Source organism: Rhinolophus sinicus, chromosome 17, assembly GCF_057876585.1.
Source record: "Rhinolophus sinicus isolate RSI-liver-muscle chromosome 17, RSI-T2T, whole genome shotgun sequence".
Classification (NCBI taxonomy): Eukaryota; Metazoa; Chordata; class Mammalia; order Chiroptera; family Rhinolophidae; genus Rhinolophus; species Rhinolophus sinicus.
This window is the reverse complement of record NC_142517.1, coordinates 175284876-175423546: the sequence shown is the minus strand read 5'-3', so window position 1 is coordinate 175423546 and position 138671 is coordinate 175284876. Positions and strand designations below refer to the sequence as shown.

The window sequence follows — 138671 nt, the reverse complement described above, 5'->3', positions numbered from 1 at the left end:
TTAATTTTTTCAAACTGACCACGAGCATTGATTGATCTGACTGATTGCATTTTTTTAGAATCTGGATTATTGAGGTACAATTTACAGACAGTAAAATCCACCCTTTTCTGACAAACCCACACAGTTGTGGAATCACCACTGTAAGACACGGAACATTTCAACCTAAATCCTCAGAAAGAGGACAGTATAAAAACATGATGAAGGATGTTCTATGCAACATCAGTAAATACAACAAACATTTCCATGTGGTTTCCTATGTAGACAGAAGGCTCTATTTAAAGTAAGTCGGATCATTTCACTCCCTGCTTAACGTCTTTAAATGGCTCGCAATGCTCTGGGTTAGCAGTTATTACCTGGAGAGGATGGACAGAATTCTGGAGGTTCATGAATTTGGATGGCAATAATTAGAATTTTATTTCCATAAACTTCTAGCTGAAATAGAATTTCTTTCAATTAGGTATAAGAGCAACAAGCCATAATTTACACCACATTTTTGTTTCATTACAGTTGTTATAGTTAACCTTAAAATACCGCTTCTGCTAAGCAGTTTGCATCAGACCCATTACTAGATCTTATATGATGCCGTTAATAAAGAAGCACTTATATTCCTGTATCACAAAGTTGGTTTTAATATTTTAATATCTGCATTTCAGTGTATTTGGTTTCCTTTTTAATCTTAGGTATTTTATTTTATTAAACTAAAAACATTATTCTTTGAAGGAGTTCATAGGTTTCATCCAACTGCCAAAAGGGTCCATGGCACAAAAAAGAGCTAAGAATCCTAGTTCTGGATGTAGACCATAATTCTTAACACATCTTTCCAAAGTCTGTTCTTACTCTCCAACTCATCTTACCTTCTCTTTTATCACTTCTCCTTGACAGTGGCTTCTCATCCTCCAAACACACACATGACTGACTGAACTACTTTCAGTTTCTTTGATGGTCTATGCTCACGATCACTTCCCTCTACTGTATCCTCTCATTTCTCCAACACCTTCTCATGGATCTGTCCCCTGGATAACATTTATACATCCTTCAGGCTCTGGAAAGCCTTCTTTTCTCTCTCTCTCTCTCACACACACACACACACATACACACACACACACACACACACACACACACACACACACAGCTCAGGTCACATCATGCCCGTTCTGTATCCTCTAGATTCCCTACCACAGTTCTTATCACTTTTGTTGTAAACGCATATCATCTGTCTTCTTCATTAGATGCTAAACAAGCTCTATGCACAGGGACCAAGGTAGCTTTGTTTACAGTTATATCCCTAGAATCTAGCGAAATCTACCCTTTAATGAATATTCATTAATGATGTGGTGTTTAAACACAAAGAGGTCAGCAATTAGTTCCTTTCTTTCCTTTGCTTCTTGGTCTGCCTGCAAAACTAAGCTAAAATTCCCTTTACAATACTTCCAAACTCAGAAATCATGGAATATTTCTTAATATTCGTCTTCAAACTGATTAACCCAAACACGCTTGCTATTGTTCAAACAACATAGGACTGCTCCTCTATTTTACCTCATTCTTACCTTCCAAACTCTATCGAAAAGCTCTGGAATTATACTGTTTATTAGCTCACTCTAACTTTAATTTAGGCATCTCACATGTGTCAAACATCCTAGACATCTACCCAACCAAGTGTTCCTGAAATTTCCCCTTAACTCCCCTTCATTAAACTCATGATCTTTATTACTCCTGCCCCTGGTAAAAATCCTACATTATACACTAGGCTTGACAGTCATCCACTTAGATGTCTCACTGGCTGCCTCAGATGGGAAGAATCCTAGAGGCCATCTAGACAGGGTGAAGATGGGGGAGAGGTTAGAGGTAGAAGAATGGTGTTCTAATTAAAATCCGTTAGGGGATATTTTCAGAATAAACATGTTCTTTATTCTCCCTCTCAATTTAGCCCAATGGGCCTAGTGCCAGTGCTGAGGTCTGAAGGGTTGAATTAACGTGTGATTACTGATCACAGTGTTGGTCAATGATGTTATTCACTCATCCAAAAATATTACTGAGGACTACTCTGCATCAGGCATTGCTTTTCTCAGCTAGTGTTTCCCATCTGAACCACAAAACACAGAAAGTGATTTTCTTGACTGTTTTCTCAGTTTCTCAAAGAAGGTAATTTATACACTGATACCTCGGGGCATTAGGCTCGATTCTCTCATGGAACCAGGACGAGACAGGCTATAACAGCACCAAGTCCCTACTGCTTGACGAGAGAGAAAACCAGACAAGCAAAAAATAAAGGACAGATTTAATAAGGGCTATGTAGAATATGTGATATAGAGTAACTGAAAGAAGTGGTCAGTGAAGGTCTGCCTGAGATGATATGTGAGCTGAGGACCTAAAGAATAAGAAGCCAGTCCATGAACAAGCCAGGAAAACAGCATCCCAAAAGAACTATGTGTGTGTGTATATATTATATATATGTATTATATATATATAATATATATAAAATATTATATATATATGTAATTATATATACACACATATATACATATATAGGAAAAAGGAAAGCCACCTTTGCGGATCTAGCAAAAGGACAGATGAAGAAACAGCCAGCCCCACCTATTACATGCCTGTTTTAAGGTCAAGCATCCAAGTTGGGTGAGGGTCAGAGCTTGAAAGACCAGTAAGATCTGAGTTAGCCGACGTGCAGATTGTGTAGAGACAGAAGTGAGGGAGGGAAAAGTTATGATTCTAGGCCGAGGGAAGAAAGAAAAGGTGGGAGTGGGATGGGTGAAATTTCCAGCACCTTAAGCAATTAGAAAATGTTCCTCTCGCAATCTCTAAAATTAATAGGCATCCCCTCCTCCGCCTTTTATTTTGTGCAGGGACCACTTCTCTCAGACTCGATCCGGCAAGGAGGGCGAGGGTTTGGGGGGCGAGGGCGGGGACGGCAGGCAGGCAGGCATTCAGTGGGAAAGCCCCGGGCTCGCGCCTGCGTACAGCTCCTCATATCTCTGACTTTCGCTTTTCGATTTCCTCTCAGTCCCGCTCCTTCTCGTTCCCCGGCTATTTCCCCGAAAGCACGTGGGGCGGCTCTTCTGAGCAGCTGCGTCCCTCCCGCCGCGCGCCCAGGCAGGCTGTTTTGGAAACTTTCCCAAGAGCCGGACTGCCTGCACAAGCTGGAGTGTATCCGGTTCTGGGCCTGTGTGAGCCACCCACACGAAAGCACAGGACTTCAAAAGGTTTTCGTGAGGATGTTTGGACAAGTGTAATAGTGCTCATTATAGATATTTTTGGGGAAAAAAGAGAAAATTATAAAGATGTATCCACCACCCAGAAACATTTAAAATATTTTCCCTCTCTCCTGTCTTTCTCTCTGTCTCAATGTGTTTCCATGTAGTTCCATTTCTACATGTTCTTAGCATACTAGGATAATGCTATGTGTTCTATCCTGCATTTTAGTTTAATTTTATACATGAGTGTTTTCCAATGTAACTAAATAGTCTTTGAAAGCATAACTTTAATATTCTATAACATGACTATAAAAAAATCCAAAGAACTGCAGGGAATTTTACAAATCCTTCATTTCAATTCCATTATATTACAAATTAACAACTATGGTTTACTTACACTGATTAAGTGTAATTTGTACTGTTAGATATTTAGATTACCAACATTAGAAAAAGCTATGTCTAAAATGCTGGAAGGTTGCTGGAAGGATAGGGAATGTCTTTAAACATATTACTCTAGGTTTTTTCATCAGACTTGTAGCTGCCGTTTTGAAACAGACCAAGGCCATACAGACAGAACAAAGAGCTAGTAAGTTTTTCATGGGTGTGTGATAAGGACACACCGGCTAGTGTACTACTGGGGGATGAGAGACCCCACAGAAAATATTCGTGGTCAGGGAAGGGCAGTGGGCCTGCACCACTTGAGAAAGTTTGTTTAGAATTTAGTAGTAGGATGTTTTGCTTCTCCCCATAAGCTCTGTATCAGTGATCTATTGCTACATAACAAACCAAACTACCCCCAAAACTCGGTGGGGTAAAACAACCACCATTTATCTTCGCTTGTGCGTGTAGGGTAGGCTGGACAGTTCTGCTCATCCGGGTCAGGCCACCTGATCTTGCCGAGGCACTCTCACGTGTCTGAGGCCTAAGCCCTGACAGTTGCAGGACTCAGCTGTGGCCTGTGCCCTCTCATCCTGCAGCACGCAAGACCGATTTGCATGGAGGCAGAACAGGGTTCTGGGAGTGGTGTGTGTAAGGCCTCTTGAGGCCTAGGCTCAGAATAACACAATGTCACTTTTGCTGCATAATATTGGTCAAAGCAATTGACAAGCTAGCGCAGTGGAGAAACAGTCCCCATTTCTTGCTGGAAGGAGCTGCAGAGTCACATTGCAAAGGAGTGTGGATACAGGAAAAGGAATAATGGAGCCATTATTGAAAACAATCTACCAGGAGATCCTTCCTAATATTTTATGATGAGAATGTGTAACTGCTAATATATATCTTTTTACTTTGGCTTGTAGGCTACGTTGTAGTCTTTATGTTTCTAGTTATTGTAAATATAATCAAATAAATACAAGTGGGTGGTTGGCAATAAAAGAGGGGATGAATGGAGAATAGAAATGACACTGTCTCCTTTTCTCCAAGAAAAAATAAATTTGTTCCAAATGGGAGGACTGGCATGGTTTGTAAGAGCCTTTCCACTATAATGTTGTGTGAATTTATGAGTTACTCCAGGGCCTTTAATTACTCATAATAAAATGTGGTTTCTAGACTCCTCACCATCCTTTATTCTCCTTTGAATATGCACCAGTTGACAGATGGCAAATAGTAAGCTTCATTTTACCTGCCTTTTCTGATTGATTGCTAGTGACCAACTAGATATAGTGTTGAGTACTATTCAGAAACTGGGCACTGGCAGCAAAGAGTACCCTGTTGTTTGTTGCTTTTTAAAAAACCCAAATACAGATCTTAGCATTTACTGCTTTAAGTTTTATCTAGTTGGTTTCAGCCTAGCAGCATTCTATCCTGTTCAGATGATTTCAAATTTTGATTCTGTCGTCTATGAACTAGTCAGCTATTTCAATGGCAAAACAAACAAATAAAAAATACCTCCGTGACTTACAACAATGACAACAAACACATCCCACTGTCTCCCTTACGGGTATATGGATGGGCTGCAGCAGTTCTGCTCCAGGTGACTCCACACATCTTTCCTTCCAGGACTCTGGCTGGAGGAGCAGCAGATGCTTGAGCCTGCCGTCTCCTAGTGCAGGGAAGAAGCACACAAAAACAAGTCTGTCACACAGAACATGCAAAATCTTAGGTCGGTGGAGTTACATTTGCTCAGATTCCATTATTAGAACAAGTCACACAGCAAGGCCAGAGTCAATGCACAAGAAGGTGCACTCCCCTCTTAGTGAAGTCTGGTGTCTATTGTAGCATTCCAGTTCTAAAGTGATCAAGGCTTGCAACAGGGTATTGTCAATGACGGTAAAACTAAGGAGAATAAAGGCATAGGGAAGGAAGCATCCATAGAACTCCATGACAAAGAACGGGAAGGGAAAGAAAAATATTGACAAATAATATAGTCTACCAGACATGGTATTAGCTATTTTTTTCCTAGATGTGTGCCTTTTGCAAAGTTAATGTTGTTGGTATAGAGATACAGCTTCCCAAGCTGACTGTTCTAAAGAGGCCATCTCACGTTTGGGTCTGTCATTTTTGTATCCCCAGTTTTTTGTTTGATTCGTTTTTTGATTTGGTTGCTTTTCAAGCAGTCAATATATTAAACAGTCACACCTATAAAATACATATAGTTTGAACCCCAGGAAATTAGAACCTTGGATGGGTAAGACTTGGACGCTTCAAAAACTCATAAGAGACTGTGTGATGATTGTCAACATAAATAGAGACACTTATATATCATATTATATCAGTGACCAGATTGCTCACCACAGGTTCACGTGATTCCAAAAGGAGAACATGGAATTTAGGTTTGGTTTTAAAAGTTGGATAAGGATTTAATAAATGAAGGGAGTAAGGGGCAGGACTAGTCATTCAGTATGTGCAATACTTGCCAGTAGTATGTGCAAAGGAGCAGAACCGGGAAAATTAAAAGCATGAGGGGAGAGCAGGGGACTGAGTTTAGTTGGGTAATGGGACAATGGGAGACAAGGCTGGAAAGAAAGATAGGGGCATTCTGTGGAGGATCCAGACCAGTTTATGTTTATTATAAATGCAATGAAAGTTAGCAAGGTTTTTCAGCGGGGAATGACTATATAAATACAGTGTTTTCGAGAATTTAATTTGGAAAAAATAATGGAGCAGGAAAGGCAAGAAGTCTGGTGTCTATTGTAGCATTCCAGTTCTGAAGTGATGAAGGCCTACGACAGGGTATTGTCAATGACTGTAAAACTAAGGAGAACAAAGGCATAGGGAAGGAAGATCCTAGACCCTGATAACAACCAGAATGTGGAGAGCCAAAGAGAAACATCCTGTTTACATAGGCTAAGATTATTTAATCCCCCCATCAATATTAAAGCTAATCTATGTACAGATTTTACAGTACCAGAGAAAAGGGTATTTTAAACATTATCTACCCTTCCTGCAGTCAGCTTTTCTCAAACATTGTCTGGGCCCTTAGTGCAGATGAGTAGGAGGGGAAGGGCTCTTTTTGGTGGCTTAGCATCTCTTTTCACAGAAGACTGCTACTTTGGTACCAAGGGTCATTGCTATCACCAGTTCAGTACTAGTTTTGTGAGGTTGAACATTTTGTAACAAGAAGGAGTATATAGATGTGGAAGAGAAACAACTATAGGAGACACATATATAAGCACATCTCTGGGAAATTATTTAGATCCTTTTTCTACCCAAAGTTGCCTTATTATTCAAGGTTTGATTCAAGTTCCATCTACTTGAAGGAACCAATTGATTCTATGGGCGTATATTCCAAGAAGATCTAATCTAGGCTGTCCTCAGGGATGCCTACCGGGGAAGTGACATTTAAGCTGAGATTTTAGCTGAGACATAAAAAACAAGTTAGCCATCAAAAAAGTTGGGGGAGGAGGGTGATGGCTTAAAGGGTTTTCCAAATGGAGAACTGCCGGTGAGGAGGCCCTGAGTTTGTGGAAATAATTCAGCTTATTTGAAGAACAAAAATGCTGAAGTAAGGAAAGAGTGGCACAGATGGGGTTAGAGAAAATGACAAGGGAGCTAGTGCTTTTCTTTGTAGGGTATATTAAGAAATTTGAATTTTATAAGAAAAGCCATTAGAGGATTTTCAGGTTGACAAACACATAATTTGCTTTTCAATTAAAAATAAAATCACTCAAACTGCTGTAGGGAGAGTGAATTAAAAGAAAGTTAAGAACTGAAGTGTGGCAGCCATTTGGGGATCTACACTAGTAATCTAAATGACAGAAAAGGGGGGATGGCATGAGAGATGGTGAGAAGTGATGAGACGAGAAATATTTAGAAGGAAGAATCAAACAAGGCTTGAGGAAGAGGTGTGCAGGGCGAGGAAGAAGGCAATGTCAAAAATAACACCTAGCTATCCCACGTGTGCCATTTCTAGAAAAAGGGCAGGTTTGGGGAGAAAGATGATGAGTTGGTTCTGAACATCACTAGTTGGCAGAACTTACAGGACGTCCAAGCAGGGAGTCAAGTGTGGGCTGTACACAGGTGTGGAACTCGGAAGGAGGTGTGAACAGGATACACATACAGCAGCCCTCCACCTCTTGAAGAAAATTGGGACGCTGTGGGTGAGGTCATCACGGGGCAGCGTAAGGAGAAATGTAGGTAAAGCAGACCAAGAACCGGACCCTGACAACAATTAACATTGACCGGCTTGGTGGTATAGGTGGAGCAGAGATGGAGAAAGAATGCTACAGAGGTAGGAAGAAGCAAAGAAGAGGTGTGTGTCCTCATCATGGCCAAGAAAGTGGTGTTAAAAAAAATGGAGACATTAATTGTGCAGAAGGTTTCTGAGCGTTCAAGTAGGTGAGAACAGAAAAGCGACCCCTGGGTTTAGCTACACGGAGGTCAGCTGCTAAGTTGAGCTTCTAGAATGACAATGCCCCAACCGGTGTCCTCTGCCTCCGGTTCTCAGATATGGCGCTAACGCAGGGATCGCCAAATTTGGTCCTTTACAAACACAGAACTTCCTTTTAATTGCGCTGTAGAATGTAGAACCATAACCGCCAGTCAACCAAGTTGAAACACAGAGCTTAGCTTCGCGTCACTAACGTAGGGACCAAGGAAGCACCCAGAGTGTTGGCAAAGCAGCAACCCCCGGGGGGGAGGTGGCGCGACCGCGGAACAGCCGGGTCCCATTGGCCGAGTGCGGGAGCCCCAGTGATTGGTGGAGGCGGAGGAGGCGGGGCGGCCGGCGCTGCCTTTTCTCTAGGTAGGTGCTTTCGTTTTCCTGCGCAGAGTCTGCAGAGAGGCCTGGCTGCACTTGGGAAGACGCGGGTGAAACCCGAGACAGAGCAGAGGCGACTGGGTGCGCCCGAGAGAGGCAACACCACAGCGCCTTCGCCCTTCCCTGCTCGATCCGTCGCGCAGAGTGAGCGGGCGTGAGGTTCCAGGTGCCCGGGTGGGAATGCTCTGGGACCAGCGCCGTCCGGGCGGGGCAGCGGGACACTGGGCGACGACCGGCTTGGCCGTGCTGCCAGGTGATTCCGTCATCCCGGAAGGAACGCGCGTTCCTAGTATCCCAGGTGCTATTTTCCATGATGGCACGGTTTTCCCTGCTAGTCGAGCCCTAGCAGTGAAGATGTCTTGTGAAATACAGTTATGACCCCACTTACCCTTACTGTTTCCTCCTTGCCGCCCCTTTCCATCATAGTCATGTTATCTTCTTTTCACAGAAAGTTTTGATTTGCCGTGTGTCACCCCTGGAGAGCTGTCTAAGTTAGAAAGAAGGTCGCATCCTGTGCATGCAAACTGAGTAGTCTTGACACCTGAAGTGCTGTGTGTAGCTGCTGTTTGGGTTGAATTCCCACCCTGCCCCTCGCTGGGGCATAAGCTGACAGGTCAGTATATGATCATGAAATGAATGCGTACATGACTTTGGAACTTAATTACGTATCTAGGTTTAAGGACGAAGGAGCTTAATGTCATTTTAGAATATAAAAGTGATGTTTCGTTCCTGCAAACCCCCAAATAATAAAATTAATCTTAATAAAAAAAATTCTGACTAGTTAATCTTAATTTAAAAAATTCTGACTAGTACAGAAGAGTTTGGGGGTAGATACATAAGTTTGTGGTTGATTGTGCTTTGGATGTTGTTTGTATAGGTTAGAGAGGTGATTTTTATGGGACATAAATAAGACTTGAGCCTCTCTAGCATAATACAGTATGCACCATTGCTTAATGAGGAGGCTTGTTGGACCGTAATATGGTTTGCCCTTTACTTTCTATTGCAATCTGAAATATACTAGATTTTAATTCAACAAACTATTGTTGATTTATTGATTACATTATATGTGCAGGACACTGTCCAAGGTCCAGAGTATGTATATATATATATATATATGTATATATATATATATATATATATATATATATATATATATATACATACATATATATATATATATATATATTTTTTTTTTTTTTAAAGGCATAGTCCTTGCAACTCTGGATCTTACATCATGCAGGAGAGACATCACTGAGCTTTATAAAAAAAAGACAGGGACTGATGCTCTAATAGACACAGAATGCGATCAGACACAAGTCAAAGAAAGCTTAATTGTCTCTGGGTAAGGCTCTGACAGCTTTATGGAAGAAGGGGCATTTGTACCTACCTTTGAATACTGGTAGGATTTAGAAAGGCAGAAATCTATAGGGACCCTCTTTTCAAGGGTGCGTGACAGCTGGAGCAAAGCAGAAGTATTGGGCGTAGTCAAAAACCCATAGATAATTTGGTGACTAGGTTGCTTTGTGAATAGATGAAAATAAGTTTGGAGCGGAAATTGGCCTGGGAATGGGCAAACCTTAGCAATTTTGAGCAAGAGAGTGATGTGGTCCAACCTTTGTGCAGCAGACGGCTGGATTGGGAGATAGAGTTGGAGGCAGAGAGGTAGGAGATCTTGGGACTGGAGAGAAAGGAGTCAGCCTGAAAGTTGGGATTTGAGCTTGGTGATTGGGGGACAGTCATGCCAATCCTTGTGTTAGTAACATGTTTTGTGAGAAGATGAGATGGATTCTAGTTTTGTTAACATGGATTTATTGATTGCGTGCTCTGTGCCAGGTGCTGTGTCTGTGCTCATTCATCCACTCTTAACAAACATCCTGTTAGGGAAGTGAATTGCATGAGGTCAGTTGCCTAATAGGAGCTATAGCAGCCTTTGCTGGCAGACGTTCCTGCCAGCATGTTTGCTTTAGGCATATCCTTATTACATACCTAAGAGGGAAGGAGAGAGCCACAGATTTGGAGTCTTCTGCTCAGGTAAAACAGATTTCAAGTGAAAGTAAAATTGCTACAGAAAGTGTGCCAAAGGGTAGGCTTGGGTCCATTTCTGCTGGTATTTGCGATGGTAACTAGCTTTTTAGTCCCACCATATCATTACTTCCCTTTGGAAGGAAATTTGTGGAGTAATCATGACTTCATGCCTGCACACATGTATTCACCAGCAGGCATGCATACATTTTTCCATGCTCTGCTTGAAAATCCTGACCTCTTCCTCAGAGGCCCGGTAGGACAAGATTCACTTATATCCACTCTGAATATTGTCAGATGTGCCTGATGTAAATCCTAAATTACACTGTGGTGATGGGAGGCCTTTCGTTTTCGTAATGAATGTTAAGACTGTCTTAAATCAAATTTTTGTTTTAATTTTTAATCTTTAGAATTGCTGTGTAAAAAATGACTTATGATTATCCAAAGAAATAGTATTAGTTTATCCTTTTATATTACATTTAACAATATTTCTTCAATCTTTAAAAGTTATTACTAAGATTTAAGACTTTTTCTGCCAGATTTATTGTTTGCAGTTGGCAAAGAAGAAAATATATCTCTTTTAGAAATAAGAACAAAGCGGGAGGTATCACGCTACCTGATATCAAATTATACTATAGGCCATAGTAATCAAAACAGCATGGTATTGGCATAAAAACAGACACATAGATTAATGGAACAGGATAGAGAGCCCAGAAATAAATCCATGCCTATATAGTCATTTAAATGATGACAATGGAAGCAAGAATTTACATTGGGGTAAAGACAGTCTATTTAATAAGTGGTGCTGGGAAAACTGGATAGATACATGCAAAAAAATGAAACTGGGTCACTTTCTTATGCCATACACAAGAATAAACTCAAAACGGTTTAAAGATTTAAATGTAAGATGTGAAACCATAAAACTCCTAAAACATAGGCAGTAAATTCTCAGACATTACCCTTAGTAATGTTTTTACATGTATATCCCTTCGGGCAAGGGAAACAAAAGAAAAAATAAACATGGGGGACTACATGGGACTACCACTTTGAGCACCTCTTGTAATTGTAGAAGTCAAACGTGACTTGTATTTATCTTTTGTTATTTGTATACATTAATACAGTTTTTTCCTTTCTTAAAATATGTATACATTTTTTGGCATCCTCTCTCCGTGTGTGTGTGTGTGTTTGTGTGTGTGTATTCTTTAAAAGGTATGTAACAAAAATATGTCATTTTACCCTATAAATCATAAAGTATAAAGCACCAGTTTTAAAATTCTTTGAGTTAAATTACAAATGGACTGTAATTTGTAAGAGAACAATTTGGAGAGCGTTCTTACGATTTGTCCTAAAGTAAATCTATTTAATTAATGTTTTCCATTTACTTGATAAAAGTACAGATTTATTTAAATGGCATACTTATTAAATACCTACTAAATGCCCAGCACTGTTCTAGAGATACAGTAGTGAACAAAACCCCCCAAAATCCTTTCCTTCATGTGGGGAAAACAATATTCAAAATAAAAAAGAAAATGTGTCGTGGTAGGTTAGATGTTGGTAAGTACTATGGAGATAAACGCATCAGGAAGAGGGATAGTGTTTTCCAGGATGAGAGATTGTGTCGGTTTAAATAAGGTGGCCAGAAAGGCTTTCCTGATATGTTGACATTTAAGCAAAGACCTGAAAATGTGTCTCCTGGAAAACAAAAGGTAACTGACCACAAAACTCAATTAAAAAAAAAAAAGCTTTAGAATATAGACACTACTTAAATAAGATGTTTCAGAGACAAGGTACGTTTTGGATTAAGCAAGATATTTAAAAGAAACATGCTAAATATACTTTCTTTGGAGCTGCAGACTTCCATTCATGATCTATGTTCTGTTTTCCTCTAGGATGTCCCAGTGGTATGAGCTTCAGCAGCTTGACTCCAAATTTCTGGAGCAGGTTCACCAGCTCTATGATGACAGTTTTCCCATGGAAATCAGACAGTACCTGGCACAGTGGCTAGAAAAGCAAGACTGGTAAGAACAACTCATTTGACAGAGGACGAAGTTTTTCTGTGCTTTTAAAATAACTTGTTGACTTGGAGCCACATTGACTGAAAGATGACTTTCATTCGTGGCCATTGATTGGGATTATCTGTTACAGAAAAATGTGTTGATTTGAAAAATGCATGTGTCTCAACAACGCTATATACGTTAGTCATTAAGTACTTTTATGTAGTTTCGTCAATTTAATTATACATATTCCTAAATGGCTTGGATACATTAGATAATACTGACACCAATTATTAATATTTTCCAAGTTAGGATCCAGTTATAGAAAGAAGTTAAAAGAAATAATTAAAGCTAAGTTATGGTAAAACGTTGATTAGAAATATGAAGAGACAAACACTCAGACACAGACAATAGTTTAGTGGTTACCAGAGGGTAAGTGGGTGGTGGTGGGAGATGAGGGTAAAAGGGATCAAATACGTGGTGATGGAAGGGGAACTGACTCTGGGTGGTGAACATACAATGTGATACAGAGATGATGTAATACAGAATTGTACACCTGAAACCTCTGTAACTTTACTAACAATTGTCACCCCAATGAACTTTAATTTAAAAAAGAAATATGAAGAAGGTAATAAAATTAAAGGAATATTTCTTAAAACTGACACGTATTCTATTTTAAAATTTATCATTTGCTCATTGCAGATATTTCAAATGTTATGAAACTATTTGACATAGGAAGGGAAGGCCCCTGTTGATCTTTCCCCTCAAGAGATAATCACCATTAACAATGTCGTGCCCAATCTTGAATTCCAGAATTTTTCATGCTAATTGTATATAACCAAAATACTGTACAAATTGCTGCTAAAAGCAATGTCAGATTCAAAAGAAGGAAATAAAACCTAAGAAAACACTTAAAATTATTGTTAATAATTTCAGTATGGAAAGCAATTTTTATCTTGTCTGTTTAAAGTAGTATCTAAATAAAATGTGTGACTTTTAAACTACCCAGGGAGCATGCCGCCAACGATGTTTCCTTTGCCACCATCCGTTTTCACGACCTCCTATCGCAACTGGATGATCAATACAGTCGCTTTTCTTTGGAGAATAACTTTTTGTTGCAGCACAACATAAGGAAAAGCAAGCGTAATCTCCAGGTAGGACCTGGTCTGTGTGTTTTAGTTGGAATGTTCCGTTTACATGAGAGGGTTTTTTTTCTTGTAGCAAATATTAATACTGTTGAGCACACACTCACTTAGTAAAGTTACAGAGATGAGAAATAAAATCCCTTTATGTGGCTAATATGTTCTAGCATAAGTAAAATATCAATTCATTTTGGAAACACATAAGAAATTTTTAGGTTTAAGTGTTATCACCTGTTAGGCATCAGTAATTCCAAAAGACATGCAATGCTATAACCTGGTTTTACTCAAAGTTGTTGATATTTAAACCAAAGAAAAAGAGTTACATTTTAAGAGCAGAGAGTAGTAACATTTCAAAGTGCAGAGGCATTTTAATGATGAGTCCGGTCTAAGTCCTTGGTGTACAGATGGAGAGTAAGTCCAGAAAGCCTTGATGTCCCCAATTGGAGCTAGACTGTGCCTTGCTTTGCTTCTGGTGGATTTGCCCTTCCATGGAAGAGAAAGTCAAAGGGAGGTCCAGGCAGGAGAGAATGTGCTACAGAGTTTTAGGATTTCTTCAGACGTACTCCCAGCATCCCTTAAGTCTGGCTACCGTACTTACTTCTGTTTTAATGGAACTTCCCTGTTTTAATGGAGATGAGTAATATCGTTTTCTTGTTTCATACAGCACAACCCAGCTGTTTGTTCAACTTAGGTAATTAGAAGTTTTTTCTTTCCCCCTCTGTGAATGTACCTATGACTTTATAATACGAGTGAGTGGGGAAGTCCAATTAACTTTATAAAAATTTGTTCTCATATAGACTTTGATTGAATATACCTGTCATAAAAAGCCATGGTTGCCAGTATTTTGCAGTTTTGACAAGAAAACAGAAAAACTGAGAAGAATATCTTTGGTCTAATTCAAATCAGAGGCCAACAGATAAATTCATTGAGGAATATCGTGGATAATTGTTGTATCATTTGCAATGTGTCAGGATCCTAACAGAAGATAATTGGGCTCAAGAATAATAGAAATAAAGTAAAAATGATATAGGGTCCATGTATAAAAATACTTGGTTTTTTAATCAAGAAGTAATTTAGTGCCTGCACTTATTGGAAAGTTAGAGCAATTTTTGTCATAATTTGTGAAAAGACTATTTTGATTTTATCAAAGATAACTTATGTAGAGTCGAATAAATATGAGGTGAGGTTTCTCAGTGGATAATGAACAAGTTCATTTCAATTTATAATACACAGTCGTTTAAACATTCTGAAATTTATCTTTGTTCTAACAACCTTTATGTAGGATAATTTTCAGGAAGACCCAATACAGATGTCTATGATCATCTATAACTGTTTGAAGGAGGAAAGAAAAATTCTGGAAAATGCCCAGAGATTCAATCAGGTACTTTTTTTTCTAACCAAATACAAATAATAATAATAATAAAATAAAAAGTCATTCCTTCATCCAACAAATACTATTCAGGCCCTGTTCAAGGCAGTGGTGAATAAGAGCTCTGATTTTATAGCCCCAAGACGTGGGGACAGTCAGAAAGAGAGATGTTACAGACCTTGGCTTCAAGATCTAAGGCAAGTCATTCTAGTAAGGGAGAGAGACAACATGGAAACACAGGTTTTGTCAGGGAGTGATAATTGCTATGACAATCAAGCAGGATATTGTGTAGACAGTAATGGAGTGTCTGGGGGGTCGGGTTGTTTCTGTAAATCAGGAAACTTCTCTGACGTTCCGGGGCAGGAAAGATAGCAGACAGACAGTGGGCTCTTATAGAAGAAGCCTAAGGAGAGCAGGTGGGATGTGCGTGCAGTAGAGGTGGGAAGAGGTGGACAGGCCCAGGGTATGTTTTAGACAAGCTACCAATATACTGGGGCTTATACTGCAGGATCAGACGTGGGAGTGAGAGAAAATGAAAAATTGAAGATGACCCTGATTTGTGACTTGCGTTACTTTGGAGATACTGTTGACAGAGCTGGGGAAGACAGGGAAGGGAGAAGGTTAGGGTTTTTGCAGGGCACAGTAGGTTCTGGAGGAGAGCAGGTTGATGAGAAAATCAAGAGCTGTATTTTAAATAGGATTGAGATATCTGTTAGAGTTCTAAGACATCCAAACGATGAATGATTGTATTAGTGCAAGAGTTTTTGATTTTACTAATCCTCAGTATATCCCTTCTGGTGATCAGAGTTCAGCAATTTTTTGAGGTTGCCATGGCATTTATTCATTCCTTTCTTGAGTGTTGGTTGGGGTGGTGGAAACAACCCAGCAGGCAGACAGTTGTGAAACCACTATCTGGGTTGTTCTGGCTGAGACCATTCCAATTTGAGGGGGAGAATGCCAGGGTACGCAGTGGAATGCGTCCTGGGACTCACAAATGATTAACAAAGTGAACTGTGGGATTATGGGAGGGAGAGAGAAAGAATTGAAGTGATGGTGGCGAATACCATTCTCCTAGCACATCTGAGCATTTGCCCAGTCCTTGTGACTCTGCCGCTTCCCGAGGCATTTTGTTCGTGTCTCCCTGTCACACTGAAAGCACCTTGCTGCCCTGAGCATTTAAAGATATATGTTGTTTGTTTAAACTCAAGCGGACTAGTCTGTCTGGTACCCAGTCTGGTGAATGCAAGTGTATATCAACATTGGAGGGAAAGCTGGCTGTATTGTCTCCTCTGAGAGAGGCGTGTCTGTCTTCCACATGGCATACACCTGGGAGATTTTCAGCAGGGCAGTTTGATTATTTGGGGTTTTCTCCTTAATAGTATTATGCTATGGACCAATCCTCTGTCTCAAATAGACTTGAGAGGATGGCCAAGAACAGAGATGAGCAGAAGAATGAAGTGTCCACCTTGGCACCCCAGTGTTTCTCTCCTCATATTTGGTGCCGAGGCCTGAGGTGGCATTGGGAGGCAGAGATGATTCCTTCTCTCCCAAATCAACCCCATCACCTGTGTATGCTTTGGGTCTTGATGGCTTGTCATCTTTTGAACTCCCCTTTAAAATGTAGTTAACCTGGGGAAATGTTCCTTTAAAGCCTCTCAGAGGATACCTGAGTTATCAGTGAACACCTTGGAGGAAGTTTAGTTAATTGCCCAGCTGAGAGCAAGAGAAGCAAGGCCTTCTTGGGTTTGAGGGAAGGCACTGGATGTCTGGGGGTGTCAGGGAAAGGGAAAAGGCATAATAGATGCCTACTTTCCAAAGTTATCCAGCTGACTACTGTCTGGGAAATTTAGAAACGTTTCTTCGCCGTTTCCCCCCTCTTGAAGTAACTACATTTTAATAATATATCTTCTATTTATACTGATGTACGTATGTATGGAATGATGATGTGATGTATTTTCTTCAAAATAACCCAGTTTTGGGGCCAGAGGAGTAGGGAGAATATAAATGAAACAAGAGTGCCCATGAATTGCTAATTATTAAAACCATGTGACAGGTACATGGGGATTTAAGAAATTCAAGTTAAAAACATGCAGAATTCAGAGCCAGTTTAGAGCATTTAAAGAGCACAGAATTATATAGAAATGTTGCGAAAGGAAGTATTGTTTCCATTCTTTTTTGTTTTAATAGAAGAGCTTTTGAAAAATATGTTTCAGAGAATATTATATCATACATAGGGGGTGCTCAGTAGGCTATAAATGTTTTGTCTGCAGCCATTATAGCACACGAAGCTTTTCCCCTCCCTCCCTTTCTTCCTTGTTTATTTATTCCTTTTATATGGTGGAAAAGGTAATATATGCATGACTGTTTCTTTCAGGTTGAAAGATATGAAGTGGATCTAGGCTTCCCTTTGCTATTCCACCTTCTTGATCTTGAGTAATAATAGAGTTACCATATGCTGAATACATTTGTTTCAGGCCCTGTGCTAGCAACTTATAAACATTATTTTATTTGAATAAATGTTTTCAAAACCATTGTTGAAGATATTCTTATCCCCATTTTGTAGGTGAGAAAACCAAGGTTTAGAAGTCAAGTACTTTGCTCAAGGCCACAGAGCTAATAAGGTTTGGCATGTAAACCTAGAATTGTCTGACTCTAAAGCCCATGCATTAGAGAAGTCACGTAACCAACCTCTCTTCAGTTTTCTGATCTGTGAAATGGGACATGAGGGCATTCTGACTGGGACTTCCAATACTTATTGAGTACCTGTCACATAGCCCCTTACCTGGCCAGCTGCTCATTCAGGTGAAGAGAACAGCCTCCCTGGGCAGAAGATTTTCTTAGGTCTAAATGTGTAAGCAACCAAGTTCTAATTAAAGCCCTCCAAATAAGGTCTCGAGAGGTGCAGGTGTGAAATGAGAAAATAGGAGTAGATGACAGCTGAAGTCCCTTCCAACCTTTATGTTTGATGTTCTAGTGGTTTCCTGATTTGTCAGAAAATTAAAAAGTTAAAGACTCACCCTGGGAGTAGAAAGGTGTCAAAAGTGTACAGTGGTCATAGCAATATTTTTTTTTTTTAAGTATATGATGGTAAGTTACCAGCGAAGTAGTGGCTTAACAAATGGGCGTGGGGTAGAGGAATGGAACGGGTAGTAAGAAGAAGGAGAGTAAGAGAAAGGAGTTAAGAGAATAATACCAAAGGGTTTTAATAACTTGGATGGACTACTGCCTAAATTTGAAGCAGGAGGTTTCTTACGCCTCTGCCACAAACACCAGATTTGCTCCACCAAGCATCTCCCAATGTGACCGCAGGAAGGGGATGCAGCTGGAGTGCGGATGCGTTCTTCCAGCCGTGATTTTTTGTACCCGTTCACTAAGCTAACCCTTGATAGTTTCTGGAGGGGCACAGGAGTCAGGGTCCTCCAGTGGGCGAAGTGTCCCAGCTGTTAGCAGAGCCCATAGGACGTGGAGTCACATCCAGCTGGCTTAGAAACATGTTAAGGTTTCCTGGCAGAGGCAGGAACCCTTATGGAGCTGCTCAAGGTGATGGCTCATTCTGAGTGGCCAGAGCAGTACCGATTATCACTTAGTGACATGTGGCACCTGGGGATACCAATTATTCTCAGGAATTTCTGATACATACTTTACACCAGTGTAATTCAGTTGCTTTGAATTTCTGCTATTGCAGACTACATAAAATGAAGGAAAACTTCCAAATGTTTTCTGTGAACAAAGAATAGCTTTGATTACCTAAACCTAATAAAGATAGAACAAAAAAGAAAATTTTGGACCAATTGCACTTAGGGATATCAATGTGAAAATCCTAAATAAAATATTAGGGATCAGAATTAAATACTATATTAAGAAAATAGTACATCATGACCAAGTAAAATTTATTCCAAATTATAAGGATAGATTGTGACTGCATAATCCATTAATGTAATTCATTATATAAATAGATATAAAGAGAAAAAGCATATGCTTATCTCCATAGACGCTGAAAAGGTCTGAAAAAAATCCAACATCCATCCCTGATAAAAAATAAATTCATTAAAATAGGAATTGATGGATACCTCTTTAATGTATTAAGATGTACATCTCTCAGTTCTAGAAATAGTATCTTACTTAATTGGGAAAACATCAGGAATCAGAACCACGGCAAGGATATCCGTTACTGCCACTGCTATATAGCATTGTATCGGTGGTGTTGGCCAATGCAGTTAGACAAAAGAAAACCATTAGAAGCATAAGAATTAAAAACGGGATCATAAAGATATCAGTTTTTCCTGAGTTAATTCATAATTTTAATGTGATCCCAATAAAATAAGTCATTTTCTGGAGTTATACAAATTGTTCCTGAAATTCAGGAACAATGAACATGCAAGAATAGCAAGGAAACTCATGAAAAAGTAGAGCAATGAGGTGGGACTATACCTACTACATATACGATAAACCCTCCATAATTAAACATTGTTCAGCGCTTCAGGCTTATGAAGAGAAAGACCAATGGGAAAGAAGAGAAAAATCTAGAAGTAAACCCAGGTGCATATGTAAATTTATATGATAAAGGTGGCAACTCAAAGCACTGGTGAAAATGTGAACTTTCCATTAAATGTTGTTAAAAAAAAAAATGAATAGCCTTGGGAAAAAGTTAAAATTGGACCCATACTTCACAAGGATAAAATACAGATGTATCAGAGATCTAAAAGTAAAAACAACGAAACCATGCAAGTGCTAGGGGGAAAATGGGTGAACTCCTTTATAATGTATCAATAGGGAAAGGCTTCCCAATATGAGGGAAAATCCAGGTATAAAAAGAAAAGACTGATAAATTTGAAAACACAGAAATGCCCATGTAAAACTGGTGGGCGCTATGTATAGGTTGACAGGCACAGTTTTTGCCCATGGGGTTTTAACTCTAAACAAAAATAGATTCTTTCTGGAGTCTAACCTCTACGAAAACAGGGTCCGTCTTGTTCTCTACTCTATTGCCTGGCCTAAGACATTGCCTGACCTTGTCTTAGCATCTAGTAAGCGTGTGCTACATGAATAAATCAGGGAACACCATATGTAATGAATAAATAGGTGCTGCTGTGTTCTGAGTCTTCTGGTAACAAAGTCAAAGAAGACTAAATACTCCCAGGGAGTCTGGGTTGATATTATTACTTTAGAGCAGCAGATACTCATTTCAGTCCTCATCAGCAGTGTTGTTCAATTTTGATAAAGCCTCTCAGTCACCTGGGACCTTGTCAAAATGGGGTTTCTGATTTAGTAATCAGATGAGATTCTGCATTTCCAACAAGCTCCCAGGTGGCAAGATGCTGCTTGTCTGGGGACCACACTGTGAGTCCCAAAGCTTTAAGACAAATAAGTACAGGGTAAGAAGAATCTTGTCTACAGAATTTGAGAAACCCTGAAATAAATTCCTGTGTGGTGCCATGCAACTGTATGAATTAATGGAAAATTTCAGGAATACTGTTTATTTTAAGCATGAACTGAGTCTAGCCTTTCTGTGGTATAAACAACTTATCAGCATTTCCCAGAGCCTTGGGAACTGAACTGTGTCTCACGTGGGAAGCCTGTAAGGAAGTTTTAGAAGGTCTGGGAGGTAGGGGGTTCGCACGGTTACAGACTTGACTTTGGAGGGTAACCAGCAGGTAAATACGCCGGAGGAAATGATTGCTGTTAACCTTGTACCTCTCATTACAGGCTCAGTCGGGGAATATCCAGAACACTGTGATGTTAGACAAACAGAAGGAGCTCGACAACAAAGTCAGAAATGTGAAGGACAAAGTTATGGTGAGTACTGAATAAATATGTACATTGAGTCGGTAACTTTTTGTGGAGGAAAAAAAGGTTTCAATTGCTCTAGTGTAAACATAGTAACTGATTTCAGTCCTTTCAGTAATTGAGAAGAAAAGTTTTGCTGAAGTTCCAGGCCTTATGTAAGCAAATAGGTAAAACCAATGAGCAGATAAGACTTTTATGGCCTCTGTTGTAACTTCCAAACATTGAGCTTATCTTATTCTTCCTTGTAGTTCCTGTTGTAACGCTTGACCTTGCCCCTAGATGTTGCTGCTCTAAATAGTCCTTTACATCTGCATCTCTCAAATTGGGGTGTTCCTGGGGTTACACTTTGCCCCAGGAGAAACATGGCCCATCCTCCTCAAGTACCTGTTTTAGGCTAAGGCTTGGAAAGAGAACAAAACGTTTCATTGAAAGCAATTCTGATACATTTCTGTAAAACATCCACAACAATTTTAAGATAAACTGGCAAGACAATTTTTATGGAAGCAGAAGGCTGCTTCAGTGGCCTTGGTGCCATGTGTTCATTCCTCTCTCTTGTTAGACTGTTTGGGAGGACGAGATGAGGAAGCCCGCTTCACACCCGGCCTGTATCTATGGTAAAGGCCTCCCAGCCGAGGCGGGCGATACCCTGTGGGTCTCTTGGTCACACCAGCGTGGCCTTGACTTGGAGCTTCAGATGGTGTCTTTCCAAACTCAATTCTTTGGAGCAACTTTATCTTGCAGCCTCCTAGGGAAACACTTCATTCAAGTAGAAACCAGTTGACCCAGTGTGGAAATAGCCATATACTTTCTTTTGTAAGAAAAATTATTATATACGTATTAGTGATATAGAAAGTGTTTAATGTATATGATTAGAATTTTGCATCATTGAGGGAGCAGGATTGTTACTGTGGTTTTCTGGGTCCTACAGAAGTAATAATCTGTTTCCCAAAGTCTTTAGAAGCTGATCAGTAGAAAACCTTTTTATGTCTTTATTTGTAGTGTATAGAGCATGAAATCAAGACCTTAGAAGATTTACAGGATGAATATGACTTTAAATGCAAAACCTCGCAGAACAGAGGTAAGAGCTGACATTTAAAGCAGTGCTCATTGGCTGTCATTTTTTCTGTCTACACTAGATAACAAAGACAAATACTCTTTCATATTTGCCAAATATTTTATGACTCTGACTTGCCAGTCTTGGCCTCTTGATGACTCAGGCCAGGATTTCTTAACCTCAGTACTGTTGACAATTTGGGACAGATAATTCTTTGTTGTATGGGGCTGTCCTGTGCATTGTGGGTATATAGCAGCATATCTGACTTGTACCCACCAGATGGCAGTAGAACTATCTCCTAATCCTCAGTGGTGACAACTGAACCCGTCTCCAGACATTGCCAAGGGTTCCCTGAGGGGCAAAATCATCCCTAGTTGATAACTACTAGTTGTGTGTTATCCACTTTATTTATTGTGCCTAGCACATTGATTGACAGACTGATAGGTGTGTGGAGTTCCCCTGTTCAATGTTTTTCTCATGTTTTAAAGCAGTTTCGCTCTATTTTGTTATTGCTTGTTTTTAATGATTATAGCAACTGAAAAGTGTGCATTCTGTAGAACATGTAGGGGACTGCTGTAACCCTGGTAATCCTTAGGAGGATAGTATAGTTAATATTAGAGAGATTATTGGTAAGATTTGGGTCAAAAGTATGAGAGAAAGTAACCTCAACTACTATTATTTCCTAACTGTCTACTTCTCTTTTAAAGCTAGGGATATGCTTTACTTTTTTAGATGAAGTGTTTAATTTTGTCATTTATATTCATTTAGGTCATATTTTATAATGACCTAACAACCAGACAGTACTGTTTCTGATTTACATGGGTTGTTGAAAACAAGTATTTTGTTTTAGTGTGTCCAATTTTTATTCTTTGGATGTTTTTCTTGTTTTGTTCATTAAAGAATGAAGAAGACCCAACTTTGACTTATCGCCAGATAGCATTCGGGTCATATTTCTCCTAAATGTTCGTGAATCTTGGCTTAGTTCGTCTTGTCGTCTTTTATATTTATACTATCTGCTATCTCTCTCCCAATTCACAGAACATGAAACCAGTGGTGTGGCAAAGAATGATCAGAAACAGGAACAGATGTTACTCCAGAAGATGTATTTAATGCTTGACAATAAGAGAAAGGTAGTGATTCACTTGCCAGAAAAACATGTTGCTTTTGTCACAGACTATAAATAATGAACTTGAAGTTTAAAATAGAGGAAAAAATATTTTTTATAACCACTTGGTTTAGAGCCCCAGTTGAGATGAAAGAATATTTGCTTTGCTTTAAAAAAAAAATCTTTTAAAATTCAGTGATTAATGATGAATTTATTTCACTTTGTTTCTTTTTCTCCTTTTAGGAAGTAGTACACAAAATAATAGAGTTGTTGAATATCACCGAACTTACCCAGAAAGCCCTGATTAATGATGAACTGGTGGAATGGAAGCGCAGACAGCAGAGTGCCTGCATTGGGGGACCCCCCAACGCTTGCCTCGATCAGTTGCAGAACTGGTAAGGTTCTTGAAAGTGGAAAAGTGGCAGCTGACTGGCTAACCATATAAACTCAGTGCACAGTTGAGTGGCATTAGTTGAATGGACCTGTCAAATCCTTGGTTTAGAGTTTGACGTGGTCCAGCTTTCTGTGGAGGACGAAAGCAGGAAGGAGCCACCAGGAAAGGTTTCCAAGAGCATTCGGACTTGCACTGACTCTTGATAGTGAATAGGAGTACTTCATGTAGACCAGGAGGACAGCATAGAGAGGCACACGGGAGGGGAGGCAGGACACAAACGAGGCCTGCAGTTCTGCATTTTGAATGGCTGGAGAGGGGTGCCTGGAAGGGCAGGAGGAAAGTAGAGTTGGCGAGAGGCTGGCGCCTGGTTGTGGAGGTTCTCACACCATGCTGGGAACAGGACTTTATTCAGTGGGCACTGGTGAGCCAGGCAGGCCTTTTATTTAAGTGGATGTTTATTTCAATGATTTTTTGTTTAGAAAGGTCACTCAGGCAACAGTCAGGAGGGTAGAAGAGAGGTAGAAAGACTAGGTGGGCTACTATGAGCATATTAGTGTAGTCCAGGGGAGACGGACGAGATCTGACCTCGAATCAAATAGAGGGGATGGAAGACGTGGAATCAGGGATATGAAGGAATGGTGGCCTGGAACAGTTCCCAAGGGCCCAAGGAAAAGAGATCTCGCAGATGATTTTCTGAATTGCTACTTTTTTAAAAAAATTCACAATTCATATTCAGCTATTTATTCTTATTCTGTGAACTGCCTGCCCTTATCCCAAATTTCTGTGGGTCAGAACAGAGATTCCCAGCCCAGTGTGCCCCATGTGCCTTAGGAGACTCTGTCCCCGGAGCTCTCCAGGGCCCAGGGACACTCTGGGTTGTCTGGAGCCCCCTAGTGGTCACTTTAGACCACAAAGAGCCTATTCCTGAGGCGCAAATGCCCTCCATCATCCCCCACTGTGCTGTACAGGTATTGTTATTTTCTGGTGTGCCAAGACCCAGACAAACTTGGGAAGCGCTGGGTTCGAATTTCTCAGGAAATCGCCCACCCCCATCTCTCTGCCTTCTCATTTCATGGCCAAGGGCCGCTTTCTCTGTGCTTGGAACTGGATTAAAGGAATGACACCACAAAGGGAAGGAGACGTCTTTCATTGAGGAGAAGATTTTTTTTTCTGTCATTACTCCAGGCAAATACAGTGACACTTTCACAGCCTGATTTGGTTCAGAGGCCGCATCACCGTTGGCAGTTTACTGTGAGGAAGGAGGAACCCGAAAGCAATTGCTAGGTTTCCTCCTTGGTTTATATTTTGAGTATCTAGATGAAGCATATTGCCTTCTTTCAGTACAGTGAAGCAATAACCTTTGTTTCCTCCTCTCCTCCTAACTCAGGCCTAGCAGCTCCTCTGTGTTGCTTCCATAGCCTCCAGGCTGCTCTCTCACTACTCACTGTCCTGATATAAAATCTAAAGGGGCCCTTCACTGCCCTGCATCACCTCTGATGGCGTCTGCTTTGCCGTGTCCCCGTCTCTGCCCTCCTCTTTGCCCTGTCCCTTTAAATCCCAGTTATCTTACAGGTCAGTTGAAGTCACAGTTCCCCTAGAAGCCACTGCCCCTATCCATCTCTCCTTAGGTCCCTCTCAGCGGTGTGCAGAGGTTTTGGTCTGGGCTATAATCAGTCAGCACATGTTAGTTTTTTTCTCCCCACATCACTTCTGAACACCACTATGTGCCTTGTTCTTCGTTTCTCCTTGCAGTGAGGAGTGCCGCCGGGTGGATAATGAATGGCACGTGTTGCCTGTGAAAATCCCTTGTTGGTGTCCGTGATTCTCTTTAATCCAGGCTGCTTTGGGACTGTTTCTGATTGAGACCCCTGTGTCATGTACCTTCCCAGGTTCACCATCGTTGCAGAGAGTCTGCAGCAGGTTCGTCAGCAGCTTAAAAAGCTTGAGGAATTGGAACAGAAACTCACCTATGATCATGACCCCATCACAAAAAACAAACAAGCCTTATGGGACCGCACCTTCAGCCTCTTCCAGCAGCTCATTCAGAGGTAACTGAGGGAGAGTTATTTGTACCTCCTTGCAATATTTTACCCAGAGGAAACATTTATGGAAATTCAAATAATTTAGAAGGGTTTAATGGGTTATATAAATGTTTCATGGCCAGTTAGCTCTTCCTGAATTCCTCGTTTAGGCCAATTGCCCTTCATCCTTGTGGCCACTTACACTGGGGACTAGTAGTAAATTGTACTCCTCTTTTCTCCGTAGCTGGTCTGTGCTGAGACCTGTGACTTCTAAGCTCCTGATATCTGTCCTCTCCTTCCATGGCTTCATCTCGTTTCAGGCTTTCAAATCGGGTCTCCTCATTTCTTACTTAGTAGCCTCCCAAGTGATCCCCTTCTCAGCCTCTTCCTACTGAGTCCCTGTGATCTGACGCTTTTCCAGAGCTGAGTTCTATCTGGTTCTTTGTCACTTGCTAATCCACGTGGAGCCCCTCAGCTGGACACTAATGTCCCTCGCCCATAGCCTGGCCCTTAGCTGACCCCTAGAGAGGCAGCTTCCACACATGCCCCATATCCGGGCAGACTTGACCTCATGCCCACCCTATCCATTTACTTCTCCGTGTCTCTCCTATTTCCTCCACCTCAAAGCCTTCTTCTCTTGTACCAGTTTTCAAAACTGCATTATCCTGAAAGTTTCATCTTATGTCTCGTCAGGAAATCTTCCCACTAGAGTTTCCAATCAAATGTTATCCCCTTTCCAGATCTGCACCCTTCATCCCTTGTTCCTCTCCCATTCTGGATTTTATTGGGTAGCTGTCGACCTATTTCTGTTATTTTTGTTGTACAGTGGAAGGTCCTAGAAGACAGAGACCTTTGTCATCCTTTGTCCCCTGCCAGGCCTGTACACAGTGCCTTGCCCACGGGAGGGTTCTAAATGTGCATAATTGATAAATAAATGGTACTAAGTACAGTGGAGTTCATATTGCAAAGTTTTTTTATGCTAACTTTACATAATAAAAATGTCTTTGGTTCCCTGTGGTTACTGTCCAGATAAGAATGCCTAGATGTTGGATTTTGAAATAATCAAGGGCATTTACTTGGGTTTTAGGGAGCAAATTTGATTCTTGATGCAGATTTGTAAATGACCATAATCTAATTCAGGGTTTTCATTGTTGAAGAGTATCACAGGTCACTATAATTACTCCGTTTTTGTTGAGTGCAAGTTAGATTTTGGGATTTCTTTACTGACAAACTAGAAAAACCTCACTTTATTCATCCCACTTATTAGAATCTTTCAAACTATTTTTAAGTTTGTCCCCCTTTCCTCTTAAGGGAAAATAATTTTTTACTGCCTCAACCTTAATGGAAATGCTAATTTATCTTCACTTTGCTGGGTATTTACAGCTCATTTGTGGTGGAAAGACAGCCCTGCATGCCAACTCATCCTCAGAGACCACTGGTCTTGAAGACTGGCGTACAATTCACGGTGAAGCTGAGGTAATAAGGAAAAGCTGTAACCCCCCTAGGCCTCCTATTACATTGTTTGCACTTTCACAACACTGTTATGTGCTTTAAAGGGAACAATTTTACAGTGGGCATTTTAATATGAATTCTTATTTAGAATATCTGAGTCTTTCATATTCAAAATAGAAATAAAACAGGTGTATATGTATATACACAAACACACCTTCTTTTTCTCCAGTTGTAAATTCAGTCCTCCCAGAATTTTGTTCGTGTCTACACAAATATATAAATATGTCTTTATATTTATTTGTGCATATATACTGGTGTGTACATATATGTTATATTTTAAACACAGATACACACATATGCACACAAATTTACATGACATACAATATTTCATGTTTAAAAACCAGGGTTCTACTAGATATATTGCTTTGCAGCTTGTTTTTCTCCTTGATAGTAAACTATAGAAATGTTTCCACATGGGAATGTGAGGCTTTATTTTTTTCTCTCAAATGGCTACATTCATTTAGCTGTTCCTCTGCAGATGAGCCCCTCGACTCTGAAGAGCTGCACTTGCCTTCAGTATTTTCCTAGTCCCATTTTGTGGGTGCTTCTCAGTGCTGCTGTTCAGGGTGCAGCCTCCTGGCTGCCGGGTGTTACAGTCACACTCAAGCACTCGCAGGGCCCTAGAACTCATAGCTGGAAGGGGCACTAGAAATCTAATGCCATCCGCCTGCTCCACTGAACGGAGCAGACCAGAGACTGGCGGAGCTCCTTCCACGGTGTCCAGCTCAGCAGAGCAGGCCATGCTGGAGCCCAGTGCGCCTTCCTTCCATCTTTCCACACCACCCTGGAGTGATTACACATGTGATCCTCATTCCTGATTATGGGTGATAGTTTTTATTTTCTTTCAACAGGACAAACATTAGATACAAATTTTAATAAAGGTAATGTTTGTTATTTTTTACCCATATCATTGGCCAAAAATTGAAAATCTGATAAAAGCCACTGTTGGCGAGGCGATGTAGGGAAGCCAGGTACCCTCACTAACTGTGGGTGAGAATGTCAAATCAGTGCTGCTCGCTGTCAGAATGTAACGTTGCAGTGTTGTCCAGCAACTACACAGCAAGGAATTTATCCTGTAAATACACTTAAAAAAAAATCCAAGTCGACATGTAAGGGTGTCAATTCTGTTATTTGTAATGACCCAAGACTAGAGGGGATGTTATTGAAATGTTCGTTGATAGGGAATTGGTGTAATAAATTGTAATAGATAATTTTTTAAAGTAATAGTGACTTTTGTTTTTCTTTCCAGACTGTTGGTGAAATTGCAAGAGCTGAATTATAATTTGAAAGTCAAAGTCTTATTTGATAAGTAAGATTTATTTAATATTATCTAAGATATGTGTACTATTGAAATGCTGGTTTTGTTAACCAAACACAGATTTATGCACTGGGGCCATTTGGAAGTGATCCCAGAGATTTAAATTGATAGCTCCCATTCTGGATGTTGGGAACTTCCCCTAGAGCCGGTATCAGTATGTCTGTGCCTTTTTAGGCTGTCAGTGAGCCAAAATATGAGTATATTTTATGTGTATGAGTTTATAACGATCAAGCCTTGAAGCAGCCAGACCTGGTGCACCGTCCTCCTCCTAGGCCGTCCCCAGAGAAGGGGCATTTAGTCACACACAAGCCGAAGATCCTCCAGGCTGCAGTGATTCTGCAGCCAGTTGTGGGATTGTTTCTGGAGTGAAGTTGGCAGCATTTTGGGGTATGAAGAGGTCTTTGTAGAGCCTCTTGGATCCTTCCTTGTATCTTCTGGGCAGTAGGGCCCAGGAATGGGCAGGATCTTGCACAGGGGTCTAAATGGAGCCGGCCCATCCCGTTTTGCCTTTAGACCCTTGATGCTTAGCACTGACTTCGCCACTTACATTAAGGAACAAAATGGCCTCCACATTCCTTGGCATATTTAATGCTTTTGTATAACACATTGGTTTTAAAACTGTTTATGATAATCCAAATAATTTTTCTCTGGCTTTTTGTCTCTTTCCACTCCTGTAACAATATTCTTCCTTATAACACAGTCTGTGCCTTTGTCTTTCCTGCCATCATCTTTGGTTTTTCTGTGTATCAGTTAGCTTCTGCTGCATAACAAATTATCCCAAAACTTAGTGGCTTAATACTCCAAAACTTATTATTTCTCTTATTCTGTGGGCTATAGGTGGTTCTTCTGGTCTGGGCTAGCTTGTTTGTTGCTGGGTGGTCTGGTTACAGTCTGAGGTTTCAGCTGGGATAACTGAGCCGTTCTCCATGAGGCTATGAAAGAGGCTACCTGGGTGTTTTCACATGGTGTTGTGTTCCAAGTAGGTAAGAGGAGCAGCGTTGGGGCTAAACTTAGAACTGGTACAGCATCACTCCCATTCATCCTGTTGGCAAAAGCAAGTCAAAGCCAGCTGAGATTCAGGGGACAGGGAAATACATTTTCTCTCTTGAAGGGAAGAGCCTCAAAGATTTTGTGGCCTTTGCAGTTTACCACGGTCTACTTTAGCTCAGTCTCTCTTTTAGATTGTGCTCTTTGTCTTTTCTGACTGTTCCAGCTCTGAATTTTCTTCTTAGTGTTGACAAGGCAATTTTGTATCATACTGTTCCATTTATTTTAAATTCTTTTTTTTTTTCAAACAAGGGAAAAGGGGTCATTCTCATAGCTAATGGTGATTGTCATTCACAAAAACATTGAACTTCTAGTTGAGATATGAAAGGAAGCTAACTCATTTCACTATGAGTGTGCTAATGATTTCTAATCTTTGCCTACGCCTAACTGATACTTTGCCCAGAACATGACATGGTGATGTGTTTATATAAGATGCAGGGTCTCTTGAGCTTTAACTTCTGATTTAAAACTTAAGCTTGACAGTTTTCCCAAATAATTAACTATTCTGGTACTTTCATGAAAGCATCAAGGATAATAGAGAATAAAAATACGGGTTGAGCTATCCCTGGAAGATCTGTTTGGTTCCTTCACAGCAGAGCAGTGCTCTCTGCTGAATCCCCAGGTCTTAGCACAGTGCCTTGCACAAAATAATTGCTCAATAAATAATGATAACTGAATTCTACATTTATTGGGGCTGTGCTATGTTCTCTTTTTACCTATTAACTAGTTTACTCCTCACAATATCCTGTATGGTTAGTGATGTTAGCATGTTGTACAAATGAGAAATGTGAGGCCCAGATAATTTATTACACAGTAATATTTGGCAGAACTGGTGTTGGGAGTTAGTGAGTGAATAAAAGGGCAGAAACCCACAGGTACAGATTTATTTTTTTATTGATCTTTTATTTATACGTGTACTTTTGTATTTTTCTTAAAGCTCATTTCAAAATTTAAATACACATATATGATTATATATATGTTTGGTGTTTTTTTTTTGCAGAGATGTGAATGAGAGAAATACAGTAAAAGGGTATGTAAAGTACTTTGTACTACATTTTATATCTTGTTTGTTTGTTTGTGTGTTTGTTTAATAGTTCCAAGCCTTTTAAGTGTTTCTACCCTGTATTGTTTAGATTCAGAAAGTTCAACATTTTGGGCACACATACAAAAGTGATGAACATGGAGGAGTCCACCAATGGAAGTCTGGCGGCGGAATTTCGACACCTGGTAGGAAGACCAATTTTCCCCATTTACGTTGTGTCTGGTGTATTAGGACTTTGGACAGTAAGTGGGATGTGGAGGGCACAGCCTAGGAGGACACTTTCTAGGGTTTGTGGCTGGTGCTAGTGAAGTTACTCCTCCTTATCCCAGAATTCCTCACTCTGTTTTCAGCTCTCTCTCCCAGACATACTTCTTCTGGGGTGCAGTGATCTCAGTAAAATAGTCCATAAACCAGTGCGCACATAAATTATCTGCACTTGGTGCCTCTACAACCTCAGGGGTAACTCATTCTAGACTCTTGTATTTTCTCAAAGGTTGTTATTCCTCCCATGTCCTGGCTGTTTCTTCTCCCCTCTCTAAGTGTGGCAGACCCCAGGAGTGTCTCCTCAGCCCCTTCTTCATATTCTCCTGCCTGGTGGTCTCGCACAACTCCTGCCTCTGCTGCGTTGTCTCAGAGGACTAGGGTTGGTTCCACCAGGCAGCAGACACCCAGGGGGAGGCTTGAGGTGCATGGTGCCTTCTCGCCTGCCTCCATGAAAACCCTGGAAGCCAACTGTACTGAGCCCTGTGCTCTTTCTGGGCCAGAGCCTGTGGGGAATTTCAAAGTATCCTTTTCACTGGAGACCATCTCCTGAACCAGCAAAATCATAGCCAGGACGCTAGACTTTCTGTGAGAGCCTCGGTCCAAACTCAGGAGTCTGAGGATGTCCACAGCTGTTCTCAGGGCTCTAAGTTGCTCCTTTGAAGCCTCAAGGACTGAAGTGTTTTTGAGGGCAATCTTAGTTGGGCCTGGAGTTGCCGGGCCTAGCCTGGAAGACTCTATCGGGGGTTGGAGGTTGGGGGACAGGAGAAACTGTGCCCTGAGCCTGGGGAGCATGAATCAGCCAATGAAGGAGATGGGGAATCATTCAGGAAAAGTTTTCATAGGGGAAAGGAGCAGGATAAAATTCTCTGGGATCCTTCTAAACTCTGTGGTGTTCACATGGTATCAGGCGCTGGGGAAAGGCACTCCTGTTCATGAATCCACAAAATTCATCATTTGTTCAGAATTCTTACAATAATTGCATATCCTTTCTTCTTTCCACGTCCTGACTTTGGCTTGACTTGTAAATGAAAATAGCAACTTTGACAATTATTGTGTCATTTACTAAGATGGTTTCTTGTTTTATAGCAACTGAAGGAACAGAAAAATGCTGGCAACAGAACTAATGAGGTAAGAGTCTGTCTCTGTTGTGAATGGTCTCTGATTAGCAGGTCCTTTCAGTGAGGTTGGTTCAGTGCCCTGGGGGCCGGGACACCTCATAGAGGCATTCAGACCCAGGAGGGAGAAGCAGCAAATGAGTTCGGAACTTGGTATGTCTGTGATAACCAGAAAAACACTCAGATTTCATGCTTCAGGGTTTTCAGATTTCGCACACAAATTTACTGGACCCTCACAGCCAACCCCGTGGAGCGGGGATGGTGGGCTTTTGTGTTACTGACATGTCACAGGTGAAGAAATTGAATCACAGGAAATTTGTAGGATTTAGTTAAGGGTGCACAGGGATTTACTGTCAGAGCTGGAACTAGAGGCCAGTTTTATGACTGCCATGCCGAAAACCAAGTGAGCCAAGAGGGTTTTCCTGCCCTCACATTCCCTACCCAGTGGCATCCTCTTTCCATCAATGTCCTTTTCAGAGCCAGATCCTTGAGGATTTTTTCTGTCTGTGGTGCATTCAAAAATGAACTGCACAGGGCCAGAATATCTGCAGTTGTTTTGGTTTGGAGCGTTTTCATCCCTTGGGTCCACATAAGCATGCAGTCCTTCCACACCACGACCAGTAGAGGTCGTGTGGTACAGCGAGACTGGTACCGGCCTGGGCAGTGCAAAGACTCACTGTTGTCTGGCCCTGGTTTGGACCTTTGCTGTCTTCGTGATCTCATTGAGTTTCCTCTCCTGTAAACAGGGATAGCGGCTGCACCTCTCTGGTTCTAAGTTGTGTGATGCTCGCAGGAGATAATATGTAGCACCTCTCTGTTTCTAAGTTGTGTGATGCTTGCAGGAGACACTTTGAAAACTATAACATTTCTACCCAAACCAAAGCACTTTATGACTCACCAGGCTTATGCAAATGAGCCCTTCCAGTATATAATCACGCCTGGAATGTGTGTGCACTTCCCAGTCCCCTGTGTGCCGGAGGTGCCCAGCTCACGCCAGGTGGGGCTGTGGTGGGCAGAGAGGGGCTGAGGGCCAGGAAGTCTTAGGTTACAAATAAACCCAGTAGAAGTTGCTACTCTCCTTTCTACATTGCTTTCCCTTAACCCATAGCCCTTGCCATAATTTCCGAAATCTTGTCTTTGAGAGAACACTGAGATAGTCACAATAATTAAATCTGGGACAGATTACTGAAAATTGGAATCTTCTTCTGAATTGCAGGGGCTTGGGCTCAGGCTTTCTGCAGCCTGTTGCAGGGCTCATTAGGTTCTTAGAGAAGTAGCAGGATCCGTGAATGGATCACTATATTCCTTTTTCTCCCCCTTTCTCTCTTAAGGGCCCTCTCGTCGTTACTGAAGAGCTTCACTCCCTTAGTTTTGAAACCCAGCTGTGTCAGCCGGGTTTGGTCATTGACCTCGAGGTAAGACTTACATGGCCCACATATGGAAAACTTGATTCATTTTTCCTTTAATCGTTACATGTATTTTTATTTCTCAATTTTTGTGTTAGAGATATTTACCTAATTGCTAAAACACAATGATACGTTTCAGCTAATATTTTTAATTTAATGATTCACAAAGCTACATAATTGAATTAACCTCCACATTCTGTAAGCTACGTGTTACAGTTGAGATGATATCCTGTTGGTGTTTATGTGACGCATTGAGACTCATTTCTTGACTGAAAGGTATATCAAAAAAACTGAACAAAAGAACATAACTTTACAGTTTTAATTTTCAAGTAGAAAGTATGTGCAAATTTACAAATAATCCCTCGCTTAGTTTTGAGGCTGCACAGTGGTCCGAAGGTGATAATTCTTTGATTCAGATGATTTCAAAGTCTTTATCCTCTTTTAGACGACGTCTCTGCCCATCGTGGTGATCTCCAACGTCAGTCAGCTTCCAAGTGGTTGGGCTTCCATCCTGTGGTACAACATGCTGGTGACAGAACCCAGGGTATGGAAAACATGTCTGCTTTCATAACAGAGGGTTACCAAAGATGTGTGCTCTAGCTTCTGCATATCCAAAGAGCCCTTACAGGCCACATATTGAGGGACAAGTGATATAACTCAAGTGGCATTGCCAAGGATCATGGGTAATTCTGGAAAAGTAAAGCATGTGTATGTGTTAGATATGAGAATTAGGATTTTCTTCTTATGTGAATAAGCTCAGACAATAGATGATTTAATATAACTTTTATTATGGAAGAGAACCTTTATTATTATTTAGGTAAAATGTATACATCTGCTAAGCATGCTCCATTTTTAGAGTGTGATTAATTCTAGTTGATTCTCATTATTCACTGTACTTCGGTTTTTTAGTCACTGTGAACACTGATTTAACAAATATTGAACCCCGAATAAGGCATTTGATTTCTCCAAGCCGCTGGTTACAACTTTTTGTTGATACATAACCTCGTTTATGTGCGTGTCTGTTTAAAGATACTTTAGCTAATATATTTGTTGATCATTAACACCGAACTCGTGACCGACATCACTGTAACTTGGGCCCAAACAAAGCCTGTCTAACACCTGTATATTCTTAAGGCACCTCAGAGCCTTCTTGCACCAGGAACATCAGACAGCCTTTCAACACGACACTTGGGGAACATTTTAAACAATGAAATCAACAAAACAACACAAAAATGCAGGAAAAAATGGCACTATTTAAGTAGACCTTGAAATGGAGCCTATTTATTGTATGAAAGATGAAACAAGAAGACAGAATCCCGCTTTGTTTGACCTCAACTGGAAACATACATGTTGGGTGACTCAGATTTTTCACCACTTAGTGTGTGGCCATGACCATGAATAATGAGTGCAAAGGTGCCCTGAGTATTGATTTTGGAGTTACAAGTAAATTTTGGGAGTAGATGAATTCACAACTAATGAGAATCGACTATTTCTCTGCTACTGGGAAAACTCGTGTGTCACAGAAACTGGAACTGAACTTGGGGACAAGTCCATGTTTTAGTGCCTCGCTTGTGACTGGAGGTCCTTCGGTAACCCTTAGCTTTTGGGTGTTTCCTTTCTAGAATCTGTCCTTCTTCCTGAACCCACCTTGTGCACGATGGGCTCAGCTTTCGGAGGTGCTGAGTTGGCAGTTTTCGTCTGTCACCAAAAGAGGTCTCAGTGTGGACCAACTGAGCATGCTGGGAGAGAAACTTCTTGGTATGAGCCTATTCACTTGTTATGTATATAAAATTGGAAATTCATGAAAATATCTCTACGTGCTCCTTTCCCCTCTTTGTTCTCTATTTTGTTCAAGGAAGAAGAATGTTAAATTCTGTTGGCTTTTCCAGCTTATTGTATAGTTAAGTGAGCATTATAACTCACCTTGGAAAGGGATCTAGACCTGATAAAAGATTTAAATGAAACATTTCCCCCTTATCTCATATTAATATTTCTGAGCAGGGTTCCTAAGAGAAAGATTTTTGAATTATGTCAAGTGTGTTACTTGTGGCTAAAATAAGTTTTTTGATGAGCAAGATGAAGTCTTTGTAATCTTGGGGAGAAAAAATTAAGTCCCCAGCATGGTAAGATTAAGGTCCTGGGGCTGCCCACTGCACTCAGAAGGCACTCAAGTGGCCAGGTAAAGGAGACACTGTCCACATCAGGACACCCCTGGATTAGCAGTTTTGCCTGATTGGACATGGTCCCAACCATGATAGATAATTCCCTTTCAGTAGCTAATGCCATGGATTTATTAGTCTTCCACGCTAAGCAAGTCAAAGACTGCTAGTCTCAAGGTCACGTCTTCAATGAGTGAGAGTATGTGCACTATTTCTTTAAAAATCCACCGGCAACTTTTTTTTAGATTTGCGTTTTGTATGGCAGAACTGCATAAATTGCAAACCCCAGGAGGCTCTCCCTAACCCAATGGCTTGCAGCAGTACCTTCTCTTTGCCATGTAGATGTCACCGTGGAGGTCTTGTGCTATTTAATTAATTCTCCTTATTTGGGGAGAATTAAGAAAGATCTCTCTTTTGCTTGTCATGGCTTCTTTGTGGTTCTCTTTGAGGAGAGATGATGGGCTCACCGCCTCTTATGGCCTGGACTGCTTTAATTGTGTAGCTAATAACCCCTAGGCTTCCTTCCCCTCTCTCATTTTTCTCGACCTCCCTGAGCCCACGTGCTGTTTGGAGGAACACTGAGGGAAATGCCTACTTAATATCTAAAATAAGCTTGTAAAGTCAAGTCAGTTAAATAGGTCACCTAGGAGTGATCTTGGTCTCAGTTAGAATAAAAAAACAAAATAAAATCCCTCTTTAGAGTCAACGGGGGGGAGGAGACTTGAGGAAGGAGAGGGAGGCAGTGGGAAAACATATTGCACAAGGACGGACCACACTGAAGCTTCTCCAGAAAGTGCTATTAATTAGCATTAATGTACCTGAAACCACGTACATAAACCTTCCTTTGTTGGATGTTGGCTCTTTTCTTTGAGAGCAAATTCAAGAGCCATCAGTCCAGCCAGGGCTTCAGAATCAATTTCTGTTTCCTGAAAAAGATTATTTCTGTTTGTTTAGGTCCTAATGCTGGCCCCGATGGTCTTATTCCATGGACGCGGTTCTGTAAGGTGGGTCCTGTCTGGGTTTTATACTCTCCTAGTCTTTTTCACTGTCTGCTGAAGTTCTCGTATTTCTGATTGTGGTAGTTCTTAACTATGTGCTTATTTTGGCACGTGCCTCTCATCCATGGAACCCCTAGGGCAAGTTGTTTACTTTCCTTTCGCACAGCAGGTTGGTCTCCAAGTGTGAGTCTGACAGGAAGCGCCTGCCTGGGTGATAACATTCTTTCATATCCAAAATGAGTCTTCTGTTCGTTCACACCGGCCCCTTTGGCAGCATTTTAGCCCTGTCCATGAGAAATGTGTGCTCCATGCTGGCGTGGACAGCCTGGCAGGCAGATGAGTTCCCCCAGCCAGCTCAAGCAGGGGGATCCGTCAGAAGGAAAACTAGGCCCCGCTGAGGTCACCAGACAGTGTTGATGAGCTTTGCGCTACTAGAATTTACTAGTGCGAGGGCAGCTTTTGTTTTGTGATTCTCCCTGGAGGTCATTCCCTGGCTGGCTGGCTACTGTTTGCAGAGGGAAGCAGAGGCCTCCCAGGAAATGGAGAGCTTGGTGTCTGGATGCCAGTAAGAGGGGAGGGATGGCTCTGGCTCTGGTAGCTGGGTATAATTTGCAAATTAAAATTTGATGGTGGGAGGAGGCATGGTAAGTCACTATTAGGATTTTCTTGTTCTTAATATGTGCACTTATTTACTTGCAGGAAAACATAAATGATAAAAATTTTTCTTTCTGGCTTTGGATTGAAAGCATCCTTGAACTCATTAAAAAACACCTTCTGTCTCTCTGGAATGATGGGTAAGGGCTATTGATAGACGTAATTTTGAAACATAGTTGTAGCACACCCTCCCCTATTGCATGGCTTAGACAGTCCTGACCCAGACAGACTTCATTATTTGCCAAGACTTGTCTGCATCTCACAGAAGTGGAGGTTTACAGGCTGTCCCTTCAGAACTTCATGATAATTAAACTTATACTTTCAGATTAAACTTACACTTTCATAGTAGATGTATGAGTATTTTCAAAGCTGAATTTGAAAAACTCTGCCATTCATACATTCATTCATTCCACAACAGTTTTTTGAGTACCTACTCGGTTGCTCCAAGGAAGGAAGAAAAAACTTTAACTCAGTAAATTGTTTCTATCTAACTTATTCCCTGGGTTAGTTGGTATTTCAGCAAAGGCTTTAACTTGATCAAAAGTGCTAGAATGTGAAAACGTGTTGTCTGAGCCTTCTCTCCAGTGTAAAAGATACATACATTCAGACATTTTCCTGGCCTTTAAAATCATCAAGTGAAAATAAAAGGCTCAGTAATCCAGCAAGTATTTATCATCTGTAGCGTCCTCCTGGCACCATGTTAATGATTGTTTTTGGACTTCAGTGTATATATGTATGTCTACATAAAATGCTTCCTGAAGTGTCAATTGAACAGATTTTAAAACATCTAAAATAGTCCATCCATTTTTATCCTGCGTTCTTCTGTCAAGTTCTAGTCATTTTGATTTGTAAGTTAACGTGAAAATTAAAATCATGACTGAACCTCACAATTCCTCTGTCCGTCCCTTTCCACATCCAGGTGTATCATGGGCTTCATCAGTAAGGAGCGTGAACGTGCTCTGTTGAAGGACCAGCAACCTGGGACATTCCTGCTGCGGTTCAGTGAGAGCTGCCGGGAAGGGGCCATCACGTTCACGTGGGTGGAACGGTCCCAGAGTGGAGGTGGTAAGTGAAGGCACCTGCACACACAACCGATTCGAACCACGTGTGCGAAAGCCCTTCTTCATCACTGTAAATCAACTCGTACAAATAATGAGCTTTTGACATAAAATCACAGATCCTATACTTACCCCGACTGAGCCTTTCAGATAGGATTTAATACATCACCTTGAATATTTGTGCTGCATTGCCTGGAACATATTGTATACTGTGCAAATGATGGTTTTTAAGTGACAAGGCCACATTCTTTCCTTTATCTGTAGACAAAAGATGTGGGGCGGTGTGACTGACAACGATCTCTTGGGAGGAAGCCCATTGTGCACAAGCATAAGCCTCCAGCCTCACTGAGGGCTGTCCCGCGGGAAGGGCAGACTCGGGCCATCCTGGGGACTGGGTGCAGCCTCTACCCTGCCTTCAAACAGAGCAGTTGCAAGTGTGTCTTTGTGCTATTTTGGGTTTCTATTTAACCCAATGAATCCATGGCTAAAAAAATTCCTAAAACCTTAACATTATGAAACAGGTTTCTGAGGAGGAGGCCGAACAGTGGACATGAGAGAACAATAAAGACAAACTGGTTCCTTTTCATTGTTGCTTGTAGTTTGCTCTGTTTGAAGGACTGGTGTATTCCAGGGACATTTATGCTTTCGGTGGGAAGATGCAAAAAGATGGCATACTATTCTTGTTCTTTTTATTATTTTCTTCTGCTTAAAAAAACAGGAGAGCTGGGATTAGAGCTAGTATGGACAGTAGATATTAGATACTGCCCTTTTCTTTTTCACCCCCAGTAGTTCTTTTCTGAACTAGCTGAGAGATGGAGCTGGCCAACCGGGCAAAGATGAAGAGAACTTTTGGCAACCAGAAAGTTTAAGCAGGGCAGTGCCAGCTACAAAGTTTTAGGATGCCAGCGTTTTCTGAAGTTCTAGGGCAGAGTCCCCAGGGAACCTGAACAGCAGCTTCTGGGGTGTGTGTGCTCAAAAATGAGATCTCCAATCACTTAAGGAAGCACAATTCACATGAGGTCTGGGAGAAATGAGACCAGGAGTGACTTAAACTGTGGTTTCTTACAATAAAGATTAGAGAAAAAATTAGCAAGTGGGATCTTTTTTGTTTGTTTTAAAAAGTTGTTTCCATGTATTGTCATCGTTTATTTTAATAAAAATTTATACTTTTCAATATGAAAAGAAAAATAAAGTGAGCTTATCTTTCAGTACCCTTAATCTCTGGCTTGAGCCAAGATGACCCAATTAGGAATTAGTTGTTTATCTGCTTGTGGGTAGCACATCATTGAAGCTGCATGCTTTTGAAGGTGTTTAATAAACTTCTTTTGGCTCGATTTGCAAATCTAAGGCAATAATGACAAGCAGTGTTGATAGTAATGTCTGCCTTCATTTTTCCTGTTTTTAAGAAAGGACTATAATTTATTTAGAAACAAAATAGTACTGTGTTGTAACTCCTACATTGTGATTAGTTTTTACCAGGTTCTCTCAAATCCATCAACTCTGCAGTGTTTTGTTTCTCTTCTTTATTGTTTTGTGATATTCCATGGGACTCACTTCGCTTTTCTTCTTTTTAGAACCTGACTTCCATGCGGTTGAGCCCTACACGAAGAAAGAGCTTTCTGCTGTTACTTTCCCGGATATTATTCGCAATTACAAAGTCATGGCTGCTGAAAATATTCCAGAGAATCCCCTGAAGTATCTGTATCCAAATATTGATAAAGATCATGCCTTTGGAAAATATTACTCCAGGCCAAAGGAAGGTACGTGGTGGTTGTGTTCTCCTTTTATCATTATCCAAAGGTTTTCTGGACACAGGGTTTAATCACACACACTACCCTTACCTTCCTACAAATGCAAGGTGCCAGCACAAACCCCACCCATGCTGTGTCATCAACCCACTTTCTTTCGAATTGGTAAAAGCAGGCTTTGAAAAAAATGGTATAAACACAGCACAGTTGAAACATGATACATTATTTGGCCTGATACAGCTGGTAAGAAAGAGTAAATGATTTCTTATTTTAGGAGTATTAGAAAAGTTCTTTTCTGGTCTTATGTACTTGTTACATTATTACTTTTTCTACATGGAATGGGGTAAAAGATAGGACCATCATGGCCAACTGATTTATGCCAGCCTGCTCCTATTATAATTGAGAAAACTGAGGCCCAGCAGAAGTACAGTGGTTCATTCAGGGTGACCCAATAAATTATTAGACCATGTTTTACTAGTGATGATTTTTAAGGGCAGACCTAGGCTTCGAACACAGGTCTCCTGCTTCTCAGTTTTCGCTGAATTGCATTTGAGAAAGTTGTGCAAGTTAGACTAGTCTGGTTTGGACCATGCCAAATCAAGCTAATTATTTTTCAGAATCAGAAATCTCAATATTAGCACAACTACTTTGGGGAGAAGATGCTCCCAGCTTACCTGGACAGCTGTGTACATTACACCAACCAGGCTAAGACCACTAAACCTGATACAGCTTCGCATATTTTGGGCTCCACCTTCTGTAGGCTTTCAAGCCTTGGAAAGAGAGCCACTTAGCTTGACTTTGGTAGTGAACTCTCCTCTTCTTTGATTCTAATTATTACTGCATTCCCGCCAGAATTTCAGGTGACTCAGGCAGGGGGACAATAACCCCTGAAAGTGACAGGACCCTATCTTGACAATCAAGAAAAACAGTAAAATTTTGATCGGAGAGAAAGTTGATGGTTCTTATTGTAATTTCTGCTAATGGAAAGTGTACACGTTGTGTTTGTTTCTAGCACCAGAACCCATGGAACTTGATGGCCCTAAGGGAACCGGATACATCAAGACTGAATTGATTTCTGTGTCTGAAGTGTAAGTGAACACAGAAGAGTGCCATGTTTAAGAGCCTCGAGCCAGCCCTGCTCTTAGCTGGGGCCTGTTGGAGATGCTTGCACTCTGCTGTCCCATGGTAATTGCAGCCGCCGCCATCACAGCTGGACTTGTTGGAAAGATCCTAATTAGAGATCCTGGTGTCACTGCCTATCAGCATTTTACTGCCTTTATGAAAAAAACAAAACAAAACAACAAAAAAAAAACCCCAAAGTTGTATTTAAAGTATATAAATGCTCCCCAAACTGATACTTTGAAAAAGTGTGAATAAAATGAACAAAAATCGATCAGAGTGGGAAAGTAGTTCTTTTCAATCTAGAAAAGGCCAAAGTAATGATTGAGATACATTTTTTATTTCCGCTTGCTTTTATTTTGTTGTTTCATTTTATAAAAGGTAGAAAAAAATTTGGAAAAGTCATTTTCAGTTATTTGGCCTGCAGAACTGTCTTGGGGTGAATGGATGTAGCCTTCATGTAAAAACACTCTGGAGCAGCTTTATCTGCATACACACCTCAAGGTAGGGATGAGGGACTCCCCAGACATTTCTCTGGTGCTTCTCGGGCCAGGGTAAGCCCTGAGGCATTGGCGTCTCAGGGTGACACTGCACACACTCGCACCCAGGGTTGACGAGGCAGAAGCGGCACAGGTTCTAGTCTGGCTGTCCAGTCTGGCTCAAGGGGCCGGGCTGGGGACCGGAACCTCCCGTTATCTGTTTTCCTAATCTAGGTGTTAATATTTCCTTTTCCTTTCTCCCCATTTTAGTCACCCTTCTCGACTTCAGACCACAGACAACCTTCTCCCCATGTCTCCTGAGGAGTTTGATGAGGTGTCTCGGAGTTTGGGTCCTGTAGAATTTGACACTATGGTGAGTACCACACTGGAGTGTTCTCAACTCACGCTGTGTGCTCTCTGAGGCGGGGGTCGGGGGCACCCTGGCCGACCCTGGGCCTGTCTGTAAGATACCAGGAGGAGCATAGAACCAAGAACGGGGTTTTTAGATTATCCACAAGTTGGAGCCTGCTGTACTTAAACAAGCTACATCATCACCGGGATTTTTATTCTTGGCATTCAGCACCTTCCAAAAAATAAGTGACATTTCAAATATTTAAAAGATCCCCCTCTGCGCTTTGACATCCATGTAGAAATTTCATAAAATTAAGGAACTAAGATTTCTCTGATAAGAAAATGTTTTCTTTTGTCCTGTTATTTCAGTGCTGTGTCTGGGTGAAGGAGTGTTATTTTTAGGAAGGGAGGGGACTAATGCTTGGTAATTACAATCATTATATAGAGACTCAGCTAGCAGTAATGAAACAATTTCACCTGCATTATGTTTGAGAACTAATTGGTACTGCTAGCACCTGGAGCTGGGAAGGACTTGCCAAGAGTTAAGGTTCCAAGAGTGAAACAGTTAATGAGTGTCCTGCTAGGAACAGGAACAGCATTTCGTACAAAACAGTGAATCTTCCTTTAGGAGAATGTTTTTCAGTATATCCAATAGCATTGCCTGTCTGTCAGCCTGAAATCCTTCCTCTTAAAGATTTTTGTGTGTGTTTTTTTTTTGGTTGGTTTGATTTGTGCTGATGCTGTTTTAAGCCCTTTTCCACGTGAAGCTATTCCAGTTGATTTTAAAAAAAAAATTGTTTAATGCTTAAAAACTTCCTTTTTGAGTCATTACTGGCCTTTCTTCATCACTGTGTACCTGGCCTGGCGCCTGGTGTTCGGTAATGAGCGAGGAAGACGACAGAGAAAGGAGAGGGAGAGGGGGTTGCTCTTCAAACATCCAGGGTCACAGAGCCACGTGTTCAGGGAATGCATTTATATGACATCAGTAATAGCCACTTACAGTCAAGCTTCTGGTGTGTGACTTTTTTCTTCGTCCTTTTTCTTCACTTGAAGAAACACAAGCTAAAATCTTGAATGTCCTTTCTTAGACCTTATTGATTGTAGAGGATGAAAAATATCACTTAGAAAAATGCTTAGGTCATGTAATAGCAAAACAGTTCTGTTCCTGTTAACAAGTGTAGAATGAACCTCTTACGGGGGTAAGGTCGCATCCTCTGCTGGAATGTAGCCCCCCCCGACTCTGCTGTAAAGCATCATTTCTAAGCCTGACACAAAAATGGCATAAATATAACGCCTATTCAGAATATGTCAGATAGATTGATGGGCCAGAAAATGGGCTGATCTTCTTTTACAACACCTTTGTTATTCCTGAGCCAGTCACCTTGTCACCATCACCACCATTAGTAGGGGACACTTGCTACACACTTACTGTGTGTACCAGCCACTCCACAAGTGGTAGCTTATTCAGTCCTCACAACAATCTTCTGTGTTAGGTATTATTTCTATTCCCATGTTTGCAGGTATGGAAAAAGAGCCCCTCTCACCCTCCCCCCGCAAAAATATTATATAACTTGTCTAAGATCAAATAGTAAGTGATGGAACGAATATTTGAAGCCACTCGGTGTGTTTCTAGAGTGCCTGCTCTTGTTCAGTATCCTGGGTTATCTCCCAGAGAAACCTAACTGATCTTATTCAAAACATGCTCCCTAGAGAGGCTGTTTGCACAGAACTGAGTACGTTTTATTCTGGTTTATTATGACAAAGGCAGTGTGGCCTTCGGGTGAGAGGCCTGTGTTTTGGATTTGGACATCAGAGTTCTAACTCTGTCATCACCATTATTCCCTGTGACCTTGAGAAAATAGGATGGATTAGTTCCCTCCATCTGTGCAAGCAGAGTGATTGCTTTTTCTGTGTTCTCAGAATAATGCTGTCAGAGCAGTTTGAATACTCTAAATAAATGCCAGGAAATGGTTTTGGGTCTCTGGATTCCCCGTCGCCATTCCATTCCATTCCAGCTGATTTAATTCATTTCATTTGTAGAACAAAATAAAAATGTAGACACACACACACACACACACACACACACACATCCCTCCAGATTAAAGCCATAGGATACTTAAAGAGCTAAAAGAGGCCGTAATTTGGGCACGGTACTGGTTAGATGAATTAAAAGTTGGATTAGTCTCCAAATTGGGTGGACTCCACCTTGACTGTCCATGGTTTACCTTTACCATGGAATTGGGACATACGCTCCGACATAGAATTACCTCTCAGAACTGGCTGTTTTCAGTCATGTCTAGAGGTCGCTGCTCTGGACTAGGGTGACCCTGAGGCTGACTGCCGCCTCAGGAGGGCCCCACGCTCCTCGGGAAATTGTCCAAGAGAGACAGAGCACCAGTGTTTTCTGCAGCATGACTTGATTTGTTTAGTCTGGATTTCCTGTACAGTCAGCTTTTTCCCCTGGGATGATATGAAAACCAGTTTACTCTCCTAGAGGCCTTTGGTCAAAGCTGGTAACAGGAACATTTATTGTGTGCTATTTTCCACGTACCATACTAGACATTCTACATACGTTATCTAACACAGTCCTTTCACTAGATCTCTCTACTAGCTGCTATTAGCCTCCTTTGAACAGATGAGGACCTTGCGGTTGACAGAGGTTAGTTCATGTGCCATGTCACACCGCTGCTGAGAGAGTGATAGCGTTTGCATCCAGGCTTTCTCTCTCCCTCTCCTTCTCCAAGTCCACGACTTTAACCACATATTTTTAGTGTCAGCCACTCTGAAACACAGGGAAAAACCTTCATTGTGCTTTTCATCCAAAACAATTTTCCTAAGAGCCCACTATGCACCATCCACTATTGAGTACTTGGGATTAAAAAAAACGGACTCCGTTCTCAAGAGGCTTGTCATACAAGTAGTGTGTTTCTATTGGTATTTGGAGCTGACTAATTCTGTGTGTGTGGGACTATCCTGTGCATTGTAGAATGTTTAGCAGCATCTCTGGCCTCTACTCACTAGATTCCCATAGCACACATAGCCCCACACCCAGTCATGACTGCCGGCGGACAGACTCCTCCCTGGTCGAGAGCACCTGGTTTGCAGGGAGAATCCCCCATGGCAGTGAAATCGGAAGTCAGTGCAGGCTGGCATTCTTCGGCGTTCACTGCCTGCAAGGTGCCCCATTCCAGGCAGCCGGGCAGGAGGCACTGCTGGGGACTCCTAGTGATTCTACTTCTCCAGCCATACCTAAAAGACATTCAGTTATTATTCCTACTGAGTGGCCTTTAAGGAAAATTCATCATTTCTCCCATGTCTCTCCCTCTGGCATACAACTCAGCATTGCCTCGCCCTTGTTTTGCATGAGCAGACTTGCCACGTTGCTCTGTCCCCAGACTTGAATAACAGCACAAAGCTTCATGCAGCCTGGATGAATCGACAGAACTAAGCCAGCAGGCTGCAGAGTAATAATTCATCAGCTTAAGAGAATATAGAAGGTCTTGATTAGTCCAGGAAAAATGACAGCACATGCTGAGGCTCTCTAATTCCATGGTGGTTATTTGCTATTGGAAGTGTCTTCCTACTACTCTGTTGTTGAACAGACAAGCAGTGTTAAATATATGAATCTGCATTTTACAAAATCAGTGTAATAAACTTAACCACGTTTTGTCTTTTTACAGATGAACGCAGTATAGAGCATGAATTTTTCTCCTCTTCTCTGGCGACATCTTTCCTTCCCTGTGATTCCCTCCTGCTGTTCTGTTCCTTCACATCCTGTGTTTCTAGGGAAATGAAAGGCCAACAAATTTGCTGCAACCTGTTGATAGCAAGTGGATTTTTCCCTAATTCAGAAACATCTGTTACTCTGGAGGGTTTCACGCATCTAATTAAAGGTAAAATTGAAAGGCCCTCTCCACAGAGTGGGTTTTGCAAATGAAAAACATCCAGATACACCCAAAAGAACAGGACTGCTAGACTGAGAGCGTGGGGAAAGGTCAGAAGTTTAGCAGCATCTAGCAAGTGCTCTGCATCACGTCAGTGCTCACTTGTTAATAGGCTGTTGGATCGGTTGTTTAGGGAACTTCTTCATGTAGGATTGGCAGATTTCTGTTCTGGAGAATCTTTATCTGTTCTGTTTTAAATATGGCTGGAAGTTTTCCATTGGTTTACCTGTGAAATAGTTTAAAGCTATGTTTCTCTAGAACTATATAACTCTTTATCAAAGGTACCCATCCTGTATCTGGGCAGGGGACAAACGGTGTGGTCTGTATTTTATTATATCTTCTACTGTGGCCATTTAAAGCTAAATTCTCTCTCTTGGGAGAAGTAGCTTTTCTGTTTGTTACGGCTTTATGATACTGGCTAATATCAATAGAAGGAAGTACATTTTCCAAATTTAGCAGTAGGATTTTCTGCTTAAACTTGAATATCCAAAGCTGAATATAGTTTACTTCATCATGGTCACTAGGAAATGAAATTGTCTTCATAGTTCTATCAAGGGAGCCAGTCTATTAACGACAGCTCTCTCGAGGCAAATCCTATTATTTTTCAAAAAGTTGAAATTAATCATAGATGTAGACAAATTCAAAATTTAATTCACGTTCTTAAATGGGTTAATTTGTCTTTATTTTATCAGCTGGTATTTAGTCTAGTCGTAAGATTTTCAAATTGAGAAGAAAAAATAGTAACTGAAAAATCATGAGCCAGAAATAATATGAGAATCAAATAATTTGAAAACTCATCCTGTGTAACTGCATTGAGAATTGCATGTTTTTCACTTATAAATGTGTTTTTCTGACAAATACATTTGCAGATTGTTGCATTATCTCCTGTGCTTTTTCTAGACCCCTTTTTGACTGATGGTGTTTTGTGAAGTGTGTTGTTCCTTACCTTCTTCCTTCGTTAGTACTGGCACAGAGAAGTGGTGTAGGGGGATGGCTTTGACAGGGTTCTTCCACACAACACTCAGCCTGCTCAGCCTGCTGTCTTTGTAGCTGCATCTTATTTTCCCACTGTCACCACCATTATATTACTGTGTCTATTTTAAAATTAAAGCTAACATATATGGATTGTATTAACTATAAGATGCACATGGTCCTTTGTACTGAACACACATGAAAGCCTCCTCTGTTTTTACATAAGATGGCATGACCTTACTGGGTTTGCATTGACTTTTGAAATTGAAATGATAAAGGAACCAAGAAGACAACATGAACAAAATACTGTTTCTAATTGCTGGTGTTTATTTGGTATATTTTTGCCCTTTGAGAATGATTTGGCATGGTTTCATTTTACTGCACTAGCCAAGAGACTCTCTTTACTTTTCAGAAGTATTAAAATGCTTAATAGCATTTGGTGTAAAGATTTTAAAAGTTACTGGCATTAAGTATACGTCTGGTGTTTTTCTCATTTTTAAAATTCATGATTAAACATAAACATGTCAGTTCTTATTTTATAATAAGATTAATAACACCATATTCCTGACTGTTGCCCTTTCTTACCCTGCTTATCACCAGAATTGCTGTTGCAGATTAAGATAGGTCAGTGGAAGAGATCAGAGAGGAAACATTATTGGAGCAAGCTGTAAGTATGTTGGTCTTGGTGACTGCAGCTGCCTCCAAATGCACAAATAATTTGGCATTTATTTAAAAATGAATCTCAGTACTGCTAATGTAAGTTTTCAAATTTAAAATATATGTAATAGGGGACGCTGTCTTGTCTCCAAAGCAGCCATCTAAAATCTACACCTCCATGATTAGCTATTACTGAGAAATTATTGCACCCACACAAAAAGGTGCCATTTTTTCTCCAAAAATGTTATAAGCTAGAAAGCCATGACCTTCTCAAAGTAAAAGACACCGTTTGCTAGAAAAACATAGTATAAGAAAAGACATAATCACCAAGTTAGACATAAATCTGGCATGTTAGACTTAAATATTGTTGGAAGAGTTACCAGGGAATAGTGGTATAGGCTTGAATTCTGGCATCATTACAAATGTGATGATTCTCATCTCCATGTCTGCAGTGTTTACATCTAGGAAGCATAAAGTTCCTGTATAACGAACATTGAGAGCTGTATTTCTCCAGGGAGTAAAGTAGATAATGGCCTGGCTAGCCAGTGTAAGTTTGTATTCTTACATACTTGATCAGTATAAAAAGTCACTAATTAGATCCTGGTGTAGAGATGTTGGTGTGTTTTAATAGTATTTCTTATATGGTGTTTCACAAGCATAGAGCTTATATGTAATATTTGGGAGAAATTTCTCCTTACTTAACAAAGAGAGTTTTCTGAGATGGCAGTAAGTGGATTTCACTATCCCGCTTTAAACAAGCAAAATCTGTTTATTGAGTATATGCTAAAGTGGGATATTAAGTCTTAACAAAGAAAGCACTCCTTTTACCTTTAACTATCCCAGAGAAGACAGGACAAATCTAGAAATTGTTTTCAAAACTCTGCCACCTACCTTTTAAACTAGGATGCTGTGCCCAAAGTCTGGGGTATTTACGTGAATGGTGTCTTTTGGTCATTCATTCATTTATTATTACATCAGACACATATTGAGCACCTGCCAAGAGCCAGGCACTATTCTAGATGTTTGGGAAACAAAAACAGACGAAGATACCTACCTTTGTGGAACTTCAGGTGTTCTGAGGTACTGGATCATATGTTCTAGTACTTATTATCTTATGAAAACTTAAGATTTTGTGAAGCATACATAATCAAAAGCTACAAAAATTTAAATGTTATATAAAAATATGCACAATTTCAAAGAAATAGCATTTAAAACAATTTTACAAAGTTTAAAGATAATATTGTTTTGGAACTTTCTAAGATGAGTTTTTATAACTCTTAAGTGATACTGACTTAATAATAGTCAGTTTCCAAGTTTTGATAAACTAACCAGGTTTTGTGTGTGCTATCCTGACAAACATCTTGTTTGAACTATTGAAAAAAAGAACCATACTTAAGCAGTTTTAAACTTATATATTAAGATTATATTGGGTATCCAAGAATATAAAGGTTCCTAAAAGATCCCTTTGACAGAAAGCTGTCAAAAACCTATTATTAAACTATGTAAATTCTATATTTCTTAATGCTGTTATACCACTTTAATGCCCCAGTGTCGGTGTCCGTTTGCACCCTTCCCCATATCTTGGACACAAACGAAGCAGTCTTGATATTGTTTTGCTGTTGTGACTGCTCGTCTGACTCACTTCCTAGTAGACTCTACACTATTTGCACAGGTAGCAAGGGGCCAGCCTGGGGCACCTGGAGTGAGGTTCAGGCTCCGGAATAGAAATGAGACACCCAATCTTTGCCCCCTTTTAATAACTGACTTAATTTTCTAAGCCTTCCCCCCCCCCAAACACACATACCCTTCCCTAGTTGTCTCGTAAATCACATCCTTTCCATTCATAGCTATAAAATACCCCTTCCCCCAAAAGCCCTTGTTTTAAATGCCACCTAACACATTCATGGGCTACTTCCCTGGGCCATCTGGTCCATGATTTACAAATTAATTCAATTTACTATGAGGGTTAATAAGTGAAATTAGGAAGATCGTCCCAGCCCCTACCAAAATCCCACAAAAATAAAATGATCATGTTGTATCAAGAACAAGTATAATTTCATTTTTCACAATTCGGGATTATTCATCCGTGTGGTCTCCCCTGCACTGATGCCAAGCTTTTGTCTGCGGACGTGCTCATGCACAGCTCAAGCTGACTGCATGTTGCACAGCTTAACTTTGTAGCATTTATGCTTCTCCTTAAAACTCCACAGAGCCCAGACTTGAGCTAATTTGCAAGTAGCTGGATCTTCTATCCATCGGGTGCACTGCGGTAGGATGTAGGGAAAGAACACGGGCCGAGTGCTGTATCACAGTCTACTCTCTGGTGTCAGCTTCATCTGGGAAAGAGGGGGATTCGATGAGAAATCTCTGATGTCTCTTCCAGTTCTAAACTGTCAGTAACGCAGACAGGTTAACATGTTCGCTGTAACGAAGCAAATGACTTTGTGACCAATGACTTTGATAGCTGGAACTGGACAGCCATGGTGTTCGTGTACCTTCTCTGTGGTTAGAAAACCATATACTAACCCTAAAGTAGGGGACCTGCACTGGAAGCAAATGCCATTCACATCCCCATGAACCAGCCCGGAGCTGCAGTTTACCAGCTCAGCTAGTCCTCCTCAGACCCGAGGGCGGCAGCAGTAGGTTCAGCTCCCCGAATACATGTCAAGGCTTTGTGAAAATGACCTGTTCTCTTTAAAAAAGGTCAGAATACCTCCTAGTGCAGGACATGTTCAATGATTTGATTCAGCACATATTTACTGAGCACTTCCTAACTGTGAAAGGATAGTGTTAGCTTCTAGGGGACTAGAAATGTGCCTGCCCATCCTCTCGCCTTCAAGGATTAACTCCACTCAGGATTCTCATCTTAATCAGTGTGGTAACCCCATGTGACACTTTGCATGGGGCCTGGCTCACAGCAGGCATTGGACATGGATTGGAACCAACCTGACACGATCCCTGTGCTCAGTGGAGTTCCCAACCCAGTGATGTAAGAGAAAAACCTTAGTTGGTTTTTTTAAAAAAAAAAATTCATTTTTCAGTTGTTTTTTTGATACATGTATTTATTACGCTGTAAAAAGCAACACTACCTGATTTCATTTAAAATAAATATTTCCCAGTTTCAGAATACTTACAACTTCTAGTTTTACGATTAGATTCTCTTTGGGAGGTCCTAGTGGCAAATACATTCGTAGCTGTACAATCCCCAGGAAGAATCTAAATCCATCATCAGGCCATTCAGTCCCCATCAGACAGACAACAGAATCAAAGGTCACTAGTTAATCCAGCTCTGCAGTAAAGGGCAGTGGGGGCAGCATGGGGTACAGCACAGACCCTCAAAGATGAGATCATTAGGGCTGAGACCAGCAGAAACAACCTTATATTAATGTACAAAGCTTTAAATAAACATGACCTTAGAGCGTTCTCCTGATACAGAAAAAAAGCAGATACGATCCTAAAGCCAAAATAAAATGATCTTTGGAGTATACTCATGGCAGCAGTTAACAGCACAGTCAGAAGCATTTCAACCAAATGGACTCATGATTATCAGCCAACAGCAAACAGAGAGCAGGAATCAGGATACAGTCATAAATAACCTCATGGGTAAATAAGGGCACATTTCACTAAACAAAGATTTCACAAAATAGTTTTGATCTGAGACAAGATGAAAACTATCTTTGTTCCCAAATAATAGTTACAACCTCTTTTTAATTAAAGAAAAGCCTCAAAATCATTGGTAATCTTTAAGTTACACAATTGAACTATCTTAATGCTTCATTTTGATCACACAAAGCAAGCTGCTGTTTGAGCAAATTTATTTCAGTTGATTTCAGTTCAAGAGGATCTATAATATAACTGGGGATATTTTGCAAATGCTACCCGTCTAGGTGACTTGATAGATTCACGGGGCAGGAACACAGCAGCAGGGCTGGGTGCCCACCCCCCTTACTCCCCACAGCACGGCTTCATGCCTGATGCAGCTCCACTGAGGAACGCTGGCCATGCTTCCACAAAGGAGGTGCTGTCTCGGGACCAGGAGGGTGATGGCTGAGGCCACTGACTTAGACTGGAAGAAAAATCAAAACACATGGAGACTGCTAGAGTGGGAAATTAGGCGTGATAAGGCTTGGAAGGAGTAGTGTGTTCTCATAGAAAAGGTAAAGAAAAAAAGGAATTGGCTATGTTAACTAGCGTTCATGTGGTTGAGGTTTCTGCTCATGTCACTCAACAGCTTCAGAGAAGTCCATTTGTGTGTGTGTATGTGTGTGCCTGTATGTGTGCTTCACCTCATACCCCTTTACCTCTGAGGTATGCTGGGATAAAGTATATGTGCAGTTCCTCCCCCAAACAAATCATGGGTCTCCATTTAAAATGAAATGGCCTTCTCTTATTAGTAAACTAGAGAGTCCACCAAAACTTATACAATAGAGAATAAGGAGAACACTGGAGTGATCTCGTGGTCCCCCAAATAGAGCAGATACCTTGATGCAGACTTTTCATGATAGGTTTAAAAACGAATGTTATTTGTAGCAGTTCCCATACCACCATAATAACTTTGGTAACTTAGAGCACTTCTGTTTTAGCTTCATCCTGGAAGCTGAAAAATATGTTCTTAAAAAGTGGCAGTAGGACATCCCTTCTTTAGGCTGATACATTTGACTAATTTGTACTTATCTTTGTAATTTGTCTCTGGTTTATTTCCTATAGACAAATGACGTGGTTGTAGCTCGGATGCCAGATCTATGAGGCATTTTCTGACTTACTGTGGAAAACATGAAAACTGCATAGTATGCCAGCACCCACTTTCCCAGCTAAAGAGGCAAATAGCTAAATGTCTGGGGAGAGAAGCTGGACAAGGGGTATAGAAAAAGGAAAAATTTTCAAAAGTAGTGTAACTACATTCACACATTATGTTTTGGTCACCAAACATATCTTAAACAGATTCCCTGATAAAGTCTAATCATAATTGGTCTATCCTATTAACAGTTGTTAACTACTGTAATTTTTAAAGTCACATCATGAAGCTAGGGTGATGGGAGACATTTTAAACACACAACCATAAGTGCATATAGTTGTTCAAACACTCGAACTAAATCTATATTTGAAGTCATGAAAATCACACTAGTTTGCTTCTAAAGGCTGCCTTGGCCTATGTGGACAGGCTGCATCATAAGAGCGTAATTTGTAAATGTATACCAGCAGATCATCACCATAAACTGAAAATTCACAAGACACAGAAATCAACCATGAACACCACACAGTTAAGCTAGCATTGGTAACTATTTCGTTTACATCCGATTATACAATGCACGAGGTAAATATTGCTCACATTATGGAGGGAGATTGTTTTATTTCTATTTTTTCCCAAAGAGATCAGATTTGTCCTGTGCATACAATGAAGAAAACTCCAATAACACTGAAATGACAAATGTTGTAAAATATACATCACTACCAGGTAGAAATACACGTTCTTCATAATCATTTTTCACAATTAAATAGGTAAGTGATTTAAATCTTAGGCTTACGACCATTACAAGAGTCCATCAAGATTCTTATGGACAGTTTGATTTTCCTTTCCATTGTCAGCATCTCCTTGAGGTGTGTACTGGACTTGGTATTCCTGGAGGATTTTAAACACATCGTGATGTCCAAAGTGCAGTGCTTCATCCATGGGAGTGTTATTCCACCTAAAGAAGTAGTATGGCATGGACTGGGTCATCAGGTAATTACTGTACAAAGATGACAGATAATCCAGCATTCGTAGCTTTTAAAGGCAGGTTAAAGGGCCATTCCGACGTAGCCATTTTAGCAATATTAAAAGTAAAAATTCATTGAAGAAATACAGAAAGGGATTTATAATTCAGAAAGTGTTCTCAGACAACTTTGGGGCATGGGGAGGAAGAGAAAAATATGTTCTACCAAAGGATCTGGTTCACATATCTAAGTGCCTATGGAGGGGAAGTTCTAGTGTTGACAGATAGAGGAGACTCCTCTAGATTCCTGAATTTTAACTCCATGCAAAGCCCAACGGACCTCTCTTTAAATAAAATGTTCAAAGAAAATTCAGGTATATGACAACCATCACTCTAGCCTTGGATAGAAAATTTGATCCAGTCAATTGAAAATCACAGTAAATCTCAGAGGTCTAGAAATAGCCATGACCTAATTAGGACTCAAACATACATTATAGGAGCAAGATCGACCCGAGAAGAACTGACATTGTCATCATCTTTGGTAAGGATGGAAACCAAGGGGCTCAACTGGACCACTACACAATCAGAAGAATAACTACCCTTTCTATATAGTAAGTGAGTGTCTGGGGCTGTGCTCTTTAGAGTGGTACAGATGAAGACTCAAGATAAGAAGAAACGAGGAGTTGCCAGCAGTGGTAAATCAGCTAATTAGCCTTTTGAAAAAGGAAACAAGACTATGAAACACAACCCAAGTAAATGACAGAATATAATTAGTTCCCTAATATTTCACCAACTATTAAACCTCTCTTCCCATCCTCTCTCTCTACTTATTCTACTTATGTCACTTCTCCATGGCTAGCAGGCTTTCTGACTCCATTTTTTCATGTGCTGCTCTCAACATTTGGTTTTCCTTTCTGTTTCTTCTTTCCTTTCCATTTTTCTCCTTAACCTTTTACCTTCTTAAAGAGGTCACAATAGGGATCTGAAAGGTTTTTTTTTTATAGTCTCATTTTTAAAACATTTTGGATAAAGTTTGGTAACCTGTTCTTAATTTTTAAAATCAGGTAAGTAACATTTCACATGTACCTTTTTTCCCTCAGAAAAAAAAACAAAACAAAAAAACCCCAGCTGAATTAAGTTACCTTTTACTTCTATATTGGCCTTCATTTAGGGAATCAGTGGCCTTAAACCGGGAGATGGGAGTACTTTTCAATCATCTACAGCATATAATTATCTGTCTTTCTGGAAAAAATTGAATGTTAACTGCAAGTTATCTTTTTTACAACTCTTCTGCCATGAATAATGCAAAATATCAGCTTTAGAGAATACACTAAATTCGTTCAAGTCTATTTTTACAATTTGAGGTGAAACACTCTATGAAATAGAGAAAAGATTTGTCTTGCTCTAACTTACATTCTTGTAGTTGAATACCTAGTTAGCAAGTTATTTATTTAGATAACTCTTGCCTATCAGATGGGTACTTCTACTTCCATATTCCCAGAGGTCAATTAAGGCAAACAAAAGAAAACATTTCAGTCCTTAAATATGCAAAGCACAGTAACTATTTCCAGCACGTGTGAAATCTTGTTTTGGTTGGGATTATAAACACGGGTGAGGAGGGAAACACTCATCAGTTTCTTGCTCTACAAGAGCTGGTATGGGCATTACATTTAGGGATAAAAGGCAGGGCTTTTAAAACATGAGGTTTTAGAATACTGCCAATAAAGGTCATGATCTTAGATGACCAAAGTGTAACCACACTCACAAAATTACCAACAATTTTCAGACACTGATACCGTAACTTTTCTGTATTGTTTGCAAGCTGAACTAATAAAAGCCAAACCACTAATTTAAAAAAATAGTAAAACATTACAAAGTAGAAAGATCTAATAATTAGAGAATAATCAACATGCTCCAAAATCACTGCAGTCCTCAATTACCCAATCCAAACTCTTGATAATACCAAATCTCTCCATCAAGTATGTTTTCCTTCCATTCTCCTAAACTTGTATTCTCATGTATTACTCACTGACTCATCCAGTTATATAACTTCAGTTACGTAATACAGAAGTCTGTGAGTATCAAGTTTAAGAATGTATGTATCTACATAAGCCGCACTCATACCCTGCCCTTGACTGTTCGCTTAGGGGATCGCATTTACTGCAGGATGAGTTGCAGTTTGCCATCTGGACCAAGTGGGAGAGGAGAGGAACAGAATATATTCTAGAGCGACCTCTCCCACTACAGAATACAGTGCCTTTCTCTTCCTTCAAACCTCATCTCTTCCCCAAAGCACTGATTAAAATCCAGCTTCCATGAAGCCTTCTAGAACTGACTCAAAAACAAATTCCAATTTATTCACTTTAGAGTTCTGTAACAGTGATTTTCTTACACATTTTAAATACGCTCCTGTAAATGTCTATCTTGTCTATCCTATGTAGTTAAAAACCCGTTGAGGACAAAATTCCTTTTCTTCTCTTTCCAAACACAAAGAATTGTTTTCTTCATACAGTATATTGACTGACAAAGTAACCTGAAAAATTCTAAATAAGAGACCATCCTTAGATAAGAAATAGGATTTGGGAGAGAGAATGATCTACCCAGCAGAAACAAGATTTTGTTGCCTTTATAAGGCACCATACCAAGTTCAAGAATATCTCCAATACTATATACACAGTAGATTTAAATATACCATCACTTAACTATTATACTTCTGTATAATAAAACACTGATTTGCCAGTTATAAATTAGAAGGTGACATTAGTGCTTACCTATCCTTGGGGAAAGGATTTACTTTGCAGGCTTCCAGCAAAAATTTAACAACTTCAACATGACCTATATTCAAAACAGAACAAGCAGATTTTAGTATTGAGTAGAAATTAAATCTGAAAAAAGAAATAGATGAATGGTTCATATAATTACCCTCTGCAGCAGCGACATGGAGGGCTGTTCTAGAATCATAGTCTCGCTGTTCCATGTCCATGGCTGACAGAGCAAATCTGAAAATTTGGAAACATAACTATTCATAACTATTTCATATATTTATACATATAAATGTATAATTAAATTCACAATCGTAACATTTACTCCCTCAGCTCAATCTAAGGTCCTGTGAGACTGGTGAACTTGAGACCCTATTCAGTACACAAGCATCTTGGGTACATGCCACTTCACCTCTCTTCCTCAGCTTTGCTCTGTGGGAGTAAGAGGAAATGTCCACCATCTCTCACAGAATTAAGCTTCATTATATTATTGTTCAAAACTCAAGACTAGTGGCACAACTATATCAAAGTTTGTGTCTCAGAAGGGCAAGAAACTAATACGTCAAGTTAAATGTTTCCACTAAGACTCCCATTCTTTTAACATTTTACGGTCTATAGTTTACAAGTACTAATCAGACTTTATGAAGAGCACATTTTTTTATTGAGATATCATCATATAACATTATGTAAGTATAAGGTGTGCAATGTGTTGATTTAATGCATTTATATATTGCAACATGATTACCAACAAAGTGTTAGCTAACACCTCTATCATACCACATAATTATTTTTTTGTGTGGTGAGAATAATGAAGATCTAGTCTCTAGTAACTTTGAAGTTTATAATACAGTGTTAATACAAGACAAAGGTGGAAATTAAGCATAGACGTTTTTCCACATTGAAGTTCCTTGCTACTCTATACAGAGATCTTATGTTAAATAGACAGTACTATGTGACCTTTCTAACCCTGGTGATCTGCAGAACATCAAATGCCCCTTATTTGCGTACCCCCTCACCTCCAGAGATGGGGACTGGAGGGTAGATGGGGATTGAGAAGGCATTTTCCAATCCCAGTAAAGCACTAATGCTAATTAGCTCTTATGGATTCACTGACCAGTTACCACTTGGGAAAACAGAAGTCTGGGCTTTGATAAGTAGAAAAGGACAAGACTGCATAGCAAGCCTAAGGCACTGGAAGTGGGTTTAATATAAATTTGTTTGGGTCATTTTATTGGAGGGAAATGGAAGTGAGATTTTAACCTTAAAATGGCCATTTGCCCAGAAGTAACTTGATAAACACCTGCAAAACCACATGCTAATCCACCCTGTGAACATACCTTCGAAGTGCAGATACATCTCCAGTATATGCAGCAAACAAAAGGTTTATCACTGATTTTACCTGTGAAGAAAAGAAAGTTCAGGCATCCATAGGGGAAAATAAATACACAGTGTACAACTGCCACCCATCAGTGGTTTCCATGTGTTTTGAACGCGTCAGCTGGGTCACACACAACAAGTTACCACGATTACAGTTCTATAACCAAAAAGAATGCACATATGTGATATTTTTCTTTTTTAATAGAGGATTATGAAGGGAAATTCAACAATAAAAATAAGATACATGAGGGGAAGAATGGAACGATATCAGTTGGCGCAAAGAAAGGAAACTTGTGACCTATGAAACACATAGTTGGAGCAACTGAAAATTGTTTAGAACCTTTCTCATTTAGTATGTCTTAGTACTGTGAGCTGACTTGCACACTCACAAGACTCTCATCACATCATTATTAAAAACTAAAGCTACATAAATGTCTAATCCCTGCCAGCAAACGCTGTCCTCACCAATCACCAATCATTGGCATCTTTGGAAATCTTGAGAGACAACATTCAGTAGGCATCTTCTTAAACTTAAGAAAAGGACTACACTTCCTGGAAAGACAACCCCCAGTCTTCAGTTCTATGCCCAGGCAGTACAAATTGGGGCATCCTCAGAGCCCACGATACTGCCTCTACTCAAAAGGCAGGTAAATTCCCAAAATGTTAAGTCATTGCTCCAAGACTGCACCATGTATTTTCTTTGGACAATTATCTACTTTCTTGTTCCTATAAAAAAAAGAAAAAGAAAAAAAAAAAAAGGCTAGTTATCCTAACACCCACTGGATTTTGGTCTGCTTTCATAAACACTTTATCCAGCCCCGTTTTTGAGAAAAAACTATTGATCATACACCATAAATACTTCATAAATTCCCACTTTTGTCTAATACTTGCAACTTCAACATTCATAGCGATAATCCAATGGATTTTGTTCTCAATAGTAGAAAACAGAAGTTTAATTGGAGGGATGGAAAGTAACCCAGCTAGTCAAGCATGAACAAAGCCGCAGTCTGGGAGCTGCTTTCAGGATCGCCCGGACATCCCTCCTTGGCACTATGGCGTCACAATGGCTTCCCTTTCCCACACAACCTGTGAACTTTTAAGTCAAACTGGAACTAACCATGGCTGGGCTTTTCTAATTCAGCATTTTCAAAATGTGTTCTGCAGAAACTAGTCCACAAACGCTCCATGAAAGAAAGGGTCCTGTGGTCAGATATCTATTTTCTTAAAATATTAAGTCCCTTAGTGGGGGATTCATGAGCTTATGAAAGGCTCTGTAAACTGCAGTACAGGAACATGTCTAACCAGCTAAGCATACCTCCCCAATTTTACTAATACTATTATTGTTGATATCACTCCAAAAACACCTTCCTTTCATTCTTTCAGTGCATTAGTTTCCCTTCTGACTCTTACCCAGCCTGTGCTCGGTAGTCAGTCTCCTACTAACCCTAAATCCAGAACAGTTTTCTCAGCGGGTGTGGAGGGAAAAGCTCAATGGAATCACCCAGAATGTTCTAAAAGTGTATATAAGCATCTCTCCTCCCATGTCTACATTTCAGGGAAAACAGTCTTTTAAAAAGAGTCTCCAGGTGATTTTGATATGGGCTCTTCTGGGTTATGGACCATTGTTCCAGGTGTCCCTGACTTCTTTTTAAATTGCATCAATTTGGGATCCTCAATTCTCCCTTGTGTTGAGGAAACCACTGATGGGCTATCACAAATTATTCTCCATATTTCCAATTACATGACAGTTTTTTTCTTCTTGGTTCCCATTCACATTTTCTTCAGACGTTTAATACCAATGGGAACCCCTAAAACAGATGACCCGAAACACCTCTTTACTAAGATAAACTGTTCTCACCTCTCCCTCCTCTGTTATGCAAAATACCTGCTTCTAATAACTATTCTCTCTTCCTTCCCTTCAAACCTCAAAGCAAAAGGTATTTATCTTTCCTCAGTTCTAGAAGACTAACTTCTTTCCTATTCCTCTAGATCCTCTAACCTTGCTCCCTCATTTATCCCTTTTTTTCTAGCACCTTCAACTTTTCCCTTGGCCATTGGCTCCCTTAGCTCTGCCTTAATATAAACACAATGTCATCCTATTTTTAAAAACCAACAAATAATCCTACTGTTACTGCTTTCTGTGCATATTTTCTGAAAGTAGTCTGTATTTTTAATTCCCTGCAAATTAAGTTCACACCCACTATTACCTCTAAATAGTACTCTCGAAAGCTCCAGCAGCCTTCCTAAACCCTAATTATTTCAACTTTCCAACACACCGCACCTCACCCCTTGTTTTCCACAACACCGGCTGTCTGCATCTTCCTCCTATTTCTTTGCAGAGGCATTTCCCACTTTCCACCACCTAGTAAGACTCCAAAGCCCTAAAGGTAGTCTCCATCTTTCTTGTTTTCCAACATAATCTCCCACAAAAGTTTTATACATCCTTTTGGGCAAAATGACTTTGCAATCGACATCCTTAATGTAAATCTTTGTTCCTAAACCTTAACCCTACAGCTCCACTTGCTTGTCACATGCTGTCATTTCAAACTCAAAATGAGCAAATCTCTCTGCAGCCCTGACTCCCCGCCCAGGCTCCAAAAGTCCAAATCCATCTGCCTATTTGGCATTGCCCCTAAGGTGTTTAACAGGCATCTCAGACTTGTGCCCAAAACAGTGCTTGATTTCCACCACTCCCCACCCCCCCCACTCACTCCCACCATTGGCTTCTCTTCCGGTCGCCCTCATTTCGGGATGACACTACATACAATCAGCCAGCTGCTCAGGTCCAACACTGAGCCATCCTCCAGGGCCGCTGCAATTGACTGCACAGGTTGAGCCCTCCACAAGGATGCCCAGCCACGTAGGAGTCCCCGGCCCGTGCTCCTCTCACCCCGCTTGTGGTGTCTCACACCCCAGTACCTCTGATGGGAGAAAGGGAGCCTTCCTCACACAATGTGCTGAGGGTCTGCTGACGCTGAGGCAGAACTAGCTTTTTCTAATCCACACAAACCCACCATATAGATCCTGGACATATTCCTTGATTCTGTTTCTCACAACGCACATCTAGCTCATCAACAAATACACTAACTCCAAAATACATTTGGAGTCCCACCGCTTCTCACCACCTCCGTTACTATCGCCCTAGGCCCCGAACCACCACTTGATCTCACCCGGAGGCTTGCGATAGCCTCCTCAGTGCAGTCACGCACCCCTAACGATGTTTTGGTCATCCGATGGACCACACACACGATGGGCGTACACCACAGAGCCTAGGCGTGTACTGGCTGTGCCACCTAGGTTTGTGTACGTGCACTCTAGCATGTTTGCACAACGACGACATCACCTACAACACATTTCTCAGAACGTATCCCCCACCGTTAAGTGGCGCGTGACTGTATTCTTGTTCAACTCTGCTGCCACAGGGATCTTTTGATAACAGATGGTGGCAGTCCTGGTGACTTTCCATCATACTTAGAATAAAACTCAAACTCTTTACCATGCCTTTCAGGACAAAAATGCTCTACTCCCTGGTTACACCGTGCATCTCATCCCCGCCCACTCTGCCCCTTGCGGCTCTCCCTCGGTCAGGGGTCTTCCTGTTGGTCACGGGGACCCAGGGCTACACCTGCCGTGCTGCTGCTGGGGGTGGCTCCCTCCCTCACTTCATTCAGGTCTCCATTCAAATGCTATCTCCCAGACTCTAAACCACTGCCCTCTTTTTCATCACTCCATATCACCTACCTTACCTTTTCTCTTCGGAGCACTTATCATTATCTGATAACACACGTTTCTTGTCTCTTTCCCCATTAACTGTAAGTTCCACGTGGGCAGAGATTTTCTTTTTGTTTCCCCATTATAACCTGTGCCTACCACACATAATAGGTGCTCATTAAATATGTTGACTCAAATCAACACATGGTATGCCTTAAACTTACAGTTAAATGGCATCTTGATATTTCAATTTAAAAAACAGTGTTGACTATTTTCTCCCAAAGTATCAACTATTCAAACTGTTGCTATCATTTGGGGATTAAATTAAAATCATTATTAATTCTTCTACCTCCCTTACCTTTACTTCTTCAAATAGCGTTAGCAAATTTATTCAGTCCTCCTAACTGCTGCCTCAGCTTCTAATCCTTCTTCTACCCACGAGAACTTTTCCACATACTTCGAATCATCGTCACAAAAACACTGCTCCCATCACTAAAGATTTCTCAGCAACGGAGTGTCAGAAAAATCCCCAAATCATTCCTGATAAAATTTAAATTCCTTAGCCCCACATCCAAGATTCTTCAGTCTGCTGTTTTTTTCTCTCAACCTCAATAGAGCAAAACTGGTTCTACTACTGCCCTTGTTTTCATCAATGTCTACACTCCTCTCTCTCCTTTTGGGAATACCTAGATTCCTAACCAAATCTTTCCCTTCCCTCAAGGGCCAGCTTGAAAGCCCTTGAAAGCTCCTTCTTCGCTGCCACGTCTTCCCAGCAGACATCCCACCCAGCATTCATTATCCCTGTAGCTTGCTGCAAGTTGCCCACAGAGGACTTTGTGACAGCTTGTGCCAAGGACTCATCGATACCTTCCTTCCCACTACCATCCTGAACGTGCCTTCTATTCCTACTAAGCCACAGTACATACTATTTATTTCCTGAAAGCATCTTTTCTCTGTCCATTTCTCACTTCAGTGTTATACTTAACCCCTCCCCTGTGAATTCTACTGCAATCTCTTAAATCAGAAAGGCGTTTCTTTCTCCCACATTTGCCTCACAAGAGTACTATGGGTGTATCACACATGGTATATTTACTTGTGTATCTTATCTCCCCCACTACTCAAGAGAAATCCAGAACTCCGGTGTACACTGCCTTAATAGATTAACTGCCTATATAGTTCTTATCCTTTAAAGTACATTGGTCCTTCTAAGTAATAAATCCTTGATCTATTTCAGTGACTATGCATGAACCACATCTTTTTCTCAAATTCTGAATTTAGACCAAGCTAGTCTGAAGACATTTTACTATATAAATTATGGGTGTATCACTTAGTCATTTAATTACTCAATATTTCCAAAGTTCTAAGAATAAATTCCTTATTCATAAGGCCAAAAACAGGCTGATTTTATAATGTAGTCAATTTATTGAGAGTATACTAATACTTTATTCACAAGCATGTTTCAGTTCAGAGAGAGAAATATAAAAATACGCCAAAAAACTTTAATGTATAACAGGCTTTATTGACCAACGGGTTGAGAGGGGAACATTTATTAGCTTGCCTTAAAAAAAATCATTAAAAGGTAACATGGGGGTTTAGTGTTCTTCCCATGAAAACAAAAGTCTAGCTGCAGGGCTGAATTTAACCCAAATCACAAGATAGGAGCTGGATCGCAAAATAAGTGTCATTGACTCCAAGGCAGAAGAACACCAGGAGGGAGCACACATGTAGAACCATTTAAAATTAAAACCGCAAATGCCTCTTCACTTGAGCAAGTAGCTACCCGTATTTTTAAAGTTTGCATAAATCAAGAAATGAGCTATGAGTAGAATGCCAAGAAAGAAAATGGAACAGTTCTAGCAGTTTTGAGATAACAGATGGAGTGTTATCTTATTTAGGGACAGACCAGTTCCTGGTCTGTTAAAAGAGTTCCACGAATACTGGCAACTACACTGGCCCACCCTCTGGAATGACTACCACGGCAAAGCAAACTGAAGGTGGAGGACATCGTATGAGACGACTCATCCAACTCCAAGCCAACTCTTACAAAGAATGCAGGTGTGCTCACCACTGATCAAGGCGGATCCCCCTAATTCCCCAATGCATATATATGTTAATTTAAAAATACTTGTCAGGAAGGCCAGGGTCCAGAAAACAACGAGTCAACAACTCGTTGTTTTCAGAACTGTCAGAAGCATGGAACCTGTGTTTTGATGACTCATTCCTCAGCACAAAGAAACAGAACATACATGGGAAGAACAATAGCCTATATGAATTAAGCAGTCTGACGTTTAACATATGCCTCCCCATAGCAAAGAGAAACTTCACAGGGGCAGGCAGCCACTGAAAATTTATAAATTAAATGTTAACAGTTTTCCTTTCATATTGCAGATTTTCCAGTACTACTACATTTTTCCTTATCAGATCTCTTTATCAGAACCTGCCAGAACCAGACAACCTTATCTTAGTTTATTTGTACAAAGTAAGACAAAAACACTACAGTTTATGAGTTCATTTAACCCTGGCATGCATGGAATATCAAAATCGTATTTTTTTCCAAAATAGCTAGAAGCAGTTGCAGATTCTATCAATTTTACAAGTCTAAAACGACATTCCTACCTCCCCAATCCTATCATTTTCCTATTCATTTTGAGCCTGTTTAAAAGCTGAATTGTGTGACTTTGGTCTCCTTTTCCCAAAGACCCTATTCTGTACCAGTAGCAACTATTCGAATTACATAATAATATCACTTTGAGTTTATATAGTGAATGACCTTGAAAAACCCAACATTTATAAAAGTTATTGTTTTTAAATATATCTGACAGGCTGGTTGTAAAATATAATTATGGATATATTTTATTTATTACCACTGAGGTTAAGGCCCTTGGCTCAAGGTCATATAGCATATGAATTAGTGATGCAGCTGGGATACATTCCCACTTCTGTACATGACAATGATAGTCCTTAATAGATCTCAGACTGTTATCCAAAGGATAGAAGGAAATCAAAGGATTAAATAGCAATTGAGCTCTAGTCCATAAACATCCTCTGCTAAATACTGGGAGGAAGGAAGGGAGTGTGGGAGGGAAGGAGTGAAGAAGGGAGAGGAGGAGAAACGACGAGGAAGGGAGGGAGGAAAGATTGATTCATAGGCTTTTACACTTTACTCAAGTATTCTACTTCCAACTCTATTACCTACTGCAAAACTGTGGCTTCCTTTGTTTTTCATCTTTAGTTTCTGCCTTCATACAAAGACTAATTCAGTTCTTTTGGAAAGACTTTAATGAAAAAAAAGCAGGTAACTGAAAACCCATCCTTCTGTTCCTGCCACTTCCAGTTTGACGCAAAGCTCTCGCGTTTCCAGCTCACTACAGTATCTGTTGCCGTGGAACAGATACTGTTCATCATCTGTTAAATAAACCATCATCACTCCAGATCCAATTTTGCTTTAAAAGCTTCACTCCAACTTGGCCTTTTATAGCCTTTAAATGAAAATAAATTTTCAGTCTTTTTTTATAAGTATTTTTCTTAAGGTCAGGTTAAAAAATACAAAGCTAGTAAAGCTAAAGAAAAATGTTAAGTTGCCAGTAAATGTAAATCAATCGCTTGCCTACAAGGGTAGAAATACGAACCTGTACAATGTGTATGTGATCAAAGCTACTTCCTCTTTGCCTTACTACTGAGCAGATTTAATATTCACATGTATGTATAAAACAAAATTATAGTACTTTTACAGTTAGACAATCTAAGTTTGAGGCCACATGTTCCTAAGCTTTCTAGTGATTTATTCAGACACAATATTAATATACTATATAGACAAAACTAATCCAAACTGACATGATCAGAGGATTACAGAAAATCCTTTATGGAATAACAGTTCAGCAATTTCATGACCACATTTCCAAATGTTTACACAAATGCAAGAGGTTCTCATGTGGTAATTTTAATAATAGAGAGGGAGGATTATATGAGTATTTTATTTACAACAAAATAACTAATTTGAAACACCTACTCTCTCCCTGGAGTAAGCTAAGTGCTTTAAGTATTATCCCTTTACTGTTACTCAAAGGATAAGGAATTGAAGATCAGCATGTTTAAAACTTGAGCAAGGTGCGAAGGCTGGTAAGCGCAGAGTACGGGCTCAAGCCTGACACCCGAGTCAGTGCTCTCACCAGTATTCAGTGTCTACTAGGGCAAGAGCTCGCCTAAGAAAACCTGAGATGACATTTCCTCACCAGTATAACACCAAGACTAAAATATGTTGTGATGGGAAATCCGAAAATAGCAATTAAGAAACAATTTACAGTGAAATCATAGATACTAATTTTGTATTGAAATGCTAACCAAAGATTTTTCTTAATTAAAGAGAAAATAAGGGAACAAAACAGATTATTCAATTTGGCATATCGATGCCACAATGGGAAAATGTTAAAGGTATCTTCGTTCAAGTCCCTAAAATGAAATGTGGGTTAACGTGAATAGAGCCAATAGGACTGCTACAGCATTGGCAGCAAATAAACAACTTCTTATCTTAGTGGCTCATATTATTCTGGTAAATGCCAATGAATGGTCTAAAAAGACACCAATGGGCTCATGAGCAACTCTTTTATATCTGAGTATAAAAGTAGCTAACAATATATCTTTGTGTGGTCTGAGAAACAGCACTCCCAATTAAGAAGCAAGCAGCAAATAGAAAAACAGCAACGATCAAGGGCAAAGGCAGCTATTTCTCTGAAGGACAAAAGTGCATTTTCCATGCGGCGGACCTAAGAGTATTGGTACTGCACTGACAACTACCGGTTTTTTTATTCACTATCCTCCTGGTTCTCTCCTCTCTCACACAACTATGTGTAAAACTCCATGAAGTTTAGTTAACATGACACTAGTGTTCAGAAAGAGGATGAGGCGCCACACTTCTGGCATGATAAAGCATCGTGTTGATTTACAATTGTTAACTGAAAAACAAGTACATAAAACTCCAAAGAATCAAAGAAACTAAAAGCAAAGAAGAATAAGGAAGAGAAGAAGTTGGTCACCAAATGCTTGTACATATTACTTCAAAAAAAGAAAAAGTGAAAAATCCGGGCAGGGCCACTGGAATCAAAAGATTCTTACAGTCGGGTAAAAATGTAAAATAAATATAAACAAGGTCCCTGAAAAGAGATGGGGTTCTCTTTCTGCTGGGAAACAAAACAAAGTTTTGGCAGTGATAGAGGCAGAATTGTGGTTTCAATTTGAAGGACCTCTCTGTCCCGCGCATGTGCTAAATACTGCTACAACCAAGCAAGACACATGTACATGGGTACCCTACAGTTATTCCAACCACAATACATCCTTACTGCTTTGATTCTGGAAAGAAAATCTCTTATTTTCATTGATCTCCAGAGAGCCATACTTAATTCTCTCCATTCTTTAATGTTTATTTCACAGTTGTACTATGAAAAGTCCAACAAGCGTGTTTTATGGACAACACACACAGAACAGGCACAATGACATTATCTGTTTCTCTAGTGCTACGAATTTTTCAGTGCTTCCACAGATATTCTAATTTGATTACTGCTCAAATTATAATAAATAACATGTTCCTCCAGCATATAACACAAGAAGCTGCTGTAGAACAGGATATTTTTAAGACCCTTAAAAATAAACCAATGTAACATTTGAGGGGAAAAAAATATATAAAAAGCCCTCCTCCTCCGCCCCCCACCTAATCACTCCAGCACCATTCTCAGGGCCTTATCATGGGACTGCTTAGCACCTCTCTTTAACATTTATAATTCTTATCAATAATATTTTATTCTGTTAAGCACGGAGGATGGACATGGCAAAATTATACACAGGACTCAGTGTAATCTACATAAGTCGAAAATTCTATAAGTAGAACCAAATTCAAAAGGAAAAAACCTTAACAGAATGTCTTCTAGGTAGGCTGAGTCTAAACTAGATTTCAAGCCTATTCTTATAACCCGTTCCTGGTAAATGCTCTAAAATCCCTTGCCTGATCTTCTGCAGCTCCTAAACCCAATCCAGGATGCAGCCATAGGCTTGGGGTGTGGGAAGGGGACAAGAGCAGATTGCCATCGTTATAAATAAGTCCAGGGTTACCAACTTCCATAGTACTGGCAACATCGCTGTTTCCCTCAAAGCTTTCTCCCAGTCTCCAAGAACAAACATTTCCTATCTTCTCTGTGCCCTGAAACCTCACAGCCTCAACTCATTCTCAGCAGAAAGCCTCCTTTCATACTCTGGGAAACTGGAAGCCAATGGCCAGAAACTCCCTCAACCTTCCCCAACATGTCTCCAAACCTACCTGCCTGCCTCTCCAGGTCCTATTTCATTGTAGATGCTCTTCCTCCCACCAAATCTAATCCTCTCCTTGTGCTGAGAGCTCCATCTCCTTTTAGAGACCTCACTTTATCAGTCATTTCCTCTCTTGTACCTACTTCAAGCTCTCCTTCTTTACTGGATCTTTTCTATTAGCAACCAAACCTCCAGTAGTTCTCTCAAAGTCAATAACATTTTCTTAAAACAGGGGGAGAAGGTTATCAATATAGGCTACTAACTTTTTTATTTTCCAAGTACAAATAATAAAAACAACCTTACCATGTACTATCATTGTTTACTAAATAAAAAGCAATTTTAACATCAAAAGAAAGAAAATTAAGGCCATCATGTAAATGAACACCACTCCTTATTTAATGCTTATCTACTTTGGTACAGCTGACTGCTCCAAACTTCTTGAAATAGTCTTTCCTTGACTTCTGATACTATACTATGGATTTTCTCCTCTGGCCACTAGTGTTCCCTAGTGGGAGCTCTACCACTCTATCCTACTTTTAAAATGGGAGTTCATGAAAACTCCTTAGCATTCTATGCTGTCTCCTTAAGAAGTCTCACACCTCTCCAGAGCTTTGAATCTACTCTCCATGCTGACCACTCACAAAACTGTATGCCCAGCTTCGACCATTCCTCTAAGTTTTAGGCCTATATCTGACACGTACTCAACATCACTACTTGGACATTAAGATATACACATCAGAGAAGTTAGCTTTCACACATTGCTAACTGCTTACCCATTAACCACTCCCTACCCCATCCACACTACCGGTTCCCTGAAAATAAGATCTAGCCGGACAATCAGCTCTAATGCATCTTTTGGAGCAAAAATTAATATGACTTGGTATTATATTATATTATATTATATAAGACCGAGTCTTATATATATTAAAATAAGACCGGGTCTTATATTTTTGCTCCAACAGATGCATTAGAGCTGATTGTCCAGCTAGGTCTTATTTTCAGGGAAACACAGTAACAGAATCTCTATTTGTTGGAGGTAAGCATTGTAGTCAACTATGACTACTTCTTTAAATTCCCTTGCAGCCAATGTGTGTCAGATGGGTTTCTGCAAAACTTCTTTTACCTAAGTTAGGTATCATTCTTTCCTTTCTTCTTCCACTTTGACCATACAAGTGAGGCCCAAGGTGCAGCAGCTGTCCTGTGACTGTAAGGTGACAGGTATGAGGTCCAATGCTAACACACTAAGTTTGGTCAGAGCAGAAGCCTACCTTACTGATGGCACTAGTCCAGGATGTCTAACCCCAGACTTGTTATATTAGAAAAATAACCCCATCTGTCTAAACCACTGTTAATCAGCCTCCTGAAAATTATTTACCAAAATTATTTTTGCTGTACTGCAAGGTTTGCTTCTTCAGTGTTCATGTTAGTAAACACGGCAGCACCTGCCCCATTTCATTGCTCATACTAAACACCTGGTAGTCAACTTGATATTTCATTCTTTTTCACCCACCAAATGTTATCACTAAGTACTGCCAACTTCATCCCTTAAACACATCTTTTATCTGTCTACCTCTCTCACCTCTACTTCCCTATTGTATGTCACCTCTCAGGCCCAGAACTTCAACTTTCATCTCTCTAATCCATTCTCCACAGAGCAGTGTTTAAAAACCAATTATGTCATTCCTCTACTTAAAAGCCTTGAAGTTTCCTATTGCACTTTGAATAGTCCCAAACTCTTAAAATGGCATATAAAACCCTACAGAAATGCTCCTCAAACTGTGTTCAGAGGGCTACCTGCAGCATAAACACCTACAGTGTTTATTAAAAACGAAGATTTTAAAATCAATCTGTGAGGCTGGGCCATAGGAATCTGTATTTTAAAATTAGGATGTGGCCATTATTCAGATGCACATTAAAATACGAGCAGTCCTACTGTACATAATGTGGTCTTATCTCTAAGACTCATCCAGAGCCAATCTTCATTCACCTTGCCTCATTCTTGTCTCATCACATGTGCTCTTTCCCCTTCTCAACTGTGCTCAACTCCTTCCTGTCCTGGGGTCTTCTAGTCAGACTATCCTATTAATCCTACTCCATCCTTCCTCTAACTCATTCAAACCTTAACTATTACCTTTCAGAGAAAACCACCCATACCTATACACCCAGATGAAGTGAGATCTTCTTGCTATATCCTCTCCTAACATTTTGTACTTTATCATTTATTATCATATTTGCTTATTTTTTATAGAAATGTTAAAAGATACAGCTAACTATTCCCGGTATCCATTCCCCTTGCTCCCAGAGGTAAGCTTTACTAAAGACTGGTGTGCATGTTCCTACACTTTCAACTACATCGTAAATTGTCTCATAGTCTGTTATAGGTGCATACAAATGGTGTCATATGACACATGCCATTTCATCCCCTTTGTAAGTTAAAATGAACTAGGTCTATATGTATCCATATGAACAAATCCATTATCACAATTTTCATTATTTTAGTAACTATTCAATGTCTTCATCCCCTTCTAGATTGCAAACACCAAGAGCTGGATCATACTTGTCTCACTAACCACTGCATATCCTAACCACTTAGTAATTTCTGGTACACAAGAGGCAAAACATAAATAGTGCTTAAATGAAGACCTGATTAGTGAATGAATAAAGAACAGGATAATGGCCAAGGTTAATTTATATAAAATCTGAACTTCTCCAACAAATTAAATTGGCTAAGTATTTTGAACTAATTCTGTTCGTGTGCAGTTTAAACAAAAACTAATGAAATACTGGGGGATAATTTGTTCTTAGCAGAAGGGAAAAAATAGTTTTATAAATTTTCATTTATATAGAGGGATCTAGTATTGAACATTGGTGGGGAATCTACATATATTAATAGTACCAGAAATGAAGAGGAGAAAACACATATTAAGAGGAAAACAAAATCCCTGGTATATACAAGAGATGAAAAATTGTTTGGTAACAAAGTAAAACGGAGACTAACAATATTGAAACAGAAGCCTAGAAACCAGAAGACTCCTGGCCACATTCTTACAGCCACGTAAGTGGGAGAGCAACTTCATAAAAAGAATGAACTATCTGAGCAGTCTTGTACTAGAGCATATTAGTACAAAAGCAATACTGGAAGAGAAACAATTGGAAAATGCGTGCATTTGCTGCCAGCTTGCCAGAGTAAGGGTGTTGGGATAGACAGAAATTATTTTTTAGATTTTGCTTATAAGTCAAACTCAAAATCAAACCATAAACAAGGATAACTGTAAATGGCTCTAGATGAGGATAGAAAATTTCATCTTTTCATCACTAAATCATTGTTTTGTTGGTTTCCAAAAAAATTTACACTGAAAACAAGTGCAGATGTAAACAAAGATGCATTCATTTATGGATATGTTCCAGATAATAGAACTGTTACATATAAGTAGGATTAATGAAAACCCCTACTTTGAGCCTACTATGAAAAGCTCTAGTCAGGGTTTATAAAGGTGATAGACATTTAGAGGATGCAAACAAAAGGATTTAAAAATGCATCTTCTAAAATGTCTAAAGAATTACAATAAACATCAGCTTTTAATGCGAACATACTAATTTATACTTAAATGCTGTAGGAATATACAGGAAATTTAAGTAATAAAAAGCATTTATATCTACAGTAGAGTAAAGCTAAGGAATGATTTTAATGGTAAGATTTAGGGCTGACTTTTTAGTTTCTATAGTCAAGTAATATTGGAATTAATTTTCCCACTTAGATCAACACTTTACAACATAAATGTGATCATGTCATCATGTCTGCGGAAAGTCCCCCAATGGTTTCCCATCACATCTAATTTCCAATGAGAGGATCTTTGGAGATGAGAATTTCTTTCTGTGAGTGAAATACATATGTGCATATTTTTAAATCATAGAATACTCGTGATAGGGGATGAAGACACCTGAGTTACATAATTTATAGTGAAAAATGAAATTATCACAGAATAACCTTGTTTAATATGAAATCTCCCTACTAAATTCTTGATCAAGGCACTTTGAAGTTGTTACTGCCCTTACATTTTCATGGAATATTAACAAGGACACATAGCTTGCTCCAGTTACATTTTGCAATGGAAAACAGTATAGTCTGTGGTCAAGAGGAATATACAGGAAATTGGCTTTGGAACCAAACTGCCTGGGTGCGATTCCTGCTTCCATGCACCTAAAGCTGTGTGACCCCAGGGAACTTACAAGACCGACATAAATCTATAGAGGTAATCAATAATAGTGCCTACTTCGTAGATTTTATGAGGATTAAAAAAGTCTCAACATGCTTTGCACTGATGGCTGACCCACAGTAAGTCACAGAAGTAGTTATTACCTGTGATCCTAAAAGCGATGCTATTCAAATTTTGATGTTACTAGGTTTCTGCTGATGGTGTATTGTGCACACCTTACTGCTAGAGCTGACTGAAATTGTTGACAATGAAGCAAAAGTAGAAATCTACAGAAAACCACAGGATTTTCTATGTTAGCAAACCGGACTGCCGGGGCAAAGCCATATTACCTGGGTTTAGGCCCACATTTTTGAGGACTGATCTCTGTATACTAGGTTCTAGTTTGCACATCGCTCAACTTCCTGTGATAGGGGACTGACAAAGGAACTCCAAGGTCTTTGGGTACAGGAAAGAGGCATGGATGGGACATCCTTTTCATTTTAAAACATTGCCAATTTGAGGTATGTATAGTAATTTCAAACCTGTGATTAAGATTTTTAAGGGATTAACTGTCAGGGTTTACTGTCCTAGGTCAGAATGAGTTAGAATGGTACATCTTCCTGAAGCCAATTCTACTCCATCTCTAGAGAAAGAAAAGTTTAGTGAGAACTGGTAAATACTATGTTTTAAAAATATTAAAGCAGGTATTATGGAATAAAACATTTTACATGGATTTTTATGGTAGAAAACAAATCTCCGAGTTCATGTGTATGGTGTTACCACATTGGGCTGCCCACCCGTAGCTTCTGCCCAACTGCCCAGCACTCACTGATGCTCTTTAAATCCAAAAGCACTAGGTAAACCAAAGTTTCAACCTATCAAAAAATTTGGCAGAAGATCCCAAATTCTTAACACAAAATGCTAAGCCTCATAATGGCACTAAATAAGAATTTTCGCAAAGCAAAAACTGCAAAACTCAATATACAAACAGAGCAGCGGCCCTCTGTCCAGAGCCCCTAAGTACCAGGAAAATACACTAATATGAGTAAGTAGACCATTACAAGGCCCAACATGGAAGGGACACTAATAAACAGCAGTGCCGATTCTGTGGCAGACATATATGGTGCGTGTAAAATAAAACTGCACAACAATGACAAAATAAAAATTAAAGCTTCTCAAGTTTTTATTTCTTAGCTAAAAACATAGCAAATTAGTTTTCTTTGTTTCTCCTTAAGGTGAAAAAGCAGAAAGTCATACATACTCTAAATTCTGTTGTAATAGCACATTTTAGTTGAAATACTTCATAAACACATACATAGAAAGTTAAACTCTTCTCCTCCTCCTCCTCAAAACCATTCTCTAAAGTTTCTCTTTAAGGTAAAAAAAAAGAGAGACATTAAGGCAGGAGCTTTTATTGGTATGATTAGAGAGGGTTAATAATATTGGTGACCACAGAATTTTAAAATCACTTGTCCTGTCATTTCCTGAAGGGATGTCAATAAAGTTTCATTGTGCAGAAAATGTAACATTCATTCATCTCAATTCAAAAGTAGAAACAATATTATTTAGTTCACTTCTTTAAATTATACATTTTGTGTATAGAACTGGACCCACAGATGCATGTATTAGAAGTTGAATGTAAAATAAATCGATAAGCTGCATTATATTGAAAAAAACAAAGATTTGACTTTAACTTTTTAAAAAACACTTCTGAATGAAAATAAAACTAGAATGGCAAATGTCAATAATATTAAAAGATTTGGTAATGAACGTATCAGGGATAGGAAGATCTGAAAATGAAAACCCATTTTATGAGCAACTTTGATATAATTTTTAAATACCTGGTTTTCAGCCCAAAATGAATTATTATAGGAAAGGATGAAAAAGAAAAAACATTTAGAATTAATAGTTTGAGTTTTTCAATTAAGGTCTTTAATTTTGAGTGACTATGAGAACAAAACAATAGACACTGGATGGAATTCAATTGCTAATTTATACCATGATTTTATACATCATTAATCTTATTTAATGGAAGAAAGTCAAGATGTAAGTTTTATGCTATCCCCTCAAAGGACAATTTGTAATTGTCCCTCAATGAAGATTCATAAGAAACATGCAAAAACAATGAAAACTACTAATTCTAACCTAAAAGGTTGAAGAGGCTAAAAATCATGTATTTTAATTTGGATTTTTTTATAATGGAACAGTCCAAATAAGAGTAGTTATACTTTCATAATTAATGCTAATATTTCAGCATCATTCTAATTATAATAGATATAATGTGAAAGCAAGCAGAATTTATACTAAGAGCCAGTCTCTTAAAAGTTCATGTTCTCACCTATATAAACTTGTGGGCAGAAGAGCTACTTAGACAAATTTAAATTTTGAGAATTAAGAAACCAGGACATTTTATAGAGTAACAATATTTAAGTTTTAACATTCATAAGTCAACAAAGGCTTTTAAAAAAAGCAATGCATTTCAAGAACAGCAATATACATTTCCTTCCTAAGAAATAAAAATCCCAGGATTGTACAATAGAGATCGGCACTGAGGACAATGTACACAATAGAGTCATAAACACACAAATGAAGACCCTTGTGCTGAACCTGCTCAGAGATCCAAACATCTAAAATAAAAACAAGGCAGGTAGCTATTTTGCATGGTATGTGCTGGAAAAAGCTAATTTGCAAAGAAAAAAAAAAAGTTTAGAAACATTTGTTTAGAACTTTAATAACCTTTTGCTTATTTAAAATACTGTTTACTTATATATTTAACCATTGGCTTTTAAAAATAAATTCCTAACCCCAAAGGAATTTCTTTTAAAAAGCCAATGGTGCAACATTTATTTTTAGTCACATTTCTCCTACACTTTCTTTCAAAGGTTCGAGGGTAATGTTTTATTTTTAGAACTACTGTATAATTCTAACTTCTAACTTTACTGGTCTTTATAAACTGTGGTATATAACTGTTTATTAGAAAAATACAATTAACTGGTTTTAATAAACACTGATGGGACAGTCTGCCAAATAACTTATAGCTATTATTAACTACTGCCAACTGTGCTTCTCATTAAAAATGAACAACCAACAAAGGCTGTCCCAATAAAACATAAAAAAGACCAACCTCATCAATAAAGTAGGGGAAAAAACTGTAAATATGTTAACTGAGAAAGCGAGGTGCTAAGAAACCGGGAAAAGGGGGTTGGGTGGAGTGGGAGTTTGCCCCTGATAACCTTTACAATTACTTTCAAGCTCAATTATGTGATTCTAATAAATTACAAGATTATGGTAAATGAAAGAACATCTAAGATCTAGAAAAGCTGAACTATGTATTAAAAATAAATTCTTCAACTGTTTACAGAATATGAATTAAAATTATAACTCAGGGTTCCAAGCGAAATTGCTGGGCAGAGGAAACTTTTATTATATAAACAAAAACCACCAGAAATGTAATACGAAAACAGAAATTTAAAACTATTTCAGGTAAGAATTTTTCCTATCAAAAGCTAAGCTTTCCATGGGGCAGCCGGATGGCTCAGCTGGTTAGAGTGCAAGCTCTGAACAACAGGGTTGCTGGTTCGATTCCCACATGGGCCAGTGATGGTGTGCCCTGCACAACTAGATTGAAGACAATGAGCTGCCGCTGAGCTTCCGGAGGGGCAGCCAGATGGCTCAGTTGGTTAGAGCGAAAGCTCTCAAAAACAAGGTTGCAGGTTCTAAACCCTAACTGGACTTGGAGCTGAGCTGCGCCCCCCATAATTAGATTGAAGGACAACTGCATGGAGCTGATGGGCCCTGGAGAAGCACACTGGTCCCCAATATTCCCCAATACAATTTATTAAAAAAAAAAAAAAAGAAAAGCTAAGCTTTCCTGACAGATAATTTCAATCATCTGAGGTATTAGGGCTGAAAATACTTTAGCAGGTAAATACTTAATGGAAAAAAAAAATCATTATTTTTTAATAATACAGTGCCCAGAAGAATCACATCCTCAGTAAACTCTGGCTTAAAAATAAGTATTGTTCTTACCATTGAGATTTTAACTAAAATATTTCTTACCAATGAGATTTAGAGTTTAAAATGTAGTAACAGTATTATGAGGTCCACTGCCAGAATTTGTCATTTCATTACTGTTTCCCATGAGCCTCCACCCTGGACTACTTATAGCATTCATCATAGCACTTGGCATCAAGAATCATAATTTGTATATTTTTTAATTTAACCAATACCAAACAGGTTTCAATAAGAAGTGTTTTGTAATTTATGCAAAAAATATCACAGATACTACCAGAAAAGCAATGCATCTAAGTGCTAATCAGTATTCTATTCATTTTCATTAAAGGTTAATGGATTAGGAAGCCATTATAAAAGTTTTAATCAATTAGGCTTTACACGTTTTTCATATCTTTAAAAAAATCTCTATAGCTAACTTAAAAAATTACTAAAGTGGAGCTACAATCTACAAAACAGAAATGGTAAACTTAGTCAACCTTAAAAAATGTCCTTCCTTTCATATGCTCACAAAATATAAACAGAAGACACTTTTATAAACAAAATATAAACAGAAGACACCATAGTAACAGAATCACTTCATTAAATAAAGATTTATGATTTACTTAACATCTTTTGTTTGAAAAATAAGTATCTTTTCTATTACTACTTAAGAAGTTAAGGACTCTGAGAAACATCAAGTTTTGCCAGCTCTGTTTTATATTGGATAGATTGTGCCCTAAGATGCCCTTACAGTAGTTTTAAAAACAGAAGTCCAGACTAAGTATAATTTCTGAATTTCTTCAAGTCATGTACATTTATGGTATTCACATTAATAAACTACTCGTGGGGTAGGCAGGGGGAGGGAGAGAGGGATCAAGGAAACTCTCCTAGCACAATTAAATCCCTTCCATTTCTAAGCAGTGTAAGAAACCAACATTTTAACTGTGTTACAATTTAAAATAAAAGTGGTTGAACTTGATTAAACTTGAATGTATGTGCACATATAACTTTGTTCTTGAACTCCATGACAGAAACTGGACTAAGTTTTAAGGTAGAGTCTATATTCTGAATAAATCTAAGGGAAAATCTGAGTGATGTGCCATGATGCATCATAAGAAGCTGCATCTCTATCATCTGGTTTTGGTTTTATTACACTATGTAAATATTACATTTAATATAAAATGGTGAAGAAATTGAACAGAAATCACATTACTTTTTTTAAAAAATGCATTCTAGCATTTTTAAGACCAAGAAAAATATCAAAAATTTTACAAATGAACAGTAAAGCAATTCTTAAAATTAAAATTCCATAAAGTAGACTGCTCAAACTGATAAGTACACTATTTATTTCAAGTTGAATACTGAAAACTGTTTTACAGTCAACTTCCACATGAAACCTGATATTCTTGCTTTTCCCTTTTGTGGAGTTACCCATTATTGTTACTCTCTTACCCTGACAGTGCTGGTAGTGAATGGGAGTGACAACAGAAACCACAAATCGTTCAAGTTAAATTGAACAAGTATGTTCTTTTTTATAAATTCTGGGGCAGCACAACCGTTAGAAGTTCTTTTATGACAAAACTTGGAATAGAAATAGATCAATGAACCATTTATACATAACATACTATGTGGAAAGAACTGCTCATTTTCTGAATATGGATAGGTGGATGGATGGATGGAAAGATAGACATATTATAAATAGATATACATATAAACATATACAACACGTATATTACATATACACACACACACACACACACACAATCATGCTACAGACTGACATATCAGCCTATGGTTCTTTCCACATACATACATGCCTATGAAACTCAACACTGTCCAAGCAAGACCACTAAGCTCTTTGAGTCACCTTGCTCTGTACTTCAAATGGGTTAAACACACCACCAGCAACAAAAAAAACCCCAATGCATCTTTAAAAGCAAGTGATCATAAACTGTTACATACTGAATATACCTCAACACAAACTCTTTATTTATTCTTTGTTTACCAAAAGAATTTTATGAAAAAAATCCCACAAATACAAATTCCTATAAACAACAGTATTTCCCCTTCAAATAGTTTTAAAACTTCTACAATATATTTGGGATGTCTTCTCTGGATATGAATGGCAGCTTTCATTAAACCGAAAAATTTTAAGTACTGTAGTTGACCTACAGTGCATGGAGCCTTGTTATAATTCGGACCATGCTGTGGAAATATACTAAGTTCCTTCTGAAAATTAAATTCCTCAAAAATAGCTAAGGTAAATTTCTATATTATAGTTATTCCTCTCAATATAAGTTTTGAGATTGACAGTTCTATGCTCAAGTAATATTATGATATTCTTTATTTGATTAGCACTGTTTTTCTTACTCTAGATAACAACAGGTAAAACAACAGTTACGTAGTCAATAACATCAGTGATATTGTTCCTCAGAAAGCAGGAAGAACCTGCCAATAGGGGAATGTTTGTTTTTTAAGTTGTCAAATAGAAAAACAACAAAAAAAATTAGGAGAAAAGTCTTTATTCAGATATTCCTAGTACAACCAATAGAAAATCATCCTACCCCCAAAAACCGCACCAACGCTGTACTGCATTTATAAAAAAAAAATCAAAGGAAGACTTTTTCAGTATTTCTGGTTTCTCTAGCAACTTCAGAATTACTTAAAAATATAAAACATTTTAATAGTATCTTCATAAAGGATTTTTTTAACGTTAAAATTCCAATTATCTATTGTACTTAAAATGCTGGAGTTGCTTTCATTAAAAAAACAAAACCAAAAACAAAAACCTTAAAAAAAAAAAAAAAACCAATAAAATCAGCTTAAAATAAATTTATTGTACAATACAAAAAGCAGGCATACTGGAAAATAAAAGGTACATTATTAAATATACAAAGCAAATGAAACCTAAATAACACAAATGTTTTCATCCAAAAAGGAAGATTAAAATGCACAACATTTATGCTAAAAATAAAAGTATTTCAGGAAGGATATGCATTTCAAATGAAATGTTAATGATGAATAAAAAGAAAAACAAATATGCTAATTTCTAAATGCTTGAATATCAAGAATCAGTAATGGCATGAAACATTAAATCCAACAACACTGGGTAACTTTTCAAGAACTGTATTTGAAAAGGTATTTAAAAAACTGAAGGAATCAAAATAATGTCCTTAAATCTGGCAAAGATTTTCCTTTTTTTTTTTTTTTTTTTTTAAGTAAAGTTTGAGGGCCTATTCACAGTATCTTCCCTCCTTCCATTTATACCTTCCTACAAAAATTCCTGGATGCTCATCCTTAACAAGATTCTATAAACATAATGGCTTAGGTAACTCTACTGATAAGTGTGCATTTCAGCCTTACCAACATAATAAAAGTGCTACAAATTAACAACATAATTTTGAAATCTATATATATATGGACACAATATGCAACAATAAATTGTCATTTTATAAAGTAAAAGTAACCTATGAATGAAATAGTAAAATGTAATAATATAGAGCATATGGGAGCCTTTTTTGCAAACTATCAATTAAGGTATTCAGTTCCTCAAACCACAAACGGTTCTGGTGAAACTAATAAAAATGGTACTGTCCAAAGGTATGGCAGAGGTTAAGGCCTTCAGACACAGCACTCTCCTGTAAAAGGCCAAACCAGAAGCATCCAATTAGGATATGCATCGTACATTAGAAACATTCAAGTAACTGTAAAAAATCCTTGGTAAAACCTCTAAAGTTTAACATATATTATTTAAATATATAAGTTTTAATACTTAATGTTAGCCCAAAAGGCTTTGACTAATACCTTTGGGAGGAAACTTCTTTTCCTAATATCATAGATCCCAAACTGAAGACAGCATATGATCAGGATTTTCTATATTTATATTTGCACATATAGTATCTAAATGACCCAGTGAGCTCTTTTCTGCTACACTATAGTATTTACTTTTATAGACTTTACCCTACCATATATATGCCATGACACTAAGAAACTATCAAGTTCTCCTTCTAGACCCCACCCTTACCCCTCCAAAATTTACAAGTATAAAAATAAAGTTAAAACAAACAAACAAACAAAAAAACACCTGGAAGCTGTGGGGAACTATGGGGAGAACCAGAGAGGTATATGGAGGAAGGAAGAAGTGTGAATAGGTCCTACAGTGTTTTACAATCACTTTGCCAAGACAGACTTTACATATTGTGAATTATGTGAAATCAGTTTGTGTAGAACCTATAGTCCTCTTATAAACAACTTTTGATTCTCAATATTGCATTTTTATAACCAAATAAAAGGATTCAGATCTAACAGATATTTTAATAGCATACTTACTACCTTCGGACTGAATTCATTTCCTAAATACTCTAAAAGAGTTCAAATGGAACAAACTTTATGAGATGTTATTATAATTCATCATAAAAGACTCATTAGCATTTGTGAAATTACTAGAATAAAATTATTAAAAGCTAAAAACCAAGATTCACCATTTGTACTTAAATATAACAGAAAAAGTTACGTGGATAATAAGAAAATAAAATTGTTCATGTAAACATTTCACTTGAAGACACTATTGCCACTTCTGAAATTATAACCATTATAGCTTTTGAACAGTGAAACATGTCATTATCTTACATCTGAAACTCTTTGGCTGGAATGTTGTAACATAAGACACTCCAATACATGACAATTCTAACAGAACATAGGAGTTGCAAAGTAAAAAAAGACGTGACTTATCTAAAGTATCTGATAAAATTTTAAATTAATTTTTAAAAATTTAAAGCCAATCTATCACTACAGAAATGGCATAAAATGTAAATTTAAGCTAATTTTATAATCTACTGCTATATTAAATAATTTAGGATTATTTTGCCTTTTTAAAAGTTTTGCATTTAGCATAGGAATACTTTCTATTGCCACTACAGACAGACATCATGTCAGTTTAAAACTGGAAAAGAAAAAACAAAATATAATGAAACTTATAAGTTCAATGTGTGGGTTTTAGAACCAAGAAATTACAAATTTCTGTTACTATTTTAAATGGGATTATCTGACTTTACAGTTAAAATTTTAATTACACCAAGATAAACTTTAAAGAAATTTTTCCTTTTTGTGTTTAAAATAAAGCAAATTTGCTTTATTTACTTACACTTTTTAAAAAACTGACAAATCCACTTTTTAATCTATTAATTTTACACAAAGATTCAAAGAAAAAAAAGCTTTATGGCTCTAGCACCCAAGGTTGAGAACACACAAAACTCAAATAAATATTTATAGTATGCAAAAAAGCTAAAAGATGTTGGAAAGATTAAATGAAGAACATTCTGAAACTAGAACCCATTTCTTTAGCTTTTCTCTCCCAGACTTTCCATTCTATACACTACAGTTGTAGAGATGTCCTCATTTGACTCAGGTGACACTTTTTTCCATACTGTCTCTTTTAAAGCAAGTTCTTGTTGGAGACTTTCATAGTCCAATGGTCCAAAGGAATGCTAGTTGTTCAAGCAACATACATAATTTATTAGTGCACTTGAGTGAAGAAAGGTCCAAGCTATAAAACGGTATTTTTCAATGAATGTTATTAAAGCGTTAACATTTTCACCCACCACCATTTGATGTTTTGCAACATGTTACACATGCTGACTCCCCTGGAAGTTTCTATTCTGTTGGCTTTGCATAATTCTCATACATTATTAGAAGTTACTTTGATTAGAACTAATAATAGAAAATTTTACTTAATGTATTAAAAATATGTTTTCTACTGATAAGTGCTTCATATGAGTTTCAAGTCTAATTACATAATTTAGTATAAACATTTTCCATATAGGATGCAAAGGAATTTAATTAAAACTCAAAATAAGTCCCTCTGTCCAGTGAACAACTATGAAGACAAAATATCTTGTTCCTGAAATTTTTTCCTGACTCTAGTACTAGCTCTAAAATAGTAGTATGTATGTGTAATAAATAACATGAAGCCAAGCATACTAATAAGAAAATATTACTTTAATATAAAAGTATCAGGAATACTACCTTAAACCCTTTTTATAAAAAAATATTTCATCTACTCTGGCTTATAAATCTTATTATGAGGCTTTATAAGGTCTCTCGCTAATAATATAATTCCTTTCTCTTTTACATACCCATCCACATCAAAATAAATTTCAATTCAAGATTATAACTGACAAATATTAAGAGTAAAAATAGACTTTCTCTATAGCATGTAGCACTTTCCAATTGTCTTCTTTTAACAGAATTAATTCTTTAAGATATTGCTTAAATAGCAAAAAAGTGGAGAGGAGGGAGAACCCTGCTGCTAGGCTAACCAATTTCGATTTAAATAAAACAACGTTTAATATCTACGCACTATCGGTCCAGGATCCAGGATGAAAATTACAATTTGTTTACACTCATTCATCATCAGGAAAGATAGGAGGTCATTAACAATTAAACTAAATTTTATTCAAATCAGTGAATCTCATTTTATCTCTCTTAAAAAAAAAATTACATAATAATCTAAAGAATTTCACTTACCCTTTGATCACCACCTTCTCTTCGAGGATCAAGTTTTTTTGCAAAGTGTCTTAAGTTATCATAGTTATGGAAATTACACAGAGAAACAAGATCCTGTAAATAAACAGAACAGGTATTAGAAATTGGTTGTTTTTTAATAATTTAACAAACTATATTAATACGTCCAACTTAATTACTATCTCATTCAAAGCACCACTGCATGTTAATAAAGCAGTACAATGCATCCAGACGACTGATATTAAAATAAGAAGATACAGATACAAATTTTGAGATCACTGCTTATTAACATGACTGTAGGACTCAGTATTAACAGACTGCTTATTAACAGACTGTAGGACTATTTAATTTTCATTTCCTATAAAATGGACATTATAGTAACATGCCACATGAAAGAATTCTTTCAAATAGTCATTAAAAAATATATATATATATAAATATTCTGGTTACAATCTTTATAATCTATAAGCAATCCAATGTTTTTCTCTAGTTTTATAGACTATAAAAACTGAAAAATCAGAATTTTAATTAAAGTCTGCAGAAAAAAATTACAATACTCAATGCAGACTCTGGAAAGTATTAAATGTAAACAAACCAGAAGTTGAAATATTAGCAAGAGTTGGGTAACAACAAAAAATACTGCTCAAGGGTAGTAACAATTTTAACTTAAGTGTTTATTTCCTCAAAAAAAAAAAAAAGACTTTTAAAGGTAGTTTATAGATATTCAATCATGCAGATTAAAGATGATATAATAAACTATAATCTTAATTTATGTTGAGCTTCAAATTACTTCTCCAAGTTTAATATCTTTTGCTGGGGCTTTAGGAAACTGAAAACTAATTACAACCATGAAAATTAAAATATAAGCATCAAACACATGTAATTTTCTGTGAGAATAATGAGAGCTGTCTTGTAGAAGTAATCTGAAGTCCTCTATGAGTACTTCCATGGCTACCTTGTAACTGGCAGACAGGCAGGCAGAGTGCCAGCAATCAATGAACTATGAAAATGAGTAATAAAAGTAGAATCATCGGATGGCTCAACTTATATGACCATTATTTTCATTAAGAAAACATGCTTACATGACAGAAGTGAATTCCCTTAACACTGTTGCCCATCTTGTCCAGAGGGGGAGACCAGCACATCATGCCCATGACATTGGGGACAACTAAAAGAATGCCCCCAGCAACTCCAGATTTTGCAGGAAGACCAACCTGAAAATAATTTGAAAAAGGGGACATTTGTGTTAACATTTTAAAATAAAAAAAATTATGTCTAACAATAAAGTAATTGGTTAAAAAATTATGTTATATATCTATACAGTAGAATCCCAACATTAAAAAAATTGTAGTAAGTATTTATCAACATGATTAAAATGTAGCAAACAAAAAACAGTTATACAACAGTTGGGATTTATTTAAATATAAAAAAAGTTTTGTAAGATATACTCTAAAAAATTAAAATAGATTATATCTAATCATGGGGCTATGTTTTTATTTTATTCTTTTTGACTATTTTCCTAATTGTTCTGTAATAAATGTGTATTACTTTTAAATATAAAAAATTATTTTCAAAAAATATTTTATGACTAGAAAACAATGAGAAATTATGTCTTCTTACTAGAATTTCTGTGGTATGCTGTTAGACAAATTCTGAGGAACAGTGGTCAGATGGTAATTCAAATTAACCCTCTTCAAAACATTTAAGTTTATATTATACAAAATTTGACACATGATAAGACAAAATTAATATAATTTTAACACAATCATAATGGTGTTCACTAGTGGCTTACTAACATTCAGACATCGAGTACCTCTTGCTAGAAAAGGGACTGTGGAAAGCATAAGCAAAATCTCCACTATAAGAAACGGCATAGGATAAATGATCCAGTTTTTTCAAACAAAAATAAGAAAAAAAGAGAGAGGTCAAGGGAGGAAACTACAGATTAAAGAAGAAAAATAAAGGGAGTTACAACCAATCGTAACGTATGGCCCTTATTTGCATCCCAAATCAAACAAACTATAGAATAATAATTTGTAAGACAATCCAGAAAATCTGAACATTTACTAAATATTTTGATGATATGAAAGAATAAAATTTTTTTGTCTTTTATATATAATAATGGTGCTGTGGGTTTGAGCCCTTATCATTTAGAATTAGACTGAACTATGACAAGGGCGGGGGAAGTAGGTACATACAGATGAAACAAGACTGGTCATGTATTAGTGATGCATAACATTAAATGCATCTTTATTTTTCTATTTTTAAAAAACTTCAAAAAAAATTTTCAGGGCATTTGCTTGACATAAGCAGAATGAAATAAGAAAAGTCTACATATTTCACAAATGACAAATGCACAAGAGAGCTTAAAGCAGTACATTTTTAAATTTTAACTTTAATGTACTTTAAGTCCTTTAAAACATCTATGGTTATAACCAAAAATGTTAAACATCACAATTATTCACTCTTTCTGAACTTAAGGAATTCTTGAGGTATGGTCTATAATGCTAAACAAGTAAAGAAAGTTTATACTTGTACATTGAAATACCTTAAAAATAGAAGTGATAATGTTCTATAAATAAAACTTCAAGTTCTTAAGATAAGAACATCTGGTAGACTGTTTAACCCTATTCCTTACCAATTCTGTAACAAATTAACCTTGGAAACAAGCCTCTCTTGAAAATTAATGTACAGCTTTGGAAAGCAAAGTTCAAACGGCACTTTTGAAAGAACTAGTCCAGACTAGTTTCTTGCCAGAGAATATTAAGATTAAACAATTACTTACATGGAAAGCAAACTGCCCTGAGAAATCGTACATGCCACAGGAATGCATCAAACTCAGTGTATTTCGAACTGCTTCAGGGCTCAGAACTCTTTCACCAGTAATTGGGCAGAAACCACCATTAGCCAATGTTGCAGCCATCACACTAGCTGATTCACAAGTTACTTCAATGGAGCATAGCTAAAAGAAGCAAAACTGAATTCTGAACATTTAGGCTCACGTTATTTTTAGTATTATAGTAAACTTCTAAAAGATCATATGTTTTATCTGGTATTTCATACAGATCTGAAATCTTTCTTCCAAAGGGATTATTTTAATATAACTTGTTGACATTCTACAGATTTCAATTTGAACAAAGTTCTAACCCCTTTAAGGTTTATTCTGATTTGCCCAGTTATTCAGTCTTTTAATGAGATAACTCAGATAAGACCCAGGTCCTAAGCACTAAGATTTGTAATTTTTATTACATGTGATGTTCAAAGTTGATTAAATATTAATGCTTTTTGTAGGATACACAAACATAATTATTTGTAACTCAACAGGGAAAAAGGAGCCATGATATATTTTTATGATAAGTAACACACATCAGTATTATGATAGCTAGCATCTACATGAAAAATTGCCACTTTAGAAAAAAATGATAATTGTCTGACATTTCATTTACAACAAAGTTCAAGTTCAGCATCCGCAGATGGCAACATGCAAAGGACTGAAGAAAGAAAAATCTAAGACAGTTCTAGCTTGGATGCTCTGTATGCCTAAAGCAAAACGTTATCTTTTAAACCATTTAATAACATTCAAATATTTGTTTGATACTGACTACAGGTACTGGATATACTATGATGAATAAAAAAATGCAAAGTCCAGGTACAATGAAGAATGACATTTTTGTATTTAAATATAATCATACTAATGGAAATAGTTTACTACACCATACCCAAATTTACCCATAAAACCATAACAATAAAAATGGTCTATTTTATTTTTCATTAATAGCAACCAAAACAGGGGAAAAGTAGAGGAGAAAGAGAAGGTGGGAAAGAGGAAGAGGAAGAAAAGTTTTCAACAAACTTTCCTCACTCATACTTTAAGATCTACATACACACAAAGGAGTTTGAAGACAGCAAGAAGGAAAACTAATTAACTACAGTGAACTAGAAAACTGGGAGCCACTTTTTGACTGACTTTCACTTTGCCTATTTATATTAAAACCTCTTCTCAATTTCCCCAAAACGACAGAATCTACTTATTACCGTATGTTGACCCAGATAGCAAAGACCCATAGAAAGTTGATTTAATCATGAAAAGCTTTCAAGAAATGATTTAAATTCCAATGATCATTTCCTAATTTATGCTTAGTATTAACTGGAATCGTTAGTCATAAGGTGATATACTCCTAATTTGACGAATCCCTATTTAATAGTACTTTTTCGATACCCTGACGAATGTTTGATTAGATGCAACCCTTCTACAAAAAAATAAGGAAGGCTTCTAGGCCTGTCTCTTGATTTTTGCACTGAAGTGTAGAGATTTCACAGTAGGTTTAACTGCACCTAAGCTGTAATAGCCAAAGTTAAATATGTATATCAAAGGAAAAGAACATACGGAAAAAAATATGGGCTTGAGAAAAAATAAGGGCTACTGGATAAAAGTATGACATTATATTGTATATACTTTATAGTTTCAAAGAAATCCCATGTCACCTTCCATGTAATGTAGAAAGTTTGGTCAAGCATATGCTACAGAAAATAAATCTGGGGCTCAGTAACTGAAATTAGGTCACATGGCTAAAAGTGGCCTGGTTAGACCTTGATTTCCTATATTGACAGTCTGGATTCCCAATTTACAGTTCTTCACATTGGGCAGGTGACAAACTGTGACCTGAACTTCTACTGTGTTTCCTCGAAAATAAGACCTACCCCGAAAACAAGCCCCAGTTAAGTTCATCAGCCAGATGGACACTTTTAGTACGTTAGGACGATGTTCCAGAAGATGACATGAATGTATTTGAATAAATGTAGATTGTTGTACATGAAAAAATAAGACATGTATCCTAATGCAAAAATTAATGTAAGACCCGGTCTTATTTTCGGGGAAACACGGTATCAAGATCTACTTCATAACAACTTCCCTTATATATTCCTTAAGATTACTGAAAAGTTAAAGCACCTGCAAAAGTAACAACTGGCAAATGTAAGGCAAACTAGAAATTAATAATTTGTTACTATGTAGTTTCACATTACAGACCCATCAGAGGCACTAATGGTATTAAATCTGTAAGAATAAACTGAACTGGAAGTATGGGGGGAGGAGAAGGATGTCCAGGAAGACTAACTTAAATTGAGTCCCATACCACAGCAGATTATGTGAGTGGCCTCCCTCCTTCACGAATATGGAGAGAGTTGGAGTTTGAAACTCTAACTTCGAAGAAAGCCCACTATGTGACACTGCAGGAATGAACTAACAAGCTAAGAAATGCAACTTTAAAATACTGAGTATGAATCCTTTGATAAACAAATAACTTCTCCAAACAAAATTTAAAAGCTAAGAAAACAGAATTTAGTTTATAATAAGGACAAGCCAATTTCTGGAACTGTACATTATTTTTTGACACTTCTTAAACATAATGCTTTTATGGAAAAAATTTTCCCTACTACATTCTGAGTTATGACTTTTTAGGAAACACGGACATGAATTGTCTTTCATGAGGACATTTTTTCGAAAGTTAAAGGGAAATGTATTCTCTCTCTAGGGCCAAGTTTCAGCGATATCTATGTTCCGCAAAATGTGACACATCCATTTATATACATAATTTACACATTTAAAGTAAATTACCTGGAAATAGAAGTCTAATATACCAACCATGTCTGTGCCTTCTGGAAAACACTGAAAAAATAGAAAGGCAATTAAAAACATAGGAACACAGGAAAAAAATATATGCAAATAAGTAAAAGATACATGATTAAATTTAAAATGTACATAAATGTTTCATTTTAATTGAGAACAAAATAGCACATAACCTATTAAAGCCTAAAAACATGAAATAATGAAGAATAAAGCAAAATTACATCACATATAGATTTCTAGATACTAGTTTAACTGACAAAAATAGACTGATTCATAATTCATAAACCAAGGACCAGTCACTTAAAATTTAAAAATCAAGTTCAGCTGACAATAGTCAAGCTTTCTATTTTTGAGTAAATGGGTGAATCCTCAAGCAAAATTTGCACTAATATAACTAGTCAAATTTTTGAATACTGCCAGATACAAATCAACTTAATAATATTAACACTATAGGCATTAACTCAAGAGTGTTGTGAAAAAATTTCTGCACCTTAAACAGTAATAGATAGTTGCTTAAAGGCTACTGTTGATTTTTTAGCATACATCTTCACGTATTTTATTAAGAGGATAATTTGAAATAAACAAAATGTAAAAACCTTTTTTTCTTTTAAGTAATATCCTATTGCAAAATTTCGATCTCCACTTTCTCTTTCAGACTGAAACCTAGAAGAAAAAAAAATATTTTTCTGTAAAAGTGTGGTTGTTCTGTAGTTTGTTTATCAAAGTGCAGTATGAAGAACACTGACCCAATAGTCAAGACTGCCGTGTTCTAGTCCTAGTTCCACCAATAGGTTTGCTAGCTATGTGACCTCGGGCAAGTCATTTAAGTGATATTCTTTCACTGTAATTTTCTCAGCTGTGAAAGGGCTTTCTAGTTTTCTTATTTTGTGAATAAAGAAGGTAATTTTTAAATTACCAAGTACTCCACCATTAAAATATACTAAAAAATCGCAGAATCTTCTGGCTCCTTCAAAAGTACAATAAATAGTCAATTCAACTGAGGGAATCCATGGAAATTTCACTGAGGGGCGCATGAAATGGCCATTACAGCATTCACTGGATTAACAGATTTCAGAGGGAAGCCCAGGCAGTGGCAAATATCATGAAGCATGAACAAGTTATAAAAATATAAAAGACAGGATTTCATTGAAGAATAGCAAATATTCTGATGTAACTGGGAAATGGGGTTTATGTAGAAGACTGGCGAAACATCAAACTAACAAAGGAGACTGGTACCAAATTACCAAGACTGATGAATACTAAAAAATGTAATAGCTCCTAATTGCCTACAAAATAAAAGCTTGAAGGCTTTCAAACAAGTTACCTTGTCAGAGCTACATTTTAGAAAGAGCTCTGACATCAGTTTGGGAAAGGGGAAAAAGGAAGGATGAGTGATGTTATGGGTGACTACTGTAATGAGAGAAACAGGAAGCCTGAACTTAGATAGTGGTGATAGGAAGGGAAGGAGAAATATGATCACACATGAGAGCAGTTGGGCAAGTCTTCAGACTTGATGGAAAAGAAGAGAAACTGTGAAGTCCGTTACAAAACCTAGATTTCTAACAAAGTCTAAAGAAAGAATGGTGATATCAACTGACACAGGAATCCCTAGAGCAAAGAGCAGTTTGGGAATAAAGAGAATGAGTTTCGATTTAGACAGATTTAATTCCATAAATTTGGATATATATTTGAGAGCTCAACCTACAAGTGTCCAGAAAGCTGCTGGGGGAAAAAAAAAAAGGAACTGTGGGTGACACTCTTTGTATTATTGAACAGTCCCTTATAACTATATACATTTTAATATTTCCATGGTCAGAAAAATTATGTTGGATATGGAAAAGTTCTTGGAAATGAACATGTCAACTTGCCATGCTTTTTAAAAATACGTCAACATGTATAGATAAAGGACTAACTACTGAGCAATTGTCAGTGCCTAGCATATAGTATTCTGTTCATCAAACACTATGATCAAGAGCCTGTTATCTGCCAGATAACAGGAATACAGAAATGAATTCTTCTGGAAGACAGTCTATGCAGGTCAGAGTCTCATGGTGATAATGGGGCAGAGAGAGATATAGAATAAGTTCAATAAAATATGGTAATATAAGAGCACAGAAGAGGGGCAAGATGAGACTAATGAAAAACTTCCCCGGGGAAAAATACTTAAGCTAATGAATAAAAGTTGATAAAGCAGACAACCTAAAAATTTTTGCCTGCTGAAACATGAAATATGAAGCATCACAGTTAGTATTCATGCCAAAACTGCTTAAGCTTTATCTACTCACATGGAAACAAACAGACCTATTCAAAAATAGGGAATATCCACTACAGCCCATGGACCAGATCCAACCTGCTGCTTGTTTTATAAATAAGGTTTTTGGAACACAGCCTCATATTGTCTATGGCTATGTTCCTATTAAAACAGTAGAACTAAGTAGTTGTAAAAGAGACCACAAGTCTAAAATATTTATTATCTGGTCCCTCACAGAAAAAGTGAGTTAATTCCTGCTCTATAAAACAACTAGTTGGTACTCTTCAAAAAAAGCCATTTAATAAAAATTTTAAAAGCAAGGGTCTAGGGGAGGGGTACTTCTATTTTTAAAAGACAAAAGAGATATACCAAATGGAATGCATGAACTTTTAGTTCCTAGACAAAAAAAAAAAGGCTATAAAAGGCATTCAGGGGACAGTTGGGGACATTTACATATTGATTAATATGACACTAATGCTTATGTTCCTAAGAGTGTTGATGGTATTGTGGATATGTAGGAGAATGCCCTTTTCTTAGGACACATGTGCTGAGTTATTTAAGAGTGAAGTATCATGATGTCTATGATTTAATTTCAAATAGTTCAGGAAAAAACACATCCACATACATGTATTAGGTTGGTGCAAAAGCACTTGCAATTTAAAAGGTTAAAAATAATTGCAAAAACCGCAATTACTTTTGCACCAACCTAATATTTATATATATGTACATATGTATGTAAAGATACATATATAGTTTAACTTATCTGAAGAGAGAGGTTGAGAAAAAGCAAACGAGACAAAATATTAATCCGAAAAATAAGTGAAAGATATCCAGATATCCATTGTTTGTTCTTTCAACTTTTCTATAGACTTGCAAATTTCAAAATAAAAAATTGGAGTAAAAATCAAGTTAGCCAGACAAAGAGAGATTAACAGAGGTAAGAAAGGTATTACAGACAGAAAATTAAGTGCCAGTTATTTGAGGTAAACTTGGGGTCCCTTCTAATTCTATGATTACTCATAAGTTTATTAAAACCACTTAAAGCATTTTAAGTATCCCCCCTCTAAGGTAATTTAGAAATCATTCTCCTCTAATGACCAAATTTTAAGTAATTATTTTTTCACTGAATTAAGTCCTAGGACTAACAAGGGAGAATAGATTAATTCTAAATACAATATGTGCATACATATATGGAGTAACAAAACAGTATTTAAAATAAAATTTTATAATCTAGATTTCTTTTACAAAATTAATTTAAAAAGGCCTGACTCATTATAAAAATCTAAGCCATAAATCAGACTCACGTTGCATTACTGAATCCAACATATTCATTACCAGCCATCTTATTCAAAAACTGCATCACCTATATACCAAAATTAAAAAGTAAAGTATCAGTATCAAAAAAGAAATATATAAAGATTGTGACATGAAAACTGAATTCTGTATTGTACTTACATAGTCAAATTTTTCAGCATTATTCACTCCTTGCTGCAAAGAAATGAAAAATATGTTAACATAGGCACCACTGCAGTTAGGTTTTAAGTGAATATAACATCAAAATTTCAAACTGCCATCATTATAATTAATACACTGCACATTAGTACTTTTAAATCTAGGAAATATTTTAAAAGTCATTTAATATTTACATAAACTATATACATGCTCTTTCATTAATACCCATATGTTGAGAATGGATCTGAATTATAAAGGGAATGCTTTATTTTAAGTATATCTTTACCCAACCCAAAGTTACAAAATTTTAAATACAAGTTACCCCAAATCTCCTTATCTTTCATGACAACAGATGTTCTGCTAGACTGTATGATATTTAATTACACATTTAAAAAAAACTTAAAATAAAGTTTCACCCTTAGGAAAATGAGTTATGCTGCAAAACTAATCTTTTTTAATTCTAGTATATGCAAACATTCTGGATAGATTTTACTAGTGTAGAGAATGCTCTACCTTTAATATCTCACTTGTTAGTAACAAAACTTGAACTAATATATATATATTTCATAATCTCTAAAAAATTAGCTACATTTGTGTTTAGCACTATGCCAACTGAGAATATGGAAGATGTATTGTTTCATCACTTCTATTTCTGACATGTTAGCTATTGCAAATGTCAATAGGAAAAACCTATGCAATGTAGATCAGTTCAAGTAGCCAAATGGTTTCATTTTACCTCAGCGAAGTTTACAAAGCAGTAAGTTGTAGATCTGAAATCAAACGTATTAATTGGTGATATGCACCCAAGAGAAACAATACATCTCTAATTTTAAAAACAGATTTTAAATAAAATAATTTGACAACTGAAGTTTTAAAAATGAATTTTTTAAACTTTACCCTCAAAGAAATCCCAAACATTACACGTTCAAATTTCATATGGGGCAAAAACCTGTATCAGAATATCATTTAAGTGAATAAAGCCAGATTCATTCTCCACTTTACAAGTGGATTAAGATGTGGCTGATAATCTGTGAAACTTTACAAATCAACCTATTTGAGAATGGATGTGCAATCACATATACAATCAGAGGCTGGAAAGAACACATCACTATTTCGTCAAAATTAGGTATTAACAAAGGTTAAACAAGATAAGGATAATTTCGCTATGGTCATGTTGTAATCACTATGTATTTTCTCTAAAGCATTTTGGCATATTTTAAGTTTTCTTTCCTTATAATACACCAGAAATCAAAATGTAGAAATGTAACTCCAAAGCTGTTCAATGAAAAATAATTAAAAGAAGAAATTACCAACTTCATTGAACTGTTGCAGTTGTCAAAATATTCCATAGATCCTAATGCTGTAAAATATGTAACAACATTTAAACCACAAAAACCTTTTTAACCTTTGAAAAAGCACAAAAAAAAACACCCCAAAACCACAATTTTTTTGGAAAAGGACGGCATTTGCATTGGGATGTCGTCACATGGATAATTACTGGTTATATAATTAATCAATGTAAAATAAACAAGTTATATTGAACTTTCATTCTCTGATCTAAACGGTGCCCTATAAAATACAAACTTTATTCAGCTGTCATGTTTAATAATAAAAACAAAACAACAAAAACTGTTTCAACTGTAGACTATGGTCACATTCTTGTTCTACTTTGTAGCTTACTAAAAATTCAAGTACAATCAAGTTTTGCTTCCATGCTGCTTTTAAGAAACAATTGCTATTTACCAATGTCTATCAGTATAAAAAATTTGCGTAAGCTACTTGAAATGTTCTAGGCAGATTATATTAAAAGGCAAAAGAAATACTTGAATAATTGTGTTCTCAAGAAAAGTCTCTCCAAAAGTTCCCCATTTAAATGTAAAAGCACTTGATTAATAAAATAGATTTGCCTCTGTATCTCTTGGAAAGATTTCATGTACCCCAGGGATATATGAGATCTAATAATCATTATGTCATGTTATTTTAATTTTGAAAAAATTACTGTATAAAGTTTATTTGCAAAGATGTTAGGAAAAAAACACATACAAAATAAAATAGAGTAAATGCCCACCCCCAAAAAGCAAAAACATGAACTGTAAAAAAAAAACCCATCATCATTATCCAGCAGTCGGGTGAAGTGGTAGGACGGAACAGAGGTGAAAATTAAAGATAGGAATAGGTACATGGGGGCTGGTCATACAATTCTGTTTATTTTATATGTATGCTTAAAAATTTTCATAAAAGGTTAAAGGAAAAATGTTTACGTGCTAATAATTTTTCATGTTAATTTACAAAATTGTTCCTTTAGAATATTTCTTTCCCCTTGAAATAATAATTGATTTTTAATTAGTTCATGTATCAGTGGGTATTTTCTATTATTAGAATTTTAATTCTCTTATCATTTTAAATTTTTATAGATGTATGAGTTGAGAAACCTTGCTCACAATACATGAGTAGACGGAAGGAGAAAAGGTTTTGTTGTAGGAATGTCACTCTACAGATCTATCTCATTACATACAAGTCACACAGTAATCTAGCCTCAAAAATTATGCTTAATGCTGTTATTAAAAACTAACAACTTGATTAGATCGTTTTTCCATTTTGTTGAAACCAAAGAACTGGAAACAACCTGGTATACAAGAGGACTTGTTCCCAGTCATTACAGTAATTCCCATCCTCTATATCACTGACTCCATTAATTCAAAATGTTCTCTTTTGTTGGTGCCCAAGAAGATTTTATGAAGACTGAGATTTGGAAACTGATAGTCTTAAAACTATCAATGCCCCTTTATCTCTTGGAAAAAACTTTCCATACCCACGGATACATTTATCACAGTTTTAAATTACTGTGCAACATTATTAGACACCATGTTATTCTAATCCTGAAAAAGTTACAATAAGTGTAGTAGGAAAACTTAAAAAAACAAATTGGACAAAATATATTTACCAAAATTTCTAATGCCTTCACCAAATGACTTTTAAAAAGCAAACCATGTGGCTGGTTTGAAAAGGGTAGCAATCAGGCCCTGAGATTAGAAAATGATACCTATTTATTTTTCTATAAACATACCTATCAAGTTAAAGAATTTGCATTCCTTTGAGAACTTCATGAATGCAAATTTCATAAAGAGGTGCTGAGTTTTAACCCTGGCTAATAAATTAATATAACTATATTGAAGTGCTTTTACAAACTGTTTTTATAACATACTCATGAACTGAATCATGTATTATACATTTTAACAGATGAAAATCACTGTTAACAGGGACATCTGCCAAAAATTTTAATATAAAAATGACTCATGTAAAGTCACTGCAGTAATCAGAGTTATTTTGTGTGTAATTCACTTGATTCCATTCATAAAGTATGGAGATGTAAAAGCCAATGGAAAATTAAGAGATCACAGAGGAAGAGGCATAAAGAGGCAAAAAGAAATAACTGAAAATGTTACAAAATACTCCCAGTTTAATCTTGCCACAGAAAAGACTTTAAAGCTAAATACTTGGAGGATTCTAATAGATATTACAGGTAAAAAATAATGCTCTAAATCTAGTCTTTTCATAGATTAATCCAAAAAAATAAAGTAACAGAAAAGTGAATTCCGTTGGCAATAAATGATCTACTTTCATTTAAAAGAAACCTCAAATGCATCAACTGATATAAACATGAAGTAAATAAACCAACATACTCCTTTCTTATGAATGTCACCAAGTTCAAATTATCATCCATTGCTCCTTGCTCTCCAGAGCCACAACTGCCTTAAAAATGTGGCTTACAAGCAGGTCTAACAGGTTATTGCTACATGACCAAACTGAGCATTACATACATGTTCACTAAATTTGTTGTGATTTTCGTGAAGCACGATTAAATTGTTTTTGAGAGAGGGGAAAAAAACTGATTATTTAAATTCAAAAAGACTTCTCATTTAAAGAAAAAAAAAGCTTTTTCAAATGACAAAACTTGAAATTACCACTAGAATCGAGATACGTAAACATAGAAAACAATGTAACTTACTCTTTATCTTTAAAACAAAAAAGCAGAAGTGTGGTAATTATCATGTAATATGTTGTCCTCATTTTCCCACCCTAACGCTCAAGTTATCACCAGACCTAACTTTTAAACTAAAACGAGGTGGTATTTTTACCACTGGAAAGAAAAAGTTACATAAGGATACTGCTTGCTATTTCATCCAAAATAACTGTGCTCCTTTCAATTTTTTTTTCCACTTTCCTTTAAATCAAACCACATTATCATAATCAAATAAAACAAACTGCACCACAAAGTATTCCTTTAAATATAGCAGCTACCATAGAGAAAAAGAGAGGCAGTGTAGTAGTACCTTTACGGCTTTAATTATGTGCATTTTATGTACAAAATGACATTTCTTTTTACGAAGGTATTTACCTATATAGCTTTGTTTAAAATTTTAAATATGGCGGTTTCCTATAAGTTTAGTAGTTAAGAATTTATGCAACAGGTTCCTTCTGTCCAAATCCTCCTTTTTTTTTCCACAATCTGCTAATCCTTTTGAACATTTGCTCTGCCTCTTCCCCCATTTCCTGAGGATCACCACCAAATCCTACAAGGAAAAAATATCAATACTACAAAATTATGAAATAAAGAGTCTTACTAAAGACTCTACTTTTAATTTTTTTGTGTGTGGGAAGGGGAGTAACATGAGGAAAATATTTTAATAGCACCATTAAAGTCCTGAATTTTGAAAGAAAAAAAAGAGCTTTATGGTCATCAACTAAAAGACCTAAAAAAGAGAATTCATATCTAGCAGCCATGGTAAAATAGCCACACTTCAGGTACTCAAATGCAAACTCCTCTAGAAAGAGGCCTAGTTTGTTACAGATAGTAGGCACTGACCAATGTCTAAAGAATGACTAGATGCACCACTGAAAATTAGGTGTTACTTTTAAGCCGGTACCTCTTGTATGAATTAAAATTCAGAAAATAAAATTTCTGCTTTTTGGACAACATATCTGTGCTAGGTAAAGACACAGATGCCATCAAGAGAAACAGCAAATACCTACATTAAACATGGCAGAGTGAATTACAATGAACAGCGAACAGAAAATCAGGAGATTTAGCTCAAGCCCAATTCTGCTGCTGTTAGAAGCTATCCAGTTTCAGGTTCCTCACTGCATCTATATAAAGTAAGAGGGCTGGGCTTCAAAACCCTTTTGGTTATGGTTTTATTACTTCAATTTCAATCACCAATTCATAAACATTATCTGATCATACAAATTGCAGAGATCACGTACAGACATTTGTAAGAATTTTGAATTCTTTTTTAAAGAGTCTAAGAAAAATATTTGAGACTGGGACAGTCAGTTTTATGGCAGTATATCAAGCTTACTCCTCCAAGATTTACATGAACTTCATTTAAACAAAATTTGTGAAACACCTTCTTAAAACAAAAATTCAAAGAAAGTGACCTTAAATGTGAACCATACCCCAAAGCCTCATTTCCAACTTTGCCAGTAAATTTAAAATTTTTATGAATTTAAAATCACTCATCAAATTTGTAAATACAAGATGACTCAGTTAAATTTTTGCATTGTTGGACACTGAACCACACATGTGTACATATGTTTTAATTCTGTTTCTAAGTTCTCAAATTAATGTGGTTCAATGTCTAGTTTACAGCTTCTGAATGAACACGGTAAGTGAAACTAATGAAGTGACAGCGTGGTATGACCAGACATGCATTTCAATGTGGTATATTAAACCCATGAATCATTAAACAGAACATGGTTTAACTGCATGTGTTAAGGGAGGCTTCTATTAATCATTCACATATGACTTTTCTTGAAAATACTATTGGTGTGCTATGCTAATCTTTCTCCAGTGTAAGAGTTCTTAAACTGGGATACATGGATCAGTGTCAAAGGGTCTGTGAACTCCCAAAAGTTTATATAAAATCATGTCATGTGAACATTTTTTCTGGAAAGACCAAAAAAATGTTCAGAACCATTCTAATGGTTTTCTCATCAAACATTAACACATACATTGTATTATAAAAACTTCCCTTACCTCTAATTTAAGTTACTTGCTCAAATCTAACAATTATTAATGAGACTTTCCACTCACTGCAGTATTTATTTCATTGTAAGGGCCCATTTACTTGTGTAAACCCCACAACTATAACGTGAGCTACCTGAAGGCAGGACTGTGCTTAGCACATATTCATATAATTTTCTATAATAAACAAATAGTTATTTTCACCTCATATTGACAACTTTCCTCTTATGCAAGATAGTCGTGAATATCTATTATAGATGTTACTATGGGCAAAATGAAAATTTCCATAGTTTACTAAAATTAGTACATTAAAAAATAACACTTGGCTATAATACTATATATTTCACTAGTTACAAGGATTGAGTGGGCCAATGCTTACAAAGCATTTGCCCTAAAATAACAACATATATATATATATATATATATATATATATATATATATATATATATATATATACTTAAGATAGTAGTTTTCTATTTTAAAAGCCTTTTCTCATGAACATATAAAATTCATGAAAGAGAGGATTTCTAGTATACAAATTAGATGAATTTTTATTAAATGGCTAAGAGCCCATCTCATCCTGAGTTAACGCATCTACAAAGCCATTCAGTTTTGGTTTTCTTTTTCAAGCTTGGAATAAATAGGCACAGATTTACTGAAGAAAGTACATAAATGTTCTAAACACAAATGAAATTTGAAAATAAATGAAATTTGTAATTAGAAATTAAAACTCTAAACAGTATCACACAATAGGATCATTTTCAAATACTTATTTCAAACATTAGAGCTTCCAATTATTAAGGCAAATCAGACACTAAAAAAGAAAAATCAAAACTTACAATGCAAACCAAGGCATAATATAACTTAATAATTGGAATAGGTCTTATTTATTTTAGTTACTGACTGAAGTAAAACAAATAAAACAAGTTCAAATGAAAATCATGATTACAGCTCATGAAAGTATACAGGACTTGAGAATATTCAAGGGTAAATCAATGTACTTTGTCTTAACACAAAGTACCAGAACATTTGTTCTTATATATGTTGATGACAAACATTAAACAGCAAAATGCTTTTAACTCTGAATCTGTTCATTCTAGAAGAGCCAAAGTGAAGAGGGAAAAAAGAAAAAAAATCAAAACTTTAGAAGAAAAACTTCTGTGCCTATGTCGAGACAACTTTGGGAATTTTTGCCAGATCTTCAGGTCAAGAGGAAATGTTGAAATTTACAATGAGTCATCTGTTTTTAATGTTGCCTTTGAAATTGTATCATTTATTCTGATAAATAGCCTAAACTTAAACCATAAAATTATATTTTTAACACCAAAAGAAAACTTTTTACAGTTCTACATAAATCATCCAAAATCCACTTTTATGCCTTATTAAAAAAATTTACTAGGTTAAAAGGAAATGTCAACATTTTACCTTTATTAATGAAGTCACAACAATTGCTCCAGCATTTACCATAGGATTATGTGGTTTATCTGTGAAATACAAAAGCAATACCACTATTTTATAATTTTCTGTGATGCATAGGTACTTCCCATGAATATACACCTATTTCTTTCTGTAAGCCAATGTTACAGTTCCTATTTGGGGGGAGGGGTTGTGGAGGAATGCATTTAAATCCCATATCAAACAGTAATACACTTCTAGGAAGCTGCTATAATAATTACATAGGCAAACAAAGATTCATGTACAGAAAGGCAGTGAATAGTAGTGTAAGAGCACATCCAAATTTCCTAATTCTGTCATTTACTAGCTATTTGTCCATGGGCAAGTAACTGAACTTTACTGTACCTTGATTTTCCCATCTGTAAACTAAGAGTAATAACAACACCAACACCTCAGCGAGTCATAATGCTTAAATAAATTAAAACACATGAAATGCTTAGAAAGTACCTGGCACATTCTTAAGTATAAAATAATATTACTGTTAAACATCACCTTGGAAAAAGCACATCTAATGTGAACTGTTTTATTTTTGTGTTTATGTATACACACATATAGGTATATTCAGAAGACACAAACACTAACAAGTGATGCACATAGTTATAAAAAGATTACAGGGATTTAAACTCGATTCTTTATGCTTTCTATATTTCCTGACAATGAGGATGTATTTATGTAATTTTAAAAATTACTTAAAATTTAAGTTTATCCCAAATCCTGTCTACTCCTAATTCTTACAATAAAAAGAATTTCAAATCTCACTGATCACATTTTCATTCACGATATGGCACAAAGGCCGAACAAAATTCTTAAGGCACTGGGGAAAAAAAAAAATATATATATATACATGTATGTATATTTTTCCCCCTTCTTCCACCCCCCCCCCCCCCCCCCCCGTCTCCCCACTCCAGTTCAAGCCGTTGTTTCTCAGTCTAGTTGTGTAGGACACAGCTGCCTCACCTATGCTGGTATTATAAGCCTTTCTCGCCACCCCCCACCCAGGGCTGAGGCAGTCAGTTGGCGGTGGGCAGCTCACAGCAGCTCATGGCAGCCGGCTGCTGGCCACAGCTCACAGCAGCCCGTGGCGACCTCCTGCTGCTCACGGCAGCCCACCTCCAGGGAGAGCCATTGTTCATAATCTTAACTGTAGAGGGTGCAGCTCACTGGCCCATGTGGGAATTGAACCGGTGACCTAGGCATTAGGAGCACAGTGCTCCAACCACCGGAGCCACCAGGCAGGCCCCTGAAAAGATTTATTTGAAAACATAATTCCTAAATTATCTGTTTGCAGTAGTGATTCATTTCTTTGGGAGTAAGATCTTACTTAACGTGACAACTCTAGCAGAATTCATTAAGTTATTGCTACATTATTAGCCTCCTTGAATTTTAAGCAAGTTACCTTCTTTGAGTTGAGCTATGGTTAAAAAATTCTGAGCTCTGGAAAATAGCCTGGCAGTTCTTCAAGCTGTTAGTTACCATTTGGCCCAGGAATTCCACTCTCAGGTACACAACCAAGAGAAATAAAAACATATGTGCACACAGAAATTTGTACACAGATGTTCACAGCAGCATTTATGTTAATGCTGAAAAAGTGAAAAACAACCTAAATGTCCTGTCAAGTGATGAGTAAATAAACAAAATGAGGTATTATTATCCATACAATGGAGTATTATTCAGCGATTTAAAAAAATGAAGTATTGATACATGTTATACAACATGAAAGCACCTTAAAAACATTATGCTAAGTAAAATAGGCCAGTCATAAAAGATCAAATAGTATATGACTCCATTTAGAATAGGTACATCTACAGAGACAGAAAGTAACTTACTAGTTGCCAGGGGTGGAAGAGAAATGGGTACTGACTGATAATGAGTGCAGGGTATCTTTTTGAGGTGATAAATGTATCCCAAAATTGATTACGGTGATGGTTGCACAACTCTACAAATATACTAAAAGCTATTGATTTGTACACTTTAAACAAATGAATTACATGGATGGAAGTATCTCAAAATGTGTATCTCAATAAAGCTGTTACAATTCTTTTAATTTAAAAAAATCAATAAAGACAAAAAATTGGGTAATAGTCTACCACTTTTCCTCAATATACGAGTAAGATCAACAACGTGACTTTAATAGCTATGATTTAAACATTATACATTTTGGGTTACCCATTATGACTAGTTCCAAAAGCTGAAATAAAACTTAGTATAATATGAATATTACAATCAAGATTTTGCCTATTTCAAATTATACTAAGAGAAGTTTGCTTTCTCTGAGATCACACAAAATGAGGGCAGTTGCTAACACAGAAAAATAGTATATGGCAAGAGGGAGCCAAGAAACAAAGTTTCCAATTTTATCCACTTGAAAGAAAAACCACAGGCAGACAGGAAGCAGGATATGGAGATCCAGTTGTGCTAAATTGGTTTATACTTGTATTTGTGTAGATATTCATGTATCTGTTATTTCATGTTTGTTTGACATTATCAGGTCTAACTGTAGGGCCCCACGAGGCAGCTAATGTGTGTATTCCAAATGGTACTACATAGATGTGAGCATTTAATATTTTCTAAATCATAAAATATACAGGAAACACTACATAAGCTACATTCAAGAAAATCTTTCAAAGAATACTAAAGCATTTCATGGCATGACAGAGCAATTTTCAGATGTAAGCAACTCCTCACTCACTCTGCCTTTGGCTCAAAAGCCAGACATCTGAACGCTTGGAAATACACCAGAGATATTATAACACCAGCATTTACTTCAGTATAAAACCTCAGTCTAAAACCTATGACTGTAAAAATCTACTTTTTTCCTGCTCTGCCATAAATAGGAGGGAAGAATTGAAGGGTTTAACTTAGAGATTTTAGTTAAAAAATATTTATGACAGCAGTAATGACACTGTTTAATGCCAAACATTTGCTTTGTATGATAAAATGGACATAGGTGACATCTGAAATTTATGGGCATTTTATTTATTTTTGTTTCTGAAATACTTCACCTTCAAATTCCTGTATTTGTTAATTTCTGTTCTTTAAATAACTCTCTCAAAATCAATCAATTCACCAGAACCACCTAGATTACTCTATTGTACCTTACCTAGAAAAATATTAATTCTTCTTGTAAAATGTTTAATCTTGTTAAAACAAAAATATTAATTCTTTCCATATTAAATCTTGATGTCTGTAAATTTAATAAATAAGGTATTTCTGCCATGTAATGTCCTTATTAAAAAGTTGCTACTTTATGGTAATCTCTATAAAGTCAAATGTAGCATAAGGATAGAAAGATTATGATAAAAGAAGATGTAATTGCTCTCAAAATAAATAGGAAGAAAAACTTAAGAAAATAGCAGCGTTATAATTTCTTTAAAAAATTAAATAATACTGACTATAAATCACATTTCATTTTTTATCCAGCAGAAAGAAAAAATATAGAAGTATATTTCTCCCAATCATTACTGCAACCCCTGAATTCCTTCACTCTTCCTTTTTGCATTTCTACCTCAACTCATCACACAATGAGGAACCTAGCACATGCCTAAAAGATTGAAAAATGGAAATCAATCCTTAGGTTGGTTTTTAGATTTAAAACACCAATTACTAGGAGATCAAAAATACTAACTACTTTTGTCCTCCTCTTTCTTTTTGGATTCCTATAAATTAATAAGATTGTTAGTTGTCCAACTATTTAACCCAAGATGTTTCTTTCAAATATTAAATGTTATGAAACAAAAAACAAATACACTATCTCAACCAACGCCACCATTAAAGTTATTATGGAAGTTTTCAAAGATACACAATATATAATATACAAAAGTAACAAGAATGGAATATAAAAACCCATGTATCCATCATTTAGCTCTGATTACCAACATATAATAATAATCACACCCAGCACTCCCAGCTACACTCCACTGCATTATTTTAAAGGAAATTCCAGACACTGTAAGATTTTACTACAAGATAATTCCGTATAGGTGGTTATAAAGTGAAAAATCTTACTCCCTGCCCCCACCTGCTTATCCCACTTTCCAGTGGTATGAGATGCCTAAAACAATCATTTTAAAAAGTAGGTGATTTAACCATCTCTATGGGTTTCACAGAATTCTGTGAAAAACGAAAGTACAAATGCTTTTAATTCTCTTCAAAAAAATGAAAATAACTACTTAGAGTTACACAGGAAAGGTATTTCTTTTTCTGATCAACTTTTTTATGTAATCCTTACCATCTTCATTTAAAAACAGTTTGTTGAATCTTAATCCACTTGGCTCTTTCCCAACATATCGATGCACATACTCAGTTCCAAGATCATTAACAGCAATGGCATATTTCAAAGGTTTTACACAGGACTGAAGACAAAATGGAACTTTGGTATCTCCAATAGAATGCCTATTTAAAAGTAGATTTAAAAAATGATTAAGATCAACTGGAAAAAAGTAACTGAATAATTGGAGTTATGTTTTACATGTTAATTCTAATTTACAAAGTTTTTCCATAACTCAACCACAGGTTTACCTGGACATTAAAAAATAAATGTTTACTTTAAAAGGGCTAGTGCAAATAAAAGCAAAAGCTTAAAAGTACTCAGGTAATAGAATGATTCAAAATTAGGTAAGTAATGTGAAAATTTTCCTCTGAGGGTTAAGAGAGGATGGCCCTCCTTACTCCTCCTACCTGTATTCAGTGATATAAGATGACCTAGCCCTTTTAGAAACTAGTCACTACATTTTTACCCATAGCTTTAAGCATGGCTAAACCGTGGTTAATTTTTAAGTGGAGCTCAATTTAGGTTCAATACCATTCTCTGAGACCTTCTCTATAAATGCCTCATCTTGTAAACCATATCTGCTCACAATTCAGGCCCCATTAAAAGAAATGGCATTAAATATTATAAACCTGATAGAGCTGGCACTAATGGCAGTCATTATTTTCATGTAGATCAATAACAGAACAAAAAGAAAGCTTATATGTTACCAAATTGGCACATGAAGTAGAGAATAGGTTTGAAAATATAAAAATTCTCACTGACCCCATAATAGTAACGTAAGCTTCACAAGAGCAGATATCTTTGTATCGCTGAAGCATCCCAAGTGCTCCGAATAATACCCCAACAGTTATAGGAACTCATTCATTAACAATGAAACTCATTCATCGTGAAACTGAGCACTATTAATAACTACTCCTAGGCAAATTGGTTACAACAGAGATGTCAGAGGGCCACCTCACTCCTAGGTATATTATGGAAAATGAACATATACACACACACACACACACATATGTGTGAGAGTTTATATATATATATATATATATATATATATATATATATATATATATACTCACACACATACATATATATACACACATACATATATATATGGCAAAAGTATATTATTTTTCCTGTCGTATTTATAAATACTTTCTAATTCAGACTGTAACTTCAACTTGACAATCATTCTAAAACCTCACAAAAGCCTGTCATACTATTACCTTTGGATTTAAAAATACATATAATTCTAGTCCAAAGTCAACTTTTAAAATTCCCTAGATAAGAAAACTAAACTAAAAGAATCATTTCTACACCCAAATAATGTTTAAGAGAAAAACCATGTGAAGCATTAAATGATAGTAATTTCCTCCAGATATAAACATTTCCATTACATGATAAACCATTTCCTCCAATTACAAAAACAGGACTATCACTCCCTATTTGAATGTGCTCTGCAAGGATGAAGCCACATCTTCTCATGTACTTGTGTCTTATCATAGCGCCCAACATTTAATTCAACAGACAATGAATGTTGAGTATATTTTACAACCCCAGATGAGGACAAAAGCCAGTCATTATGACCAGATGTTTAACATCTAGTCAAATGCAGTAGAAGTTAAGACACCTAGGTGCTGGTTTCATGTCTTCCAGTATTATATGAACTCAGGGCCTCAGATTCCTTATCTTAATAATGAATGGGCGGCTAAACCATGTGTTCTTTTAAAGGACAATAAATAAAAAATAAAACGATCAATTAGAACTAAGGCACTTAAGAGATCAAAATTTAACAAGTGGGGGTAAAGCTTTCATTGGGACATTTTGTTGAAAACTAAAACCTAAAATTATAAGGCTAAATGACTTGTAGTTTTTGTAAAATTTATGGTAAAATTACATCTCTGATATAAATTCATCAAGCTGTATACACACAGGAGTTATGTACCTTATTTTATATGTTATATTTTAATTAAAAAAACAATTACCTTAGTAAAAAACAAAACAAACCCAGGAAGATGGTATCTCTGAGTTAAGTCCTCAAATGAGTAAAAAAATAATAGATTTTTATTTTTTGATTGACAAAACCAAATTACAACCTGATAATAAATCTTTATGTCTGACTCACAGCATAACAGTCATTCTTGAAAAAAATATTCCAGTACTTGATCCATTTTCCCAGGGCCTCTCCTTAATTCATAGGTTTCAAAAATCAAATCATTTTCTTTGAATTACCCTCACATCATTTTTTTTAAAAATAATGCTGCTAGATCCTCGTTTGTCAGTGGCTGTGCCTGCAGTATGAGCACTTTCCAAAGATTACATTCATGGACTTCATAAATCCTGCATGTTTTGCAACTGACTTTTTACTTTACAAATGACTGGCAGTTTTCATGGATTTGAAATAAACTTACCTCTGTCCATCTACTGTACAAACAGACACACCCCACAAATCAGGACTGAACTTGGCCAGTTGAGGAATATAATCAGCAACCTAACCAAAATATTGGAAAGAAATTAACAGATATAATATAGGAAAATATTTTCTTCTACCAAAACATTTCTCTCAATTTAGCTTCCATCAATGAAAAGTTATTTTATAGCACTCAGTGGCTTGGTAGTCTTATCTTTTATAACAAAATTCATAAAAACTAAAAGCACAATAGACTTGAGGATTACAGGTGAGATCTAAGTGATTTCTTTCAGTCTCCATTATCCCCTATGCTTTCCAATGCATTCTCTCTTCCTAAAAAAGCAGTCTAAAAGCGGAACTAGGACTTGATTTTTTTTAAGGGGAAGAAATTGAGAATTTCTTTAATCAGGGTCATGCTGGTAGGGTTCCACTTTCTAAAATCTTTCAATATGGAGAAGAAACAAAACATCCTTAGTATTATTAGAGGATTTTTAAAACTGGAAACATTTTATTTAATGTTCAAGAATATATGCGCAGAAATTCCCAATAGTTAAACCTTTTTTTATTAAAGATTTAAAAGCCATTGCAATTATTTGAAAATCAAAGAGTTCTTAAACTTAAGATTTTTAGTCAAAATAACAAAGTTAAATTTTAAAAATATTTTAAAAGCACTTTATCCAATAGCTTCATTTAACTTAAATTTCTTAATTCGCAAAACATAAGAACATTACACAATTTTACTCTCTATACTTCAAGTTGAGCTGAATTGATTAAGTGATTGGTTTAGGAAAATATTCACATTAAAAACATTACCTTTCCTCCAGACTGCTTTTTAGCACTTTCATATAACTCATCGATATGAGAGGTAAAAGACATAAAGTCAGGAATGACAAACTTTCTTCTAAAGGCTTGTGTCAACAAAACAATGTTGCTTTGAACACATCTGTGGAATATGAGAAAAAAAATAGGTTGGGTGCCTTTCAAATATTAACACTTGGTTAATAACAATATTAATTAGGAGATATTTAAACAGCAAAGAAATTCATCATTTTATAGAGCAAACTAAATTCCATAAATTATACTCTTTCTACATTATTTTCTTCAAGCAGCCTTTCATGTAGTTGCTTGTAAGCTGTTGAACAAGTTAAAGAAATAAGTTAGACTGTCTAAAAATTGTTACCAAAGATTAAAACAGCACAGCATTCCACTAGGTTAAGTATCAAGACATTCTAAAAACAAATTTATTAGCCTAACAAAGTTGATAAGCATTCAGCATGACATTTAGTTAACAAAAATCACACTTTAATATGTCATAGTCGAGATCCTGTTTAGTTTTCCATTAAGTAACCTCAGACATATATTCCTTAGTTCCTATATATGTTAGTAGTACTTCACAAAAAAAGAACCATCTTGTATGTTAACATATTTTTCCTGAATTATATTTTGAACACTTTGCATTTCTAAGCTATAAAAAGGAGATAAAACCAACTTTACTTAGATTAATTTGTCTCTTAAAATGTTTATTTTAATGCTTGTAAAAATAATTTTCAATAAAATTATATATAATGTAGTATAAATTTATATTACTTAAATCATTAAAAGTGCTGAATTTGCATTATTCCGTTCCATGTAAGATATGTAATACATTGTAAAATAAAAATATTTCCTTGTTTAAAACTATTTACAAGATATAGTACGAGGTGTGATCAATCAATACGATAAATGTTTAAATAAAAAAATTTATTACAGTAAAAGACACATTGCCATTAATCCCCTTCAAAATACTCCCCCTCACTTCAAACACATTTATCCCATCGTTCTTGCCCTTTTCTGAAGCAGTTCTGGAAGTCTTCTTTCATGAATGTCTTTAGTTGCGCTGTCCTGGCTACCTCGATGTCCTGAATCATTCTGACTTTGGGGAAGAGCCAGAAGTCCAACAGTGCCAGATCCAGTGAACAAGGTGGATGAGGATACACCGTAATGTTATTATCTGACAGAAATGATGTGTGGCATGGAGCACTGTTATGATGGAAGATTTATAGTACACTTGAAAACACTCCTTCTCTCAACCGTAGCTCACACCCGACTGACTGCACCAAACAAGTTGAAACTTGTCACACACTGTTACTAAGATTCGAGCCATGGCTTCCCATATTGAAGATCCCTGCCTTTACTTTGGATGGCATTCGGCAGCAGCATTCACCATATTTTGTGATCACAACGGAAAGACTCGTGTCAAACATCGCTTCTGGTACAGCAATTTCTGTCAAATAAAAGCATTACTGTGTGTCTTCATCCACCTTATTCATTGGATCTGGCACCGTGCGACTTCTGGCTCTTCTCCAAAGTCAGAATGATTCAGGACATCAAGGCAACCACGACAGCGCAACTAAAGACACTCACGAAAGAGGACGTCCAGAACTGCTTCAGACAGCGGCAAAAAAGGTGGGATAAGTGTGTGCGAAGCGAGGGGGAGTATTTTGAGGGGGATTAATAGCAGTGTGTCTTTTATTTAAACATTCACTATTTTTTTATCACACCTCATGAACATGTGATTGGAGGGAATGAAATCTAAAGATCTGAACTAATATTCTGCTTTGTTCTAAAAAGGATGTAAGCCAAAAAGTCAATATATTAATGTAACCTTAAAGAAGGGTTTTATGAATAGGTTACAGCAAACCATATAGTTTAAGCTTTTTAGAGTTTCAGTAACTCAGCAATAAAATATGCCCTTAAGAGACAAAAACCCAAATGTTTATAGTTGAAGCATTAAAGTCAAATGATTAACTATATATGGGAAGTTATTTATGTAACTGATTCCTCACAGGTAAGTGATGTGACACTATATTAGCAACTTCTTTGGGGAAAAGAAAAAAATATCAAATTGTCCTTTTTTTTTTAATAAGTACTAAATTCCAAGTACTATTCGTCCTGTTTAACCCTCAAAACATAAACACTTTGAGAAGGATAATTTCCCCACTTTACAGATAAAACAACTGTAACTTGCAAGTAAATAACTTGCACTAATTATTAACAGGAAAACGAAGAAATAGACACTCTCAGTATTTCTTTAGTCCACGTTAAATGAGAAATTTTTATATCTCAATATTTCAATTCAAGTTGTTCTAAATGAAACATCAAATTAAAATTAAAAGCCAGATTTCACATTTTAACTATTAATAAAAGTTCAGAATATGTACTCACTTGGTCAACATAAAATTTAAACAATGATTTAAAAGAGGTTGTTTTTAGTGCTAAAGATGTGCCCCAATCACAACATGAAAAAATTGTCCCAATTTCCATTATTAACCTATAGACATAGAAATAATTGACATCCCAGATAACAAATATTTACTTCAATGAACTTTGATAAATTGTTTTCTGATAGCTTCACAATGTTAATCTAAAAAAATATTAAGTTTTACAATTGATCTAATATTTAATGTTTCAAATAGCAATTCGATTTGTACACTAGATTTACAAGAATATATACCAAATAATCTCAGCATATAAAAGTTAACACAATTCCTGATCATAAATCACTGTACCTATATCAAATCACATCTACATCCTTATTTTTCAAGAAGTTATATACGACAAAATGAGGATTGCCAAACAAATTTAAATTATTAACTGACTACTATTTAAAATTAATCAGCACTTTTAAAAGGTTTATAATTAAAACTGTACAGTGAAACTGTTTCTTTTTTTGTTTGTTTTGTTTTTTGCTCTATCAGGGATGGTAAAGCTGTGGTAACAGCCTTAACTGGTGAACTACTGTGGCCAACAAAAGCAATCTTACTACTCAGACGAGTGTCCAACTGCACACTGATGAGCATTTCAAAATGTAAATGTTTTTCTTGGGAGTTATTTTAAAACAGATGGCATGAATCTAGAAAATCAGAAGACATACAATAAGCTCTGAGGTGGAAATGCTTATGCATTTCAGAAAGTCACATCTTTCTCATGCTTTGTTCTCATCTATAAAGTGGGAATAATAATCATCTTTCTTTCGTTCTTACTTAACTGTTTATGATTTACAACTCTAATGTATGTTAATGTTTTACAAAATATCTCACATATAATATTTCATTAGTAAAATAACCCTGAATTTTTTAAGAAAATCAAACAATATACAAAATGCAGACTATCATTCATTTCCCCCCCAAACAGAAAAGACCAAAAAATTATAATCACACATAAAGAGTTCTAATACTAACATAGTTAAAAATGCATGAATAAATATGGAATTCATTTTCAACATAAATTTTCTACTTCTATTAATTTTAAGGATTATTAGCATTAAAAACAATTGACTATCTAGATGGGTACAGGCAGTCTCCAACTTTCAAATAGATTATGTTCCAAACAGTACACTTAGAATTCATTTTCCCATTAAAAAATAAAAAGTTATACAAAGTAGGTATTTCTCAGATTACCCTCAAAGGCTAAATGTATTAACCAACAATGTTATTTTAAGTAAAATATCAACACATTGACTTCAACCAAATCTACTGACCTTTATAAATTATTTCTCTGGGAAAATGAATTCCACTGTAGCATCCCCTTCCCACCTGCATGGAGCTGACATAGTTTTATTTCTGGCAACACAAACTAGAAAACTTCTTATTTTGGAAACAGAAGAACTCTGCAGCAATCACCTTTCCAGGTGACCTGAGAAGGTTACTACTCAGAGGTTTTAAATCACCTCATTGTAATGATGGAAAGAGAAATCCTTATGCCTATAGTCTTAGACTTTTCTACTGCCTGCTCACATATAGCACTAAGCATCTATCAAGTTGGGAACTGCCTATATTACAATCATCAATTTTTTTAAAGGATTGGATTAGTGTTTTAAATGATGGCAGCTGTTATTTTCTATAAATTATGGTTACAAAGTTTTATGATTGTTTCCTGGATTTATAATCAATGTACTTAAATTACTTTTAATTTCATATTTAAACATAGGAACACGTTTATAAAGCATAAAAATTTTTAAACAATACTAAAAAGGTGTGAAATACTGCTTTCACTTAAAATTCCAAAGCAATTCCTCATACCTATTATGTCATACCCAGATCTACCAATCATCTCTTTTGACATCATTAGTCTCAGATATGCCAAAGTAACTCCCCAGAAGGCGCCATAATCCAGAGTACTTTGCACAGGTAGCTCATGAACATTAAAAATAAAATAATCCTTACTGCCAAGGTACAGCTAACTAGAAATTTCCTTCCCTCCACAAAGAAATGGGTTCTGAAGACTCAAAATTCCCAACATGAATTCCAACATGGGCCTAACATCTACACTTTATAAGCTCAGCTGAGATAATAGAATCAAGAACCTTGTGGTGAAAAGATAATCCAAAACTGTGAGCAGTGCTTCACAGCATGCCAGGAAGCGTTGGAAGACCTAAGTTAAATACTTCTACCTTCATATGACTTAAAACTGCAGCGTGTTTCCAGGAGATAGCTACAATAAATCATTCAGCCCCCAAAATAAGATAAAAGAAAAATAAACAAAAATACATTCATACATACATACATACAAATCAACTTTCAAAGTAGATGCTGGAATTCGTTGGATCTACTTCAACTTAAACCTATAGTCTGAAAAAAGCCAGTGTCTTACAGTAGAGTTTCCAGTTCTACACTAGTTTTCACTTTATTAGTAGTTTAAAATACCGTTTACCTCTTTGGGATCTACTACAAACATGCTGTCCATTAAATCATTAAGTAATCAGACTAGTAGGAACACATAAATAAAGATAAATAATAAACAGATAGGCAAATATAGGAAAAGTAAAAAATAAATATTCTTATTCAATCAAATCAAGGCATTAATCTCCAAAGTTGTCTTTAGTTTTTAAATATTTTGAGGAAAATTAAAATAGTCAAAAGCCTATGTATAATATGTCTGAAGAGAGGAGAGAAGCATACAATGGAGGTACGTAAATCTAAGGAATACAGGCTATCTGAAGCCTTCTCATTTTATGATGTCATCTAAACCACTCTGTAGGAAAGAAACAGACCATGGCGAGACATTCAGATGATTGGAGATCAATTTAAGTCATGACAGGACAAAGAGTGTGCTCTATGTAAGATGAATGCAAGCTCTAGGTACTGTAAATTGGAAACACCCATGGCTACATTTCCTTAGAGTAGTTTCAAAGAAAGTATACAATAGCCCCAATGTATTATAGAACCTTAATGTGCACCAAGTTCTTCAAATAGTTGTTTATAAACTCCCACCACCATGCCCTGTTTTCAGTTACACAGGAAGTACTGGCCTTCAAAGATACAATTTTGTCGTAAAAGAAAAATCACCACATAGCACAGCAATCACCATTAAACGTTTGGCAGAAATTTTTACTTTTTAAAAAGATCTTTGTCTAGCATGACACCATCTGACGTTGTTTGAAGAGTTAATCTTAACATATCCATACACTCTTTCAACCTGGGATCAGACGTTCGCAATCCTGTAGATTTGAGTGCCTGTTTTTAAAAAAATAAGAGTTTGTAAATATATAGTGCAAATAATGTATATGCTTATTCCAACAACAAGTTTTTATTACTGCATATAAAAACTTCTATCCAGGACCTGAATATGTATATGCCATTTTAGTGTCACTATTACCCACTTTCTGGACAAGTTTCTCATTCTTTCTTTCATTTTCTTTCAGATTACCTTGAAATGAGCATGATGAAAATTTGAAAACATAGTAAGAGAAACAGTGTCAGTTAGAATCTACATGTCAGATAACCTTTAAGACTACATTTAAATATCACTGCATTATTGATTCAGTATTACTGATTTTTAGAGTTTAAGATGGAAAAATATAAAAACTTACTGTAATAAATTTATGAACAGGTATTTTCTCTTGTCCTTCTGCAATTGTATAGAACAGCAAATCTTCCAAACTAGGTAACAGACCCTGTTTTAATTTACTAAAGGGGGAAAAAGAAGACAAAATTAATCCTTGCGTGAACATTCTAATGAATTTTAGCTACATCCATTATTAAGTAATCATTGAACCAGACTACAGATAAACTGATCTACTCAACAAAACTACTGTCATATTAAATGATTTACCCAAACCACACCGAAAAACAAGCAAATAATGATTCATTAATGAATAGATATTTTTTAATCCCAGGTTTTGAAATCTTGATCACCATTTCTAGTTGTGCTAATGCCCGGCCATCTGCTGTGGTGGTACCTTCTTGTACAGATTAATACAACCACCCAACACTAATTACAGAGCTCTGCAAATATTCAGGTTAGAATCAATACTTTTTTTAAAAATATGCCTGTATTTATACATTATTCAAATAATTAACCTGATTGTAAAATCTGGGGGAGAGAGGAATTAAGTACTAGTACTAGACAGTAAAGATGAGTGTACAAGTTCTTGAATCCTGGCTATAATGCTTAACTGAGTCACTTTGTGTAAATTAACCTGTGATTCAGTTTCCTCATCTGAGAAATGGAGAGAATAGCGCCTACCTCACAGGGTTATTGTAAGGATTAGTTGACTCAACACATTCAATACTTTTAGAACACTGCCTGGCAGAGGGTAAGTAGTCAACTGATGGTAGCTGTAGTTATTATTTCTAAAGTGATCTAGGTTTACATATACAGGTGAAATGCCACAAATCACAAAGATGGTAGAATAAAAATACATTAAAATCTTAATTAACTAATAAACTAGTATAGTAAAAGGCTATGATTAACCAAACTTTTAAACAGGAAGGAATTTCTTCCTATCCATTGAAAATCTTTCAAGTAAACAAACTACAGTTAACCTATTAAATGTCTTCTTTTTAACTCTGAAACTGAAATGAACACATTTCATTATTCTGTCCATTAATTACTGTCATAAGCATTACAGTGATGTTATAAGGATTACAGATCTAAGGCAAACAAAACTTTTCCCCACACATCACTATTTATTAAAATGGGAAAGAGAAATATATGTGTGCATGTGTGTATACATATGTGTGTATGTATAAAATATTCTAGAAAGGATTTTACCTATATTTCAAGAAAGAAAGAGAGAAAATTAAAGAGAAAGGAAGGAGGGAATAGTTGTTTTCTTAAATTCAGGCCTTAACATTAAGTCAATTCTGGACCAGCCATAGGTATAATGGCAACTTTCAAAGGAAAATTGTATAATTACTTTTGTAAAATAAACTGCCACACAGCCTAAGTCTATTTAAAATTGTTTTTATACTGTTAAAAAGAGCTTTTCTAGGTGTCCAAATATTTCCTGGATTACCCGAAGATTATATAATAGCTCCACACTTTAATTAGACCAAATGGATTTAGTTATTTCCTAATATATTTACTTCCCTCACTATTATTAGTGATCCATGTATTTCTATCTTAAAAGACAACAGACTATACAGTTGCATACATTTATGAAATTTCTCCTAAAATATTAATATTGGAATTAATATAATTTATACTTGTGTTCAAAACTTACACCAACTTTCAGTTTTTAAAGTCAACCTTAAAATATATGAATTTCAGGCCAATGTTTTTTAAAAAGCTAACACATAAGATTATCATAATTTAATGGCATATTCTGATATATAAATTATTCCCTGAAACAATTTTGGGAGTTTTTAAACATGTATTTGGGATATTTCAAAAATAAGACCTTAATCTATCACTTGTCAATACTCTGCTAAGTGTTTTGCATGCATTCTAATTTATCCCTCTAATGATCTTATGACAGAAGGTACTATTCTTATCCAAAGTATAGTATAGTTCCTGGTATATAGTAGAAGCTCAATAAATTTATTGTTTGTTAAGAAGATGAATGACTTTATCCCCATTTCACAGATGAGGAAGCAGAGGCTCAGACAAATGAAACTTCCCAAGACTGCACAGTGGCAGATACGGATTTAGAACATAGTTTCTCTGAATCCAGAGTTTAAACCATTTACCCGTACAATATAATGGCTCTCAAACTTACTAGCCAGTTATTATTGTTATAAGGTACAATTTTTCTTGGCCTCACCCTGATCTAAAACCATTAAAAGTGTTCAACAATACTAATTACTTAATATTTAAAGAAAAAAAAAAATTGAGCCAGCTGTCAAAAAAAAAAAAAGATCAGTGGAAAACAACATGCCAATTATTTACAGAAAATGGTTTGTCAAACTTCAGATAGTGGTAGTTCATCATTTTAAAAAACTGCAGAATAAGCTTTCTATGTATTTATCATACCGGTAAATGGTATTTGCTTTGCCTAAAAGCTATGTAAATAACACAGTGTATACACTTCTTTAACTTATGGTTCATAGTGCAAAAAAATTAAAGTGACCATGTTATGGCCACAGATAGGAAAAAAAGGTAAATATATACTTGCTTTTGGACAAGACTAATTTTTATCCATAGGAGAGAGATTTAAGTCACCTCTAAAAAAATATGCTCACAAAACAAATGGTCAAAATTGGTAAAAAAGTACGACCTATCTTAGCATTTAAAAGCTCAGACTCTGATCTGAGAATAAGTTAGCTTCAACAGTGTGATGAACAAACACACAGAGATTCTCCCCAAACTTTCAAACAGGTAGAAATTACTCCAAAGATCTTTCTTGATATCAGCCCTCTTTTTATCCCCAAATTGTACATGGCGTTTTGGTAATGCTTCACAGTAAGGTATTTTGCTACCCTGTGTCCCTGAAAATAATACCTAGCCAGACAATCAGCTCGAATGTGTCTTTTGGACCATTATATTATATTATTATATTATATAAGACCCAGTCTTATAGTACAGTAAAATAAGACTGGGTCTTATATTAATTTTTGCTCCAAAAGATGCATTAGAGCTGATTATCTGCCCAAGTCTTATTTTCGGGGAAACACGGTATTAAAATTCAAGATCTAAAACCTTGGTTTTCAGTAACTAGAAAGTCCTTGAGAGGTATTTAAGTTTTAATGATAAAAATAGCTTATAGCAGGATTTCAAATCGTAACATCAACAATTATTAATAAATTCGAGTGACCCCTCTAGATTCCTTAGGGAAAAACATAAAATGGCTATGACACTCAGCAAGTAAAATACAATATACATTCTGTGTATGTTATACACGGTATGTTTTATATAAACTTATATAAGACAAGGTCTTGTATTCATTTTTGCTCCAAAAGATGCATTAGAGCCGATGGTCCGGCTAGGTCTTATTTTCGGGGAAACATGGTAGATTAATACATCCAAAGAAAAATCTTTGTTTCATACCTTTTTGTTTCTTTCCTTTCATTCACCCTCATTTTCTTTCTAATTTCTGCCTTTAAGATCCTTTCACCATCATTTTGTTCCTTTTTTACCCATTCCTTCCTCTACATTACTCACATGAAATGTTCTGTTTTCTGCCTAGAAAACAGAAATGACTTCTTAAGAATTTTTTTTTCCAATTCCCATGAATTTAACTGCTATCTATGACACGTACAACATTGTTAGTCATTGCTTACTACAACCTACAAGGGAAATAGAACATGTAATAAGGAATTACAAGAAAGGAACTATGGGATCCAATTACTGAAAAATTCACTGTGGACTAATAAGGTAAAGATTTTTGTTGGAGGGGTGGAATTTGAGATAGACTTGAAAGATGGGTAGGAACTGAAAACATGGCAACAAAAGGGGATTTTGGGCAAAAGAAGTCAAATGACCGAAGCAATGAAGGTAAGCCTTCACTGAGTGTTTGTAAATAGCAAACAACTACAGCATAGAATATATGAATTAAGGTTCCTGTTTTTACCTACGAGCTATTAAAATACCTAATTTTCAGGGCTGAGAAAAATCTATAGAAGTAAACCAGTAAATGAGGAAACTACCTCCCCCCAAATTTGCATATGGAGTTTAAAGTCAGGGCCAATTTCCCCAACGTGAAAAGAAGCACTATCTTTGTTTACTCATCAACCAGTTTTCCAATACCAAAGGGCAGTTAAAACTAACTCACCAGTCTGGTATTCAATTCTCTATAATATGACTTTGTACTATCTATTCTTATCACATATAATTCACCAACATAATTGACTAGACTCACTAACCTGTAAGCAAATCCTTCTATCTCATCCTTATATTTTACCAAATATGCCTTCTGTTTATAACCCTCTTATACCTGTAAGGTATCAATGAGCATTCCAATGGTTTCAGAGGGCTTTCCCAATGAGATTCGCTATACTCGTCTCTTTAGCAGTACTGGCTGCATCACTAAGTTTGCATTTCTCTTACATGGCCTATTGTGTGTCAAGCACTGTGGATATAAAGAGGAATAAGGGAAGGCTGCTGTCAGGAGAGCCAAGACTACAGCAAATGTGACAAGTACTGTGATGGAAGTGTAAGAAAAGTATTAGGAAGCACAAATGAAGCATTCAATTTTGTCTTGATGGGTGAGGGAAATAAAGTTTATAATGTATAATTAAGAGCAATATTGCAAACTTACCCTCATCAGTTCAAAATTTTATAAATAAAAAACTCCATTATTAAACAAAAGGAGGAAAATGAAAAGCAAGTCTTAATATATTAAGAACTGCAAAATAAGAGGGGGGGAAATTGAAACCAACTATACTGCCTTACTTTGTTAAACTATGTTTCATATTACCTCACCTCTCCAAACTATAAACCTTCAGGGTTGGGGTAAATTCATTCTTAATTTGGGGGGGGAAGGAGTGAGGGGGCAACCCCATGTAACTCAAATGCATAGTATAGCATGGTAAACCTATCAGATAACCAAAAACATTTTTGCCAACTAGGTTAAAAAAGAGACCCATTAACAGAATACAAAATAATGTTTTGATGTTTTTACTATGTCCTCATTTAAAAAAATAAATGTTTAAAAAAAGATTGAGTTGTTTAAGGAATAATTAGTTCATCATTTTGAATTTATAGTGATCTCACTGATAGTAAGTATCCACCAACACCAGCAAATAGCAGATTAAATCTGAGGCTGAAAGATGAACTGAAAGGGGCTGACCATATACCATCATAGGTCTAACAAAGTGAAAATTCTGCTTATTCTCCAAGTCATTTTGCCCCAAAGTTGTAGGTGGAATTTAAAAACAAAATCTTACATCTTTTAAGACTTTACTGTTTAAAAAAGGGCCTTCCTGTTGTTTTATCTTAAAATCCTAGGCAGTAAAGCAAAGTAGGCAAACTGTCCCCAATTTTACACATAAGGACAGTCAAAGTCAAGCAGCATGTCCAATGTCATACAACTCTTAAGTGGCAAGACCAGAATTAGTCGTAGAAAGCTGATCTTCGGTTCCTAGTCCTACATTCTTCCTGCTATGTGTGGACGAAAAATGGAGCGTTTACTAAAATAAACCTGACAAATGGGAGGCCCGTATGATGGGCCTTACAAACCGAGATGGAGAGTAATCACACAGGCTGGTCTGAACATAAAAATTCCTAACTAAAAGTGTGTCATGGTGGGCAGTCATGGCTGAAGTCTGTAGCTTCCTTGACAAAGGTCAATATTTACCTTTGAAATTGTCAATAATCTTTGTGCCTCTAAGGCACAACGACCAGCACCAGAGCATGGTAAGTTGCCTACACACCTTCTCTATGTATTATAAACGTTAATATCTTGTGCCCACAGATGTAAAAGAAGTATGTGTCTCTCCACTTTGCTTTTTATTCTCTCAGAGATTTCCCTGTTTTGCATTCTCCTGCCTCTCTAATCTACCACCAATGAATTTTATGTACCCTTCCTTACATCTCCTCCTTTGATTCTAATGTATAAAATAAGCTGCAAAACTGCCATTCTCTGGAGCATTTTCTCAATCTGTTGCGATTTTGCTTCCCTGCAATTGTCAGTGTGGTTCAAATAAACTCTTATAAGACTTTTTCTTAGGCTGGACATTCTTTCATCGACATATGTCACACCAACTGTGCTCAGTTGTTGGCACTTCATTTCAAGAGGAATACCTGGAGCTCATTCAGAATAATGAAAAATGAGACTCCTTACATATTGAAGAATTTCTAACCAAAATGCTAATAATTACTTACATTAGATAATTAAATTTTTGCTCTGCCTTGTTAAAACTGCATCCTGTACAAAGCGAGGATGAGATTACATTAAATTAGGGCTTCTGTTCTGATGGACTTCGATGAAATTTATTCAACAGCAAGCCAAAGTAAGCATAAAAGCCAGCTTTAAGTGAGAAAAGTGACTAGGCTGTCCATATCAGCTAATGGCAATTTATCCAAGTATACAGTTTTAGAAGTCTAACCCAGGGGGCAATCTGCCTGTCTCTGATGGTAAGATAAGGACATGACCCATCAAGTCCCTGATGTCCAACTCTGTTCTGTTAGTCCTTGCAACCACGTACTCCTTCAGTCAAGTATCCTTTAATAAATCATCTAGTTGCAAAAATCCAGGTATTATGTGAATTCTGTCACATTAACCACTTTGATATCACACTAGAGCTGATTTCTTCAAAATAACTAAAATATATAGGCAGAAATTAATGAAAGGCAAATGAGTTACTCATAAAACAAAACAGCTCTGAAAATGGAATGCGCTGCCTCCCTTCAAAAGGAGTGAACTCTCTTGTCAAGAAATATTTAAGTAGAGATAAGAAAAAATAACCTGTGGGGAGTGTAACAAAAGGAAAACAAACATCAGCTGGGGAGATAGCTTTTTAAGTCTCTTCCAATAAACCTAAAAAAAGTGATGGAAAAAAAAGTCCTAATGTTGTATGAACTTGGTTAGATCACTTAATATCTGTGACAGTTTATAAAATATGTACAATGAGGTGGAATTAGATGTCTTTATAGTCACTTCCAACTCTAATTTTCAGTTTTTGGGTTGCTAAAAATAGATGTCCTCCCACATTCCCGAACTAGAGAACATAAATTTTACTGACTGGGGACCTATGCACACACATTTTACACAAAAAGCTCAATTATTTGGGTTATTTTTAAAAGGGGAGCACTTAATGCCACTGAATTGTACACTTAAAAATGGTTACAAGTTTTTGTTACATGTATTTTACTACTTTTTTTTTTTTTTTTTTTTAAGAAGCTAAGCGGAACTGGGTATAGAAGGTGAGAATGAGATTATACCATATAAAAACTTGTACTCTACTTTGGGCTTAACATTTTATTTTCTTATATCCCTAAAAAGCATCTGTATACATTTTAAACAACTGAATAAAAGACTCTCACATGTATATACCATAATTTACTTAACCATTCCACTAATATTGAACACAACCTTTCCCAACTTTTCTCTAATATGAATACTGTGCCAAAAATATTAGTGAATCTTTCTATACCAGTTTTTTGCTAGCCTAGATTCTTTAAAAGGTATGAATATATTTAAAGCTCTTCACATAGTTTAAAAACTGTCCTTCATAAAGTCTTTACTCTTAATGACTCCCACCAATGTTACTAAAAATATCCTCAACAATGACAATTTTAAAATCTTTAGAGGCCTGCATCAGAAATTAGTATCAAAAAATATATATTTCTAAATCCTGAAAGCTATCAACTTTTTGTTCTTTATGCAATAGCAGCAATAGCTCTATGCTTTAAAATTAGTGTTTTCACTATAAACATTTCTTTAGTAAGCAATAATGTCACATATCAACCAGAGAATACTTCCCAAAGAAAGTCAAGATACATTAACCTTTCTGCTTCTACATTGTAAGTGGTCGCAAAAATCACCAAGTGCAGCAATTAATCATATGCATTGTATTTCGTACCCAAAGCAATTTTATAACTGACTAGATTTCAGGATAAAATCGTAGTGTCTCTACCTGAAAGCTATTTACCTCACTTAGAAATATCAGTAATTAGTAACCATTTTTATAAATATGTAAATTCACTAAGTTTTCTTAAGCATTCCGCTTATTGAAAATGACCTAAAAGGTGAAAAGGCACAGACAGGCAACTACTTGGTTTATAAAGGGTTTAAAGATTGAGCTCCTTAAAGAACACAAATCCTACAATTAGACTTTCAGTTTCTATAGCCGTAATTTTTTCTTTACCTCAATACCTCTAGTACAGCACTTTACTAATTTCAAATAATTTTTAAAACTTGAAGAAACCCACAAATATCTTCAACAATATTCTCTTCAAGGTGACACTCATTTGTCTTTTTCAGTTTAAAATATTGTCCCTACCCAATTATTTTCCCCTACATATTATTACCTCAAAAAAAGATTCAATTCTATCTATTTGGTAGTCATATCCTGAACTAGTTGATTGTGAGGCAGACAGACTTCTTTGTAAAACAGTACAACCTGGAAACAAAAAGCTAAAACTGAAGGAGATGAAACTTTAGGATCTAATTCATGCTCTTTCAGTGAACTGCATCTAAATATTAATTAGTAGCATGCCGTTTATTAATTATAGATTATGTACAGATACAGTATCAAAGGCTAAATAGATGTGTGGTTTAATATAAACATTGGGCAGCACAAAATGTTATGATGCCATTAAAACAAAACTAAAACTCACTGATAACTAACCAAAAATTGTTTTAATATTGAGGAAATCACAAATAAAATGACTGAGGGGTTCATTGAGAAGCCTCCCAAAATTAACTGTACTTTCAATCTTGATTTTAGTTTAAGTGAATTGAAAATATGTTCACTTTTACAAAATAAAAACAAATACATTATTAAAGGATCATAACAGAATTTGTCACCTGTTTCAACAGAGGTTCTGTCTTTTGATTCCAAATATATTATCTGTATCTGCCAAATACTGTCTCAACTTTATTATCAGAACTGTTCTATAGAACTAATTCAATGTTTGTTGAAATATATAAGTATTTATTTTGAAATTCAAGTCTCACAGCATAGGATGTAATGACTCTGCCCCTCGTTTTCCATTTATTAAAAATAAATATGAACTTCCAAAACACAGTTCCTGAAGCTGGCTGAAATAATTTTTCCTTGCACTTTCACTTTTAATGTAGTACTTTTAATTATGCTTATTTAATTCAAAATAGATTTTTAAAATGCCATGACTTTGTGTATGCCATGACAATTACTGCATCATGGGTATGTAGTTTTTTTTGTTTGTTTGTTTGTTTTTAAAGATTTTATTGGGGAAGGGGAACAGGACTTTATTGGGGAACAATGGTCAAATTGTTGTCCTTTCAATCTTAGTTGTGGAGGGTTCTGTTCAGCTTCAAGTTGTTGTTCTTTCAGTCTTAGTTGTGGAGGGCGCAGCTCAGCTCCAGGTCCAGTTGCCGTTGCTAGTTGCAGGGGGCACAGCCCACCATCCCTTGCGGGAGTCGAACCGGCAACCTTGTGGTTGAGAGGACGCACTCCAACCAACTGAGCCATCCGGGAGGCAGCTCAGCTCAAGGTGCTGTGTTCAATCTTAGTTGCAGGGGGCAGAGCCCACCATCCCTTGCGGGACTCGAGGAATTGAACTGGCAACCTTGTGGTTGAGAGCCCACTGGCCCATGTGGGAATCGAACCGGCAGCCTTCGGAGTTAGGAGCATGGAGCTCTAACCGCCTGAGCCACTGGGCCGGCCCCGGGTATGTAGTTTTTAAAAGATACTACCAAACTGTCCTCCAAAATAACTGAACCAATTTATACTACCACCAGCAATGTAAGAGTTCCATTTCTCAACACCTTTTGCATCACTTGATTTAACTTCACATCTGCCAATCTGACAGGGGAAGAATGATTTCTTTGTTGTTTTAATGGAATACCTTCAATATGGTACCATGTGTGAATTACATACTTTCTAAAGAGCATATATGTATTGATATTTTCCCAGCCTAATCCCACTCTCTTGTATCTGTTTTCCTTCCTAATTAAATAACATAATGTTCAAAGAAACAGTAACTTAAAAATGCCCCCTCATTCCCACCTGTCAACCCTTCCCAGGGACCCTAAGATATACACTTCTGGGCTTTACAGAAATGAAGCATGCCATACTTGACAGAGATGAGACACTGTGATAAAAATAGGCATGGTGGGCAAGCATTGGCACAAAGGTTAATCAAGAATCTGTAATGCTACAGCATGGTTTGTGACTTTGATATAATACTCATTCCAGTCCGTACTGGTTTTCTGGATGGACAGTGATATTTTGAGATTAAAACTCTATAATTTATCTCAAAACATTATGCAAAATAAATTGAAATAAGACAAAAGAATAGATAGGAGGGTACAGATTTTAAATTTGAAGTCATCAGATATGTGGAGGTTATGTAAGAACAGAGCTTGGATGATTGATAAAATACTTCCTACACAAAGATGAGAGTCAAAGCTGAGTCAAAGGATATGCTGTTGAGAAGGCAGACAAGTGAAAAAGTAGCAAAGGCCTCAGGATTTACCCAGTGAACAAACCCTAAAAGAGTCAGGAAAGCAGAGAGAACAACTTAAAAAATGAAGAGAGCCAAGCAAAGTGTTTTTCAAGATGACAGAATGATGGTAACAAAGTTAAATAAGAGCAACACATGGAAAACTGAGCAAAGATCATTACATTTTCCCATAAGACATTTAAGATAATAGTAATCTTAACCTAAACTGAGAAACTAAACCAGAAACTGAAGTTGGTTGAAGATGGCATAGACTAGAATGAAACTGGTTCAAAGAGACTGACTACCGAAAAAAGATTAAGTAGGTAACTTGCTTATATCCCACCTCCTTCCAGAACATAATATGATATGGTTCATAAAATATAGTTAGACTAAGGAAAGGAGAAAAAGCAAATATCCCAGCCATGTGAACTAAAATTGCTATGGTTAAGTATTAAATTCACTCTGAACTTTCTGGTAAGCAGGGCTAAAAGGTACATAAATGCAAATCGCATAGTTTCATATAAGTACAACAAATTCTCAACAGAAATATTTTCTGGAAACTAAAAAACCAAAATAAATTTCTCATGTGGGCCTAAAATTCAAAGGACGATGTCCTCATCAGGTTTTACAATAAATGAAGCAATTTGATTCTTACTTATTTAACAAACAGTTATGTTCTATTTAACACATGCCAAATATTGTTCCAAGCCCTTTACAAAATGTTAACTCATTTTTCACCTGGCTATGTCTTTTAATAATCCTCTATAAAAAAAACCTGGCAGAGTCCTGAGTGCTGGCATTCCAGGTGGCTCGCTGACTGTGAGGGATGACCTACGCTTTGAAAGCTAAGTATTAGAAAGGATAACAGGATCAACTGGAAGCTTACCTCCCAGTATAAGACAAATGTTTATCACATAAAGGCAAAATGGAAGGAGTCAAAGGAGGAAAGCTACATTTGGAAACCAGATCATTCAGAAAATATAATCTTTTAACCAGATTAAAAAAATGTTTTCACAATCTTGAGGCCAGTACTCTTCACTTTATATGTAAATTGGAGACAATTGGGGTTCACTATTGAAATCCTTGATTGAAAGCTCTCAAGATTATCATATACAAGCATACCTCATTTTTATTGCACTTCCCTTTACTGTACTTCAGTGTTGCCTTTTTTTTTCCCTAACCAACTGAGCTAACTGGCTGCCCCAAGACAGGACATTTTTTTATTCAGGGCTGTCAGTAAGCAGTTCCCATCCTTTAGCCTTTAAGGACAACTTCTAAATGCTAATTGCATTTTGCAGTTCGGTAACTCTGGGAACAGGTATTTGATCTAGTTACCTGCCTAGTAAACCAGATAAAGTAAATCTCATCATACCAGATGAGATTGAGCATACACATTCTAATCCCTAAAAAATATTAAAGAGGTAGAAATTTAACAAAAGTTTAGCATTTTGGAACTTGAAGAGATTTAAGCTGTTAAATGACCTGCCCACAGTCATAGGCTACTTTGTGGCACAAAAGCGTTACCACAGAATATCACAAATTTTGCCCAGCACCAAGTGATTTTTTAAAAATCACAGTTTTTTTTTCAGTCTGGGAAAACTTTAGCTTGGAATGTTTTTAGGAAGGTGCCAACGTCAATCACAGGAAACATTAAGCAGACCTGAGATTAAAAGTGTAAGAATCACACTTTCAGTTCGACATAAAATATTCTGGGGCTGGAAATAGTAACATAAGTAAAAGGGAGGCAAAACGGGTCACATAATGTAAGTACAATGTCAGCAAAATAGTAGGGTATAAAGAAAGCAGCCAGGTAAATTTGTACCCACATTGAGAAAACAACTTGTTCATTTCTATTACGCAAGACAAAATATCCAGGAAACTACTTCACACATTCTGTAAGAAAAACCAATTTTAAGACTAAACTGCTATGCGGTGTAGACGAGTTAACATTCTGTCACAATTTAAGACACAAAGCTACTTCACTTTAATTTTGCAGTTAATGTTTTACCCGTCACATTTCACCTTGGCTACTCTGACTTTTATTTTCAAAAACTCGCCCATCTCCAGCAAGACATCTGACAGGCCAAAGCCGGTCCCCAGTGCAAACAGGTGGTCTGTACTGAGGGCCACATCTTGGCCACGTGACCCTTTTCCTCCTAATCTAGTTTCGGAAACACTATTTCCGGTGCCAAGGATGGCTATACACACGCCTGAAGGAGCCCCTCCAGAAATATTGAGAATACTCTGCCACATTAGGCTTCCAAAGAGATGGTCGCAGAGAGTGAAAAAGGGCTGAAAGGAAACTCGAGCTTAGAAAAGCGACCAGTCAGGAAGGCACTGGCTTTGTTCAACGCTCGACCCCTAAATGTCACTCAGTGGAGATGTTCGTATGGCATCACCCATGAAGGGCTGGGAGGGCGGCCAGGTGCTGCAGCCCCGGGCCGTGGCGCAGACCACGCGGCGTGAGCCAGGCAGGCACCGCTTTTGGGCGGGTGGTGGACCAAACCTGCCGCTCCAACCCGGCGGCCGGCCCCGGGGGCGGGGAAGGGAAGTGAGGGCCCAGCGGAGGGGCACAGGCGGGGAAGGCTCGGGTGCGGTCGGGCCTAATCACATGGCGCAGACGGCGCAGGCCGCCCGGCATCTCTTTCTTTCTCTTTCTCGAACCTCCGCTCCCATCCCGCCCCACCATAGGCTCCTCCCGGGCCCGGGCCCCAAGAGGATCGAGGCCTCCTCCGCCCCGCGGAGACACTCACTTTTCGCCTGAGGCTACAAGCTCCTTGCCCTCGCTGTTGCCGTGAGCGTCTGTCTCCCCGGGGCCGTCCTTAGGGCCGGGCGCCGGCGGGGCCGCGGGCGGCGACGCCCCGGGCTGCTGCTGCTGCTGCTGCGTGCCCCCCTTGCCCAGTTCCTGCAGAATCTCTGAGGGGGAGCTGGACAGGCCCCGCGCGAGCGGCTCGGCCGCCCGCCCGCCCCCGCCCCACCAGGGGTAGATCCGCGCTGCGGCCGCCGGCCCCGCGGCCTCCAGTCCCCCGCTCCGGACGCGCCAGCACAGGGTGGCGAGGGGCTGCACCCGCTTCAGAGCCGCGCTGGCGGCGGCAGGCGGCCGCAGGAGCAGGTCCCGCAGCATTGCTGAGCCTCGAAGCCGCATCATGCCGCCCGGTCAGTTAGTGTTGGATCCACCCCGGAGGATGCTCGGGGCGTGGGCGGCAGCTCTCCGAAGATGTGTTCTCCCGCGGGACGGAGAGAAGACAAGTGAGGACAGGGGCAGCGACGTGAGTGTGGGTGTGGTTCCGGTTCCCGCAGCCGCTACCTTTGCTCTGGAGGCTGCCGATGGCCGCTTCTCCTCTCTCCGCCGAGGGCTCCGCACTGAGGGTGAAGCGTAAGGGAAGGCTAGAGACATTCCACGCTCCCCCTTCTGGGGGGCGGGAGGACGCCGGCGGCCTGCCCACCTAGCTTACTCTGATTGGCTCAAATTCTCGACCTCTCTTCTGATTGGTGACTGGAGCAGTCAACTTTCTCTCGGCGCTTGGTAAGTGAAGAGGGGGGTGGGGGGCGGGGAGAGGAGTCAATCTGACGTGTGAGGCTCTACAGGCCGGGCTCCAGAGCAGCCCCTTTCCTCAGTTTGCCACCCCTGAGGGTGCACTATTTGGGAATTAGGGGCCCAGGAGTCTCATCTTTTTCGAAACGGATGGACTCTGGGACCTCAAACTGGAGGGGAGACTGATGGGCAAGAGCCTTTGCGGCTGAGAGCCCGGCGGTCAGCGGGGCTGGCCGGAGCTCGGCTGGTCCAAGCTTGCAGCTGGCCCCCCGACTATCGGGTAAGGGCGTGTGACGATGCCTGTGAGGGCCGCGGTCCCACGAAAGCAGCCCCAGACGAGCCTCATCCCTCTCCCAACTGTTACATCTACTTGAAACTTAACATGGTTGGCGACTACCCAGATATGAAGTGTTTTGGAAAAAATGAGCAAAATCCTTTCAGCTATGCGACTTAGCCATTTGGAAGGTTGGAGTTCTGAGGAGAGCGAGAGGGGGAAATTCCAGAATATCGCTGCTTTCCTTTAAAAACAATTTTTTAAATGTACACCAGTATCTCAAAAATATGTTTGAATAGCAATTGATTCCCTCAACAGTACTTTGCTTGAAAGCAAAATGTAAATATTTTTCTATTTTAAAAGCTGCTTCATCATTTTAAAATAGAAGCATCTGGATACTGGTTCTCTAAATCATTTCAGCGTGGTATCACTTTATCCATTTATCCTTTTGGACCTGTAAAAACGAGCAAGGATCTGATAAACTCTGAGTTTTTCTCTGAGCCTACATATACACTCTACTCCACGACAAAAATGTTTTTAGATGATTTCCTGAAACAAGTAGGTTTAAATGCAAAGATCCACACAGGTTAATGGCATGAGTTTTGTGAAGCTGAAAGGGTGTGTCAGGTACATCGTTAACTAATCACCGGATTTAGTAATCTAATGAATCTTAAAATATTGCACTAGTTTAATAATTAGGAAATCTGGCTGTACCTACAGGTTACGTGACCTTTGTCATGTCATAGTTTTGCGATGTTTAAGTTCCTTCTATCTACTATTTAACCAGAAGAACATGGAAAAAGCTATTGTGTAAAGCACTTAATCACATTAAAAATTTTTTAAAGACAATTGCAAATTATTTAGAGGGCTTTTATTACTATTTAATGTTACTGTCACTAAAATTTGATGAGTCAAAGTAATAATATACTTGGGAAAAGGAACATCAAGTTCTGGAAGAAAGGTAACAGATACTACCGCTGCCTAACTTTTCCAGTCTGACTTGTCAATGACATAAACCTGAATGTTTTCCCATGTCTTATATATAACTAGTTACCAATTTTGACTGCCTCCTTTCTTTCAACCACATCAGAGCTATTGACAAATCCAGTTATTATTCTCCTCCTGGTTTTTTTCTCAGTTTGTAATTTTTCTATGAAAATTCTTTCCAATGGTTAAAGGTTTAACTACTTCATAATATACTTAACAAATATAAAAAGTAAACCTAGTAATAGATTATTTTCTAGAGTTTTACTTTCAGGGATGAGCTAGTGAGAATGCACAGATTTCGTCTCCTAACATTTAGAAAAACTTTGTCTGCTGAAGTCTAACCCCTTCTTTGAGAAGACCAAAGAAAAAGTTATAGACAGCAAATTGAAACAACAAATAGAATAAAAATATAATTCATGAATGCTTTTATTTGATTCCTTTCTTCATTTTACATAATTTTTTTAATCTTTAGTGATGTATTCTAATCAAATACAACTTTGGAACTATGAATTGAGGTTAATTACTATTTCCATTAGGTTAATTATTCACCTATCAAATCATATCATCATATAAACAAAATCTATCCCTATAAGAACATTTTATACACATGCAGTAGTCCCCCAAAATATCTACAAATAGAAAATGGCTCTCCAGATTAACATGTGGCTGGACTGTCAGAACTACTTTTAGACTTCCTCTTTGTTACTAGGTACCTGTAAGTGCAGCTATTTTACAATGGGTTATGGTGTCATAGTCATGAGAAGGAAATCAACCATCCAAAGGAAAAATTGGAATGTATGCAGTTTGTTTCTATTCTACCTAGAAGCATAGTTATTGAGCCTCTATATTCTTTTGAAGATTAGAGAAGTCTAATTTTTCAAGATCATAATGTAACCTATATATAAATTCTAGATCTTGCCCTTCACAAAAACAGGTTATTATTATTTGTTGACATAGAGATAAATAGAAAATAACTCTTCTTTGACTAACAGCTTAAAAGGATTGCGTAAGTTCTTGTTTGTTTGAATTTTTCCATTTAGAGAATAGAATAAGGTTTAGGAAACCTCTAAGCAAGCTTCTGCTACTACTTCCCTTTCTTCTGCTCATTTCCTGCTTTAACTGACCAACTTTTTAGCCTCACTGATGAACCCTGCCAAACGTGACTTATTTTTCAAAAGCTGAATTTAGATCTGTATTAAAATAAGTATTATAAATCCCTCATCCATAAAATGGGAATAATATTGGTGATTCCCTCTGTCCAATGATTTTATCTCATAGGGTTGTTGTGAACATTAAATGAATCAGTACTTTGTTCTAAAGCACTTAGAACAATGACAGTAGCACTCTAAGTGTTAGCTACAATAGTTGTCATATCTATTATTGAAAAGCTAAACTGGGAATTGTTTTAAACCATCTAATTATAAAATATAATTTAGGAAGAAACTAGCTCCCTAAAATGAGTTCATTTGCTTAGTTCATTTTTAGAAAATAAACCAAGAATTTCCAAAGCATTTTGAAATAGAGACTGCTACAAAAACAGATTAAGCAAAGCTAGGCTCAGTGCCCAAGATAGCAGCTATTTACAAATAACTTTTCAAAAGTACTAAAGAAAGAATTGCTAAAGAAAACAAACAAAACTGGCCTGAATGTATGTGTCACATACAATTAAATCTAAAATTATATCATTTGCTACCTATATACATTAAATTAAACCTCTATTCCTTGTGACATTACACAAAAATAGGAAGAGAGCTTTTTCATCACATTTGAAGGAATTATTTGAATGGTCTTGTTTAAAATTCTAACTATATGAAATTCTTTTTGAGGGTTTCCTGATAGCTGGAATGGGAGTGGGGTTGTAATCAGTTATTTTTCCTTCATTCAGAGTGATATGGTAAAGCTTTCAATTAGCTCAGTTTATAAGTTAATGTTGTTTATACTTAGACCACAATTATATGCATAGAGCCTCCAGATACTTATTAATTATTCAAAGTTACTTTAGTTCTTATTTTTTTTGAACTTCATAGGAAATATCAAATTGAAGTAAACTCCAACCCAAAGATGAAATTCTTACTTGTACATTAGCAAAACCTAAAAAAAAAAAGTGATTTTATAAATAGTCCAAAAGTCAGTCAAAAGGATACTTGTTTGAGAATGAAAACAACCTCTATGGTAGGTTGTATTACTGTTCCCAAATATTTTTGTCCCTCCCTTTGGGAAGACTTCACCTCCCCATGTGAATGGCAGGCTTGGCCTTATGCCTCGATTTGGTCAACGAAATGTGAAAAAAACTGATGTATAGCACCGCTGAGTAGAAGCTTTAAGAGTAATTGCTTGGTTCTGTCATCTTTTCCTTTTGTGACAAGAACGGCATGTCCCAATGAGGGGATGCTCCTTCTCCTGGGTCCAGAATGATGGAACAAAGCTGAAAACGACTGTGACTGACAACATGAAGAGAAGTAAACCTTACTGTAAGTAATTTCCATTTGGGGGTTATTACCATGGAAGGACTTAGATTGACCAGTATATCATCCAACTTGAATGAGGAAGACCTGGCAGCCATGAAACTAGTATGGATTACAAAGAGTGTTTGAGAACTCTAAAAGATAGGCAGTCAGTGGATCTCCAGAGCGGTTGAAACAATACCACTGAGAGGACAGTCACAATAGACATATTCAGAATAGGCCTTCTCTTTCAGGGACAATTAAGACCAAAGTTCAGGTAGATGTTTGATTGATATTTCAATATGCCATATGTATTTGGGCACTTTAATTGGGGAGAATTAGCAGTGGTTTGAAGCATGAGCTCCATATCAATTATGCTACGTTTGTTTTATACTATGAAATCAATGTTGGTTCAACATCTGAGATTTGTCACATTTAAACCCTGAAAAAGAAAAATGAGCCTGGACTTTTGCCTGTTTTTGTTCATCCAATGGTAAGATGATATTACCAACTCAGAAACCAATTACTAAACTCCATTGAAGTCATGATTTATAGAGCAAAATTCAATTCAGACATTTTGAAAAAAAACATCAGAGTCCACAGTAATGTATTTTGATGTTCCAGAGTAAAAAAGAATAAATATTCATCCTCCATATAGCGTGAGTTCCTTCAAACGATATATTTACTTTTCAAGCATCTGACATTTACAGTTAACGTGATTCCCTCTGTCCAATGATCAGTCACAATAAACAACTCTACAAAAGAAATGTTGATTTGTGATAAAGCTGCTTCTCACAGTGACAACACCACATGATGTGTTCTCTGCAGACATGTATTCATATGCACCCCAGATAGTAAAACAAACTGTGATATATAAAATATCTCTGTAGAAATAGCCTAAATGGTTATCAGTGGGAGAATAGATTAAGATGTGATATTTTCATATAATGGGGTAACATAAATTATTTAAATTCAGTGATGCCCAGTATCATGTGTTAAAGTGGATGTCTCAAACAGTGTTGAAAAAAAGACAAGTTACAGAAGGATATGTATATTATAATACAATGACTGTAACATTGTAAAACATACAAAGCAATATATTATTTATAGATTTATGCATATGTGGTTTAAAAGTTTCAAGTGTGCATAGATGTGATAAACATCAAATCCAGTGCAGTGATTATTATCTCTGGGTGTATATAATGGGGAATGGGATTGAAGAGATATACACAGAGAGTTTCAACTGTATCTGTAATGATTGATTTAAAAAAATTTTAATCTGAAGGAAATATGGCACGTGGGTAGTTGAAAACAGGTGTTGGTTATATTCTCTCTTTTTCTCTGTGTTCGAAATATTTCTTAATTAAAGAAAAGAAGCTTTATCATAATGTTGAAAACCATTACTTTTCTCTAACAGTTATAAACGTAGAAAATATTACAAATCCAATATTCAATTTTTAATGGTTCATTTTAAACTTTATTTAATTTTGTCTAACCAATGCTGGGTGATATAATTAGTAAGCAATATAGCTACCCTGTAAATATAATGAAGAGTGTAACCAACAGAGAATATCCTTGAACTAAAGACTTTACAAAAGGTAAGAATGACTAATATTTAACTGAAAAACTTATAAAAAAATTACTTGGCTCTTGGCTATTTCAAAAATAAATATGAAAGCAAGTCTTTCATTAATCAAATATGAATAAAAAATATATCCTTCCTTCCTTTGAAGGTGAAGAAGCTATTTATCTTTGTCATATTGCTTTTAGGTACAGGTGCCAATTGCTAAATTTTATGTCTATAAAAATGATAAGTTAATAAGGTCATGCAGCTAATTAATAATAAAGTTGGCAAAGACACATCCTCAAGCTAGATGTGGCTCTTGCCCTCAGTTCTCTTGAACCATTGGACAAATGCCTATAAGAAACATGTTTATGGGTACAAAAGCACCATAAGGTTCATAAAAATTTGAGGGAGTAATTAATTTCCCCCATGAAAGGCTCAATAGGTAAGTGGAGTAAAGAAGACCATGTTGCAATATATTAGGGAATTATGAGGCTCCAATAAGTTGGAATTGAAATGCTCTGTCAAAGGGGAAGTAGCTAATCCATTCCAGTGAATTTTCATTAAGTGGAATTCAGGCACAGTTAGCTAGACCTTTGGGTTCTTTAAGGTCATCTAGAAATATGATTTTTAAAAATAAATAAAATTATCTGACTTTTAAATGTAAGCAGCTCGTTCAATTTTTAAAAACACTATACTCAAACAAAACACCTGTTAAGAGTAATTTGGCCCATGGCCATCACATTTCCAACTCTGCCCTGAACAATCAGATGATGATAGCAATATAATGTTCTTTGAGGTTTATTCCCTGAAACAGATTCTACTCCAGATCATTAATCCTAGCTCCGTGGAACTCCCATTCCCCTTAGAACTGCTGCAGCTATCTTACTACCAGGAGAGGAACCAACCTTAAGGCAAACCCCACACACCATAGCCAACAGAGGGGAAAGATGGAAAGAATCTGGAATCTCCATGATATTCATGAACTACTGACTCAACCAACTCTGATGCTTGCTCTCCTCTGTACATGTGATACATTTCCTTATTATTTAAATCATTTTGTTTCTGGGTTTCCATTAAGACATTTTGACTGATTCAAAATCACACTATAGAAGATTCTTTCTCTGTGTCTTTCTCTTTGCCCTGAGTACAATTTATTACTACTACTTTCTCTCTCATTTTTCAAACCTCACTAAATTATATAGTATCTATGTTTTAACTTATTTACATATTATATGACTTCCCCAATTATTTGGGGGCCATATATGATAGACTCGCATGATTTAAAATAAAAGGATGGATTTGGAGATACAGCAAGCATTAAGAAGCCTGCCTTAACCTCAGTTTGGATCTTGAATAACTTCCATAACTTTAGGTTTGCTTCCCTTCTCTCCCAACAAAAAAATATTGAACCATATGAAGATAAACAGCTTTGCCCTTCTGCTAAACTAGACTTCTGTACTTGAGCCTGACTGATTAGTGTTTGAACTTGAACTTACTGTCTGTCATTCTTGCCAAAATGATCAATTTTCTTTTACCTAACCAACTTTCCTCCTTGGAGTCTTTGCTTATACCATTATCACATTATCGTCTTATATGTCCTAAGCCCCTTTCTCTACCCATTAAAATTCCACTGACCCTTCAAGGTGTCTATCTTAGATCTTCATGGTGTGCTCCAGTTTCTTATATAACAGCCCTTTTCCCCTCACAACAGTGATTTGAGATGAACAGGTAGATACAGTCTCATTTTGCAGGTAAGAAAATTGACGAAATGTTAAACAATCTGTTCAAAAGTTCAGTGACTTGCCTTAAAAGTACTACATATTTCACTTAATGGCTTTTACCTCTGCCATTGGTCCTTACCATTCCCATCTGTATATGCCTTCTCTTTCTTAAGAACCCAGGTCAAATGCCATTCCTCTGGGAAGCCTTCCCTGACCTCCCCAGGCAGAGTTAAGGGGTTCTTCCTCTGTATATCAGGGTTCACTTTGTAATATCTTCATTTATTGCATTACTCTAATTATTTGTGTGTATCTCTCTTCCAACTAGATGAGAGGATTTAGTTCATTTAGCTTCTAAAATATCCACCGTCATTCTTAATAACATTGTTTTTAATCACATAATTGAGGCTGTTGTAACTTAGGAGTTTAGTAACTAGAAAATAAAAAGAAATATATTAGAACAAATGAACCTTTCACAATTTTATTTGAATCTTGAGTAAATTCCTTCTTTATTATATTTCACAAAGAGCTGGAAATTTTAAAATTCAAACTGCAAAGGGACTTGATGAACACCTTGTTTTTAGTGACTGTCTACCTGTGCCAACCATCATGGTGGTAGATTATATAGATTAATAAAACATGGTCTTCGATTTGAGGATGTAGACGAAACACAGATACAAAGACTCCTAACTAAAATACAGTATTCTGGATGCTATAAACATTACATATATATGTACATTCAATGGGTAAAGGTGATATAGAAATGAATTCTCTCAGAGAGATAATGAAATATTCTAGAATGGAGGTAACATTCGGTAGGTAGAAATCCAGGTGTATAGGTTGACAAAGGCATTCTTTCAAGAAAAACAACAAGAATGACATTAAATGGTAGGTTCAGGGAATTACAAATAATCTGGTGTGGTTTTATTAGCACTCTCCACTAAATATTTCCAGTCTCTTCCTGTATAGGATTGCATAGCCCTATTTCCTTGAAGTTGGATGTATTCAGGCAACTTGGCTAAAATTTCCTACCCTTAACCCTGGCCCTATGTATGTGACATGTAGCAATGCCTGTAATCACAGCCGGCATTCCCCCACAAACATAAGAAATATGTCTGACAAAAGAATTACTTTGATAGAGTAAATCATAGGGGTTCAAACACCTTTATTTCTAGAACTACAGGAATTGAACCTGCTCCTGAGACTTCAAAAATCTCTGTGCTACCAAATTACACCACATTGTACAGTAAGGTCAGCTAAGTAAGCTATCGGGCCAAGTTGCCAGGGAAATGTGATTATAAGCTTAAAAAGCCCACGCTACTCTCTTTACCTATGCCCATATAACTATTAATGCTTAAAGCTAGTGGTTGCTGTCTCCCTGGGTATTTGAGTTCAGAGAAAGAAACTTTATCATTTTTAAGATTCTGTGATATACGCGGGCTATTTGTTAGCAGAGCAAAACTTATTCTATCCTGATTGATCCATCTAATATGAGAGGAAGATAGGAGAAGGAGTACTGATCATAGAAAAGCCAGTCCTATTGTCAGCATATTCATATATAAAGGTCAGCTTATAAAATGACCATTTACCTAAAAGTGTGTGTCCAAAACATGTGAATCAGTGAAGTCCAGTTTTGTTTTATGCTTTTCAGTTGAATGCCATTTCTGACTAGCTGTTCGTATTTCCACAACTAACTCTAAAGTTAACAAATGTCATATGAGTGAAGAAAAAGGTGCCTTTATAATCCATCCTTTATTTAATCTTACAGTTACATAGTCACTGACCTATGTGTTCTAGATAGAAAAAAGTATCCAGAGACATCTGCAGCCTCAGTATATATTAGTTACACTTGGTATTGAACACCAGATGCTATTACATTTCTATTATAAGAGACATGACACAAAGGAAAATGCCTACAATTTGGAGACAGGCTTAGATTTTATTTCCAGCAGGTGTATTGCCTTCACACAGTACTGCCTTCATGGATTTTACCCCCCAGCTAATATTGCACTTTAACGGGGGTTTCTAGAAATAATGTCTTAATACAAGAGAGTGATTGAAATAGTGAGAACTTGGCATCGCATGATAGGCAAAAATAGGAGAATGTTTGTGTTGATTAGCACATGAGCTTTGCTAGCATCCTACCTGAGAGGAGAAGCTATGAGTTAGTATATGCTGCCTAGGTAAGTTTATGTAGGCAGAGGAAGAGATGAGGTAGGAAAAGGTCTAGACATGAAGGGTTGTCCAAAATTGTGAACCTGTGAGGTAAAGGGCCCGTGAACAGGTTGGAATACATATCTTAAGATACCAGAAACACTGAGAGGAATACCAAAGGAAGAAGAGCAGAGGAGGAACAAAGATAGAGATAAACTTAGTCTCCTTCATAATTGTAGTTCTTCAATAATTTGTGAAGTAGGCCAAGGGAAGTGCCTCAGGTGTGTAACTTGCGAGGGTCTGCCCAAATGTTGAGAGGAAAATCAAGTCCTTGCACAGTGAGAAATCTAATAAATACATTTTAATCCAATTCTGAACACTAAATTTATGTTAAGTCCAATTCTGAACACTAAATTTATGTTAAGTCCAATTCTGAACACTAAATTTAAAAGCGTAATAATGTATTTTGTTCTCTAAAGTCTTTCCGAACTGAGGGTTAAGCAACGGGAGTTCTAGCTCCAGCCTGGCCATCACCTCGCTGGTTGACCTGGCCAAGTCCCTTAACCCGTCAGTGCCTCAGTTCCTTCATCTGTAAAGTGGAATCTTGGACAAAGTAACCTCACAAGTGCCACCACGGTCCAAGATGTGACTCTGAGCGCTGCTACATGCACGTGTGGCTTTTATCTGGAGCAATTTGACACTTACTGATGAAATCTTATGTCTGTTTTTTCCCAACAGATACTATGGGAACTGTAAGGTGACACGCTGTACATATCAAACAAGGTTAAAGGATCTTTTAACTCCGGTTGCTAGACAAAAGTTATAAATGCCTCGCATATGGCAGTTTTGAAAGAGCAACAAAGGGTACATACACATTTAGATTAATAATTAAAGATACTATTAGGGGATGGTCTGGGAAGGGGCAATGGGATACACAGCCAAGAACCGCAGGGCCTTGGTGGGAACTTGTCCCAGTGTGTGGCACCTGGCTGGTACAATTTCAGTCTTGGCGGGGTTTTCCCCCGGCCGTAGACATTATCAGAATATAAAGGCTACTATATTTGAGTTCATGCACTTAGTTCATGCACTAGGCAGCCAGCTGGCACCCACACCCATGGGAGGGGGCTCTGTAGTCACTCCGCATGCACGTGCTCACTGTCAGTAGAGGCAGCTGTTGGCTCTAAAGAGCCCTCGCAATCAGACTTCTCCAGCAGTCTCCAGCACAGTATTTTGGTACAAACCTTAGTATGTGCTTTTAGAGAATCATTAGCAAAAGGAGATAACCACAAGTAAATAGAAAGCAGGTGGACTGGTACAAATAGTGTCACAAAAATAATTTTCAAGTCAATTACTGTAGGTTTGGCTTTTTTTTTTCTTTGTGCTTTTTAAAGGGATGGGATATCTGGGCTCCACTTATCTCTAAATAATAAAAATCTTTCACTCCTAGCAACCACTTCCTGGAAAACAACCTGTCAAAAAGATCAAAACAGTGAAAACAGGTCTTTCACACATTTAACAATAATAAGAGAGGTTTTAAGAGCAAAATCCTGTAATAGCTTCAAACACATATGGCTATATCCACTATCTTTGCGATGAGTAGCCAGGGTCAGGACCTTCTTTGCTGCAAAAACACGTATTAACCCTTCTGTGATCACTGTATTCTGGATATGACCATAACCCACCTACAGAATTTTACGATAAAACAATCATTGAAATTTTACTGGGTGCGTAGTTTGTCCCATGTATTAACTATACAAAATAAAACAAATTGCACTCATTTTCTTGCTTCTTTGTGTGTTACACTGGACAATTTATGTAACCTCAAAGGGCTTCAGTTTCCTCACTTGTAAAGTGAAGAAAATAGCACCCGGTTTGGGAGCCTGTTATGAGAATTAAACAAGTTAATGCATGCATATTGTTCAGGAATAGGCCACGCAGAAACTCAACAGATGTTACCATGCTTCCCCGAAAATAAGACCTAGCTGGACAATCAGCTCTAATGAATCCTTTGGAGCAAAAATTAATATAAGATCTAGTATTATATTATATTATATTATATTATATTATATTATATTATATTATATTATATTATAGTATACCCGGTCTTATAGTAAAATAAGACCATGTCTTATATTAATTTTTGCTCCAAAAAAACACATTAGAGCTGATTGCCCGGCTAGGTCTTATTTTCGGGGAAACACGGTAGCTCCTGTCCCTTGCAATCCATTTATATCAAGAAGCCAGAGTGGGCCAGGCCAGTGGCTCAGGCTGTTAGAGCTCCTAACTCCGAAGGCTGCCGGTTCGATTCCCACATGGGCCAGTGGGCTCTCAACCACAAGGTTGCCAGTTCAATTCCTCAAGTCCTGCAAGGGGAGGTGGGCAGTGCCCCCTGCAACTAAGATTGAACAGGCACCTTGAGCTGAGCTGCCACTGAGCTCCTGGATGGCTCAGTTGGTTGGAGTGCATCCTCTCAACCACAAGGTTGCCGGTTCGACTCCTGCAAGGGATGGTGGTGGGCTACGCCCCCTGCAACTCGCAACGGCAACTGGACCTGGAGCTGAGCTGCGCCCTCCACAGCTAAGATTGAAAGGACAACAACTTGACTTGGAAAAAAGTCTTGGAAGTACACACTGTTCCCCAATAAAGTCCTGTTCCCCTTCCCCGATAAAACCTTAAAAAAAAAAAAAAAAAAAGCCAGAGTGATCTTCTTAAGTTATAAATCAGATCATGTTAGGCTCCAGCTTAAAACCCTTAATGGTTTCCCATTGCAATTAGGATAAAGTTAAAAATTTGTAATCTTCCCTACAGGGCCTCCTTGGCTCTGCCTACGTTGTAGCTACAGCTTCAGCCTGTCTTTCACTGAGGTTTATGCGCCGGCAACATTGCCTTCTTTGAGGTCTTCAGATAAGCCACACCTGTGTCATGGCCCCTGTGTGGGAACAGCTCTAGGAGAGATTTGGGAATTTTGTCTCTTACCTTATAATATGCATCAACCCCCCCTTCTTTAATATGCACAATTGATGTAAATCTTAAGTAAAATGCTACGTGAAAAGCAGCTTCTAGGTCACCACTCAGAGTCAAATTGCTGCTCTGAGGCCTTCCTAAATTGTAATTTTAGAACTCACTGCTTCTGAAGCACATGCTGTTCCCTCTGCCTGAAACCCTCATCTAAACTTTTTGTTAGTGGCAAAATCGTCCTCTTCAGGTCTCAGCTTCAATGGCACCTCCTCAGATATTTCTTTAAGAACTCTGATAACACCTGTTCTTTTCTTTCAAGCAAATGAATAATCCTGCGTGACCATTTCACCCCTACCGGACTGTAAGGTTCGTAGGTCTGGGACAGCATGGCTGCTTCTCTCATGGCTGCAAGCTGGCATAGAGAAGGCATGCAGGAAGTGCTCATTGCTTTATTTACTAACCAATAAAGTCCACCCAAAGATTTAGTGAACGATCTCCCCCGCACCCATACACGCATGACAAACTGGCAAACATTGCTCCAGAAAACCTGATGTCAAATTTCGGGGGTCCTTC

General features: G+C 37.1%; 2 protein-coding genes across 11 annotated transcripts; one reads left to right on the top strand and one right to left on the bottom strand.

Moving 5' to 3' along the window:
* Positions 1-8270: 8270 nt before the first annotated feature.
* STAT1 (signal transducer and activator of transcription 1) lies at positions 8271-46386 on the top strand. 7 transcript variants are annotated; one of them, XM_074339284.2, is made up of 25 exons: positions 8271-8388; positions 8852-9016; positions 12315-12443; positions 13429-13573; positions 14844-14942; positions 20637-20726; positions 21717-21795; positions 22810-22901; positions 23120-23271; positions 25160-25318; positions 26675-26767; positions 28053-28112; positions 30169-30198; positions 30302-30395; positions 31561-31602; positions 32921-33004; positions 33441-33539; positions 34618-34753; positions 36109-36158; positions 36852-36946; positions 37726-37871; positions 39439-39624; positions 40625-40700; positions 41481-41583; positions 45242-46386. In XM_074339284.2, the coding sequence occupies exons 3-25, from the start codon at positions 12316-12318 to the stop codon at positions 45254-45256; spliced, it is 2253 nt and encodes a 750-aa protein (XP_074195385.2). In that variant the 5' UTR covers positions 8271-8388; positions 8852-9016; position 12315; the 3' UTR covers positions 45257-46386. The 7 variants fall into 7 exon arrangements, with proteins under 7 accessions (XP_074195385.2, XP_019596284.3, XP_019596283.3 ...); XM_019740725.3 differs by having other exon boundaries at positions 8366-8547; XM_019740724.3 differs by having other exon boundaries at positions 8387-8701.
* Positions 46387-52464: 6078 nt separating this feature from the next.
* Positions 52465-125826, bottom strand: GLS (glutaminase). 4 transcript variants are annotated; one of them, XM_019740709.3, is made up of 18 exons: positions 125215-125826; positions 112023-112119; positions 111545-111666; positions 105986-106115; positions 105174-105253; positions 102727-102890; positions 98469-98527; positions 91021-91053; positions 90870-90928; positions 87911-87977; positions 87303-87353; positions 84471-84647; positions 82768-82899; positions 81689-81781; positions 56927-56988; positions 55750-55826; positions 55599-55662; positions 52465-52821 (listed from the first exon to the last, which is right to left on the bottom strand). In XM_019740709.3, exons 1-18 carry the CDS (start codon positions 125607-125609, stop codon positions 52665-52667), a joined length of 2019 nt encoding a protein of 672 aa, XP_019596268.3. In that variant the 5' UTR covers positions 125610-125826; the 3' UTR covers positions 52465-52664. The 4 variants fall into 4 exon arrangements, with proteins under 4 accessions (XP_019596268.3, XP_088650823.1, XP_019596269.3 ...); XM_019740710.3 differs by lacking the exons at positions 52465-52821; positions 55599-55662; positions 55750-55826; positions 56927-56988 and adding an exon at positions 80360-80649; XM_088794696.1 differs by lacking the exons at positions 52465-52821; positions 55599-55662; positions 55750-55826; positions 56927-56988 and adding an exon at positions 80588-80708.
* Between the last annotated feature and the right edge of the window lie 12845 nt (positions 125827-138671).

Coding starts and splice junctions, on each gene's coding strand:
- STAT1 (XM_074339284.2), top strand. CDS start 12,316: ATGTCCCAGTGGTATGAGCTTCAGCAGCTTGACTCCAAATTTCTGGAG. Junction 14,943..20,636: donor ATGCCCAGAGATTCAATCAG/GTACTTTTTTTT, acceptor CTCTCATTACAG/GCTCAGTCGGGGAATATCCA. Junction 30,199..30,301: donor GAGAGAAATACAGTAAAAGG/GTATGTAAAGTA, acceptor TGTATTGTTTAG/ATTCAGAAAGTTCAACATTT.
- GLS (XM_019740709.3), bottom strand. CDS start 125,609: ATGATGCGGCTTCGAGGCTCAGCAATGCTGCGGGACCTGCTCCTGCGG. Junction 87,978..90,869: donor GTTGGATTCAGTAATGCAAC/GTGAGTCTGATT, acceptor TTTTTCTTCTAG/GTTTCAGTCTGAAAGAGAAA. Junction 81,782..82,767: donor AGGGAATTCACTTCTGTCAT/GTAAGCATGTTT, acceptor GTTTATTTACAG/GATCTTGTTTCTCTGTGTAA.